The 144179-nt window shown below is 36.1% G+C and overlaps 6 protein-coding genes across 12 annotated transcripts; 5 read left to right on the top strand and 1 right to left on the bottom strand.

Moving 5' to 3' along the window:
- The first annotated feature begins 31233 nt into the window (after positions 1-31233).
- On the top strand, positions 31234-36738 carry LOC122276254 (BTB/POZ domain-containing protein At1g30440-like). Of its 2 annotated transcripts, none has more exons than XM_043085837.1 (4): positions 31234-32155; positions 33384-33453; positions 34097-35323; positions 36019-36738. In XM_043085837.1, the coding sequence occupies exons 1-4, from the start codon at positions 32097-32099 to the stop codon at positions 36568-36570; spliced, it is 1908 nt and encodes a 635-aa protein (XP_042941771.1). In that variant the 5' UTR covers positions 31234-32096; the 3' UTR covers positions 36571-36738. The 2 variants fall into 2 exon arrangements, with proteins under 2 accessions (XP_042941771.1, XP_042941772.1); XM_043085838.1 differs by having other exon boundaries at positions 32098-32155; positions 34114-35323.
- A 1922-nt stretch (positions 36739-38660) lies between these two features.
- Positions 38661-62373, top strand: LOC122275772 (cation-chloride cotransporter 1-like). 2 transcript variants are annotated; one of them, XM_043085003.1, is made up of 14 exons: positions 38661-38745; positions 38897-39135; positions 40044-40193; positions 40281-40359; positions 40933-41024; positions 49289-49403; positions 51509-51609; positions 51780-51841; positions 52566-52790; positions 56312-56426; positions 57066-57260; positions 59317-59717; positions 60648-60809; positions 60998-62373. In XM_043085003.1, exons 2-14 carry the CDS (start codon positions 38966-38968, stop codon positions 62086-62088), a joined length of 2958 nt encoding a protein of 985 aa, XP_042940937.1. In that variant the 5' UTR covers positions 38661-38745; positions 38897-38965; the 3' UTR covers positions 62089-62373. The 2 variants fall into 2 exon arrangements, with proteins under 2 accessions (XP_042940937.1, XP_042940938.1); XM_043085004.1 differs by lacking the exon at positions 38661-38745 and having other exon boundaries at positions 38996-39135; positions 40289-40359.
- A 6739-nt stretch (positions 62374-69112) lies between these two features.
- On the top strand, positions 69113-92458 carry LOC122276250 (cationic amino acid transporter 1-like). Of its 4 annotated transcripts, none has more exons than XM_043085831.1 (4): positions 69113-69275; positions 69505-69906; positions 71985-73345; positions 92185-92458. In XM_043085831.1, exons 2-3 carry the CDS (start codon positions 69510-69512, stop codon positions 73337-73339), a joined length of 1752 nt encoding a protein of 583 aa, XP_042941765.1. In that variant the 5' UTR covers positions 69113-69275; positions 69505-69509; the 3' UTR covers positions 73340-73345; positions 92185-92458. The 4 variants fall into 4 exon arrangements, with proteins under 4 accessions (XP_042941765.1, XP_042941764.1, XP_042941767.1 ...); XM_043085830.1 differs by lacking the exon at positions 92185-92458 and adding an exon at positions 73369-73803 and having other exon boundaries at positions 71985-73203; XM_043085833.1 differs by lacking the exon at positions 92185-92458 and having other exon boundaries at positions 69117-69275; positions 69509-69906; positions 71985-73511.
- Positions 89387-92458, top strand: LOC122276252 (cationic amino acid transporter 1-like). Its single transcript, XM_043085834.1, has 2 exons — positions 89387-90013; positions 90818-92458. Exons 1-2 carry the CDS (start codon positions 89617-89619, stop codon positions 92134-92136), a joined length of 1716 nt encoding a protein of 571 aa, XP_042941768.1. The 5' UTR covers positions 89387-89616; the 3' UTR covers positions 92137-92458.
- Positions 92459-94122: 1664 nt separating this feature from the next.
- Positions 94123-96472, top strand: LOC122276249 (cationic amino acid transporter 1-like). Its single transcript, XM_043085829.1, has one exon. It carries the CDS (start codon positions 94412-94414, stop codon positions 96197-96199), a length of 1788 nt encoding a protein of 595 aa, XP_042941763.1. The 5' UTR covers positions 94123-94411; the 3' UTR covers positions 96200-96472.
- A 742-nt stretch (positions 96473-97214) lies between these two features.
- On the bottom strand, positions 97215-140904 carry LOC122276248 (187-kDa microtubule-associated protein AIR9). 2 transcript variants are annotated; one of them, XM_043085827.1, is made up of 38 exons: positions 140636-140904; positions 139214-140072; positions 138534-138605; positions 137356-137421; positions 137145-137216; positions 136973-137038; positions 136811-136873; positions 136665-136730; positions 121891-121990; positions 121599-121700; positions 119449-119681; positions 119236-119350; positions 114825-114945; positions 114495-114670; positions 112717-112852; positions 112080-112180; positions 111936-111983; positions 110050-110234; positions 109816-109933; positions 109557-109684; positions 108700-108868; positions 107775-107893; positions 107343-107511; positions 106832-106916; positions 106661-106734; positions 106448-106570; positions 105934-106129; positions 105719-105840; positions 105134-105341; positions 104060-104133; positions 103639-103777; positions 103154-103335; positions 101597-101752; positions 99986-100117; positions 99131-99189; positions 98219-98251; positions 97988-98119; positions 97215-97653 (listed from the first exon to the last, which is right to left on the bottom strand). In XM_043085827.1, exons 2-38 carry the CDS (start codon positions 140033-140035, stop codon positions 97477-97479), a joined length of 5139 nt encoding a protein of 1712 aa, XP_042941761.1. In that variant the 5' UTR covers positions 140036-140072; positions 140636-140904; the 3' UTR covers positions 97215-97476. The 2 variants fall into 2 exon arrangements, with proteins under 2 accessions (XP_042941761.1, XP_042941762.1); XM_043085828.1 differs by having other exon boundaries at positions 106448-106567; positions 140636-140903.
- Positions 140905-144179: the final 3275 nt, after the last annotated feature.

Below are 144179 nucleotides of genomic sequence, written 5' to 3'. Positions count from 1 at the left end.
TAAATATCTAGTCGGTAATGATTGCATTTGGCTACTGAGAGAATCTCAGATGATCTAAATTGATTTATAAATAGTAATATTTTATGAATTTTATTGATATGTGTTTGAAAGTAAATAAATTAATATATGTGTTTAATTTTTTATTAAAAAAATATAAAAAAATAATAAATCTCATCAATTTAAAATAAATTAATTTAATTTCAAACAACCAAATACACATGGCTACCTACTAACCTTGTAGGTTAACGAGGACAGTGACCTCATCATACACCTAACAACAATAAAATGTCCACGAGTTTGTCATTTTATGGGTTTTTTTTTTTTTTTAACCGAGGAATGCTTTACGTTAAATAGAGCTAAGAAGAGATTTTGGGATTGTTTGAATAGAATAAGTTTTTTCAATTCATTTTATCTCATTTAATTATTAATTTTTTTAATATTTATAATAAATAATTTAATTTTTTTAAATTTTAAACTAAAAATAATATTCTAATAATAATTTTATTTAACTTTCATTTTATCTCATCTAAATTCACTTTTTAAACATTTCATTTATAATTTTTGTGGTGTGAAAGTTGTGAGTCCTACCTCACTAGAGATATATTTTGAAAGAAAATATCCTTATTATTTATTTAATTTTTTTTAAGTTGGCCCTCAAGTTGTCACCACGTGGCCTCTTCTTGGACAATTCGATTTGAGTGTCGATCGATCGGCTCTTTGGCAACCCAACTTGAGCCACATGTGGTAGGGGTGGCGGCCATACAAGACCACTAGGTAGTGGCCACCGCTTATGATTTTTTTTTTTTTTTTATAAGAAATGATTACTATAATTCTCAATAAGCAATTATAAAAACAGTAAACCCTACCTAAAAAAGTTTAAAAAAAGCTATCATTTATTAGTGAGACGTATTTTTTTTATAAAAAATTTGAATGGAAGTTGTCTATTTGATACTTGTATTTAACATTACTTTATATGTGTGTGTATATATACTTGGTGTATTTTTTCCACTTTTAATGTTATGTTAATTGAAAACATGAAAAACAAATGTTGAGATGAGAGAAGTGAGAAAAATGTTGAACAACATATTTTAGTGTTTATAGTTGAGGTTTTGTATAGATGTTCATATATCCGTGGTAAGGGAAATTCGTTACTCTCAAAGAGTAATTCTCAATTTATTTTTTTCCCTTATAAACAAATTAAAACAATCATTCGCAATCGTCCAACGGGATGTAATCCCTGTCCACTTAGGGCAAACTACAAGCATAACTTTCTAAAACCCTCTTATTCAACAAACCTAAATGGCAACTCATCAACAATAATCATTTCTGATAAAAGCTTGTCGGCAAGTCTCAACACTAAATGCAATGGACACAAGTCCCCCACTACCACTACCTCTCTCTTCCTTCTAACCTAGAGTTGTTTGAGACTTATCCATTAAACAGACCTTTCTTACATTACTTATCAATGTGATGCTTCATAGACTTCATACCATTAATTTTTGTATCACATGCATACGAAACACCACAATAATTACATGCAGCCCTAGGTTTAGTGGGATCACATTTTGGTATTATTGTAAAGTGATATTAAACCATTGGCCTAACTCTACTACTTTGTGACCTACCAATGTTAGATTTATCAATTACATTGGATGGGGGTGGAGGCGGAAGCGGAAGCATATCTGGACTTTGTATTGACTCATGCACATCATTGGTTGAAGTTGAAAAATCTATCTAGAAAAATAAACAACCAACAATTAGTGTAATAAGTTTCTATAGAACAATAAATATTAAAATTTAAAACACATTCAATCTCACTTAAAGACTATAGAACAAAACTTAAAAAAGAAAAAGAAAAAAAAGACGAGAGAACAATAAAGTGCTAAATTCAATCTCACTTAGTGACTTTAGTATAAAAAGAAATTAAAATACCATAGTCGGTCGCTTCCATAACTTGAGTAGACTACAAAATATCATTTAAGTTATTATTTACCTACATAATAATATTGACTACAATAATACTTGTAAAGCTGTTATTTTACCCCTAACTTAAAACATAAGTTCTAATATCATTAAACAAAGATATATGAGGTAGGGGTTAATTTTTTAGGTAGAACTCAAGAAAAGAAAGCAAATGGCCAGAAAATAAGATAATTTGATAGTAAACATTAAAACCTAAGACATAGTGCGAAATTAAATAAAAAATATAAAATCCCAACTCAGATGTTCGTTGACCCATTTTCTTTCTTACATAATATATGTATGGCAGCTGGTAAATTTAGAATTAGACATTAATCAAACCTTAAAATGACCATCGCAAAGAAAGTACGCAAAATCTACATACCCATACATTAATTTACAGAGTAACGAGCAGCTAGCTAGTTATCTCTTGGGATAATATATATATATATATAAATTTTCTACATGTATCAATGATCTAGCTAGCTAGCTTCTAATTTTTCCAACTTAAGCTTCTCTTCCATGTCCATTGTCAAGTTACAATTTTGTTTTCATAGAGTCAAATATTTCTTACAAATTACAATTTTGTTTTTTAAACTCTACTTAAATGGTGTTAATAAAAATAAAATATATATAAAAAAAACTCAGATTAAATGGTGATAATCACCAGATTATCAAAGATTAAAAGTTGTTGCCTTTAATCACTTTTCATCTGATTTTTTTAAAAAAATAACTAGATTTCTATTTGCCCGAATTCATTAAACACGTTGTATGCATTCTAGACTGAATAAAATATTGCTTCTTGGGGGTGGAGATTGAGATTTTGAAATGGCATGAGAAAGTATAATTTTCCTAAATTTATTCCATGACTAACCTTACATCAATTCGTCTAAAAGAAAAATATCTACTCTGTAAACCAAGCACAACAAACATGGAAAATTCAGCTTTTATCATTCAATTTCACTGCCTCAAAACTCACATGCACGTACGTTTAAAACAATCATGTATTTACTTACATCTAAAATTGGACGACGGGGCTGGAGAGGAACTGACGTAGGGGCTAGACCGACTGGTTGTTTGTCTGGGTCTTGGGATGCGACAGAGGGGCCAAACAGGGCAGGGACTGCGAGGGAGGGGCTAGGGTTTGGAGGGGATAGCACTGGCAGGATGCAACGGTTGATGGAGCCATGGAGGAGAACCAGAGAGAGTCGAGAGAGGTTGAGATTGAGGGAGAAATGAGAAATTAAGAATGAGATGGAATCAGGGGAGGGAGGAAGGAAACAAACGATGTCTATTAAAACGACACAGTTTGGGGTTAAAATAATCCTAAATGGCGTCGTTTTAATAGAAACTAATGTGAAAAATAATAACTGAGTTGTGTGAAGTGACGTCGTTTCATGCAACCCAGTTTGAAATCATTCAACCACTGGACCCAAGTCCAATTTTACACTAAACGGCGCCGTTTCCTCTAATTAGTTTAATTTGATTTCCAATTCTCACCCTAAGTTGGCACATTAATTAATAAAAAAAAATATTTTAGTTAGTAAAATTAAAATTAACTAGACTATTTAATGTGGATTATTTAATTAACTCATTAAAAAAATAACTTATTAAAATTATATTGATGAATGATGATGTTAATTGCTACTTTGACACTTTGTTACTAAGTAATAACTTAATGCATAATGAGCATTTTTTTTAATACTTATGTAATCATATTATAAATTTGTGATATATTAAATAATTTAATATATATACATATAATATTAAATATAATACTATTAGTCTAGTAGTAATTACTAATTAGTAACATACTATACATATATGATATAGTATACTATGATATATATATATATATATATTAATATATATATATATATAACATTAAATATAATACTATTAGTCTATTAGTATATGTATATAGTAATAGTTATTAACTAAATTAACTTATCTGCTAAAACTAATAATAAGTATTAGTACAACTATATGAATATATTGTATAGCTATATATTAATATTAATTATAGTAATTAGTATAACTATAGTCTAGGGGTGTGCATAAAATGCATTGGGCTGGTCCGTCCGCAGCAACCGAAGTGAACCCACCTGACAAATGTCGAGTTCTTCGGATCCAGCCCTCTTACGAGTTGAGAGATACTTACATCGATTGAAACCGATAGAACCGTAAGTCTTCATTTCAAGCTCTTCCCTTGGTTTACAAACCCTAGCCACCACCACGCCGTTCGAGACATTAGCCAGCTGAATCAACCGAATACTTTGATAAACGACTGCCTTCTATCCCCATCATCCCAGCGACTTGTACTCTACTTGCCCCACCTCCTCTCTCCCATTACCCTCTTGCGCTGCTTTCAGGTAATCGATCTTTCACTTCGTTGCTTCTGATGCACAAGATTCCTGATGAAATTTCTCTACTTTTTTATTCTTGATGACTATTGAGATTTCCATTGGGTCTCGCCATAGCATATGTAGCTAGTGTGTTGAAATCACAAAAATTGCAGTCTATTATATCCGATTTTTCTTTTCCCACTCTGCTTTAGTTTCTTCCCTGTTTTTACAAATTGCAATCCATTATATATATATATGAAAAGTGGAAGAAAGGCAGATTGAAACCCATTTCCCTGATTTTTCGCTTGGTGCAAGACAAAAATCTCAGACCAAATTGGTATCAAGAAACCAAATGGAAGTCTTTTTGCTCCTGGTATCGCCTCTTTTTCCTTCTTATTCATTGCTCTTGTAAAGTAAATGGTATGATTTAAAAAAAGAAAAAGAAAAATAGAAGTACAAAGTGCGAAGCTCTTGTATGTGGTATTTGATAATGCTTGATTTGCTTTATTGTCCTTGTTCATGATTTTATTGTTCTTCTTTCTTGCTTGTTTCCTGAATATGGATTTCTCCATGATAAAGTTGGATGCTTTTGGACCTATCTCTATGAACTGGAATGTTTTATAGACTTCGTGTTATTCTTTTTGCCTTTTGGAATAAACATTGAAGCTTGTATCCAGATAGGAGTGAATTATCATGATGGTTATGTAACATACGAACCTAGAATTTAGGTTAATTAAGTTAGAAATGATTTAGTTATGTTATTTTTATATTTATTCTTTTTATTAAGTACTTATTTATCTTTCTTATGATGCTTATAATTATTTATTTGTTAAATGAGATAATAAATCAGATTAAGTAGAGTTTTAAAGAGGTTTCCTTTATCTTGTATTCCTTGTTTTTATCGGATGGATTTTAAATTGTTTTCAAAAAGATTCTGAGATCAGAACAACACTCAAATCAAATCCTATCTAAACTCCTCCTGAAGACCACATAAATAAGAAACTCTTTCTCCATAAAACCCTAAATTATACTCAGACTCTTCACACACAAAGATAGGTAGAAAAACTCACACCAGCCCAACGTAACAGATCCTACAAACCTGGAAAATCACTCTCACAGCCAACCAAGGCAGCCAACTCGCCGGAACCGCCACAGAAAGTGCCGACCAGCCCAGTCCCGTCGAACCCACTCCCTTCCGGTAAGCCACGCCGGAATCTTCTCTCTCTCTCTCTCTCTCTCTCTCTCTCTCTCTCTCTCTCTCTCTCTCTCTCTCTCTCTCCCTTGGTTTGCATCACCATTCCGAGAAAACCAGTGGTGTTGCCGGTCACTTCCAACCAACCCAAAGCTGTCATCGCCTCAGCTTCCTCTCGGTAAAGCATCGCACATCCACTTGCTTTTTCTTTTTCTTTCTTTGGTTGCAATGATACGCGTGAGCCATTCCTGTAAGCTCCTCCTGTACTCTTTTATTTGCTTTACTTTAGACTTTCCCAATAGCCCCTCAAATAAACTCTTATATTACCTTTATGCCATTTAAAGCCCCTATAATCATCTTTTGAAGAACCTTTGGTTAAAATTACAATCCTGCCATTAAGTGCCTATGCCTTATTTATGTTCCTATACGTGGGCTGCCCCTCACTTAGGCCTTGGGCCTCCTGTTTTACTTAAGTGGTTGCTTTCATATTATTTTAAATTAGGGCTTGATTTTACTACATTTCAGCAATTGTTTTAGTGATTTTATTGGACAGATTATATTTTCAGAAAAAAGGAAGCATCACCTTTACAAAAACTTTATCTACTTAAATAAATTAGTCTTAGACCCTTTTTATAGAAAATATTTAAGGGCTTTTAAACATATTTTAAAGAATTCTTTTATATTGTTTCAGCTTATTATCTTAGCTAATATTTCAATTGACCTTTAACTAAGTTTTATAAAATTATTAAGATTATGATAGGAGCGTTGGAATAATATTATTTTAGGTAATTTTTTTTTATTTGTGAATATTTATTAAATTATCTCTATGGTAAGATTTTAAGTAATTAGTTTGCTACGACACGTTTTCTAGAAAGATTAGTAACGTCTAGTGCCTCGTATAGGTCACGAGCTACGATGTGAGATTTCGGAAGTAGCGCTAAGAGGTAAATGATATGATCATATAAATGTATGTGTAATGTAAATATTATAATTGGGTATGATAATATGATATGGTTTTGATGGTTATCTACGTTGCGCTAAGAGCCAAGTCAAGGTTAGATCGCTTTTATGAACTTCTATGAATTATGATGATTTACATGAAAGTAAGCCTATATATATGTTATGCTTTTATGGATTGTTGATTGATGGATTGAATGTTACTAAAATCACATGGAAGCCATGATATGATCATATAATAATTTAAGATAGGTATTCTATGAATTAAAATAGCCAGATCATGCATGCTTCATTCATGTAGTGCTTAGACCATGTATGCCATGTATTGTTCATGCAATAACTTAAGTCAAGCATGTCATGTAATAAATAGCTAGATCATGTATGCCATATTCATGTAGTTTTGAGATCATGCATGCCATGAAATGTCATAAAATGATTAATTTATGTTAGGCCATGTCATGCTATGCTATATCATGTACAAGAATATATCATGTTATGCCATGTCATGTACAAGAATATGCCATGCTAGAAAAGTCTATGAAGTCCAAGAAAATTATCATGCATTAAGAAAGATAAACATTTTAAGGTAATATGGACCCAAGCGTGTTTACCATAGTTATGCTAAGACGGTACCACGGACTCAAGCGTGGTTACCACAAGTTAAGTGAAACATGGACTCAAGCGTGTTTCACTCCATGTCATGCAAGTTAGGTGAGCATGGACCCAAGCATGTTTCACTACATGTTAAGCAAGATAAGTGAAACACGGACCCAAGCATGTTTCACTCCATGTCAAGCAAGATAAGTGAAACACGGACCCAAGCGTGTTTCATTCCATGTCAAGCAAGATAAGTGAAACACAGACTCAAGTGTGTTTTACTCCACGTCAAGCAAGATAAGTGAAACATGGACTCAAGCGTGATTCACTTCATGTTATGCAAGTTAAGTGAAATACGGATTCAAGCGTGTTTCACTACATGACAAATTATGTGGTGCCATGGACTCAAGCGTGGTTCACAATGAAATAAGTATAATTCAAGATAAACAAGTTACTCATGCATTCACGCTTCATGTTTGCCACGATTATGAATGTTTCCGTTCATGTTAATCCATGAATGTTATATGAAAGTTATAATAAGGCTTTAAAAATCAAATTTATGCTAAGTTAGATAGTATTTTACGGTATGATGTATTATTTACTGAGTATTCGACTCATTTTTGTTGTTTGTCTTTTTGTTTTCTTCTTTGTTGATTGCCACAGATGGTGATTATGATGATGCAGAGCTGGATGGCCAGGAGTAGATTTAGTATAAGGACTTAGAGACGAATAAGTGTCTTTTACACAAGGATTAAGTTTCTTTTATGTCATTTCAATAACTAGTCTTGTTTAAGACTAGCTCATGTTTTGATTTATTCAGTTTCAAGTTTCAAGACTATTTATATCCTTTCAATTAAGTTTCTTTCAATAAATGAGGTATTTCAGAGTAATGAGTCTCTTTACTGGGCATTTTATCATATTTGTTAGTAACGTCTCTATCCTACGGGAACGGGGTGTTACAGGGTATCAAACGAAAATGGGAGGAAATGCGGTCTGATGGCCCCAAGGATGAAGACCTTGGGCTTTGTTCTGGATTTGCCATGCCTGAGGTATTTATTTATTATTTTTCCTTCTGTTTTCCCAAAGTCTTACATGCTATATCTACTTTCTTGTTATATTTATAGATAGAAAAATTCTAAACATAAGCCTATACACCACAGGCCATCCATTTTTTAAAATTTTTTTATTTTATCAAATGTTTGATATATGAATAATGAATAGAAAAATTAAATTAGTTTAAAAAAATAAATCTAAAAAAAAATTTAAAAAAATAAAAAATATAAGGTGTGTGATGTATGGGGCTTATGAGTAGCAATACTCTTATAGATATATTGAAACATGAGAAATTATGACTACTTTAATAAGTATGCAAATATGATGAGATTTAAGGGGCTTTTGATTATTTATTTCGTGTGCCAATAGATTGACAGTGCCCCGATGGCTGATCTGATTAGTAGCTTACTGGAGGACATTCTTTCTTCAATCATATTCTTACTATCATTGAGGGAGGCAGCAACTACTAGAATCATTTCAAAAAGATGGAGATACCTTTGGATTAGCTCTTCTAACCTTTGGATTAACTCCCTAACAGGGATTGTATGGAAAAAGATATTTATTTTGCAATTTTTCTCTTGATAGCTTTGTACTAATGTTTTGCTTACTCATTTGTAATGAAATGATTCGTATGGAAAAGAGACCACATAGAGTGGGTGCAGAAATGAACTCACCTACAAGAACCGATAGATTTAAATAAATTAATTAATTAATTAAAAAAAAGATCCGTTCGTACAGACCCGCATATACGGACGAGTCAGGTCGGTTTGGCGCGTTTTGGAAATTGGGTCGAATCAGACCATGCACAGATACAACTTGGCCTCATCGGGTTGCAGGCCTACTATAGTCTATATAATAGTGTTAAATATTAATAGTAGATTATTAATTTATTAGTATAGCTATATATTAGACTATTATAATGATTTAATATAACTATATTAGTATATAAACTAAGTATAACAATATTACAATAGTTTATATCAAACTATTAGACTATTGGTATTTTAGTATTATTATTTTTTTGATATCATATTAGATTATTAGTTAATAATTATATAATTAATTTATATATACATATATAAATAATTAAATATTTTTTTTATTATTTCATTCGGTTCAGTTCGATTCGGTCTGGGGTGAAAAAACCTTGAACCAGGACCGAACCGAGCTCATTCGGTTTGATGAAATTTGGAACGGACCGGACTGAACCGGTCCAAAAATGACCAACTTGGTTGGTTTTGACAGTCCGGACCAGCCGAATCTCACCCCTACCCACTAATCCCAACTACGGCTACCATTTTTTTTAGTCGTAATTAAAGAATTATTTTTTAATGATGTTGTGAATTTTTTAAAAAAAATATTTAAAAGTTTTTAAAAAATACAGGTAAAAAACAAAAGTCAAAAAATCAAACACACCAAAATAACTAGCAGTAGCTTCCAGTGTGTAAGCTACTAGCATTGGTTGTAGTGCCACCCTAAAAAGAATGAATAATGATAAGCTTACTACCCTCTTATTATCATTTTATTATATTTTTTATTTTTTTATTTAATAGTTAAGGAAGTGACTATTAATGAAATTATATATCTTTTTAATATTTTCTTAATAATTAAGGATGTTAAAATATACTTAAAAGAAAATAAAAGAAAATTTCCCTTGTTTGTTTAACAAAAATCAAAAATCTCATTTCATCTTATCTCATCTCAACTCATTATTACAACTTTTTCAAATTTCTATACAAAATATAATAAACAATCTAACTTTTTAAAATCCCAATGCAAAATTAATATTCAAAAATTATATTATAACAATATTTTATTCATTACTATTTAAAATATCTCATCTTATCTCATCTCATCTGTGTAACCAAACGGGACCTTTAATACTTCTCTAAGTTATAATAGTGTAAATCATTGTAAGTTATAATAGTAAAAAGATAGTAAGTATATACTTATCGAGAATTAATAATGGTTTGGCGCTATTGTCAAATACTTCTCTAAGTTATAATAGTGTAAATCATTGTAAAAAAAAAAATTGACACTTTTATCTCGAGAGACAAACACGCAGGACCTATCTAGCGACTATGGCTGTCTTCGCAAAATTCACAAAAGGCAAGCTTCTCAGTTCTCAATTACCCCTTTTTTTTTTTTTATAAGGGAGAAGGCTACTCATCCTTTTCTATTTATTTTTTTCCTCTCCTTTTCCTCTCTTGCTATCTTAAAAATGTTCAATCCATCAGTTTCCGACTATCAAATTTATGCACACCCCACACCATCACAATCTCCGAGTATGGATCTACAAGATAAATTATAAAAGATCGTTGTTTGACCAATCATACGTCATTCCATTAAAAAAATTATAAATTAATATAATTTGATATAATATATTAAATATATTTTATAAAAAAAAATAATATTAAAAATTGTCATAAATTATGCAAACATCATGCATTCATTTTGAAAAAAAATGTGGTTCATTATTAAAAAAATAATTTTTTTATATAAGTCTCATATTTATTTAATTTTTTTAAAGAATTGTGTTATACTTGCATACTCTTTAACTGTAAATATAATTTTTTTATAATAAAAAATAATTTTATAATTTAATATATTATATTAAAGCATATTATACATTTATAAATTTATTTTTATGTAATCTTTACAACATATTTTTCTTTCAATAATTGAACTATACATCATATTGGATTTGATTGATAGATATAAGACTAGAAGTTGAAGAATTATTTTGTCGTTTTATCCTAAAGATGAACTTTTCCCTAGTGGAGCTGATTCATTAGAATCTAGATTGCACTTGTTCGTAATTACAATGTTATCCACACCGTTCCAAGGGACAAGCTTATCAATTCTCTCCTTTCATTTTCACGGCGTGCATTTTGTTGGCAATGGAAGACAATTTTGTTTGCGGACATAACGAAAGTTTACATGCACGACATACATTTTGTCCGCGGCGTTGGAATTATTATTTAGGGTTTAGGGATCGGATGAAATAAAAGTATCGATTTAAAACATTATATTTGAATATTGATATGAGATAAAATGATATCTAAATAATATTAAAATAATTTATAAATAATAATAACTGCGACAGCACCGACAATTATGTTGAGGGGCTCACTTTTTTTATTATATGACGTATTTATATGAAAAATAATGTTAAATACATAGTGTGCAAGCTCTACGCATTCATTTTGAAAAAAAAAATAGTCTATTATTAAAAAATAATTTTTTAATATTTATACTAAATTTAATTTTAATTTTAATTTTAGAAAAGCTATATTTTTTAAAATAGATAATATATAAAAATTCAACAAAATTATAGGACTATAAAAGAAATGGAGAAGGACATTTCTAGGTATATTAAAATTTTAAAAAAATTTTGAGCATATAGAGATTATAATTTTTTTTGGAGGGGCCACGGTACAACGTGGCTCACTGAGTAGTAAAATGGTTTAAATTAATATATTTTATGAACTTTTGAAAAATAGAAGAGAAAAAATTAAATAAAAATATTATAAAATTAAAATAGTATTAGATTTGACTTCATTTTTAACAATAAATTTTTTTACCTGTCTCTCCTTTAGACTTTAAAATTCCAATAAAAAATTTAAAAAATCTTCAATCCATCATCAATAATTTCTCCAATATTGCTTTTTTTTTTAAAAAAAAAAATACTCCTAATATTCAAAAGCCTTGACATTACTTCTTTTTTCTTTCGTTTGAATTTGGATAGGTAGGAGTTGAAGGAAAAGCCCGGGCTTGTTAATTAGACAAAGACACCACCTGTTCAGTCCAATAAGATAAGCCCACAACTATGTCACAAAATGGGCTCCAAACACAACCCAAAAGGATTAAAAAATATTTTAATGAAAATGGAAAAAGCTCATATCAAAATTAGAATATGTACATATGTACAATATTACACTATTTCTACTACCGTTTACTTACGAGGGGTGGAGGTGTTAATGTGTTATGTTGTTATTAAACCCACCATCATTGGCTGTTGGAGTACTATGGCATCGGAGGATAATTAAATATCTAGACGCTAAAAATTGTATTTGAATAATGAGATAATTTTAAATAATTTGAATTGATTTATAAATAGTAATATTTTGTAAATTTTATCGATATATGTTTAAAAATAAATAAATTAAGATATGCATTTAAACTTTTTATTAAAAATAAAAAAATAATAGATCTCATTAATAATAAATTTAAGATAGATTAATTTAATTTCAAACAACCAAATACACATGGCTACTTACTAACCTTGTAGGTTAACGAGGACAGTGACCTCATCATATACCCAACAACAATAAAATGTCCGCGAGTTTGTCATTTTATGAGTTTTTTTTTTTTTTTTAAACGGAGGAATGCTTTACGTTAAATAGAGATAAGAACAGATTTTGGATTGATTGGATAGAATAAGTTTTTTCAATTTATATTATCTCATCTCATATTATTTAATTATTAAATTTTTTTAATTTTTATAATAAATAATTCAAATTTTTAAAATTTTAAAATAAAAATAATATTTTAATAATATTTTATTTAACTTTTATTTCATCTCATGTATCTCAATTAATTCTCTAAACATTCCCTTTATAATTTTTGTTGTGTGAAAGTTGTGAGTCCTGCCTCAACTAGAGATATGTTTTGAAATAAAATATCCTCATTATTTTTTTATTTTTTAAAAAGTTGGCCCTCAAGTTGCCACCATGTGGCCGCTCTGTGATGGCCCCAACTTTTACTTATAGACACGTGAAAATTGGGGCATCGGGATGATGACAATACATGTCACACATCTCATCGCCAAGTACTAAGCATGTGTACATGCAACAAATATATAATAAAATCACGCAGCGGATAATAAAAGTCTTATAACTAAGTACCAGAATTTTTGTTTAAATACAAACTCGTTTAAATTACACATAATAAAATATTACAAGTCTCAAATATTGTTTCAAAACCAAATTACAAGACATAAAAACTAGTAGAGATAATTTTTAACGTAAAACTACTCCAAGCCAATACCCTGGCAGAGCCGCCTCCTCGGACTCAGCCTCCTCCTCCTCAACCTCTGCCTCAAAATCTACGGTACTAAAATGGTATCGCAGGTAAGTAATAATGCAAACGTTATAAGATAAAAATATATTACACTCAACAATATGCATGAAAATATGCCGAATGCACATGTCTCAAAATCTACATTTTTCCACACACGCCAAAATCTCATTTTGGCGCAAAACATATCCTTTAAAATAAGTCCTTACCATTATCCCAGATAGGGGTGCTACCCGCATCATGCGGGGCGGGTGCACCCCTTCCCTGCACCCCGCCCTCGCATGATGCAGGGGATGAATATTTCATCCGCACCCCGCCCCCGTGAGGCGGGGGCGGGGCCCCCGCTCCGGTGCTGGGGGGGCGGGGCGAACACCCCATCCGCCCCGCCCCCTGCCCACTTCAAGAATCTCATATTTCAACGGGCTTAAAAAAATTTTTGTGTCTAAAAATATTATTTTTAGACCCAAATTATTATATAATTAAATCTTAAATTAAAATTTATATATATAATAATTTAAAAACTAATAATATAAAAATTATGTTACTAATTTTTAAATTTGTTAAACTTGTTCACAAGAATCACAAGAGAGTGAGACTTGTTCATCACAAGCTTGCATATGCCATGGCAGTAAATCCCACATTGCTCAAGTAAGACTCTTGTATGGCCTTAGAGTTCTATATAAATGAGGCCTAGGGTGCCCATGGCATATGCAAGCTTGTGATGAACAAGTCTCACTCTCTTGTGATTCTTGTGAACAAGTTTAACAAATTGTAATATATTATATATATACAATTTGTAAAATAAAAATATATATTTATAAATATAAAATATATATATTTATAAATATAAATATAAAAAGCGGGGCGGGGTTGAGCCCTGCCCGCCCCCCGCCCCCGCTTAGTGTTTTTCATTCGGGGCGGGGTCCCCCACCCCGGCATGTGCGGTGCAGGGTATCCCGTCCGCCTATGCGGAGGCGGGGCGGACGGGGGCGGGGTAGCGGGGGGCGGGCCCCTGCTGCCCACCCCTAATCCCAGATAATGGCCTAAACTAAGAAAACCACCATTTTTTTTCCAGAAAATAGATCACAATATCCTCTTACAAAATCTCATCATTTTTCCAGAAAATGGCCCATATCCAATATCTAAAACCAGTTCCAAAATTAATACATCATGATCTCTCCTAGGGATCATATGCCCACTTTGACTCTTGTGCCACACCGCAGGTAACGACTACGTATGTGACACCTAAACGGGCGATGCCCAATCAGCACGTACTTGGACCAAACCATCCTCTAGTCCATGCCAGCTGAGGGACCACGGAGTCGACACGACAGAATTACCGTATCGTGATATCTGGTCGTCGCCCAGCAACAACCCAGGGGATGTCACTTAGTATTATCTATTTTCCAAGTGATCAGAGGAGCTCCACTGAGATAATACCTCATCCCGACTTAGGGTTGTGATACATACGCACCTGAAAATCCATTTATACTGATAAAACTAGTTTTTCTCAATTTAACACATGCACATGTATGCATCATGCAATGCACACATCAAGACACAATTTATCCAACAAAACTCAATATCAACAATAACCAAACAAATCCGTCTTCAAATCCATCCGACCATCGACTCCTCGGACTCAGTCTGGAATAACCAACCAGTAACAAAAATTATTGTTAAAGCAATAATATATTTAAATCTAAAATGAAGTTTGGAAAATACTTACAGCACTATATAACAATTTTTCAATGATCAACGAGCTGAAAAGGGCAAAGAAAAAGTAACGTAACAGTGTAAAAACACTGTAATCGTGGGTTGTAAAATACCCACTTTTGAATGAGAACTAACTAAGACTTGAGATTGGTAGGGAATGACTTATATGTGTTTATGAAGTTAGTGGAAGTGAGGATTGGCCTTGGGTGGTGGAGGAAATGGCGGTGGAAGGCCAAAAAATCCAAAATGGAAAGGGTGGTCGTGTGGGCTGCTCCGGCGATGGATCGGAGCTGGAAATGGGTGGTTTAAGACGGTAAGAAGTCGGTGATGAAGTTGTGAAGAGATGGTGGCTGGATGTGGAACAACGGCGGTGCTGGAGCTAAAAAAATGCCCCGGCTTGGAGAAGCTCGTGGTGGTTAACGGTGGCTCGGATGAAGGTGAAATTTGGTGGAGATGTTTACCGGTCGGAGGGGAAGAAATCTAAGTGGGTAGTGTTGTACACGGCGGCGGTGGGTAGCGGTTTTGGGTGGCAGAAGGCAAACGACGAAAATGGAGGGGGAGAGAGAGACGTGCGCATGGGAAGAAAACCGAAGGAAAAAAGAGAAGAAAAAGAAAGAAAAAGAGAAAGAAAGAGAAATGAGAAAAAGAAAAAGAAAAGATAGGGAAAATAAATAAGGTCCAGTCTTTACCTTTGGAGTCTATAAACTGATTCGACGAAAACAATTTTAAAAGTTATAAAACGAATAAAATAATTTAAACACCACATATTGCTAAAATATAATAAATAACTAGTAAATACTAACAACAAAATTTTAAATCTAAAAACAAACTAAAATAAATTAAATAGTAATTTAAACTCAAAACAATAATTAATATTAAGAAAACTCTACAAAATAAATTTCACAACTAAATAAATCCAATTAAAATATGATAATTTAAAATAAAAGAACCAATATTTTAATTAAATTAAAACTCTCAATTAGTAAAAATACACGTAAAAACGGAATATCACACGCTCCTTAGACAATTCGATTTGAGTGTCGATTGGTCGGCTCTTTTAGCAACCCAACTTGAGCCGCGTGTGATAGGGGTGGCGGCCATACAAGACTACTAGGTAGTGGCCACCACTTGTGATTTTTTTTTATAAGAAATAATTTATACAAGTCTCAATAGACAATTGTAAAAAAATAAACCCTACCTTAAAAAGTATAAAAAAAAGTTATTTATTTATTAGTGAGACCCACTCTTTTAGAAAAGGTTTGTATGGAAGTTGTCTATTTGATACTTATACCTAACATTAAAAAATATATATATATATATATATATATGGAAGTTGTCTATTTGATACTTATACCTAACATTATTATATATATATGTATATATATATATATATATATTTTACTGTTTATTTCATTTGAGAACAATGATGACAAATGTTAAAAAAAGCTTAAAGAATCTCAACAAATATTTTGGGTTAGTTTAGTTACACAAAATCAAACTATTTTATCTTATATAATTATTACAATTTTTTTAAATTTTCACATAAAATATAATAAATAATTCAATTTTTTTAAATATCAAGACAAAATTAATATTAAAAAATTATATTATAACATCGTTTTATTCAACTTTTAATATAATATCTCATCTAAACTGTGTGACCAAACTAGACCTTATTGATTTATGGTGATGAATGAGTAAGAAATAGGACCAAAATAGTCATTAACAACCAAACAATGACAATTGAGCTTTTAGAGATTATCTAGACAAGAGTACATCAAATTGTGTTCCAAATGTCAAAATTTTTTAAAAAATATATATATGCACATATCTATACTTATATATAAAGTGCGAATCCACTAACTACAGTATTTTCATCTAAATTTTTTATTTCTAATTTTACCCTTAACTGTAATTCAAAATTTCCTTGTGTTTGCTTTTATTTTTCTTTTGCCGACTACCATTTTAGTCTTTTTACATTTATGATCTTTTTTCTTCTTCTTCAGCGCCGACATTCACCCCCATTTCTCCATTTCTCACAAACCCCTCTCTCTCTCTCTCTCTTCGCTTATTCCTCTTCACCGCCACACCCTCACCTCTAGCAAAGCAAAACAGAGACACCACCGCCTCCGTCAATGAAACATGGTCTCTCGCATCAGATCTCTGACCCGTGGTTTGATCATCCATCCTCCTTTCCAACCTCAACCACGCATGCCTCCGGTCTCAGCCCGACGAAGACGAAGATGGAGACAAAGGCAGATAAATACCATCCTCCATCTGAATGAGAAATAGAGGTTAGTGAAGAAGAATACTGATGGATCTTCCGAAAGCTAATTTTTTTTTCAATTTTTTTTTCAAACAACGAATGTTTGAATGATTACTTTACTGAACCATCAAAATCGGAAGATTTTGTTAAATGTTTTTGGGTTTTTTTTTTTTTTTTTGTGTGATGGACATTCGTATGATTTCGATTCCTTCTGGTGGGGTTATTTTCTGTGAGAAAATGATCTATCGGATCATACGCATATAAGCATATATGGCTTTTATTCTGTTGAGTTTTTATTCAATATGGTTTTTATTCACTATTTGGTAATTTGTTTTCCTGTTGCGTATATGCATTTCTAAACTGTATATGATTGAGTCGTTTGCTTTGTGTTCGCTGTGTGGTGGTTAGACTTGCATGGAAGCTCTGGTTCGGTAGCAGAGGAACTCGTGTCATGCCGTGTTTAATCTAGGTCTCCAAACATTGGGTTTGAGTTTCATTTTTTGATTTTTTTTTTTTTTGTTTGTTGAACTTCAATTTTGAATTCAATCCTCTGTTTGGTTGTTTTTTACTCATGCATATGTGTATCATGAATTTTTTACTCATGCATATGCGTATCATGAACTTCATTTTGAACTGAGAGGACAAGAAGCAGAAATCATACCTACGGAATGCCCAAATTCTCTCTCTCTCTCTCTCTCTCTCCACTTTTTTAATTTATGTATTATTTTCTTTATGGATTTGATGATATGTTCTGTGATTTTTGTTTGCAGGGGAAGGAAAATATTATTCCGATTGGCTCAAAGATCACAGTAATTTCAACTTCGTGCCTTATTTTTTATGTATTTTTTTTATCATAATCAGTGTTTCATTTGTTTGCTTAGGAAAGCCTAATGGGTTTTTTATTACTCTGCTTGATTGAAGTGTTTGGCAGAGTTAAACATTTCCTGAAATGTTTAATTTTAAATTAATCTCATTGCCTTGTATCAGGATCACATGCGACAAGTTGGGGATGTTTGTTTCTCCCAAGTCTTCCGTAAGAATGGTAGGTTTTTAGTTTGAGGATTGGGTTTAACAGTTTGTTGTGATTGTATCCGAACAGCCTGTGGTTTAGCCTTTTATCCGTGGTGGGAAGTAATATAGTTTGGGTGAGAGTTATTATGTGCTCTTGTTTTTACTATGGTGGGAAGATTAGCCACTAAACGATAAAAAAAAAAAAAAATCCATTTGTGTCACTAATTTGGTTGCTTATAGAAAGTCATTATTGAAAGTTCATTGTTGCTAATTTGGTTTCTTATGGAATTGTGTTATTTTTCTTCGTCTCAAAGTTTGCTAATTTGGGTCTGTTAGTTATGTCCCAAGGTTTTTAGTTTCTTACATTTGCTAGAATTATTGAGTATGAAGTTTGGTGATAGTGGATATTAGCTCAACAAGATGATTCGTATGTTTTTTAAACCCATATGTTACTCTGTTTCTTAAAAGCAATGGGACACATAATTACTTCACATATCTTGCTTTTTTATTTTGGGTTAAATTCATGCTTAATTTAAATCCTATTAATGATAGAATTCATGAAGTCCATTTCTTTAGTGTCTTGGAAATGAGGAATCATAATTCTTGGAGATTTCAAATCATTTGACTTTCTTTTTTCGTCTTGGACCTTTCATCCTTTTTTTTTTTTTTGTGATCCTTTTTTCTTTCTGAGTGGAGTAAATATTATAACTTATTTATGCAAGATAGTCATTAATGCATATCTTTCTAGTATTGATTTGTAGCAATTTACATTTTAAACAGACAATTTTATAGGAGCTAAGAACTTTAGCAGTGGGGCAACATGGGAGGCATGCTAACTCGATTGAAAAAGTGAACTTGAGTACTATGCATAATTTTTTCTTTTTTAATTAATATTTTCAGAGTCTTAACTTCTCTTACATATGTTCATGTGCAAACTTTGTAGGGAGTTTCAGCCTCTTATTAAATTCAAACGTGACCGTGAGGCCGATACTGTTTTCAACGTTCTAGATCGACTGATGTACAAGGGTGGATATTTGTTCAAGAAGATACCAACAGGTTCTTAAGTTGCTTGAGAGTTCAACCATCTGAAAAGGAGCTCCTGAATTTTAAACCTTCTGTGAATACTGAATCTCATAATGTGGAGTGGCTTTCACAGCTTTATGGTGAACAAAAGAAAAAGCGAATGATAACAAATGATAAAGAGCGTGGGAATCAATGTTATTTTTAGATAGATTTTTTTATTTACTACTATTCTTTGCATCCGAGACAAATTTGTCATTAATATTCTGGTTTCTATTGGTTTGTTTGGTGTTTCCAAGTTTGTTGTGCATACTCTTAGATTTATTTCTTCTGGTTTTTTCTCCTTATTTTTTCATGCATATGGTTTTAAGATGGCTTCTTGGGTTAAATTATGTTAAGGTTCAAATTTTTTAGTTGGAAAGTTTGTAAAATTTGTTTCTTCTTAAGGATTCTACCCCTTTTTTGGTACATGTGGCTTTAGGATCGGTTATGGTTCATCTTATCTTATATTTCTGTTTTTTTTTTAATTTAATTTAATTTTAAATAGAGGGTCATAGAATGGAATAAAAAGGAATTAAAATTTTTGTTATTTTATAAAGGACCAATTGTTTTTTTTTTTTTTATTTTGGATTCGTATCTTTTTGTTGGTATCCTTTATATCATGTTCTTGAAATCCGTTAGTGAATTGATAGAATAAGCATATTTATTTCTTCTGGATTTGTTTTTCTTTTTATTTCTTTCCTTTTGATCCCTGTCAGTTTGTCTGGAAATTGTAAAACAGGCATTCAAAAAAAAAAAAATTATGCATATGAGCGTATGAGTTTAAGATTGCTTCTGGTTTATACTTATATAAAAAAAAAAAAGATTGATTCTGGTTTATTTTATATTATGAGTTTATGGTTTTTGTATTTGTGATAGTTCAGCAATATATGGATTAAATTATGTTGAGGTTAGAATTTCTTGGTTCGGAATCTTATAGAAAAACTGGTTATTAGTATCTTTTATATCATATTCTTGGAACTCTTTTGTGAATTGATACATTAAGCATCATAGAAATCAATTAGTAAGGTTAACTATTATTTTTATCTTTGTTCAAAATTGTTTCTTTTTGGTTGGAAAATGTTAGGATAAAGATTCTAATTTTAATTTTTACATGTGGTTTAAGATGGCTTCTAGTTGTTCATCTTATATTATGAGTTCATGGCTTTTGTATCTATGACAGTTTAGCAATGAATTAAATTATATTGAGGTTTTGCTTTTGTTATTTTATTTTATACTAAAGATAGAATGATTATGATAATGGAGATTTCTATATAATACTTTTGTTTTAAAAAAATACAGCATAAAAGTAATTTGCATGGTATGGTTTGGGGTTAATGATGCTTTAAGATTTTATTTTTTTATTTTTGTGTTTCTTAGTCATCGTTTTTTTGCCTTTAGTTAATCTAATTGGTTGGTTTGTTTATTGCAGGGAATTTACATTTTTTGATTTGCAATTGATGATACTATGAGGTTTGTACATCTCTTTCAGTTTCTTTTCTCGGTTTTGACATGCATATTTTTTTATTCATTCCTATTTTTGGATTTTATTATTAATATGTTTAATTCAGTTTATATATTGTTGGATTTTCATTTCCAGCTTTTTGAAAAAAAAAAAACAGATGTTTTTATTTTTTATTTTTTGTTTGACATGTTTAGGTTTGTCATTTCTATTTTTTTTGCTTGTATTTTTTTTAAGAATTTTAATTCATTTTTTTTGTTTAAGATGTTTAGGATTGTTATTTCTATTTATTTTGGTTGAGAATTTGGTTTGATAAATATTCCACTTTTTAGAAATTCTGTAAGAGTTAAATCTTTCTGGATCATCAGAACATGCAGATTCATTTCTTTTCTTTGAATAGCGGATATAGCAATTTCGTTTGGACTGTTCAGTCTAAGGAGGAGGCAATAGGCTTTTATTAAAAATAAAGATATGTGTTTCGTTAATGAAAAATTGATTTAAAATATTTGAAAAAATCTAGGTATTAAAAAAACTGATGAGTTTTGATTCATTAAAACTCAAAGACTTTTGTTAAAAATAAATATATGCTTTGAAAGAATACGTCTCCTTGTGGGAGACTTAAAGGTGGCTTACTTGCTGCATTCTTTCAATATATCATATTTATTTATTTTAATAGTTTTATATTTCTGATGTTCTGTGTTTTATTGTACTTGTCCTTGAGGTATTGTGATTTGTTGGCAAGTTGTTATGGCAAGACAACCACATGTCCCTTCTTTTCTGCATCCATAAAAATAATATAGTCCTTTGTTTGTTCTGTCCACAAATATATTTCCACTTAAAAGAGTTCTGATTTTGTGTCACAAGCCATTGATATAGTGGTGAACGAGCTTATCTCAGTTGCAACTCCTAGAGAAGGTTGCCGTCACATGTTTATGTTGGGTAGCGTTGTCTTTTCAGTGCCACATCTAAATCTTGGACCTTGTTTCTAACATGTTATGCCCCCATCCTGTTGCAATTGACCCGGTACAGCTTGATCGTGCCAAGCAGTCAACGAAGTCTGCCATCCTAATTAATTTGGAATCCAGACTATGCAGCCATTTAATTGCATTCCTTTTATCTTACTTCTAAGTTTTCTATACTGGCCGCTGTCGCTTCCACATCAATATAATTTACTTATTCCTGATAAGTACTTATTTATTTTATAACTTGTATATATATGTGTATTTTGTAGATCCTTGCATCCAAAGATACAGGTAGACAATTTCTAATCTATGGTGAGAGGTATGGCCTGAGTCATGATTATCCAAGAAGTTGTAGACTACATTGTGTATGCATCACACCACAATAAATTCTTCTTGACTTTATGCCATGTACTGTATATCCCTTCCATATGCTTATTTTCTGGATGCACATTAGGTGTTTTCATTGTGTGAATGTGTGAATAGACAGAAAATGAGTTGAGTTGTGTGAACAAGTTTTGCATTGGTTTTACCATGAAATGAAAAAGAAAATCAGAAATTGCAGTGGTTTTGGCTCCAACTAAAAATGTTTGTTATGTCATGCTTCTCTTGTAGAAATGAGATGTAAAATACATTGTAGGTCCTATGTAATTGGACTGCTTCTTTCTACTATGTTTTGTTACAAATGAAATGAAAAAAAGAAAAACATTGTAGGTGAAGCATGTAGTTCAAGTTCGTAGAAGAGAATACATGCGATCTAAGGAACAATGTGAGGACCAAAGATGTTACCTTTGATGGCTTGTCAGGATTATGATGACACCCCTTTTGTCAAAAATTAGGATCCAGATTTCAAAACCCTCCCCCTTCTACTAAAACCAAAAACAATGCCTTCTTTGTTTTTAGTAAAAAAATGATTTTTTTTTCCTCTTTCAATCTTACATCACAATTTAGTTTTTGATTTTCAGATGATCACAATTTAGCTTTTGATTATTTGAGTGCTATTTTCCATATGGTTTAAAGCAACTCATGGCTAAATAATCTCTCCTCTATAGACTAAAAAATAGTGCTCAAATAATTTGTGATCATATGGTTGTTTTCATTCATCATATATGATCTCTCTAATGGATATAGTATACAGTTTTTAGTAATTATGTTAAGGTATTTGGGAATCTTAAGTCATAAAGTAGGCTAAAAAAGGTTTTCATTCATGATAGGATGTACATGACGAAATGCACTAAAGGAGACTGTTTTGAACAAGGACATCTTAGTCGATATGGAAACATTGAGCTGAGCCCTACTGCTGGAGTTCTAAATTATGGGCAGGTATATTGCAGTTGATGTTTGCTTCATAATTAAACCGTATGGAAATAAAGGATGTCCTATTTGATTTTTTATTTTTATTTTCAAAAAAAGGAGGTTTTATTTCGTTGAATTTAAGTATTTGAGTGCAGCTTTGTTTTACCCTTCACTTGTGTAGCCTAAAGGAAATTTATAATCAAATGAAAAATCTAAACAGAGACTATTTGAAGGCACAAAAGCATACATGAGTGAAGATGGGCATCTTCTTCTCTTCTGTCCAAAACAGAATGCAATTTACATGAAAATGGGAGCTGAAAGAATGTGCATGCCATCAACCTCCATTGATCAATTTGTAGATGTTGTGAAGCAAACTACCATGGTCAAATAAGCGTTGGGTTATCTCTGTCTTAAAGAAAATGCCCAAGACTTATGCTACATTGATAGTTATATTGTTTTATGAGTTACATCTGTCAGTGAAAGTTTAAACATATTTTTAAATATATGAATTTATTTTAATACAATTATTGTGTTTTTCTTTTATACAATTATTTGCTTTCATAAAAAAGTTTTACATTTATATTTTGCCTCTACTAGGCAAATGTCCGAAGGAAGTTGCCTCTCCTAGTATATATATTATTGGTGGATGTATTTTTCATCGAAAGTTTTATCCTTCTTAGAAATATATATTAATATAATATATCTATAATGGTTTCATGTGTTTATTATTTAAATAGACAATTACATAAAATATGTCCATATTAGAAAATACTAAACAAAAACAATATTTAATCTTACCTTTTTTTTTTTTTTTTTTCTTCTCCCTGAGAGGTAATGAATGCAAGATTTTGAAAAGAAATTGGGATGTTATAATGACAAGTAGACAATAAAAAAGGTAGGGCAATAATTCCAAAATCTAAACCACCCTAAGCTGTTCTTTGAAGAGTCCAGAGACTGATGGCCCGATGGGGACAGTTAAGGGTGGATACAAGCCCGACTCATTAGAAAGCTAGAGACCCCCCCGCTGGGAACGGTCCATCCACCCTCGATTCCATTTTCCATTGTACTATACGACAGTCTCTTTGTCGTTTTAATTGCACCTTGACCAAACTCAATCCCTGAATAGAAAGATATTTCGCGGATGAGTGGTAGAGATATAACCATTACAGTCATTGATTAGACAACTTGTTTTTATAACTCCTTTTTAAATTATTGATTTTTTTGATAAAATAATAATATTCATACAATTCTCTTTTATAAGAATACCATGTATTTAAAACAGAGTTATAAAAGGATTGTTTAAAAGTTGTGTATTTTTATCATTACTCTTTTTGCCATTGCAACCAGCATTATACTACAATGACAATCCTACCCTAGAAGGATTTCCTTTATAATCTAGAATATATATTTGTAATGCTATTTAATTTTTGAGCCATTCAATAATTAAATCTATATATTGTGCATGTATTCTTCGTGTTTCTTACGTCAATATCAATTGCTAATCATCGTCTTCTTAAACTCTTTCTTTACCTTATTTATTTATTTTTTGCTAAAAATCAACATGACAACTAAGTTTTTTTTTTTTTCCCCTTTTTCTCTTCAAACAAGCATTTCATTAACATAAATAGGTCAAGATACATGAGGAGGGGTGTGGTTTCCCAACAAACATCACATTACAATAAATATAATGTAACAATAAAAAGTAGATTGGATTTTGAAAGAAAAAAAATTGGTCCCCACCCATTCCCTATAAAGAAAGCGCCATTTTAAATGATGGCTTTCTATAGTTGTACGAACTGTAGGACCACCGCTAGAGGTGGTGGTTGCTAGTGGTGCACTGCAGTTTGTTGGTATGAAATGTTCACGTTAGAGATCGATGTCCGCAATCTCAAAATCTTCAGTTATGAAAAATGAAAATATAGCGAGATAAACAACATCAACAGCTCGAGTAGTTAGTGGCCAAATTTATTCACGCTTGCGATGTAATGTTGCATGGAGTCCACACGTCAGTGATGGTGAGATGGGATAGGTCAAATTTAATAGATCTTTGGATGATAAAACTACTAGTATGACACGTGTCACCATCATAGAAGTTTCAACATAACGACATGTCGTGACCATGCGCAAGTAGGGCTGTAATTAAGCTGAGTCGAGTTGGTCTCTTTGGATTACTGAGCTATGTTTGACTAAAAAAATTTGAGCTCGATCCTAAAATGAGCTCGTGTCGAGTCAACTTGAGTTGTTTTCTTTAAAATAAGATTTAATAATTAAAAATGAGAAAATTTTTGATATAAATTTCTAAATTTAATGGAATTTTTACAACTAACAAGTAGATCATTTATTGAATTTGAAAATTGTAAAAAATTATAAATAATTAATATGTAACTAGTTGATATTTATCTATAATAACCATATATTATATGCCTACATAAATTAATACCTTAGACATAATATAATAATATATATCAACATTTCATATATGGTTCATACGTCCTAATATATGAAATTATTAAATTCTATTGACACAATATTGTATAAATTATAAAACAAAGCTATGAAGTAAATTCAATAAGTATATATAAGTTACTAAGCACAAGTAATTATGTTACATACTATATATCTAATTATAAAAGATGTGATGCTTATATTATTAACTTATATGCATATACATATTTATTGATATATGAATTAGTTTTAATTGAGTCGATTCGAGTATAAACGAGTGGGTTTTAACGAGCATTAGCCGGATCGAGTTGAATATGTATTATTTACTAATCGAGAGGATATCTGCTTTTAAGGGTATTTTTTTTTTCTCACTAGTCTAATTTAATTTGAATTTAGCCGAATAAGTATTGAGCGGACTATCAAACAAAATGGTTCATTTATAATCTTAAAAGTGAGGGCCAAGTTGCGCATGAGATTCATGCACCGAGGTTTTGCATTGTACCAATAGATCAGTTGCATGAGAAGTTGTGGGGTGGCATGTCAACAATCAATCGTCAAAAGCAGTAAATCGAACCTAAACCGAATCAATGGAAAGCAAAAGTTAAAAATAAAAAAGAAGAGAAAACCCCTTAAATAAGGTGGTGCCGAAAATGGAACGGAGAGGATCATCCTCTTCTCTAGTGGAACATGAAAATGGAGAGGATGAAGGAATTTTGCAGAGAAGCTGGCCTAACTTCCTCTTTCTATAGAAAGATCAGAAGTGGTTTTTTAAACATGACAATTGAGTCGCTCTAGAATATGTTATATATCGATCCCCACATTGCAGGTCCCCCGTCCTATGCGTTGGGCGCTTGCTCGACAAAGCTCTAATGATAATGCATGAAAAAAAACTCCCATGATTATGATTCATGAAATGGATGGGGACTCCAAAGAGGGAAAGCGAGGAAAAAAAAAAGGCGCTGAGGAAAAAAGTGGAAAGCGTAAAAGTGACAAGTCCTCGTGAAAATTCCAACCAAACCCATCATTATGCCTCTGATAATTGCCCATAGCTGAGCACAAAAAACTGCACATATATCGATTTGACCCAGAAAATAAAGCCAATGATTTTATCTTCAAAGTAAAGAAAGCTTATGTATAGTTGAATAAAGCATCCTTTTTAGCCAAAGGCTGCTGGCGTTTCCTGCCTTTTTGTCTAGTTTGCCAATACATGCCCTCGAGTGCCCTATGTTAGCCTGCATTTTGTTTTTGCATACTTGTTTTACAAACTTACTGATTGAGATCTATTGGAACAGTCTTTTGTTGGACACTCTCGATCAACATGTTCAATTGATTCCCAATCTGTGTTGACACAACTCGGGATGAACAAAAGGGTTCTTAAATCTTTTCATAAATTGATGGAGCTAAGTTGTCTGAGAAAATACATCTCCAAAAATCAATAATAATAAGATCTAACTCTGTTTGTAATTTGTTTACGACTTTATTTTAAATAAATGATATTTTTGTAAAATAATTTTAAAAAATTTATAAATGGAATAAATATAAATGCATGGTCGCGCCTCCCACGTAAGGAAATTCTTTCAGAAGCTTTAAAACGAGAGTATTTTTATATAATGACTTTATTTTTACGAGTGTTTTTATAACTTGATCATTCTTATTTAAAATATAGTTATGTAAAAAATTATGTGTTGAGAGTAATGATTTATATAAGATCTAAATATACAAGTTTCATATATGCATTAAAAAAATAGAATCTATTATTACAAAAATAAATTTTTTATATGACCTCATATTTATTTATTTTTTTAAAAAAGAATACGCTGGGCAAACATACTTTAGAACTATAAATATATATTTTTTAGTAATGCTACATATAATAATAAAATGTATAAGCGTCGTATAATTGTTTTAAAAAAAAATAAAATCAATTATTAAAAAATTAATTTTCTTATTATATAGATTTTATATTTATTTATTTAAAATAATTATGCAATATTTATATATTTATGATTGTAAATATTATTTTTAAATTATTTTTTTATAAAATATTTGTGCCACCTATATACTTAATTCTTATCAATATATTAAAATAAATTAATACATAATTTTATTTATACGTAATAAAATTCTTCGTACAATAATGCAACACCCTCTTCAAAAATATCTAAAAATTGATGAAAATTTCCGAACAATTGCAGGACAAGTGCAGCATTTAGTAATCATTATTCTCGTACTTAATGTGCTATAACGAAATCACAACGACTGCCTTATTACTGCTTACCTAAATACTCTCAACCTCGTTAATCTGTAATATTTAATGCTCTGTTCTCATGTTTTTAATGCTCGTCTTAAATGCGAAAGGGCCATTTCTGGCCAAGAGGTTCCTTCCAGCTGTAGATAATGTTCAGGTACCCCCAACCCAACCAAAGCACAGTTGGACGAATCTTTATGTGATGAATAAATAGAAATATTTATTTACCGAAAATAATGGCCTTTCAATATACCAGCTGCTCAACGTATTGAGATACATCAATGCTATCGATGTTTTGAGGATACCAACTGCCCAACGGTCATAATTCATAAAAGAAAATTATTACATTTATACAAATTTAATTATCTATGTGTCAATTATTTATTTGTTAAAAATTAAAAAAATTAAGAAGATAAGTTTTATACATTTTTTTATAAATAAAATTATAAATACATATAGCATTACTTTTCATAAAAACATCTACAAATATTATGCGGCTAATTTAGTATGTTAAGAAATGTAAGTACTTTGATTTGGTGTGGGTTTAAGAAATAAAAGTGAGCAAAATAAACAGTATTTGAAAATTTTATATGAAAAATATAAAAGGTTTAAGATCCATTTTATGTGTCTATCTTTTAAAAAAAAAAAATTATTAAGTTCGATGAAGTACTAATTGAAAATCTTTATTGAATAAGCGATGCACATATTTTTCCATCTCACGTTTGATTAGAATACGAACAGACGAGAAGTGTTACGGACATAAATATATTTTATAAAAATAAATTTATAAATTGAAGTGATTTTATACGATTTATTAAATCTATTTTATAATAAAAATAATTTTATAATTTAATATATAATATCAAGTTATATTAATTTATAAATTTATTTTTATATATATATTTTTATAACTAAAGAATTTTACCTTAAAAAAGCATTGGTACTCATAACAAATAAGACTTACAAACAAAATGGTATGCCAAAGGTAGAATTGTACTTTGGACCCCTGAATTATTGTCTCTTCTATACCATGAATAATTTGTCGCCACGTGCATGGATATTTGTGCGTCTGACGTATATATTTTAATTTTTGATATTAATATTTAATAATTCGGAGTTCAAAATTAGTTCTCATATTTATTCAAATATTAAGACTTTATACCAGAGTGTGCATTAAGGTTTGGTTTAGTCACGCACTTCAAATGAGATAAGATAAGATATTTTAAATGATAATGAGATTTTTCAATTAAGATAAAATGAGATGGTTTGTAAAAAAATATGTGTTTAGATGACGAGATGAGATGAGATAATTTTAATTTTATAAGATTTTATAAAGTGGTGAATCTCACCAATTATTAAAAAATATTTTTAATTATTGAGTGAAAAATATTATGAATATATTAAAAATAAGTAATATATATTATTAATTTTAAAAATAATAAATATTTTGACTTTTCCAAAATATATTATTATATTATTATATTATGACTTATTTATTATACTATATTTTAAAAAATTCGAACTATACTTTTTCAATTATATATTACAATAAAAAAAAAAAATTCTAGTAGATAATTATATATATTAAAAATGTAGTAGTTAGTGTTATTGTAGTAATAATGTGGTGTTAATGTAGAGTTAGTTAAAAAATTAGATATGAGATAAGATTTTGTTACCAACCATTTAGAGAGACAGATGAAAGATAAAGTACAGCTCAGATGAGATAATTTGTATCTCATACGTGCATCCAAAACCGAGCTAAAAGTTAAGCTTTGCTGGATGAGTGTTTTGGTGTTTTAACTTTTAAGATACATAGGTAGTGAGTATTCTGGAAAAATGTTTTTTCATATATTCTTGGGAGGAGTACTATAGCCGTAAAGAAATTATGTAAAAATAATTTTATAAAATGACGTAATTCTATATAATTCGTTGTATCTACTTTATAATAAAAATAATTTTATAATTTGATAAAACGCATCAAGTAACATTAATTTGTGGGATTATTTTTATATAATATGTTTGGGAAATCGCTTGGATAGTGAAATTATTTCATCTCATGTTATAATTACAATTTTTTCAAATTTTTATATAAAATATAATAAAAAATTTAATTTTTTTAAATTTAAAAACAATAATAATATTAAAAAAATAATATTCTAATAATATTTTATTTAACTTTCAACTAAAATTATTTCATTTCACTATCTAAATCACATCTAAATTATTTCTCTTTTTTTTTTTACGAGAAATTCACAAACAGTAAATAAATATTTTTAAAGAATGGATAAAATTAATATTAATTTTTATCTTAAATTTTGTTATCAGTTATATTTTGTTTAATATGACACATTTTAAAGAAAAAAGATGCTAGGTTGCCTTTTATACAACTAATGTATTTATTTATTTTTAAATATTTAAAAAAGTTAGATCTAATAAATTTATGTATTTTTTTCTAATATTAGAAAAAAAACCAAAGTTGAAGAAGTGAGTAGCATCAACCTTTAAATAACTCTGCAAATCGTCATAATAGCCAATTAAAATATGTAATAAATAATTATTAGGGAGATGTACTGGTGGGCAGCTTTCGGATCTGGATGTATGTTTATTCTCACTGGGATTCTTTGGTCGTCGCTTGTTACTTAATCCTGACACCCATGAGGTCCTTCCATTCTTCATAGAAAGTAGTTTCATACGAAACTCCCAAAATACCCTTCAAATCTCTTAAAAAAGAAAAAATTTAATTATAAATATGACTGTTTATTAATATATACATTAATCTAATATAATTAATCAAAAATAAATTTTATTTAAAATAAAATTAATTTAAATTTTAAATATAAAAAAATTAATATTAATATATAAATTAATACGAAACTTTACTTATATTTAATAAAATTTCTTAAAAAAATGCCTCAATCTCCGTAACGCATACCTGCACGTCACCATTACTGTGGAGAACAGTCCCTACTCAGGTTCCTGCGTAGTTGCATGCATGGGACAATGCAGTACGCAAAAATACAAAATTAGCCTCACAACATCTCAAAGTTATTACGGCAACCATCTCTAAAACTTTTTTTAGCCTAAGAGAAATATTTTAGGTACACAAGTTTTTATAAAAATAAATATTTTTATAACAAAACTTTTATGTATTTATTATGTATTTTATTAATATAATTAGCTTTGTTATTTTTTAAAATATAAAATAATTATTTGGACTAATTATATTAGTTAAATGTGTATTAAATACACAAGAGTATTTTGAGACTGTACAACTTTTTTTTATAAGTATTATGTAAAATTATTTTAATTAATAAAATTATTTTTGTGAAATTTTTATCACTTTTTTTTAATAATTATGGTTTCCATCACATTTATTAATACAGCCTACCAAATTTGTCCTGTACTTTTTTTTTTTTTTAACCGATTAATGATTTTCTAAGCAACCCATGCTTAACGTGGTCACATGGCTAGCTGGACAAAGATCGTAGATGTTTCTTCTTCAAAGCTTGTCATTAATCTAATATTCTCCCTAATAAATACAAGAAAATTTGGTGTTGGTCAAATCTTTCAGATTAATGCATTTGTTTTGTTTAAAGATGCTCTGAAACTAAGTTCTAGAAAAGTAATGAGTGTGTTCCAAGGCAAAGGACCCACATGCCCATGGGTGTGTGCGTGAGGATGGATTCCAGACCGAGCTCTAATAAAAATGCATCCACTGCTGCTCTTGCATGAATCATGGCCTTGGGGGACTTTCTTTTTGCACAGCGGCTCAGTTGTACTTTTTCTTTAATGGGTTTGAGTGGTTTGGGTCCCTTGTGTTCCCTGTGAGTTTGAATTCTTGGGATTTTCTTGGTCGGTTTGAGAGTAGAAAAAAATATTAACTTTGGGTTTGTTTCTGAACGGCTGGGTGTGTGTGGGAGGGCAGAACACTGACCTAATTTAGGTGTGTCTGGTTTAGGGTCTTCTTTTGGGGCTGTGGGATCAGATTAAGGTTATTTGCTGAAAGTGGGTACGCAATAATAACGGAGTTGTTTTCCGATTTGTGCTGTTTTTGGACAGGATCTCTGAAAGGATATGCTTTGTTCTTCTCAACCTGAAGGTAGATTTCGGGCAACTTTACCGGGAAATTTAGTGGGATTCTGCAATTTTTCTGCTGTTTTTGGCAGTTAAATCAGAGAAGAAACCACATTGCAGTTCTGTTTCAAGGTTCTGAGAGACTTGGCTTGGGAATTTTGGGCTTGCTTGTTCGTTTCCCAGTTGATTTTAGTTTGTTAGTGTTGCTGAAGGGAAAAGATCAACTGGGTTTCTATTTCTGCTCGGCAGATTGCTCTATTTGATGCAAAACGTTTACTGGGCGTGAAAGCGGATTTCAGAGTGAGATAAGAGGCCGAGGTGGTTGTCGTTCGGTTTCCCATTAACTTATCCCTTTCCTGAAGTTCTTATTTTGAGAAAATGGCTTGCATGAAACTGGGATCCAAAACTGACGCGTTCCAACGGCAAGGGCAGGCCTGGTATGTTGTTTGGTCTGTCTGATATTGTCCTCTATATGATTTTTTTTTTCATATGAAATTGACTGTTGGACCTGACTTTTCTGTTGAATCCTTTACTTCTTTACTTATGTTTCGCGGATTTTTGAGTCTCATTATTCATACGACAAAAATAAGAACACGACGTCTACGCTCTCCTGTCACTTGGAAAATCTCTCTTGGTTAAATTTAGGGATATTTCATACGACAAAACTCCATCCTGCTATCTGAACCGAGCAGTAAATTTTTCTTGACAAATGAAGCTTGCTCGTTCATCTTAGGCATATGATTCGCAATCTTCTGTCTCCTGCTTTATTTTTTAGCTCACTTCCTGCACTAGGGAAACTTTTCTGCGTGTGAGTTGAAAATTTGAAATTAAGTTCTTAAATATTTGCTTGGGAATATGTACATGCATTCCTGAAATATGCTGTCCCTAAATTTATTTTGATGAAGTGGTAATAGGTGAATGGTATCAATTTAGCTCTGTGGGAATATCATGAGTTGAGGAAGAACGGTTCGACTAATTGAAGTTGACGATCCTTCTAACTGCATAACAAACGTTTTTACTGCTCCCTAAAGCCGATGGACTTTTGAACTGCTTTATCACAGCTTGTTTATCACAGATGTCATTAAGGGCTGTTGATTTGACTCCTCAAACTAATCTTATTCATAAGATGAGGTGTTGCATTTTATTTATATAGGCTCCAGCCCTTAGATCTCATATAGTTAGCACAATCCAGGCCCGGGAATATATTTATCATACAGGTTTCCCAACATCTATCTCTCTCTCAAAACCACCACAAGGAGTGAAATATGGGTATTTTATATGTCCTCTTGTAGATTGTCCTGTGGTTAGAATAAATAACCTAAGATGAATATAAAGATATATGTATATGCACACACAAACACGTGTTCTGTTTGTATTTTGTCTTGTGGTTATGGACAAGGACACCACTTGACAAAATGGAAAAGTAGATAATCTGTGAAGGCTTTCTGGTTTCTACCCATTTTGATGTATATTTTCTATTGATGGTGGGATTAACCAGTAACGTAAATAATAATATGTGTGATTCTAGTATCTGCAAACGTTAAGCTTGTATGGCAACTGACAAGGACACCTTACACGGTGTGCTAATGCATGTGCACCTTATGAAATCTTTTTTTTAATTTTTCATCTAATTCAATGCACTCTCATCTAACTGTGATGTTATAGGTTCTGCACAACTGGGCTTCCAAGTGATTTTGTTGTTGAAGTTGGGGAGATGTCCTTTCATCTTCACAAGGTACTTTGAATTCACTATATTTATGTTTCTTTTGAGATGTATTTCTCACTGAACTTTAGTATGAGTATGCACGAGTATTTGAAAAACTTGCTTCACCTTTCCAAAAATATTATGTATTTCCCTTTACTTTATGCCAATGTGGGCAACCCATTGGCTAAATGATCATTTAGATTTCTCATATACCCCTGCTTTTACTTGCTAGGACTATAAACCGTGAATATTTTTTAAATGCCCTTTAAATAGACTTATAGTGGAATTAGGTTTAATCGTTGGCAAACTTTACTTTTAAAAAAAATGTTGTTGGAAAATTCTTATGCCCCCCCCATCATTTTGAAACCTCAAATCTCAGTTTCTGTGAGTAATTTACATATTTTATCATGTTGGCATTAATTGTCTTCTCTTATTTCTTGTTATAACACAAACGTGCTGGCCAAACCAACCTAGAGATCAGCGTATGAGCTTAATAGAATGCATCTGATGAACTGCACTTTACTACCTTGTCCAGTAAATTATGTAGTGATTGCTGAAAATTTTTTTGTCGCTTTCATATCAACTGTAAGGTATAATTCTTACATGTTAGGAAAATGTGAAACAGAAGATGCCATATATAGTTTCTAATGCTTGTTAATAATTAATAATGCAGTTCCCTTTGCTCTCTAGAAGCGGGGCTGTGGAAAGATTGTATGCAGAAGCATCTGAAGAAGGAGAAGAAGGATGTGTCATAAACCTTCCTGACATTCCTGGTGGGGCCAAAACATTTGAACTTGTGGCCAAGTTCTGCTATGGGGTGAAACTTGAACTTACATCCTCAAATGTTGTGTACCTTCGCTGTGCTGCTGAGCATCTTCAAATGACAGAGGAATATGGTGAAGGCAATTTGATTGCCCTGTGTGAAACCTTCCTTAATCAAGTAGTTCTTCGAAGTTGGAAAGACTCACTAAAGGCACTGCAAACCTGCGATGATGTTCTACTCTATGCTGAAGAACTTAACATTACAAAAAGGTGCATTGAGTCGCTGGCTAGTAAGGCATGTACTGACCCAAATCTATTTGGGTGGCCTGTCATGGAGCATAGTGGCCCCATGCAGAGCCCTGGGGGAAGTGTGTTGTGGAATGGGATAAGTACGGGAGCTAGACCAAAGAATTCAAGTTCAGATTGGTGGTATAATGATGTATGTACTTTAAGTTTGCCCCTCTATAAGAGGTTGATTTCAGTCATGGAAACTCGTGGAATCAAACAGGATATTATTGCTGGGTCCCTCACTTGCTATGCAAAAAAATACCTTCCAGGGTTGAATCGGCGTCAGGGAGCCAGTGAGTCAAGTAGCCGTCCGGCACCAGCAGCAATGGGGGCTCCACCATCAGAAGAAGACCAGAAGCTTTTCCTAGAAGAAATTGATAGGCTACTTCCAATGCAGAAGGGACTAGCGCCAACCAAGTTCCTATTTGGTCTGCTTCGAACAGCCATGATTCTACGAGTGAGCCCCTCTAGCGTATCAAGTTTGGAAAAAAGGATTGGGATGCAGCTTGATCAAGCGACTCTGGAAGATCTGTTGATGCCCAATTTCTCTTATTCCATGGAGACACTATACAATGTTGACTGTGTGCAACGGATTCTTGAGCATTTTCTTGCCATGGATCAGGTTTCAGGTGGGGCCTCCCCATGTGCAGTTGATGATGGCCAATTGATCGGGTCACCTTCGTTGACACCAGTCACAATGGTAGCGAAGCTAATTGATGGATACCTTGCAGAGGTTGCCCCTGATGTTAATTTGAAGCTCCCCAAATTTCAGGCTCTAGCTGCTGCAGTTCCTGACTATGCCAGGCCCTTGGATGATGGCCTTTATCGTGCGATAGACATTTATCTGAAGGTACTGCTTATTTCATTGTCATGTAGAAATCCAGAGCTTGAGTAGTTAAAAATTCATTCTGGAATCTAATATCCAAAATCGTGCACAAGGACATACCACCTATTGGCCTAGACTCACTACTCTCAATGCCTATGCAATTTCTTCTCTTGACTGCATCCAACCTGATTTCGTCTCTTGATTCAAATTTGGTTGGGTCAGGTTACACTTTTTTACCAGATTTGGTTTCTTTTGAAAAAATTTGGAAAGATAATATTTTCTTTATCTTTTATTCTTATTTCTTCTGTTAAAATGTGCTGTGTCTGCGTAGTTGGTTCTTGATTTATGAAAGTTTGGCTTACCCTCAGCACTGCAACATCAAGTTACTTCACTGTGTGAAACTGAAATGAACTAATGACGCCAAATCAGGGTCAGTCTCACTTGGTCTTGGTTTTATCTGAAAGTTTTTGAGCCAGAGGGCTACCTTCAGCCAAGTCCGCTTTTCATAACACTTACAGATAGCAATACGCTTCAAAGTTGTTTCTCTTGGGCATTGGGTTTACCAATTTTTGAAATCATATTATTAGGTCCTTACTCAAATGCAAAGAGGGAAAAAGAAAAGGAAACAAAAAGAGAAGAAAGAAGACAAACATACTAGATAGGGAACATTTCATTAAGTTTGGGCTTATCTGGTTTCCCTGTGGTTTTCAAACATGCAGTCACACCCATGGTTGGCAGAGTCTGAAAGAGAACAACTCTGCAGGCTGATGGACTGCCAGAAGCTCTCGTTAGAAGCTTGCACCCATGCTGCACAAAATGAGAGGCTTCCTCTTAGAATAGTAGTTCAAGTTCTCTTCTTTGAGCAGCTTCAGCTTAGGACCTCCATTGCTGGCTGCTTTCTGGTTTCAGAAAATCTTGATGGATCAAGACAGTTAAGAAGTGGGCTTGCTGGATCTAATGAGGGAGGGTGGGCCACAGCTGTGAGGGAGAATCAGGTTTTGAAGGTGGGGATGGATAACATGAGGATGCGAGTATCTGAGCTGGAGAAGGAATGTTCAAACATGAGGCAGGAGATTGAGAAGTTGGGTGGTCGCACAAAGAATTCTAGCACGTGGGGAAATGTGTCGAAGAAATTCGGGTTTAAGCTAAAGTCTCAAATGTGCAGTGCTCAAGCTGAATCAGTTAGCAACCAGAATAATGGTAATGTGAAGGTTGAGAAGTTGAAGGACAGGCATGGAAAGCACAAGAAAAACTCATCCCATAATGACTAAACCCTTTCAAAATTGTTTATTATTTTGTACTGTTTCTTTTTTTCATTTGTAGTTCCGCTTTTGTATTTTCAAGTTATAAAGCATACATCCATCTCTGTGGTTTCAAAACTGTACCAAATATATTGCAGACGGATGGAGGAAAGTGTAATTTGTGTCATTGTAACTCTAGCAAGGCTCTCTCTCTCTCTCTCTCTCTCTCTGTGGGTCGGTTTATGCAGCTTTAGGTTCTAAGGTACAGAGGTCTGAATTAAAAAAAAAAAAAAAATCATATCTTTTAAGTCAAAATCCAAAATGGATCCTACAACACATAGCGCAATGATAAAGTAGCAGAACTTGAAGAAATAGCAGCCAAAGTTACAACCTTTGCACGTATGTTGCTTTCTCTGGCAAAGCAACAAAGAAAAAAAAAGAAAAGCATCAACGTGTTGACATTAAAGACAAAACCATTCATTTTCTGTTTATCTTGTATTTTGGTGCGTGGAATTTATTTAAGGATAAACCAAAACAGATGAGGATGAAAGTTTGCATGATTCTTGGTCAATAATCAAACTTGAACGCTGCTTTTTTCTAAGTTCTGGAAATTCAAGTCTTATCAGAAGAGCCACACCTCTGCAATAGCATCATAACTCGACAGGACTACAAAAACATTTTTCATATTGTAATTATTTTCCTTCACAACCAAACAAAAATTTCTATCATGATTCTGGAACTCCAATTGACTTTGTGGGATTAGAAGGAAAAATAACGAACAAGACAGAGAGGATGGAAGAAGATCTTGAATGCATAATGGACTCATTCAACATGCATACATGCCATGATTCTCCAGAACCAATTTTGTTGAATTTTATTCGTTGAATGCTTAATTATATATATACTTATAGATTTTTCATCACTGATAATGACTCCACGCAATCTTTTATATTTTCCCTAGAAAGTGAAAATTACGAAAAACACGCAAAGCTTACAGGACTTGTTCTTCAAGCACTTGACCTTCCTCACCATTTACAATGAAAAATACTCTAAACACAAATAGATTATACAAAAGTAATATTATAAATTAACGTGGCTTAATATGATTTATCAAATTATAAAGTTATTTTTATTGTGAAATATATCTGACGGATTACATAAAGCTACGTCAGTTTATGAGATTATTTCTGTGTAATTTTTTTTTTTATGACCATAGCAGTCCTCAATTAGAGAAATAATAATGAGAAAAATATTAGTGGATAAATAGATTTTAAAGACATGTTAACTAATTATAGTGTAGATCAAGTTAAAAGTCTTCATCTCTAAACAATAAACCGAAAAGTACAGTCTGATAATTAATCATCTATTTTTTTCTTCCAAAAAAACAACATTTAATATTTTTTAAATATAAATGAAAAATCCAATGATTAATTAAATGTTGCTTTTTTGAAAATTAAATGATTAATTAAGGAAATATTTTTTAATTAGTTTATATTTTTTTTAAAAAATTATTTAAAGGCATTTAAAAAATATTTAAAAAGAAAAAAAATTAGGTGGACACTGTAAGTATACATAGCATCATCGAAGATTTCAAAGAATAATTCACTAAATGATTTATAGGTGAATAAAAAATATAAAAATGATGAAATCTAAAAAAAATGAAAAATATACTTATAATCTCACACACTACACATGATTTTTTTTCTTTAATAAATATGTGATATAAAGATAATGAGTAGAAGAAGTCAATTACTTTAATAAGAATAAAAAAAATGTGGTGTGTGGGATGATTAAGGTTGTAAAAATTAACTGAGAAATTAGAAAAACTAGACTGATCCGGCCTAAATCGATGTAACGGGTTTGGGACCCGATCCTTTAGTTCCAAAAGCAATCGGTATCCATCTGGTTTCGATTATGATTTTATGCTTTTTAGGACTGGACTGAATAATTTCGCTATACTATATATCATAAATTAATTTTTTAATATTATATATAATTAAAAAAGAGTGAGATTTAAATTAAAAATTTATTTATTTATATATAAAATTTATATTTATTTATTTTTTTAAGAAACGGCATTTGTAAATATCATTTTTAAAAAATAAAAATAAAAATGGTGAGTTAAAACTAGTTTAGGAGGGGGCACACACCATTCCCTATTACATCCCCCTATTTCGCGTCAACGTCCTTTTCAGTTAAAAAGAGGTACGAACTCACTAGATTCAGATTTTCTCCTCTTCAATTCCATTACGTTTCTCTCCCTTACAAAAATCAAGATTGTAAAACCTGTATATAAAATGCCTGATCTTAGATCTATCTCTGATCTTTGTTGAATCTATCCGTATCTATCGTATAGAATTGACACTTTTTAGATCTAAATAAGAAAGAAGACGAATAATCAGAAGCCGAAGCAGAGGAGGAGGAAATGGACAATGGGGATATTGAGGGCGCAGATGAAGAATTCCCGGGTCGAATAAGCGGGCGCAAGTACCGGCCCGTTGTGGCCAATGATCGCGCCGTGCTCCAGATGTCTTCCATGGATCCTGGGTCCTCCTCCACCACCGCTACCTTCTCAAATCACCAAGCTTCCCTCAAGTACATCCCCCCCTCTCTCCATGGATACATTTTCTATAAATGTTTTTCTTGATTTCATGGGTGTTAGAATTCTGAGTGAAAAGAAGTTGCAATGCAATTGTCTCCCTAATGTGTTATGAAGTTCAAGCAACTGTGTAGGATGGGACTGTTGTCTTTCATTTTATTTCTTCATGCTTTGAGTCTGAATTACTGCTTAGATTACTTCTTTGTATTATTATCTCTTTCAATGCTCTCGTGAAGTAAGTGGATTTTCGTTCCGCTTGAAATAAAAAGATTGTATTGGCCTTACGATAGCTGGTATAAACACGTGATTGCGCGGGCCTTACTGAATATATTTATTTATATGAATTTTATAAGAAAACCTAACTTGTTAGAAGGAGCTTAGATTTTGGTATGAACTCACATTTTTATTAGGAATATTCTGATTAGATTTCCGCTGTTCATGGAATCTAACAATAGTTCATGTCTGTGTTATAATAATGATTTATACAATATTCCCTTGTTTTGTTTAGAAGATCTTCTTCCCCTCCTACGCATTGCCCCCAAGAGTGAGCCGAATGCTTCATTCCCTTTGTTATAGCATGTGAAAGTCCATTTTTGTCCCACTTCCTGAAAACGCAGAAAAAGTTAAAATGGTCAAGTCATGAATTTCTATTTTTTTTTTTTTCATGTTTTTGACAAGTCTTCCATTTCGTTCCATCTTTATTTATTCATTCCTTTGCATTGTTTTCTCTGTACTTAAAAAACAAGGTAATTGAATCTTTTTACACATTTTGTTATTGATCTAGATGTATTAAAAACTAAACTGTATATTTTTATCTACATTTTGACACAAGAGAGCTCAAAGAACCTAAAGTGCCAAATTTTTCCTAGAGTCTTGCTCAATTTCTTTGATCTGTTTGTGGCAGAAAAATTAAAGCGGGCACACAGGCAACCATGGATACCGATTTGAAAGAAGGGTCTTTGCCGACACATGAGCAAGCTAATGGACCACAGGGAGACTCGAAACTGGAATTGTTTGGTTTCGATTCTCTTGTCAATATTCTTGGTCTCAGGAGGTCTATTGCTGTGTTTTTTCGATAGTGTTTCTGAATTTACTCCATCTCTTCGTTGAAAAATGTTACGATGCGCTTTATATATTCCAGTATGACAGGGGAGCAGATTCCGGCACCTTCAAGTCCTAGAGATGGTGAGGATGTCGCTATTACCATTGGGCAGCCTAAGGTATATGATGGTTTGTTTAACATTCTGCTGTTTGCTTGCATAAGTTATTCTTCCATTTGTTGTGGTATGCTTTTAATTTATTTGATTTGTTGATAGAAATGGTTTGTTCGTTCAATGATTTGAAATAAAAGCATCAGAATTGACAAAATGACAATCTAAAGAACACTAGTGCTTTTAAATATCTTTTAACCCATGAAAGTTATGAATATCCTTCGAGGTTTTTGTGTAATCTAAAAGACTGGTCACTCTTCCTTGAAATAGCCTACTTGTTTTTCGAGAAGAGATGGGAAACATGCTCAATAGGTTAAATGCCAATAGAGACCTTTCTCGGATGCTTGGTGCCAATAAAATAAAAAAATGCCAATAGAGACTCGTTTGGTGTAAGCTCAGAATTTTCCTAAAGATTCAGTTTTTAGGCATGGACCAGATGGGTATTTTTGTTGTCAAATGTTATTCTTTTGCTTGAAAATTGACCTTGGTTGTTAATGTCGTATCACATTGACCTTGGGCACTGCACTGTACCATATTTCTGATGCTTTTTTTTTTTTTTTCTTCTGATGCAATTGTATGCAGCCTGCTGAACTCAAACTGGGTACCCTGATGGGTGTATTTGTCCCTTGCTTACAAAGCATACTGGGAATTATCTACTACATCCGATTTTCATGGTAATTCTTGTATTACCTGATATTTCTTTTGTGCAATCATCACATTGTAATTTTAGTCATGTAAAGGGCATACATGCAGTTATAAATTGAGAAAAAATTCCTTCTCAGTTGCTGATGCCGTTTCTAAAATTTGTACGATTTCATTGGTGTATGGTTTCCCATGTGAAATGATCTTTTATGATTCGAAATGTTTCATTGTTAATTGATTTAGTAAGTCAATAGTTTAACTAAAAGCTGATAGTATGGAGCAATGTGGAGGTTTATCATGGCATGATTACTGTTTGTATGGACGACAACAAACTTACTATTAAGGTCTAAGAGAATGAGGCGACGAAGATAATACAATAATAGGTAAAATGTCCTACACATTCAATTGAAAAGGTTCTTTGAGTGGTGTGCATTTCTCTATGTGATTGGTATCAGAACCTTTTGAAGTCATAATCAATGCTTCTCATTGTTCTCGTGCTTCCTCATGTTACCACCTTTTAGTTCTCTGCCAAAGGTCAATATCGTTAAACATTTCGAAAGCTTGAAGTTAAGGCCTTGTTTGGGTAACGAGATATTCTCAAAACTTCTCATAATTTCCTTCCCAAACATCACTCAAACACAATACACTTTTCAATTTCAAATATTCACATCCAATAATTACCTAATCATTATCCAAACACAAAACTCAATACAATTTTTCCAAACTAACAAACGAAACACAAAAAACAAAACACAAAAAACAATACAACATTTTCAAATTTCGAAACAAAAATAATATTAAAAATTGATCTTCAAACAATTTTTTAACTTGAGATTTTTATTCAACTTTTTCTCTCTCATTTCCCAAAACCCAATAAAATATCTTAACTCAAATCATTTCATTACCATTCACAACATTACGAGACATTCTAAGTGTCCAAACGTGCCCAAAATCTAAAGCAATCAAGATGCAGATTTAGAGTAAGTAGAAGGGGCAAGGGCTTCAAAGGAGAAATAAATAGTACTTTAGAATTTAGAGTACTTTAAAAGAAAACACTTCTATAGCCTTTTTTGATAATCAATGCGTTTTATTAAGAGTGCAAATGAGTGTGACCCAAGTACACAAGTATAAAGAACAAAACACCAAACTAACCATAAGAAGAAAAGGATCCCAAGTCTTTAAAGTGTAGAGGTAAAGCTCAAAGAGGTTCTTTTTCCTAGTAACACGAGCCTTTCTCTCTCTCTCTCTGACACACACACACATGCGTGCACACACCAAATTCAGTCTTTGTGAAGCCATTTATTCTGATGAGGATTGTATGCCAAAATATAGATATTTGGTGCACTCATGCTGCTAAAAAGAAGTTGAAAATGTTCCTTTCAATTTTAATTTGTACTTCCATTTTTAGTAAGGGTTGAGGAATATTGTGGATTCTAGAGAGAGAGTGTCTGGCTTCTCTTTAGAAAAATCAAGATGTTTCTGCTGGTTTAGTTATTTTCAGTCTTTGCTCTTATATTGTTTTTATCTTTTGGAATGGGTCTCCTCAAGCATCTTTTAATAGAGACAAAGGTCTTTGTTTTGTCTCTAGAGGGAGGAACCCATTGTCGTATCACTGAGAGGGGTAGGAGGGTTACAAAAGAGCTACTGCTCAATATGGCCAGTGCTTGGTGGCTGGCAAAGACAGTAGAAGAATGTCTATTTTCAGGGGGAAGGAAGGTTTTTTATAAGACCTATCGGGATAGAGCTAAATCTCTGTTTTCTCATAGGCGCTCAAATGTGTATGGGTGTTACTTTGAAGTCACAGAGTACGGTGGTGGCAATGGAGGTCAAGGTTTGTTAGTGATCCTGGAAGGAGTGGATGGAAAGTGTTGGAGGATCTTCTCAATGGAGTTGTTGAATGCCTTGCCTAGGAATGTTCAGACCCCATCTTCAGCTTTGATTCCATGGCTGGACAGAGAAGAAGGCAAGGGGAAGGAGAAGGAGAAGGTATCCTATGCAAAGTTGGCGTTGGGTGGTGGGGGGAGAACTTTGGAAGCCTTTGGAAAAAATAAAAAGGATTATATGGCAGGTGAACACTCACGTGTACATGTAGAGAAAGGTGACAAACTTGTTGCACTAGAAAGGGGGAGTGGTTCACTGCCCAATATCTGTCCTGAGGAAAGTAAGCTGCAGAAAGCTCTTTTTTGTTTGAAAGAAGAGGTGACTGGGGTGAAGGAGGAACTGAATTCCCTTAGGAAGGAATTGGAAAATCTGAGTTCTCGTATTATTAAAGGTCTTGGCCAACGTTAGGTCTTTGTTAAGGGGCGGAAGATCCCCAGGCAAGCTTTTGGTAAGGCAAAGGTGGGGATGGGCTGGAAAGGAGCAAATCAATTAGGCTGGAAGGCTAGGCCCGTTTTTGAGAAAGGTTCTTCCTCTAGGCTTGTTTCTAGGCCAGAGGCCCTTGTAGTGGGCGCAAGGCCCGTAAAGCTTGATAACCCACCTACGGTGGATTTAGCCTTACCGTTGACACTTGGGCCTACGACAGTGATGGCAATGACTTCTAAGCCAACGACTATGTCTACACAGTCGACGACAAACCTGGTGCCAGCACTCCGTGCGACGGCGGCTCCTGCAATTGTTCAAGTGTCGCTAGCTTGCTCGAATATTTCCGATTCAACCTAGAAATGTGTGATGGAGCTCGGGGAGCTTTTGGGTGGGCCATCCTCCCTTGTAGTGGCACAAATGGGGTCGCTGGCTTGTTCTGGCTCACCTTTTGACGTGCTAGCGGCGACGACAGTTCTCCCGCTGTCACATGAAGTTGGCCTATCTTCGTGCTCCACCCAGAACCCCTCGATGGAGCATGGGAAACTTATGTATGGGCTGTACCCACCTATGGTGGCACAGAATGGGTCGCCGTTATGTTTTGACCATCCTTCTGATGTGCTGGCGGTGATAGTTCTCCCAGGGCATGCGACGGTGGTGAATACAGAGTGGGCTGGGTTTTCGGGGCACATGTTGGATCAGATAGTGCTTTCAGCATTTTCTGGGATGCTTCCCGTCTCTATGGTGATGGCCATTAAGCAGGGTTTTTCAGGTAGCGGAATAGTGCTGCTGGCAGTGGTTTAGGTATCGGAATAGCCTACTGAACACACTGGTTCTTTGGTTCTGTTCACTGCTAATAGGGAAGGGGAGGATGATCCTACTCCCCTTAACTCTTTCCATCCCAATGTGTCAAATTGGGTCATTTAGAGAGCGATGGACATTAAGCATATGGTGGGGATTTCTTACGGGGATTTCGAAGCGTGCTTTTTGGCCCTACTTACAGCCATAGAGGCTGCGAATGCCCAATCTAAATCCGATCAATCCATGGCTTCAGTTAAAAAAAGGGAAAGGGAACTCAAAAGGTTAGCATGGGCGATGAAAGAGGATGGGGGAGAAAGCTCTAATAGGGAACGTTGTAAGGGGAGGGGTAAAATGGTTGATCCATGTAGCCAAAATTTTTATCATGGTACCTGAGGGGGTTGCATGACCCTAATAAGCGGCTAGCTTCAAGTCAAAAATTTACTTCGACAATGGAAGGGGGATATCATATGTTTACAAGAGACTAAGCTGGAAACTATTACAAGACAAATAGTTCGCAGCCTATGGAGAGGGCAACATGTCAGGTGGTCTTATTTACCTTCAAAAGGAGCATCTGGGGGAGTTCTAATAATGTTTGATACAAGGGTTGTGGAAAGGGTGGTGGAGTGTATGGGTGATTTTACGCTCGCATGCTCTTTTGTTAATCTAGAAGATGACTTCAAATGGGCATTTGCTGGTGTTTATGGCCCAAATATTGATTCGGAGAGAAGGTCATTGTGGGAAGAATTGGCGGGAATCCTTAGTTGGTGGGAGCTACCAAGTTGCATGGGGGGTGATTTTAACATATCTCGCTTCCCAAGCAAAAGGTCGGCTATATCTCACATCTCTCCAGCCATGAGAGATTTTTCTGATTTTATTTTAGAACACGAGCTTATGGACATCCCACTATCACGAGGCACGTTTACTTGGCCTAACAATCGAGATTGCCCATCTTGGTTGAGGATTGATAGATTCTTGTTAATCCCTGATTGGGAGGCACATTTTCCAGATGTGGTCCAAACAAGGCTACCCCGTTTATGCTCGGAGCACTTTCCCATCATCTTAAACTGTGGTGGCATCCAAGGGGGTAGAAGGTATTTTAAATTTGAACATATGTGGCTTAAAACTAACGGTTTTGTAGACAGGGTAAGAAAATGGTGGACCTCCTACAGTTTCCAAGGCTTTGTAAGCTACATTATGGCAAAAAAATTGAAAGCGCTGAAATAGGACTTGAAGCAATGGAATAAACAAGTTTTTGGCAATGTATTTCAGCAGAGGTGCTAGCTTGTTGAGGAGTTACAGGGTGTAGAAGGTGAGGAGGAGGCCAGAACCCTTTCGGAACCCAAAAAAACTCGCAAGTGTCAGGTAGTTGCTGAACTTGAAAGGGTCACTTTGATGGATGAGATTTCTTGGAGACAGAAATCAAGGGTGCTCTGACTCAAGGAGGGGGACCAGAGCACGAAATTCTTCCACAGGATGGCTAATTCTCACAGGAGGAACAATGCTATTGATACATTGATGGTAGATGGGTCAGTGTCTTCAAATCAGATGGCAATTAATAATCACATTGAACACTACTATCAACAACTCTTATCTGAAGAGCATAATGGGCGATTGAAAGGGGATGGGTTGTCTTTTTCCACTTTAGATCAGCAGAGTGCAGAGTAGTTAGAGAGACCATTCACAGAAGAGGAAGTATGCAGTGTTATCAGAGGGATGGCAAGTGATAAGGCTCCCGGTCCGGACGGGTTTACTATGGGTTTCTTTCAAGCTTGCTGGGAGGTGGTCACGGAAGATTTAATGCAAGTTCTTCATGAATTTCATCTTAATGCTAGCTTCGAAAAGAGTCTCAATGCCACATTCTTAGCCCTCATTCCCAAAAAGGTGGGCTCCAGGGATGTGAGAGACTATCGTCCCATTAGTCTTGTGAATGGGGTGTACAAGATTCTATCCGAAGTGTTAGCAACAAGATTGACTATGGTGGTGGAAAAACTAATCTCAAAGTCACAGAATGCGTTTGTCAAAGGTAGACAAATACTTGATTTGGGTACTTATTGCAAATGAAGCTTTGGATGGTTGCCTGAAGTCTAGAGAACCTGGGCTACTTTGCAAGTTAGACATGGAGAAAGCATATGATCATGTCGACTGGTAGTTCCTACTTTACTTACTTGAAAGATGTGGTTTTGGAAGGAAATGGTAGAAATGGATAGAATTTTGCATCTCTTCATCCCGTTTCTCTATCTTGGTAAATGGCTCACCGGTGGATTTTTTTTAATTCCTCTTGAGGCTTGAGACAAGGAGATCCGTTGTCTCCTCTACTTTTCCTTTTTGTCATGGAAGCCCTCAGCAAGATGATTGAGAGCCTAGTGGTGGGTGGGTTACTCCATGGCTTCTCGGTGGGGAATGATGACCTCAACATTTCTCATTTGTTATTTGCTGATGACACGCTCATTTTTTGTGGTGCACACCTTGGTCAGGTCCAAGACTTGAGGGCGTTACTCCTTTGTTTTGCGATTGTGTCTGGCTTGAGCATAAACGTTGCAAAATCTGAATTAGTGCCAGTGGGGGCTGTTCATGAGGTGGAGATTTTAGCTGCTACATTGGGATACAAGATTTCTTCACTGCCTTTGAAGTATCTTGGTCTACCGTTGGGTGCTTCCTTTAAATCTGAAAGGATATGGGTTGATGTGGTCGAAAGGGTGGAGCATAGATTGGCTGCTTGGAAGAGGATATATCTGTCAAAAGGCGGTAGATTACTTTGATTAAAAGCACACTTTCAAACTTACCCACCTACTTTTTGTCTTTGTTTCTAATTCCCACTAAGGTGGCTAACTACATTGAGAAGTTACAAAGAGATTTCTTATAGAGTGGACTAGGGGAAGAGTTTAAATTCCACTTGGTTAATTGGTTAATAGTTTGTACCCCAGTTTTGGGGGGAGGTTTAGGGATTCGGTACTTGATGAAATTCAATTAAGCTCTTTTGGGTAAGTGGTTGTGGAGGTACCAAAACGAAAGGGAGGCCTTATGGAAGTCTGTTATAGATTCACAGTTCGGGGTAACTGGGGGAGGATGGTGCTCAAAAGAGGTACGAGGCACTCATGGAGTGGGGTTGTGGAAAAATATTAGGAGTCTTTGGGAGACCTTCTGAGGACAAGAACATTTTGTTGTGGGCGATGGTTTTAGGGTTAGTTTCTGGTTTGACAAATGGTGCGGTAACCATTGTTTATGAGACACTTTCCCTGCTATCTTTGCACTCGTTAGAAATAAGGAGGCAATGATCGCCAATCTTGTGATGTTTTCGAATGGCTCCCCTCAATGGAATATTGATTTTATTAGGGCAGCTCAAGATTGGGAGTTGGAGCCTATTATGGAGTTTTTTGCGGCACTACAGTCCGCAAGTATTTCTGGGGACACTGGTGACAAGATACATTGGAGTCATTCTAAGAAAGGTATTTTATCTGTCAGTTCTTTTTATCAAGTGCTTACGAACTCCGGAAGGTCTATGTTCCCGTGGAAGAACATTTGGCAAACGAAAGCTCATTCAAAAGCAGTGTTTTTTGTTTGGACAACATTTTTGGATAAGATCCTCACTATCGATAATTAGAGGAAAAAACGGGTAATTGTGCTCGATTGGTGTTACATGTGTAAGAAGCATGGGGAGTCAGTTGATCATCTGCTTTTACACTGTGAGGTGGCTAGGATTATGTGGGATGATTTTTTCCCAATAGTTGGGCTGCCATGGCTCATGCCTTGTAGATTGGTGGATTTCCTCGCAAGCTAGAGAGGAATACACGGCAATTCATAGGTAGCGGCGATTTGGAGATTGGTATCGATATGCATGTGTTGGTGCATTTGGAGGGAGAGAAATGCTAGAAGCTTTGAAGATTGAGAGAGAACAATGGATGAGCTAAAAGTTTTCTTTTTTAAATCTTTGTTCTTGTGGGCGGGGGCCATAGTTTGTAACGGACTAAGTGTCCATGATTTTCTTCTTTCTATTTCCTCTAGCTAGGCGTTTTCCTCATGTATGCTACCTGTGTACCTAGGCTTTACCTATTTCTATGAATATAATATCTTTGATTACCTATCAAAAAAAAAAAATTTATTCTGGTGAAATAGCTTAATTTTCTCTCTGGATTTTTTTTTTTTTGCCTCACAAATTGATAGCTACACCTTGAAGCTAAGTATTTGGAATTAACTGCAGTTGATGGGGGGTAATGGTGCTGCACATAGTTGAGAGAAGCCATGGTAGGGTCTGAGATGTTTCTTTAGGTCAAATTAGCGTGGAGTGGCTGGTGGTGACTGTGGAAGCTTTGGTCCAGCCACAGGGTTTGATGGTGAGGACTTCCGGGGTTGGGAACACAGCAATCTTACCTTAGTGTTATTCCATTTGTAGGGGAAGAACTACATACATGTATATTTAGTTTTGTGATTGGCATGCTACCTCCTTTCCTTTGAGCCAAATTTAGAAATTACCAAATTAAAGTATAAGCTGTTACTCTACCAATATACGAACTTAGCTGACTGCAGATTAGAGCCAGAGTTTCCTTGCTTTTTTAGTGGTCTGATTATTATTTTTTTGATAGGTGATTGGTTTGATTATTAATGAAGGAAAATATTGAGAATCATGTGAATCTCTGTCATGCAAAGTCTACTATGATCCTGCAATCAAGCAGATCATGTGTGAGGTATAATTGTCTGAATGGCATATAGACCTTTTAAGGCCACTTGTAAATTCCCTAGGGGGTTGTATTAGAGATTTATTTCTCATTCATTAGGAGAAAAAATTTGAAAGCGAACAGAGGGAAACTCTCTTGGTTGTTTTCAGACAATTATTTTGAGAAGAAAGGGAAAAAAAAAGATAGAAACAGAAGTTAGACATTGTCTGTTACAGTGTCTTTGCAACTCTCTCCCTCTCTCTCTCTTCCCATCCCCCTTTCCCCCTTCTTCTTCCCTGCCTCCCTGCCTCACCCCTTTTAAAGAACTCATTATATGTTCATTATGGGTCATCTATCAGGTAAATAAAATGTAACCTGCAATACTGAGTATTGATTTATTTTTGACTGGATGCTGATCGTTGTAACTTGTTTAGCTATATCTTTACTGCAGCTTTTTGTAAGTGCCTGAATTTAATTTGTTGCCTTTGCTTGTTAGATCAACTATATTGTAGTGATTTCTTTTTTCAAATTATGAGTTGCAGGATTGTTGGTATGGCTGGCATAGGTGAGTCTCTGTTGCTGGTATCTTTCTGTGGCTTGTGCACTTTTCTGACTGGAATATCACTGAGTGCCATTGCAACTAATGGTGCGATGAAGGTAGACATTGTTTGCAAGCAACTTACTAGCTTTGGTTGTCTCTTATTGCTGTTGGGGTGATGACTATAAAGCAAAAATTGTTAGCTCTTCCAAATGTGTTCATTAATCATGCTTTAGAAAAGCAAAGATTATCTCTTGGATGCCAGTAGATAGTTCATGACTAACTTGTTCGTTGTTAACATGTTATTATGCATATCAAGAATAAGTTCGGTAGTTTGTTATTCTTTGATACAAATTTATGAGGGAATTGGGATCTTGTCTTGATTGCCATTACATACAACTCACTCACAGATATGGGATTAAACTCGTGACTTGACCCTCCATCTCTCATTTATGGGAGATGGGATGCCATTTGGTCCTAGGATCATTACAACATTTAGGAGGAAGGAAAACACATTTATTCATTTTGTTGTAAGTATTTCAACTTTATTAAAAAGTGGAAAGGGTAACGACCCAAGTACATGGGCTGTATACAAGAGATAGAGCCCAACTAGGAGGAAGAGGGAGGATAAAGAGGCATAAGATCAAAATAATTAGAAAGGGAAGGACTTTTCCAGGCCAACATTTAGCTTTATCCACCATTTTCTCGCAATCTTTGAGATTTCGAGGGTTACATTCATTCCACGTGCACCATGTCAAACACAATGGGACAATTCGCCAAGCTTCCATACTGCAATGATCAACATTTTGACTTCTCCAACACGTCAAACAACTCCACAATCCTTTGTGGAATCACCTAATCAACATCAAAGATGGAATATCGATGCCAAAACTGTTTGAACAACTTTGTAGTGCAGCTGCAAATAATCAACTGTGCACATGCAGTGCCAATTCATCACTAAAATTATCCTTCTCATATCATCCATATTGAGGATCTCCCAATGAAACAGTCCATGCAAAGAATTCTACCCTCAATGGAGTTTTGTTCTGCCAAATACTTTCTAAGGAAAAGGGCTATTCACAGGGCGCAATGGCTGATAAAAGCATCTTACCTCAACTTTTTTCTTCTAGATGGGACCCACCACATCTGATCCTCTCTACCACCTCTAAACCTAGTAGTGTAAAAGGTTGAAGAATGCAGAAAAAACTACCGTTCCCAATGATGTGAGTTTATGTTCCATTTGTCTTGTGTTGTTTGAAACTTGTCAGGAATTTTCTACCGATGCTTTATTATCTAGGAAAGTTTGAACAACTCCAGAAAACAGCTTTTAGAGGCTAATTGCGGTGCCATACGTAATGCCAAAATTTTATCTTGGCCCTATTTCCCACCTTAAATTTGATATAGCTAGAGAAAATCCCCCAGCCCTTCCTTATGCCTTTCCACACACTAACGCCACAAGGCTGAAGGCCCACTGATCTCATTAAAGCACCACCTGCCCCACATGTTGCCATACTTGTCTGCCACCAATCGCCATGCTGCCTTCCTCTATGTGGCAAATCATCAGAGCTATTCTTCTATCAAAGCACAGCACTAACAAATTTATGACTCGCAACCCCCTCCTGAAGAAACCAGAGTATAAATATTATATCAATCGACTAGAATAAACTTGAATTCTTCATCAATTCCACCCCATAAGGAATCCATTTGAAGCATTTTATAGGATTGGGCTCCCCAGCTGGGTTAATTGGATAGAAGTATTTTGATGAAAGTTAGCTTGCCTTCTTTTGACAAATAGTCGCTTCCACCATACCAATCAACATTCCATCTTTTCAAGAATGTTATCCAAATAGATCTGGTCTTGAATGAAACCCTCAAAGGAAGTCGCAATTACTAATAGATAAAGCTGTCACCCCACAACCAAGAATTCTAGCCAATCTATTGATATATGCAATGGCTCCCACAGACACTGATTCTGATGTAGCCAGTTTAATTTTCAGACTTGAAACAGCTTCAAAACCTAAGAAAAAAAGGCAGAGTATGACGGAAATGATCATGGTCATTCTTCATTATAGTGTTTATTGCATGTCGCATTTGGTAATGTGCTCTTGGAATGAGAGTTCACTTGCATTAAAATTTTTTTGTCGTGTCCTGTAACTTATTTTGCCAAAATAGGTCACATTGGTAGTAATGGAAAGTGATCTTAGTTTGTTTGCTTTGCTTCTAGGGTGGGGGACCATACTATCTCATTGGTCGTGCCCTTGGTCCAGAAGTTGGAGTTAGCATTGGACTCTGTTTTTTCCTTGGGAATGCAGTTGCTGGAGCCCTGTGAGTGTATTATACGTAAATGCGATAACAGCATGATATATATGGTTGATGTCCTTTAGAACAATGTAGTTTAGACATGCCATAGATGATTTATTCTGTTGATTGCTTTTGTATTATATGAGTGCAGTTCATTTGTTAACTTTTTCCATTTCATGTACTTGTGGTTCCAGGTATGTGTTAGGAGCTGTTGAAACCTTTCTGAAAGCCGTGCCAGCTGCTGGCATTTTTAGAGGTCACCATTGAGATTTGCCTCAGTTCTTGGTGTCTTTTTGTAGATAATATTCTTGAGCCTGTTATTTCAAACCAATTGTTGACTGTCATCCAATTGTTGACAGATGACAGTTTTGAGTAATTTGGTTTTATATACATTTCAGCAACTACAACTGTGGTAATAGTACTGTCATTGCAAACTCTGACCTTCTGGCCTGATGCCAACATTGTTTTACACCAGCATGCATAGGTCCAGCATTTGCTCAGTAGCAGATGTGGTAAAAAGTTATATTGATGGTATGGTGATAATTATGAGTCCTCTGCCTCCTCTCATTGACAGATGGAAAGATTGTTTACCATGTAACGGTCGTGCAATTCAGGTTGTTACAGAATTTTGACCTTGTGGAATTATGACCCAATATGTTTCATACTAAAGGTCTTCCTTCCTTCTATTCTGCACTGGTTAACCCTGTTGGCCAGAACAGAAAGTTTACTGTTTTGAAAAAAAAATGAAACAAAAAACAAATGCAAAAGAACACATCTTCCACATTTTTAACCCCCTTGTGTGCGGAACAGCTTTGTGGAGTGTATTTTCCAGAACTATGCGCGTGTTTCCTTCCTATGAGATTCATGTCCGTTCGTTTGAATTGCTGACAGTTGTTTTTGGTAGTTGCTACTGATAAGCGAAGCATGCAAAGATACAAAAAAATTGTATATTGTACTAATTTTTCATGTTGTCAATGCAGAGACCATCACAAATGTTAATGTCACAGCAGTTGAGCGAGTAGAAAGTCCAAGTTCACATGACTTGCAAATTTATGGGATTGTTGTGACTATCGTTCTATGCTTTATTGTATTTGGTGGTGTGAGGATGATCAATCGGGTTGCACCTGCTTTCCTTGTACCTGTTCTATTCTCGCTGTTCTGCATATTCATAGGGATCTTTTTGGCAAGGAAGGACAAACCTGCACGTGAGTGTATTTTATATTTTCATGTTTTATATATGACCTCTCTCTTTCATGTACATTTGATTCAACATTAAACTTTGTGTGACTTATTGCAAGAAGAATTTCAAACATGGTGTGTAATGCTGTCAATTTCTTGTGGTCAAGAGCTTCAATAGACATGCCAAAGTACCTTTTGGTTGAATGCATTACGTGTCCTTTCCTGTTAGTCGTTTTGGATCCACATCAATGTATAGACATATTGAAGATGACCTATATGATGTACAACTTGTGTGTAATGGCCCAATGGAAGGCCCAAGATACTATTTGTAACACCCAATAGAAGGCCCAAACCACATGGCCTATACTCCAAAAGGACTAGTTAATGATACAAGTGGAGCCCCATTGGAATCTTATCAAGAGCAAGAACTTTTCATTCCCAAACAATGTGGGATCTCATTCACCACCTACCCTTATCATATGGGGTATCACATTGTGTGTGTCACCATGGATTTATCATGATATGTAGCACACTAGATACAAATTGGGAGCAATCCATTGTCATGTGGATGGTGCTTGAATGCGGTTAATGGGCCATTCAGAGTGGGGGTATGGAAAAACTTCATGGAGGATGGGGGAAATTCTCTAGGTCAACTTCATACAAGTTTTTGTTTTTTTTTTTTTGGGGGGGGGGGGGGGGGGGGGGGGGGGGGTGGGTAGAATTAGTTTTTGGCATTATGTATAGTGCGGAGATCAAGCCATGAAGGAAATATATCCAGAAATACTCAAAATATCTGTTTGTAGGGAGACCTTAATAGCTGATATGTACCAAATCAATAGTGGTGATCAACATTGGAGCATAACCTTTTTATCGGTAACACTGGAGTATAACCTTATTAAACCAGTGCAGATTGGGAAGTGGAATCATTCTCTTCGATTCTCAACATCCTGTATTTTTCTGAGAAAAGGAAGACTGTGAGCATCAATTGGTGTGGATTCATTTAAAAAAAGAAAGTTTGGGGTTAGATCTTTCTATCAAATAGTGCATCCCATGGCTGAACATTCTTTCACTTGGAAAAGCAGTTAGCAAAATAGGTCCCTGTTGAGGGTGTCTTTTGTTGTATGGATGGCAGCAATTGTAAGATCTTGACCATGGACAACTCAAGAAGAGGCGTTCTATGGCCTTAGATTGGTGTTCCATGTGCAAAAAGAGTAAGGAAACTGTTGACTATCTATCCCTTCATTGTGATGTAACTACGGTTTTGTGGGCATTGCATTTTCTCCTAGCTATTGGCGGTTTGCAGAGGTAGACCAGAAATTCATTGTGTACGAAAGATGGCTCTGATGTGCTTAATGTGGTGTGTATGGAATGAATTTTATGCCCACAATTTTTTGAAGACCGAGAGAGTGCTACTGGAGCTAAAAATGTGGTCTATGTGGATACAATTATGTATGGAATGGTCCTGATGTGCTTAAGTTAATTTTGAACACCCACAACTTTAGAAGAATAGTCAACCTCCCACAGCACTCTCTCGGTCCGTCATCATGCCTCTGTTTGAGTCAGTTTTAACTATTTGGATTTCAGAGATTAGATGTTGGTGTGTTCTCACACTGATACTCTTCTTCATTTGAGAGATTCAAGATACTTGATGTCTCATATTATGGTAGTATTGTGTGCCCTTTTTGGGTTGAGATCTTCTGCATTGATGTTCCTGGTTTTTTTAAAGTATAGTCTCTTTCGATTGAAAAAGTAACTATGGGCGGTTTCTGTACCGCAATGATTGTATTGCAAGGTCCCTCTTCATTCTTGGTTCTATTTGGCCATATCGGCTTTAATGTGGAAGTTTCTATGGGATTTGTTTATCCACTTGGTTCACTCTAGCCCTCACATAAGTACCCTACTGAGCCGAACCAACTCCTTTGGGGTCATCAAGCCAAGCTAGGGAGGAAGTCAGCTCAGAAGCTCGAGTTGGCCCTGTACTTTTTCCTTTCCTCCCCGATTCCTGGCTGTCACACATTGGAAATCAAAAGGTTATTCCAACTATTGGGTGGGGTACTTTTTTTACACTAACTCACACAACCATCCAGTGCTTTTGATGGCATTTTATGAATTTTACTCATTCAATTTGTTCACATTGGTGGTTATATATATATTTTTTTGATTGTTAATAAGAGAATTTTATTCCAAGTAAATAGGCATAGCCCAAGCACACATGATGTATACAAGTGAATACACCTAAATACAAGCTAAAACAAAACATGACTAAAACAGAACATTACAAATGTTCCCATCCCTTACAAGATTCTTCACCCAAAAACTTAAAGTGCTAAAGAAAAACTCCCTAGGTTCCCCCACAGAACGTCCACAATCTTCAAAACATCTTCCATTCCTCTCCAACCATAGGCACCAAAATAACCACAAGGGGATCATCCTCCACACTGCTGCACTGCCTCTACTTCCCCACAAGAGCTTGCCAGCAAGCCAAGAAATCCACCACATGCCTAGGCATCACCCAAGCAATGCCTACCCTTGCAAAAATCTCATTCCCCAACTTCGTCACCACCTCGCAATGAAGAAAGGGATGGTTAACATATTCACCAATCTTCTTAAACATATAACACCAATCAACCAGCAATAAACCTCTCTTCCTCAAATTATCCGTGGTTAATATTTTCCCAAAAGCACAAGCCAACAAAAGAAAGCAACCTTGCTAGAAACCTTGGCCCTCCAAATACATTTCCAGGGATAGTCTTTAGCTCCCTGACTAATTAACACCTTGTAAAAAGATTTCACAGAAAATCTGGAGTTATTATCTTGCACCCACAGCAGACTATCCTCCCTATTCTGATCAATCTTCATATCATATAATCTTCCAAAAAAATCAGATACTTCACCCACTTCCCAGTCTCGCACATCTCTGTTGAATTCCACAATCCAATGTAACATGTTATTAGAAAACTGATAGAATCAGCCACTGCAGCCCCTTTATCTCTAGCAATCCTGAAAAGATTAGGACATACATACTTAAGAGTTGAATCCCTGCACCAAGTATCATGCCAAAAATAAATTTTTGTCCCATCTCCCATCTCCCACTTTGAATTTTATGTTTTTTACAAAGTCCCCCCATTCCAACCGAATGGTTACATTTCGACGATGCAAAATCTGGTTACTTTATAGGCAGATGTTCTGCTGATCAGGTCAGGTGAACTTTGGCCTTAGGTTGAACAAAGTATGGGTCTGTACTTTTAGTCTTAGACCATTTTGACATATGTAGGCTTCACTATTACCGTTCATTATATACTTATTCTGTTAGTGCTGTATGTTGCCAATAGTGATCTGGAGTTGAGATTATAGCATTGGCTTTTTTTTTTTTTTTTTTTTCTAAACAAGGCTCATTGATTCAGATACTCTACATGAGTTTAACATTTATGTTTATTTTTACAAAAAACTATGTACTTCTGCTCATCCTTGTATCCTTTTCTGCTTGTTCTGAAATCTTTTTGGTGGAGGTATCAAATAAGTTTTATTCTCTGTAAATTTGGTACAGTTGGAGTCACGGGCTTGAGTTTGGAAACTTTCAAAGAAAATTGGAGTCCAGGTTATCAGAATACTAATGATGCCGGTGTTCCTGATCCAGAAGGAAGTGTATACTGGAATTTTAAGTAAGCCTTGGCACTTTTATTTTTTCATGCCATTATAGCTTAGTCTGGAGTCATTGCTGTGAGATATAGTCCTGGTGTGTGTAATACATCATTTATTGGTCTCCTGCTATTGTAACAAGACCAATTTCAGATTTTCTCTGCTCTAGGCTTTGGTAAATTGCAGGGCCTCCAGAATACATATCCTTAGTCATAGGTTGATGGTTCAATGGCTCATCTCTGTTAGAAATTTACCTACATGTCACATGATTAGCCTAAGCAAGATCGGACTTCTCATTGATGTATTGTTTCATCAAGATTGAGTTCAAATCATGATGTCATTTTCTTGTTCCGGAATGGACTCCTGCAGTAATGCAAATAAACTGAATGTGTTTGTGTCCTTTCCACCAGAACATTGCGGTAATAGCCAGTGACCAATTGTGCCTTATTAACATCACAAATCAAGAGTTTCCATTCTATGGTGCTAATTTTATATATATAAAAAACTAGGTGTATTCTCTTGTGTACTTACTGTGTACTTGGGCTATGCCTATTTCAATATTAATGAAATATCTTCTGACTTATAAAAAAAAATTATATTTTATTGTCCATTAAGTAGCTTGGCTAGTTGTTGATTTTTCTAATGTATATATTTTTTTTCAGTGCATTGGTCGGTCTTTTTTTCCCTGCTGTAACGGGAATTATGGCAGGTTCAAATCGATCAGCTTCACTGAAAGATACTCAGCGTTCAATTCCCGTAGGGACATTGGCTGCCACACTAACAACTACTGTGTTGTATCTAGTTTCTGTATTGTTATTTGGAGCCCTTGCTACCAGAAAGAAGCTATTGGCGGACAGGTATATTTGTTTTAACCTTTTGCTTTAAGTTAAATATGTTTTTCTTCTTTCTTTTCATTTTTTCTCCCTCCCACGAAGCTTTAGAGTTTTAGTAATCTCATTACATATTTTGCATATTTTCTTGTTTTCTGCCAGTTTTATTGAGTAATGGGGCAAAGTTATTGGACTCATACCTTCTGAGACCATCTGCTTTTATATTTTTCATGTACTAAGAATTGGGTGAAGAGTTTATATAGGTAGAATTGAAGCTAATGGTCTTTGGACCAGTTGACATCTTGTTCCGCTGTGCACCAAGAGATGGAGGGTGAGGTCATGGGTGCAATTCTATATGTGTGCTTGAATTCTTGTCTGTGAGGAAAGAAGAAACTTGAAAGAAACTTTGAAGTTCTCTACTGCTAATTAGTAATTCTTCAAACGTTGCAACGCAACATCGTCTTTTTTGCCCATAAGTTTGGCCTCGGATTGAAATCCTTTTACTTCATAACTCCATGAGAAATATGTAACCAACTGTTGTGGAGTATGTTTTATGGGATTTCTTTAAACCAATGATTATGATATTTTATTGTGCTCTGGCGTGTGGGTGGATAATGGTTATCCACTGCACCAGTGTGCAGTGGATAACCATTTTGGTTATGAAAAGAGAGTGATCGATCCATTCTCAAAGGGACTCATCACTGCATCCAAATTTAAAGTCCTGAAATTTGTGAAAAAGATTGGTGAAGAGCACAGAGAAAGGAAATAGGAAAATAAAAAATAAGAAGTGAAGTGGATGAACTAGACTGCTAGAATTTGAAGAGGATCATGCTTTATTTTTAATGCCATGTCAGAGTTTGACATCCATGAGAAGAACTGAGGTCTTATGATAGAATTGAATGAAAACGAGAAAGTGGAAGACTTACCACTTAAAAGGCCCCTCGTTACTTATTTTTTCTATAAAAAGAGAACTTTAGAGCATATGACCAGATTGTAATTTGTGAGTTTTCCTTCCGTTTCTTCATCATTGCTTGCAAAGTCCTTTTGAGTTAATAGAAGGTGTCAGTTTTCTTTTCTTTTCTTTTTTTTCTTTTTTTTTTTTTAAATTAGAAAAAATTAATTACTTGGATCTCTTGTTTACGTCCCATGTACTTAGACAATGCCTTATTCTTTTAATATTAATAGAACTTTTACCATAAAAAAATTAGTTACTTGGAATAACTACGAAGGATATATGAACTAACTGGAGGATTTTTTATGGAAAGTTTTTTTTTGGAAGATAGGCTTCTGCTATTGTATTCAATGGGATGAGTATTCATGATTTTCTATCATCCATTTTTAATTTTTTAGCTCCTAACGTGTAACTAGGTGTTCTCTATTGTATACTTCTTTTTTTTTTTTTCCTAAGCAAGCAATTTTCATTAGAAAAGATGATACATGAGGAGGGGGCGGGGAATTTCTTGATCTATTGTATACATGTATTACTAGTTCTAATAAAATTTATTTTTATCTATCAACAAATTTTTTTCATATAATAATATTTGGAACATTGTAGAATGAACTGTCTTCTATAGGGATATCACAAAGAATAACATTCAACCTGAAATACTTCAAGAATTATATGTAACTACAGTAAGTTAAAGATAATCAAAAGCCCAAGTTAGGTTGAAGACATTTTGGTTAATTAATGTATTTAAAAATAGTTGGAATAGCTTCAGATGGCGTCTTGTTGTTTCTAAACAGTTGTCTGAAACACTTATAAAAAAATTGTAGTTGTCAGTCTGGAATAGCTGTTATTCATTGATGTAGGGGTCTAGGGGTTTAAACTGCTTAATTAGTAATTGTCAGTCCTGATATACATAAATTGATGTATAAGTGATTTCTTGGTTAATAAATTTATTTTGGTATATGTCTTGCATCAGTTTTGATTTAATTGTAGCCAGTATCTATTCAGGTTCTAATTTCTTTCTTTCTTTTATTTTTTTTAACCAATGGGTATGCTCAAAGAAAATGTTTTCATGAATATTGGTTTAGTAATAGACCCCTTTAATTGCATGAAAGCTGAAATGAAATTTTTATGCAGGCTTCTTACGGCTACAGTTGCTTGGCCTTTCCCAGCCATCATTTACATTGGAATCATTCTTTCAACGTTAGGAGCTGCTCTTCAGAGCCTGACAGGTGCCCCACGCCTTCTTGCAGCAATAGCCAATGATGACATCCTGCCTATTCTTAACTACTTCAAGGTTGCAGATGGCAGTGAGCCACACATTGCTACCCTTTTTACCGCGTTCATCTGTATTGGGTGTGTCGTAATTGGGAACCTGGATCTTATCACACCAACTGTAACTATGTTTTTCCTTCTGTGTTATGCGGGTGTGAACTTATCTTGCTTCCTTCTGGATCTTCTGGACGCTCCCAGCTGGCGTCCTCGATGGAAATTTCACCACTGGAGCCTCTCACTTCTTGGAGCATCACTTTCCATAGGCATGTTTCCTTGTCACGTATCTCATTCCTAATTTGTTTTCAATTATTGTTTGTTCTGTTTTTAAATGAGGTTTTGGCAAAACAAAATCCAGTGATGAAATCATTGGCAAGGAGGACCTAGGTGGTGGCTTTCAAGCCTATCACGTTCTAATTGTAACTTATGTTATTGAGGTGCACGCACAGGGAGGGATCTTCACTTTAATATTCCTATTCGCTGAATATGTTCAGATATGTTCCCATATTTCTTTTATTGGCACCGGGTGTTCACGAACAACGTCCCGACTAATCCTAGGGGTGCATAGGCCCTCGGCAAGGAGTTTCCCGCAAGTGCATCTCAAGGCCCCTAGAGATTGTTTGCACCCAAGGGGATTTGAACCTTAGACTCGGGGGGAGCATACCCCCAAGCCCAAGACCTTTACCACTTGAGCCAACCCCCAGGGGTTGATATGTTCCCATATTTACAACAGATGATATCAGAAACATGATCTCATGTCCATTTATTTAAGGGCTTGGATGAAGTGTAGTGTAGGAATTTCTAGGGAATTTGCAAGCATATGAAACTAAATGATGTTCAAGACTGAGTTAATCATTGGGAGTGATTAAATGATGGGTCTTATGTCTTTAGAAATGACGAAAACTTGGACTGGTCTTTTGAGTGACGGATGTTGGTGGGTGGATTGGATGAATTTTCATGGCTGAGCAATACGATTTTTTAAAATGCCGCAAAAAGTTTAAACTCATTTATCATTTGTTGGATAACTTTGATGCATTTGTGGGGTTGCTTCTTTGGGGAATGCTAGTTATGCCAGGGGTGGGGTCTAGTGCTTGGGTGCCCTGGTCACGCCCATGTTTCTGTGCATGTGTGTAGCAAGTGCAGATATAATATCCTCTGATAATCATGTTAATGTGCTGTTTTTGTTTTGCATGCAGTGATAATGTTCTTAATCTCTTGGTCATTCACCATAGTGTCCTTAGCCCTTGCAAGCCTTATATATTACTATGTGAGCATTAAAGGAAAGGCTGGGGACTGGGGTGATGGTTTCAAGAGTGCATATTTCCAGCTAGCTCTTCGCAGTCTTCGATCATTAGGAGGTGCGTATACTTCCAAAATGATTCTACCTAGACTTAATATTCCTGATCTATTGTTTCCTCATCTGATTGAATTGTGAAGATACTGTGTGCTGTTTGCTTTGAAATTGCACGGGGCCTTCACTGCTTGGTCCAAGTATGTATGTATCATGGATGTACATGTGTATATTGAAATTTTGTAATAATTGCAGCAAACCAAGTGCATCCAAAGAATTGGTATCCAATCCCCCTGGTGTTCTGCAGGCCATGGGGGAAACTGCCAGAAAACGTACCCTGCCATCCAAAACTTGCTGACTTTGCAAACTGCATGAAGAAAAAGGGTCGTGGAATGTCTATCTTTTTCTCCATACTTGATGGAGACTATCATGAACTTGCTGAAGATGCCAAGGTCGCCTGCAAGCAGCTAGGTGCCTACATTGACTACAAGCGATGTGAAGGTGTAGCAGAGATAGTTGTAGCACCTAATATGTCAGAGGGCTTCCGTGGTATTGTCCAAACCATGGGCCTCGGTAACCTCAAGCCAAACATTGTGGTGATGCGTTACCCTGAAATATGGCGTCGTGAAAACTTAACTGAAATACCTGCCACCTTTGTTGGAATAATAAATGACTGTATTGTTGCAAACAAGGCAGTTGTTATTGTTAAAGGTCTTGACGAGTGGCCCAACGAGTATCAGAGACAGTATGGTACGATAGATTTGTATTGGATTGTGAGAGATGGCGGTCTCATGCTTCTCCTCTCCCAGCTCCTTCTTACCAAGGAGAGCTTTGAGAGTTGTAAAATTCAAGTCTTTTGCATTGCAGAGGAGGATTCTGATACAGGGGGGCTCAAGGCTGACGTGAAGAAGTTTCTGTATGATCTTCGGATGCATGCTGAGGTGATTGTCGTAACGATGAAATCATGGGATGCAGAAGTAGAGGGTGGGTCGCAGCAAGATAAATCATTAGATGCATTTACTGGTGCGCAGCATCGAATTACTCGATATTTATCTGAGATGAAGGAGGCATCCGAGAGAGAAGGAACGCCACTGATGGCAGATGGAAAGGCCGTTGTTGTGAATGAGCAGCAGGTGGAGAAGTTTCTTTACACCACTCTGAAGTTGAATTCAACAATACTGAGATACTCGAGAATGGCTGCAGTTGTGCTTGTTAGCCTACCACCACCTCCAGTGAACCACCCGGCATATTTCTACATGGAGTACATGGATTTGTTGGTGGAGAATGTCCCGAGGCTTTTGATGGTAAGAGGATACCGCAGAGATGTTGTAACTCTGTTCACATAGTTGTCAATGGGGTGCATTCCTGGACGGTAATCACATGATGTTTATATTTTTTTTCTTCTTTACCCCCCTTTCTTTAATTTTTGTAGTTTCAATGTTACATTCATTCTTTCTATCGTCTTCGTGCTAATACCGGCGTTTTATTCTTTTTCACTAATGTAGAGTTTTTGGAATCACATGGTCCGTTATAGGGGAGTCCATAAGTTCAATACATGGTTTATAGACTCTAGAATCAAACTTGTATTTTTTTTTGGTCAGTGAAATGAGATCGGAGCTTCTTTTTGTTTATTTTGCTATGCGGGTCTCACACTTACACTTTTGATATCGATGGCTTTATACAATATCATATTTCTCTTAACACGGAGACAATTTTAATGGAGAACGGATGGTTTACTTTCTCTTGGACTTAAATACAAATATCCATATCATATGGGACAAACTAGGATTGGGACATTCTCTTGAGTCTTGCCAATATAATATTGACGGAATCTTGCTCATTTTCACCAGCTTTGCTTGAATTTCGTCCTTAAAATTTTTCAGGTTCTAATCTCGGTGACGTCCTTACATTTATAAATTATCGTGTGCCACTAAATTCCTTACCGATGAGTACACGTCAGATGTCATTTGTTTAACTATTTGGTAGGAACCACTGGCCGAACAAATAGAGAGAGGAAAATGTTACGCCCACTGCTGGACCATCCCGCTTGACGTGGCATGTCCATGTGGCATGTTTTAATAGACAAAACAATTTCATTTTCTTTAAGCGCGAGAAACCCTTACTCGAGCTTGGTACCTCTATGTCCTCAACCTTTAAACCCATTCCCGTAAGCTTTCATCTTCGTCGCCTCAAACTACAAGCCATAAAAATTTCATCCGGTAAGCTTGGATCTCTGTTGGCTCAACCTTCAAACCCATTTCCGTAATCTCCATCGCCTCAAACTTCAAACCTACTTCCGTGAAAGCTTGGTACCTCCGTCGCTGTAAAACTACCTTGAAGCCAGAATAATTTCATCCCGTGAAGCTTGGTCCATTCCCGTGAAAGTCGCGCATGATAAATCATGCACCCTGTTTTTTATTTTTTATTTTTGCAACAGCCTGAGATTTGATAACGCATATCGTCCAACTCCCATTAATAGAATGAAGCATATTGCAGTTTCATGTGACAACCAAACATGCCCTTAATAGCTGTCTTGATTTACCCATCCCTTGGAATTTCTGAAACATTCAACCATTCAGAAAGCAGGATCATAATCTTAACTCATAAGAAAAATTACTTTACCTAAAAAGCCAGGAAAATTAGAGAGCCAAAATGAATTATACGAGCTAGAATAGAAAAGAACAATTGGCTATTAGGTACTCGCAGGAAAAACAAAACTCTCCAAAAAAAAAATGATGGAAAACATTTACATATATTTAATTAATCTATGCTTATTCAGTGAACATGGCAGATAAAAGAAGAATAAAAATTGTAGGTGAAGGAAACATTTACATATCTTCAGCTGTACGAAAATGTGAAACAATCTTATATAAACCATAAATGAAATCAACTTGAAGAGGAAATGGGGATTTCGACTTCTAAAGAGGAAATGCCGTTAGAAGTCTGACGGAGGAAATGAAGGCTGTTGAGTTTTGGCTTGATTTCCTGTTGAAAATGTGTTTTTTGGGGTTTGCTACAGTTCCGCTCGACCTCCGCTCGAGCGAACTCATCCAGAGAGTTCCGCTCGACCTCCGCTCGACAGTCCGCTAGAGCGAAATCTTCCAGAGAGTTTCGCTCGACCTCCGCTCGACTGTCCGCTCGAGCGAGAATGCAACCCTAACGTGCGCTCGACACTCCGCTCGACGTCCGCTCCAGCGAATGTTCTGATTAGCGCCTTGTGCTATAAATACATCATTTTCTCTTCATTTTGAAGAGCCCTTCAGCAGCCAGCTTGAGAGAGTTTTGAGAATCCTTTTGTATACAATCCTAAGAGTCCATTGAGTGTATTGGGGCTTTAGGATCAAGGATTTTGTGTGATCAATACTCTTGTACTCCATCTTTGTTCATAGTGAAATTTGTTGAAACCGACCCCGACAGTGGACGTAGGCTCACATTGAGCTGAACCACTTAAATCTTGGTGTTCTTTGTGTGATTGTCATTTCTTTTGTTGCTTCCGCTATTATTTGCTTCAACTTAGCCTTTGTTTGTTCGGTCCATTCCCAACAAACTGGTATCAGAGCGTTAAGCTCTTTGAAATCTTGAGGAATGGCTATGGCAAAGTTTGAAGTGGAGAAATTCGACGGTCAAAACAGCTTTAGCTTATGGCGCATCAAGATGAAGGCTTTGTTACGACAACAAGGCTTGTCGAAAGCTTTGGAGGTGAAGGTATCCGGGGATTCTCCTGCATCGTCAAGAGAAGAAGATGAGAAGGCACATAGTGCCATTTTGTTGTCACTATCAGATGGAGTTTTGAGGGAGGTTGCTGATGAGGAGACCGCTTCCGGTCTTTGGTCCAAGCTTGAGAGCTTGTATATGAAAAAGTCGCTCACCAATCGTTTGTATTTGAAGCAGCGACTATACACTCTCAAGATGAGGGAAGGTACTCCTATTTCCGATCATCTAGATGAATTTAATAAAACTATTATGGATCTAAGGAATATTGATATCAAGCTTGATGATGAGGATCAAGCGTTAATTTTGTTGTGTTCGTTGCCGGTATCATTTGAAAGTTTTGTGAGCTCAATGTTGTATGGTAGAGATACCATCTCCTTGGTAGATGTAAAATCTGCTTTGAATTCTAAGGAGTTGAGAACAAAATTGTGTGTACAAGGCACGGACAATCAAGCCAATGGTTTGTTTGTGAAATATTCCTCTGGTGGTAGATCTAATGGAAGAGGTTCGGATTATGGTGGGAGTAGTTCCAGTAGTAGCTCTAAATTTAACAAGAAAAATGTTAAATGTCACTACTGTCATAGATTTGGTCATTACAGGAATGAGTGTCCCAAATTGAAGGAGGAAAGTAAAGGTTCCTCCAATGTTGTTAGCGTTGAACAGTCTAACAACTCTGATATTGTCCTAGCAGTCAGCGGCTCTAGTGGTCACTTTGGTAACAAGTGGGTCATGGATTCAGCTTGTACATTCCATATGTGTTCCAGGATAGATTGGTTCACTACCTATGAATCAATCAACGGTAACTCCGTTTTGGTTGGAAATGATATGGCTTGTGATATTGTTGGGATTGGTTCAGTTGAGATTAAGATGTATGATGGAATCGTTAGAACCTTGTCTAACGTTCGACATATTCCATCTTTGAAGAAAAATCTTATATCTTTGGGCATTCTTGACTCCTTTGATTACCAGTATTCAGCTGGAGGTGGAGTCATTCGAGTCTACAAGGGCTCTTCGGTGGTAATGACAGGGAAGAAGACAGATGGTCTTTATTTTCTTCAGGGCAGTACAGTGATTGGTGGAGCACCTTCAGATGTTCCAGATTCAGGTATTACTCATTTATGGCGCATGTGATTGTGCCATATGGATGAATGAGTATGGTCATTTATGAGTAGGCAATTTTTTGCTTTGTGTAATCAGAAGACAGAAAAACTTGATTTGTTTGTTTGCATTGTATTCTTGTAAAGCAGTGCTGAATCAGGTTTACTGGAGTTTATGTCTTTATGATTTTTGGGGGTACATCTAGTGTGATGTGGTGCCCTGTTTGTACTCATATTTGTTGATGACCATTTGAAGAAGAGTCTGGATTTGTTCATCTTTGTTTTGTGATGTGTTTGATGTGTTCAAGCATTTGTGAAGGCTAGTGATCTACAGACAAGAAGGTAGAGCGTTGTTCATACCATACAGTTGGGTCCACTCCACAGAAATGGAGTAGCTGAATGAAATGAGACGGACTCTAGTGTGAGAGCCCGTAGTATGCTTTTGGATTTGCCAGGCTTGTCTACAGATTTGGGTGAAGCGGTCAACACAACTTGCTATTGGGTGAACCTTCTCTTCTTTACAATTTGTTTTTCAGTTGTTGTTTCCACAGGAAAGGAGAGCATGGTTATAGCAAGAAGGTGGAGTTGCTGGGAGAGCTTCACAATAGAGTGCAGGTGGTACTCTAGATCATGCTATTGATTAAGTATGATTTTGATTTTGGCATTGGCGTACAATGAGAGCAAGTCTACAGTTTCATCTGGTAGATAGAGGAGACAGTTTGGTCACCTTTGGGATATGCTCGTGCAGACTTTGGGGTGTTCTTACTTTGGCAGAGAATATTTGTTGTTAGCCTCCGTGTGTATTCAGAAGCCGTGTTCAAGTAAGCAGTCTGTTTCAGTGGTGCGTTGCTTTTTGTGTGAAGATGTTGATTCTTCATTAGGACCAAGCTTGTGATTTGGTCAAGTTGTCTATGGTATTGAAGACTTTTGGGTGGAAATTGAGTTCTTCAAAGATAGACGTTATGTTCGGGGTTTTATGATTCCCCTTTTGTGATTTGTTGGTGGGAATCGATTTCTTGGTTGATGGTTTTTTGTTTAGGCTTGACGGAATTCAAGCCAAGGTGGAGATTTGTTGAGTTTTGGCTTGATTTCCTGTTGAAAATGTGTTTTTTGGGGTTTGCTACAGTTTCGCTACAGTTTCGCTCGACCTCCGCTCGAGCGAACTCATCCAGAGAGTTCCGCTCGACCTCCGCTCGACAGTCCGCTAGAGCGAAATCTTCCAGAGAGTTTCGCTCGACCTTCGCTCGACTGTCCGCTCGAGCGAGAATGCAACCCTAACGTGCGCTCGACACTCCGCTCGACGTCTGCTCGAGCGAATGTTCTGATTAGCGCCTTGTGCTATAAATACATCATTTTCTCTTCATTTTGAAGAGCCCTTCAGCAGCCAGCTTGAGAGAGTTTTGAGAATCCTTTTGTATACAATCCTAAGAGTCCATTGAGTGTATTGGGGCTTTAGGATCAAGGATTTTATGTGATCAATACTCTTGTACTCCATCTTTGTTCATAGTGAAATTTGTTGAAACCGACCCCGACAGTGGACGTAGGCTCACATTGAGCTGAACCACTTAAATCTTGGTGTTCTTTGTGTGATTGTCATTTCTTTTGTTGCTTCCGCTATTATTTGCTTCAACTTAGTCTTTGTTTGTTCGGTCCATTCCCAACAAAGGCAGGCTTATCGGGGGTTGGGGATTTCGACTTCTAAAGTGGGAAGGAGAGGAGGGAGGGTTGGGGGGGCCTCAAGCGGGAAGGGAAAACTATATATTGGAGCAGTAATTGTAATATTGCCTATAGAGAAATGATACTGAGCGTAAACGTCGCACATTTCTTTCGAAAAAAAGTAAACAAATATTAGATTTACATAAAAATAATTATTTTTTTCATAATAATTTTAAAAAGGGTGCACTATGATTGTACAATAAAAACACATGATTATAAATAATATTATTGGAATAAATAATCCAGTCCATTACAATATATAATGTTGGAGGAAGTATGAAGCTTCGTTCCTATTGTCCAGGGCATCACCAAGACTGCCACCCGTCTGTTCCTCACGATCTTCCTCCAGAGCATGATCCGTGCCACGTTTGGGAATGCAAAGACCCATATAAGAAGGAGCCCCATTGGACTAAATTTTAATGTCACATTAATGTCTTGTCTACAAACCCCGCTGTTTTTGTCTACAAACTATATATTATTCAGAGTACACATCAACGAAGTCGTTAATTTCCACTCAATACTGTAGAAAGAAAGAGACGGAAAGCAATGGTAAGAATAATTGGTGGATTAACATGAAAAGTCAGTCATTCGCATGCCTTATACCCTGGAAGGAAAAGTTTATCAAAACTTAGTGCGCTATTTTATCAACTAGGAACTCCAGGTCAAAGCTGCCCACTTAACTGGCCCCTCTACAATTCACACCGCCTAGGACGTTGTCACTCTCAACTCCCCAGGCCTGGCCTGCATATATTGTTGGATCTTTCTCGGATCGATCTGGATTCTGGTCTCCAGCTGCCTTTGCTTCCGCCATTTAGAAAGCCAGCCAAGCATACAGAGAGACGAGTTAATATTAAAAAGACAAAACAAACATGGTCTCGGCCATTCCATTGCATGTCCTTCCAATAGACTATTAATGTATTGATTCAAAGTATGAACTACAGAGTCAACAAACTAACCATATCTGTGTTGTGATATTTTATCTGATCAGAAGAAAAGAAAAATAAAGAAGAAACCCATACGTATAAGATTCAAAAAGAGCTTAATTATGGAGGCGGCCGAAGTCCGCGCCAACAATGAAGACCAGACCGTGTGAAGTGGTAGCCAGTAGTGGGCAGTATGAGATGTTAGCATCGATCTACATTCTACACCATGTTAATTTCATCAAACCCACCCTCCAACCTTTTTTAAAGGGCAGGGCCCTCTCTCATCATCTCAGTGCTCCAACGTTGACAAAAAGTCAAAGTCACTCTCGTGCTTTTGACGAAACCTCGTGTTGACCCAATCTGAACGCACACCGCATGATTCCTGATTGGCTGATGCTGATCCCCGGGTAGGTCCTTACTGCCGTTCTTTTTTTAAAGAATGGTATCCAATATCCATCCTATATTACTTGGTTCAGATTATATGAAGGAAAATGATACAGCTAGAGAGAACCAACATGGGTTTCAGTATATATATATTTTTTCACTTTTTTTCAGTTAGTAATAATATTATAATTTGTATTTTAAAAAAAAATGTTATAACGATTAAAAATGGGAATGTTTTCACATTATTGGTGAGATCTGAATATCCCCAAATAACCGATAATTCAAGCATCCTAAAACTATAATTTTGATAAAAAGATTATTTTAATAAAAAATAATTGACCATAAATAAATAAATATTTTTTTTTATAGTATAATGTGCATACATTTAATTTTTTAATTTCCAATGATCAATTTAAGGTTGAATTATTTTTTATAAAAAATCTCTGCTTAAAGGACGGTCGATTGGCTGTTACCCAACCGAGCTTGCCACGTGTCACTCGGACTTCCTTGAGTCAATGGAAAGAACGTGACCGACGTTATTATTTTTCATTTCCCATAGTTACATGTTTCGCTCTCCCAGTCCTTAAAAAGAGAGATTTCCGATCCTCTCTGCCTCCTCAAACGACATTCTCCTGTCCCGGCTGTCACCGGAGAAACTCTCAGATCAGCTCTCTTTACGATTTGATTTCCGTATATATTTGAGTAAGTATTAGTTACTTATAATTTTCAAACATTTTCATCTGACAGTAACCAACATGCATGATCAATCGCTTTCCCTGATTAGATTGCATGAGCTGGCCATATTTTCAACTGGTTTAAATCTTGCACGAGTTTCCAAACTCTCAAATCTCCGCTCTGCTTCACGAAAGCCTCATTTCCGCTCTCTTTGTTTTCTTCCTGGATCTCAAACTTTCTATTTTTGGTGGTGAAGACAGAATGGCCGACAAAGGGCTCAGGAAGAGAGGGTGTTCGTGCACAAAAGACGATTTTCTCCCCGAGAAATCGTTTCAGAGCTGGGGAAACTATGGAAGGGCGCTCATGGAGACTCCGTTGAGGTTGAGGGACCGGGTCCTGACCCGGTCCATGGACCAGACAGAGCTTGTGGAGGTGAAGGCTCGGAGCCAGCACGAGATGAAGAAGACGCTCACGTGGTGGGACCTCATGTGGTTCGGCATCGGTGCCGTCATCGGCGCCGGTGTCTTCGTCCTTACGGGGTTAGAGGCAAGGGAAAACGCGGGCCCGGCCGTCGTTTTGTCGTTCGTCGTCTCCGGCGTCTCCGCTATGCTGTCTGTTTTCTGCTACACCGAGTTCGCGGTGGAGATCCCCGTCGCTGGTACGTACCCCCATGCTTAATTTTCTATCATTCTTTAAAATCTTCGGATAATTCGTAATTTTTTTTCGTGAACAGAAACGCGCCTAGTTTGTTTTGAAACATGAGATAAAATAAGTTAAATAAAATATTATTAAAATATATTATTTTAATATTAAAATTTTAAAAAATTAAATTATTTATTTTATTTTATATAAAAATTTTAAAAAATTTATAATAATTAAATAAAATAAGAGGAGATATTTTGTGAAAATTTTATTTGAAAATTTAGTCAATTTTGCACGAATGTTTAGAAAATTTCTCTTGATATTTTTATTTTTATTTTTATTTTTAACTTTTTAAAGGAAGAAAAAACGTGAGAGTTGCTTGTCGTGGAGTATCTTTGTGAATAGTACGTAACCCAAAAGGTCCAAAGCTGATGTTTGAAAGAAATGCTGTTTTGTCTTCTATGTTAAGTGTAGCGTGTTCGGAAAAGTCAAATAATACATTTGTCCAAGGAGGGATATTCATTATTCACTTGCATTAGAATTTTTTTTCTCGAATATTATTTTTTTATCTTTAGGAGAAGATAAAGTGCTACAAATAGAAAAGATTGCACGAAAAGATCTTTACAAATTAACATATTTACGAATTCGTTTGATTTATTTTATAATAAAAATAATTTTATAATCTGATAAGAGAAATTATAATTATAATTATGAGTACGTAAGAGTCATATAGTCATTTAAAAAAATATTAAATTTATATAAAAAAAATTAATTTTTTAATAATCGACTCAATTTTCTTTTAAAATGGTTACATGGTCTTTGTACATTTTAAAATTATATGTAATATAACTTATATGATAAATCAGATCAAATAATATAATTTTATAAATTTATTTTTATATAATTTTTCACACTTCAGCATTTTAACGCTAAGAAAATGATGAATTAAACTGTCAGCGTTACGATTGCTTGGGAACCTCAATGCTCAATCTCATATAACCGGATCCGATTAAAAAGTATTATTTTTGTTATTATCTAATACGGCTGAGGTTTCACGAAATCACGTTGTGAGTTGACTTTTGGTTTGAGTCCAGCCCTACTTAGCTTGGTTAGATATTTCATTTATTGTCCGTACATAATTCGTTCCCGCATATTCATTACACTTTTAATAATTTGCTGTATATTTCCCAGCTCATCGTTTTATAAGGGGCAAATTAAAATTGAAACAAGATTTTGCTGAAGTATCAAAGAATTTTTTTTTTTAATTTTCTTTTTAAAATATGATTTTTATATGAACTCTAAACTAGAAAAGTTATCAATTTTTAATATTAAACTCCATTTTTCTTATAAATTATTGAAACAAATGATGAATTTGGAATAGTTTCTAATTGCACAACTTTCTGAAATTGAAAAACTTCTTCTTGTTTTTAAGGCATATGGCTAAAAGCTAAAAGTCTCTTAAAGTTGTTACGATGGTTTTAAAAATTTTCTGCGAGTATATGTTAAGAAATGTTTTAATTTAATACATTTTTAAAAGTAATTTATGAAGTGCTTAAAAGCACTTTTTATAAATAAAGAAAAATTATATATACTAAGTTATCATTACACCCTTATCCTATTCACACCCTTATCCTATTATATGAATGAAGGGACACAGTTCATCAATTTTTTTTTTTTTTTTAAAATAAGAGATTATCAAAATGTGATGAAAATTTCCATATTCTAAAGTGTGATAATAGGGTAGTATCTAATGTTATTCTTTTTTATAAATTTATCAAATATACAATTTTTTATTTAAATTGTATTTTCTAAAGTAAACTGTTAAAAGTATTTTCTAAATTATCAAGCTCAAAAATAAACAAGCACTTAAGATTTGGCTCAAAGAAACAATTATTTTCGTAGTTATTCTTAATGTAATATCAATTTATCAGTAGACTAGTTAAATTTAATAAATAAATTGTTAATAATTTAATATCGAGAATGAGGGAGGAAGACGAATAAAATGATAATAAATAATAAGTAGCGTTACTACTCTTGGCAGCTCAAATTGATATCTCAAGCTCCTAAGAAATCTCATATTTCTTTTCGTTTCAGGTGGATCATTTGCGTACCTAAGGGTAGAGCTCGGCGACTTCATGGCCTTCATTGCCGCCGGGAACATCTTACTCGAATATGTGATCGGCGGAGCGGCCGTTGCCCGCTCATGGACGTCCTACTTCGCCACACTTTGCAACCACCAGCCAAACGATTTCCGCATCGTAGCCCACGGTCTCAGTCCCGACTACAGATATCTCGACCCCATAGCCGTCGTCGTCATCGCTATCATCTGTGTCCTGGCTGTCCTCAGCACCAAGGGCTCCTCACGTTTCAATTACATCGCCTCCATCATTCATGTTATTGTCATTCTCTTCATCATCGTTGCTGGCCTTATCAAAGCTGATACAAAGAATTACTCTGACTTTGCTCCAAATGGCGCTCGTGGCATCTTTAAGTCCTCAGCTGTGCTGTTCTTTGCTTATGTTGGGTTTGATGCAGTCTCGACCATGGCCGAGGAAACAAAGGACCCTGGTCGGGACATCCCTATTGGGCTAGTTGGCTCAATGGCCATTACTACTTTGGCATATTGTTTGCTGGCCGTGACACTCTGCCTTATGCAGCCACACGGACAGATCGATGTAGATGCTCCATTTTCGGTCGCCTTCGAAGCCGTCGGTTGGGGATGGGCTAAGTATATAGTTGCAGCCGGTGCACTAAAGGGCATGACGACGGTTCTGCTTGTTGGAGCAGTGGGTCAGGCTCGATATCTCACTCACATTGCACGTACCCACATGATGCCCCCATGGCTCGCCCATGTCAATGAGAGGACTGGCACTCCCGTCAATGCCACAGTCGTCATGCTTGTAGCCACTGCAATCATCGCCTTCTTCACGAAACTTAGTATTCTCGCCGATCTACTCTCTATCTCCACGCTATTCATCTTCATGCTCGTGGCTCTTGCCCTGATCGTGCGCCGGTACTATGCCAGTGGGGTGACAACGCCGGCAGATCGTAACAAGCTCATTGTGTTTCTGCTGCTTATACTTGGGTCTTCGATTGCCACTGCTACCTATTGGGGTACAACAACTGATGCTTGGATCGGGTACGTAATAACTGGCCCAATTTGGATCGTTGGAACCGTGGGACTTTGGCTTTTTGTTCCACAAGCAAGGGAACCAAAGATTTGGGGGGTGCCGTTGGTTCCATGGCTACCGTCGTTGTCCATCGCCATGAACATTTTCCTTCTTGGGTCGATTGATAAAAAATCGTTTGCGAGGTTCGGGATATGGACTCTGATAATCTTGGTTTACTATTTCCTTTTTGGATTGCATGCATCCTATGACACAGCCAAGGAAGCTAGCAATGATATTTCAGAGATGAAGAATGTTGAAGATGGCGCTGTGCCTTCGTGACCGTGGGTTCTTTATCAATCGTTTGCGAGGTTCGGGATATGGACTCTGATAATCTTGGTTTACTATTTCCTTTTTGGATTGCATGCATCCTATGACACAGCCAAGGAAGCTAGCAATGATATTTCAGAGATGAAGAATGTTGAAGATGGCGCTGTGCCTTCGTGACCGTGGGTTCAGGGTTAAAGTTAAGCCAATTCGTCTTGGGTAAGCTCTATTAAATGTGTAATTGCGTGTGTGCAGTTCTATATGTTCATATGATGGTGATCTGGGGTGTTTCATATTTTCTTTTCTTAAAACAACTATTATGTTTTGTTCACGAGGGAAATTCAATTCTCTTCCCCAAATTAGCTGACATGAGTGGTCTCCCACTTCCCTCAGTTTGTATTGTCCTTGCTGCCTCTTTCTCGCTCTTAATACAACTAGTCTCTCCTATTTGAGAGAGAGAAAGAGAGTACTACTTTTAACATTTTTTCAAGTAGATGAAGGAATTTGATCGTTGGATGAGGGACACGTGTAATAGAACACAACTCAAATTATATGATTGTATCTTCAATATTTTAGTAGTAAATTAGGAAGAGTATTTTGTATTATTCCCGATATTCGTGGGAATTGCTATTCTGACAAAGAGATTTTGTTAAAAAAAAAAAAAAAAGTTAATCCATAAATTAACATTATTTCACATGAGACATCAGATTTACTTTACAATAAAATTAATTTTAAAATTCAATATACCATATTAAATCATGTCAATTTATAAGTTTATTTTTATAAGATATTTTTATAGTTAAAAACATTTCTAATGTATTATTATTCCTCAATATGGATTAGCTTTCAATAACACAGGAGAGGTTTTATATTATCTTAGTGCATAAACTCTGATTTTTCGTGATTCCTTAACTTGAGAGCTTATGCCTTGTATCCCTTATTGGATTCTATGGTGAATTTTTAACTAACTGCATGTATGCCCAATAATTACTTGGGCCAAGTAATTACTTTCGGTACAAATTATAAAAAAATAAATTTTTAACGATAATCGAAGTATGACGTTTTTATCTAATCAAACAAATTCAAATATGCAGAAAAGATAATTGAAGAAAGGTCACCTTAACCAACTGCATGTAGGCCCTCCTCTTTCTCCAAAGGTCCAAACTGTTACAATATATACTAAGCAAATTTAAAGATGCGAGACATGTGTTAACGATTATACAATAGAGAGATGCACCAATAACTCTTTACATAGCTTGTTAACATAAGTGATGATACTTTTTTATTATTATTTACAAACCACTTCACTACAATGTATAAATTCTAAAGCATATATATATATATATTTGGTAAAATATTGTGCCACTTATGGCGCCACCTCAGTATTTATCTTATTTTAATATTAATTTTTAATTATTATATTATTATCTAATTATTCTACAAATACATTTAACTAACTTCGTACTGCATCGCCGCATTATTACTCGTCCCTTGCACTTCTTCCCGTCTCTTACATTTACCATCTTGTATGGGCACCTTACACTCTTTATTACCATCTCATTACTTGTCTCTTGCACCTTCTATTAATTATCGCTTTTTATTTTTCTTTAAGTTCAATTTTGCTTTATAACTGCGCAGCTTCCAAGTTATAAAAATTATTCGGTTTCCAAGTTGTTATTAAAACAATTGCATAACCATCTTAGTATTAATTTATTTCCTTAAACATTGTTCAGCTTGTAGGCTGTTTAATTAGTTTTCAGTCCATTCGGTTTCCAAGCAACTTACACTTCCGTTTATTTCCCTGCTGGTCTCGGTCTCAGTCTTATATTGGTTCGTTGCCATGCATCTTGAAGAGGAATAGTCAGATTGTCATTTTTGAGGTCATTGATGCTACTTCAGTTTCTTCTTGAAGTTGTGTCTGATTAAGTGGTTGTGAAAGATTCTAAAACGGTTTCGATCCCTCTTAGAGATGAAACTCTTAATTTGTTGTAATGTTAGTGGTTTTGGTGACCATCTCTTTTGTGCAAAAAATGCGACAATTGAAATTACTGCCAAGCCCACCATCTGAAGATGTCGTTCCTATGCCCTCTTTCTTTGCAACCTCTTGTATTTGTGAAGCACTACAAAAGACTCTCGTAGGTCGGCTAGGTGCTGGGTGGGTTCTTTACTTTTCACCAACAAGTCGTCAACATACACCTCCTTAGTCTTCTTAATCTGCTGCTTGAATATCTGATTGACCAGCCTTTTGTAAGTTGCCTTGGCGTTTTTCAACCTGAATGACATTACTCGAAAATAATAAAGACATCTGTTAGTAATGAATGTCGTTTTCTCTTCATCTGACTTGCTTTTGTGAATTTGATTGTATCCCGAATAAGCATCCATGAAACTTAGCACCCAATATTTTGTTGTGGCGTCTACAATAACATCCATCCGCGGCAATGGGAAATTATCCTTAGGACAGGCTTTATTCAGGTCTGTAAGTCAACACACATCCTCCACTTCCTGTTTACTTTTTTACTAACACTATGTTGGAAAGCCACTATGGGTAGTAGATTTCCCATATGAATCCCACTGCTTGAAGATGATCAATCTCCTTTGTTATGGTTATGCACTTTTCTATGCTAAAAGTTCTTCTCTTTTGACACACTTTTTTCATTGCTGGATCAATACATAGCCTATGCTCCGTGATGACATTGTTAAAGCATGGCATATCTTCATGGCTCTAAGCAAATACATCCATGTGTTCAATCAATAATTGTTTCAACACCTCTCTATACTCGGGTGAGAGTCTTGTTCCCACACAGGTGGTGGCGTTTGAACGGTCTAAGTGGAGTGTTACTAGCTCCAAGGGTTCATTTACCTCTACTTGCATTAAAGTGCCCTCATCCTAGCTTCAATGTCTTGGCCAGTAGCTACTAGTAGTGGAGGCGATGGCTCAGTGTTTGAGTTCTCCATAACAAATAAGTATTTAATGGCGCCGCCACCTTGAGTTCCTGTACATAACATTCTCTCGCCAAGATCTGCTTCCCCCTTACCTCGCCAACACCTGCCTCTGTTGAAAACTTCACTTTCAAGTGGTAAGTAGAGGTGACTACCTTCAAACTATTTAGAGTTGGGCACCCCAATATGGTGTTGTATGATGATGGGGCTATAACAACCAAGAAATTTGTTATCGTTGTAACCATGTTGTCTCCCTGCCCCATTGTGACCTGTAGTGCAATGGATCCCATAGGCTAGACAGCTTTGCCAGAGAATCCCTTCAGGGGGTGGGTGATAGGCGTAGCCTATCAGGGCTAATACCCATCTTAGTGAAGGTATCCCAGAACATGATGTTGGCGGAGCTCGCATTGTCAATCAAGATCTGTCTAAAGTTTAGTTTGCAACTAACAAAGTGACTACCAAGGTGTCATCGTGGGGGTATAAGACACCATCGCAATCTTCATCTCCAAAGGAAATAATGGAAGAGGTACCCAACCTAGGTGCTTGAAGGGCTTATCTGCGGAGTACTCTTTGTGATATTTGGCTTGACAAGCGCGAGCCTTTTTGCTAGATGTCGTTACTGTAACAGCCCGTTAGAAATTCAATTGTGAAATTTCTATTAACTTTAGGAATCTCGTGAAAAATCCATAAGTTTTCACGAATCCATTAATCGTATAGGTTTTTGTCTAACTACATAGTTAGTGTTATTATTTACTATGGTATCAGAAGTGTATTTTTGATTATTGGAGATAGCTAGAAGTGTCAAAATGTATTATGGTTTGTGCCATTAGACTCGGAGGGTTATTTAAAGTCTTATGGCGCAATAACATTTTTTCATATTTTCGGACAAAACGTCTGTTCAAAACTGTAGATATTATGGGATAAAAAGAAATATCTTGAGGTAATTTTCGTAAATATTATTGGGTAAAAATATTTTGAGTTGATTTTTATAGATATTATTAGATAAAAATATCTTAAGTTGATTTTTGTAGATATTATTGGATAGAATATTATGAGATAATCTTTTATAGATATTTTGGGTAGGAGAAAATCACACTTAACTCTCAACTCCAGCCTTATCACCTCCCTTATCTCGTCCATAAATGTGTCCAGCCAGCACCCATGAACTTATCTTCAATTACTCCTTCTAATAAAAGATTATCAAACACTCTATCTCGGACAGATTTTAGGAGATCTTTTGCATGCCCATTTCGAAGCTGTTGTAAGTGTTTTATCATAAAGTCTCCTTCATATAAGTTGTTCCTTTTTGAGTCTAGTTTACATTGATATCTTATTTGCCCCATTTGAAGATCATTTGGTCAGTCAAATATTGTGTAAACTATAGAAAGGTCATTCTGGGAGATAAACTGGAGAATATGTTATAGTTTGGAGTTTTTGACCAAGCTAATGGATAGATATTGGTCCGAAATTTTTATGGAGTATTGTTAACATGTATATGTGACTATTGGTTAAGGATTTTTGCATGATTAAAGGTTTTGATGAAAGATGTTCTTAGATTTAGAAACTTAGAAACTGGAAGAGGAAAAACAGTTTCTGTTTTGAGAAAGTTTAACTCTTTGGTGGTCTAAACCTATTCTAATGACTTTGATAATTTTATTGGAGGATCCTAAACATCTTATATACATGTTATATTATTATTTTGAAGATATTTGATGTTAGTTTCAAAGATATGAAATTTTATGCAAAGAGATATTCAGATAAGCCAAAGTGTGGATATTCTTGGCTAAATTTATGTTTTGATTAATTTCTAACCATGTGATCTTGAATTAGAAGCTTGTATATGTTTTAGGACATCTTTTTAAACCATGTAATGGTTTGGTTTGAAGATCATATATTTATAAGTCATAGATCAAGAGATTTATCAAAACTAGTTGAGGAAAAAGTTTCTGTTTTTGGACTAAGTGTAAAACCAAAAACTCCAAATTTTATTTTGTGATTTTGGTGACTTTAGTTTGATGATTTAAAGCATGGTTGATGTTAGGATGATATTATGAATATGTTAGAAGTAAGATTTGATTTTTGAAATTCTTGGAGATGTTTTGATTTAAGGTCAAAACTTGTGATTCAAGTGTTTGGATCTTTTTACAAAAAAGTTTGGTGTTGATTATTAGCTTTTTCTAAATGGATGTTTTAAGTATGGTTTTGAACTTAGGATTGGAAGATGTTTGTTGCAAAATTTTGGTTTAAGCATGAGTTTTGAAGTTGGAAGGAATTGTAACAAAAATAAAGGGAAATGGCCTATGGATGTTTCAACCATAGTGTGTTTTTCATAGTTGTGTTTTGTTTTAAATTTTTCTGAGTTGATATTTAAGTTTAGGACAAAATTTACATGAGGAATGTAAATTTTGGAAACTTTTGGAGTTAGTATGCAAAATCCTTAAGTTATGGGTAAAACGGTCATTTTCCCACATGTAGAGAGTAAAATGAAAATTTTACTCTTTAAGTTAGTATTTTCCATATTTCAAATTATTAGTGATTTAGTTCTAACTTTTAGAATCACTAATTACAGTTCCTCGTGATCGCACTTGAAGTTTTATAAGAAACGCGGAGATCGAGGTAAGTTAGCTTTTAACTTACTAGCAGTCTACTGTGTATGTGTGCTAAGTAAAAGAATTACAGTGTATGTATGTATGTTATCATATATGTCATACCATGCCAAGTTATCATGTAATTGTCTATTATACAGAATTTATTCTGTCATCAATTTTTATCTGTTACACAATATATTCTGTCATGTATTACTATACATTACAAATATGTCATGTTAAATATGTTGTCTGTTATATGTTATGCCATGTTACGAAATGTTACTATCTCAAGTTGGTTATGTATTTAACTACAATTGTGATGCGTAAAATACATGGGGCCACAACAACTGTGGAGTATGTATTTTTCATGTTAAGTCAAGTTTATGTAGAATACATGGGGCCACAACAACTGTGGAGTATGTATTTAACTGCATAGTGATGTATAGAATACATGGGGCCACAACAACTGTGGAGTATGTATTTACACATAGAATACATGGGGCCACAACAACTGTGGAGTATGTATTTTTAATGTTAAGTCAAGTTTGTGTAGAATACATGGGGCCACAACAACTGTGGAATATGTATTTACACGTAGAATACATGGGGCCACAACAACTGTGGAGTATGTATTTTTCATGTTAAATTCAAGTTTCAGAGCAAGTTCATGCTAAGTCAAGTTTCAGATCAAGTTCATGTCAAGTCAAGTTCAGTTCATGATTCAATTTAAGCTATGTCAATTATGCTATGTTGTACGCTAAGTTATGCTTTAATTACTTATGAATTTGATTATGCATTTATGCTTTTACTGTCATACATGCATCATTAGTCTGTAAGGAAGTTTTTTGTTAACTTGCTGAGATTTGTAATCAAATCTCACTGTGGTAGTCCCAACTACCATTCCCCCCGAATGGTAGATCTTGTTACAGGACCTGAAGGAGGATCAGGAGCTGACCAACTAGACACAGTCGACTGAACGACGGTGCGTCGTTAATGTTAATATAGTAGTTAAATTACTACTTGTACGATGGAGTTGCATCTCCAGTACTTTTGGATCATAACTATTTTGGAATAGTGCTGTGATCTTAGTTATTCAATGGATCTTTATGTATGAAGTATGTTTTAAGTATTGGGATATTTTCAGTTTGGTGCATAGTATTGCTAAAGAAAAAAATTATCCGCTGCGAATATTGTATAATGTTAGATGCATGTTAGGATTATTGCATCTTATATGTCATGAACGGGGGCAGGTAACCTTGTGTTGCATGTCTCGACGCTTCAAATGTCCGTCCGATCCCAAACGGAATTTGGGGGCGTCACAGTTACTCCCCCACCGGAAAATCCTCTAGCTATGGTTCAGATTTTCTCCAATGGGGCTTGGTCTTGGTCCCGTGGTTGACGGAGAGTGTCTTGCCTGCGTTCCCTATCCTGCCATTGCCTCTTTGGACTTGTGCTCTGTTTGGACTCATGGCCATGACCTTTTTCCCTCCTTGGCTTCACATGGTCTACTAACATTCGTTCGAGCTCCCAGCTTCCCACCAATTTGGCTACTCTTTTCTTTAAGGTCGAACAGTCTTCTGTCTAGTGAATATTAGATTATTGGCATTTACAATAATGCTAGCCCTTTGTAGGTGGGCGTGTATCTTTTCTTGCGGTCCCTAACTTCTCTTGTACATTCAAATTATTGTGGACAAGGCAGAGGCCCTTGGTCTCACTGGGAGGAGTGTTTTTCAAGCCCCCTACCATGATGACTGGACCCAACTTTCCTATCTTCACTTGAATTTTTGAATTCAGATTTTACTTCCTGCTTCCTTAGCTCCAACAGAGCCTGCAATGTGTCTTTTGCATTCACGTAGTCCTCGGCCTTGTCCATAAACTCTGTAACAGCCCGCTAGAAATTCAATTGTGAAATTTCTATTAACTTTAAGAATCTAGTGAAAACCCCATAAGTTTTCACGAATCCATTAATCATATAGGTTTTTGTCTAACTACATAGTTAGTGTTATTATTTACTATGGTATCAGAAGTGTGTTTTTGATTATTGGATATAGTTAGAAGTGTCAAAATGTATTATAGTTTGTGCCATTAGACTCGGAGGGTTATTTAAAGTCTTATGGCGCAATAACATTTTTTCATATTTTCGGTCAAAACGTCTGTTTAAAACTGTAGATATTATTGGATAAAAAGAAATATCTTGAGGTAATTTTCTTGGATATTATTGGGTAAAAATATCTTGAGTTGATTTTTGTAGATATTATTAGGTAAGAGAGTCCTACACTCCACTCTCACTCCGGTAAGAGAGTCCTACACTTAACTCTCACTTCGGGTAAGAGAGTCCTACACTTAACTCTCACTCCAGCCTCATCTCTTCCATATCTTATCCACAAATATCTTCAGCCATCCCTCCCCACGAAATTATTTTCATTTATGCTTTCTATTGAAAGAATACCAAACACTCTCTCTCGGACAGCTTTTAGGAGTTCTTTTGCACACCCATTTTGAAGCTTTTGTAAGTGTTTTATCATAAAGTCTCCTTCATATAAGTTGTTCCTCTTTGAGTCTAGTTTCCGTAGATGTATTTTTTGTATCATTCCATGGTCATTTGGTCGGTCAAAAGTATTTTTAACCATAGAAAGGTCATTCTGGGCGTGAATCTGGAGAGTATGTTATAGTTTGGAGTTTTTGACCAAGCTAATGGATAGATATTGGTCCGAAATTTTTATGGAGTATTGTTAACATGTATATATGACTATTGGTTGAGGATTTTTGCATGATTAAAGGTTTTGATGAAAGATTTTCTTAGATTTAGAAACTTAGAAACTGGAAGAGGAAAAACAGTTTCTGTTTTGAGAAAGTTTAACTCTTTGGTGGTCTAAACCTATTCTAATGATTTTAATAATTTATTGGAGGATCCTAAGTATCTTATATACATGTTATATTATTATTTTGAAGATATTTGATGTTAGTTTCAAAGATATGAAATTTTATGCAAAGAGATATTCAAATAAGCCAAAGTGTGGATATTCTTGGCTAAATTTATGGTTTGGTTAATTTCTAACCATGTGATCTTCAATTAGAAGCTTATATATGTTTTAGGACATCTTTTTAAACCATGTGATGGTTTGGTTTGAAGATCATATGATTATAAGTCATAGATCAAGAGATTTATCAAAACTAGTTGAGGAAAAAGTTTCTGTTTTTAGACTAAGTGTAAAACCAAAAACTCCAAATGTTATTTTGTGATTTTGGTGACTTTAGTTCGATGATTTAAAGCATGGTTGATGTTAGGATGATATTATGAATATGTTAGAAGTAAGATTTGATTTTTGAAATTCTTGGAGATGTTTTGATTTAAGGTCAAAACTTGTGATTCAAGTGCTTGGATCTTTTTACAAAAAAGTTTGGTGTTAATTATTAGCTTTTTCTAAATGGATGTTTTAAGTATGATTTTGAACTTAGGATTGGAAGATGTTTGTTGCAAAATTTTGGTTTAAGCATGAGTTTTGAAATTGGAAGGAATTGCAACAAAAATCAAGGGAAATGGCCTATGGATGTTTCGGCCATAATGTGTTCTTCATAGTTGTGTTTTGTTTTAAATTTTTCTGAGTTGATATTTAAGTTTAGGACAAAATTTACATGAGGAATGTAAATTTTGGAAACTTTTGGAGTTAGTATGCAAAATCCTTAAGTTATGGGTAAAACGGTCATTTTCTCACATGTAGAGAGTAAAATGAAAATTTTACTCTTTAAGTTAGTATTTTCCATATTTCAAATTATTAGTGATTTAGTTCTAACTTTTAGAATCACTAATTACAGTTCCTCGTGATCGCACTTGAAGTTTTATAAGAAACGCGGAGATCGAGGTAAGTTAGCTTTTAACTTACTAGCAGTCTACTGTGTATGTGTGCTAAGTAAAAGAACTACAGTGTATGTATGTACGTTATCATATGTGTCATGCCATGTCAAGTTATCATGTAATTGTCTATTATACAGAATTTATTCTGTCATCAATTTTTATCTGTTACATAATATATTCTGTTATATATTACTGTACATTACAAGTACGTCATGCTAAGTATGTCATCCATTACATGTAAGTCAAGTCATGTAATATTCACTGTTGCAAGTATGTCATGTTAAATATGTTGTCTATTATATGTTATGCCATGTTACGAAATGTTTATATCTCAAGTTGGTCATGTATTCTAAGTTATGTTCAAGTCACGTTATGTTACGTCAGGACTTCAGTCCTTTCGTATTCCAGTCACATTTCATCTTGAGTACATTATGATGTGTAGAATACATGGGGCCACAACAACTGTGGAGTATGTATTTTTAATGTTAAGTCAAGTTTGTGTAGAATACATGGGGCCACAACAACTGTGGAGTATGTATTTAACTACAATTGTGATGCGTAAAATACATGGGGCCACAACAACTGTGGAGTATGTATTTTTCATGTTAAGTCAAGTTTGTGTAGAATACATGGGGCCACAACAACTGTGGAGTATGTATTTTTAATGTTAAGTCAAGTTTGTGTAGAATACATGGGGCCACAACAACTGTGGAGTATGTATTGTTAATGTTAAGTCAAGTTTGTGTAGAATACATGGGGCCACAACAACTGTGGAGTATGTATTTAACTACAATTGTGATGCGTAAAATACATGGGGCCACAACAACTGTGGAGTATGTATTTTTCATGTTAAGTCAAGTTTGTGTAGAATACATGGGGCCACAACAACTGTGGAGTATGTATTTTTAATGTTAAGTCAAGTTTGTGTAGAATACATGGGGCCACAACAACTGTGGAGTATGTATTTACACGTAGAATACATGGGGCCACAACAACTGTGGAGTATGTATTTTTCATGTTAATTCAAGTTTCAGAGCAAGTTTATGCTAAGTCAAGTTCAGTTCATGTTTCAATTTAAGTTATGTCAATTATGCTATGTTGTACGCTAAGTTATTCTTTAATTACTTATGAATTTGATTATGCATTTATGCTTTTACTGTCATCCATGCATCATTAGTCTGTGTGGAAGTTTTTTGTTAACTTGCTGAGATTTGTAATCAAATCTCACTGTGGTAGTCCCAACTACCATTCCTCCCGAATGGTAGATCTTGTTACAGGACCTGAAGGAGGACCAGGAGCTGACCAACTAGACACAGTCGACTGAACGACGGTGCGTCGTTAATGTTAATATAGTAGTTAAATTACTACTTGTACGATGGAGTTGCATCTCCAGTACTTTTGGATCATAACTATTTTGGAATAGTGTTGTGATCTTAGTTATTCAATGGATCTTTATGTATGAAGTATGTTTTAAGTATTGGGATATTTTCAGTTTGGTGCATAGTATTGCTAAAGAAAAAAATTATCCGCTGCGAATATTGCATAATGTTAGATGCATGTTAGGATTATTGCATCTTATATGTCATGAACGGGGGCAGGTAACCTTGTGTTGCATGTCTCGACGCTTCAAATGTCCGTCCGATCCCAAACGGAATTTGGGGGCGTCACAAACTCCCTCAAAGTTGAGGGGTTTTTTTTGGCCAGCTTAGTCATGAATGTGCTCTGAGGCCATATACCTCATAGTAAGACAGCGAGCATGATCTTCTCATCTTGATCATCGGTGGTCAGTTTCTCCTTGTTGAATCGAGTTAAGCAGAGGCTTTCAAGCTTTCTTCTTCCCTATGCTTGATGGTGAAAAGGTTGGCTGCAGGTTGGTGGTGTCTTTTGCTTGCCATGAATTATGTTAAGGACTGTTTGGCCAAATCAACGAAGCTGTTGATGGACCTTGGTCGTAGAGTTCCAAACCAACCATGTGCTATCCCTTTCAAAGTTAGTGGGAAGACACGGCAAACGACCTCTCCTAGGAAGTTGTGGAGAGTCATGTGTGCTTTAAAATTTTCTAAGTGATCCACAGGATCCCTTGAACCGTCATACATGTCGATCTGAGGAACTTTGAACTTGGGCGAGAGTGGTACTAGCATCACCTCTCCACTGTAGGGGAGATCTGTCCGGTTCAACAACTGCTTTACGAAGGAAGATCCACCAATTTTTCTTGCCATCTCCTCGTATTTGTCCAAGTGGCTCTTCAGTTCGTCATGCAACCTCTTCTTCTCTAGTTCCTCGGCATTGACCTTACCTGTACTTTGTGCATCTCCTTTTGTCTGGTCGTTGTTGATCGATGATGTAGCAGTGTGTTGCTACTTCAACTCTTCGTTCTCTTTTCATAACTGCTTCGCTAGGGCCGTTGCCCTTTTCATTTTTTCTTTTACATCTGCTAACCTAGCTTCCATCTCTGTTGTGTTCATATCTTGATCTCTGGTTGCCTATAATCGCGTGGTAATTGGCATGTGAAATCACATTGAAGTATGTGAAGATCCCACAAACGGTGTCACTATTAAGGACGTGTTTCACACCACCAACTATATGAATATCTGTAATGAAATAAGAGGGCAGCACGAGGTGCGCAATGGAACTCCAATTCCTAAGTTAGAGAAGTGATTTCAATATATTGTTCCATGGGAGACTACTTTATGCCGGGAGGGCATGTGGTTGGAAAAGGTAAATGATTAGTGGGAAAAGGCTTTTTTCACCAAACTGTTTTGTGGGAGACTTGTGACTTAAAATTGGTGACTTTAAGACTTTTTTTCCATTAAAGTAGCAACTCATAGAAAATAACCATGTTTCCCCACCACATCACCTATGGAGAAGGGCTATAGATTTTGTGGGAAATGAGCAACAAAATCGGAAGATTGGTGAGAAATGCAATATATTCTAATGAAGAAGCTTGGTGGAATTTTGTTTTTCCCATGAACTTGGTGGAAAAAACTTCTTCCGGCTTAAAAAAAAATAAAAAATAAAGAGTATTTGCAGCGAATGCATCTCGTGACAAATGTTAAAAGAATTTAGAAAAAAAAATTGTAAAAGTGAAAAAAGAGTCTTCTTACTAGGGGTGAGATTCAGCCAGTCAGGACCGGCAAAACCAACCTGTCTGGTCCAAATTTCAATGGATTGAATGAGTTCAGTTTGGTCTCAGTCTAGGAGTTTTCCACTCCGGACCGAACCGAATGTAAAATAATAAAAAATATATAATTATTTATATATTTATATATTATACTAATACTAATGGTCTAATATGGTATAAAAAAAATTAATACTAAATTACTAATAGTCCAATAGTTTGATATAGGCTATTGTAATATTGTTATCCTTATAGAGTTATACTAATATAGTTATACTAAATTACTATAAGTAATACTAATATATAGCTATACTAATAATCTACTATTAATATTTAATACTATTATATAGTTATACAAATCACTATAATTAATACTAATATATAACTATACAATATACTTATACAGTTGTACTAATACTATTAGACTAATAATATTATATTTATACTAATATATATTAATATATATATCATAGTATACTATATGTATATACATTAAATTATTTAATAGTTATAGTAAATAAGTTAATAACTATTACTATATACTAATAGACTAATAGTATTATAATTTATTACTATATTACTATATACTAATAGACTATTACTATATTATCAATTATAATTATCACTATGTTATAAGTTATACTAATCACTATAATTAATACTTATATAGTTATACTAAATTACTGATTCACCATAACTAATATTACTAATATATAGCTATATTAATAATGTAATACTATGATAATTTATATAGTTATACTAATCATAATAAGTTAATAACTAAATCACTATAAGTATAACTATATATATTTAGTATGAATGTATTATTATATTCTTTAGTGTATAACTATAATATATAGTACTAGTATATATTAATATATTAACATATTATAAGAGTTATAGTATAAATTATAATATATCATATATGTATAAATTTATAATAGTATCAATATAGTTAACTTAATATGTAATATGTTAATATTAAATCACTATAACTACATAGAGTATTAGTAATAAGAGTATTACTATTATTTAATGTAGTATTACATAGTGTCATAGAGTATTAATAAATGTGTGGGGTTTGAAAAGATATAATATTACTATTATTACATATAGTTATTAGTTATAGTATTAGTATTAGTGTGTTATTAGTTATAATAAATAAGTTAATAACTATTACTAATTTACTATATACTAATAGACTAATAGTATTAGCGTATTACTAATATATATATTAATACATATATAATAGTATACTATATGTATATATATATTAAATATATCACAATATAATTATATAAGTATTAAATAAAATGACATTAGATTTTTTTTTTAAAAGAGTCTAGGGTGGACCGAATGGACAGACCGGACCGGACCGGACTGTCCCAGTCCTTAGGGAGTTCGGTCCGGTTCAGGGTGGGAAAACTTTAAACTGAATAGATTTGGTTCGGTCCACAAAACCTGCCGAGACTGAACCAAACCGGACCAAACTCTCCCTTACTTCTTACATACAATTCAGTATAATAATACTACTGTTCCTCTTTTTTACAGAGTCCAACTTGTAAGAATATTAAGCTCCTAAATACAACCCATGTTTTTGTACTATGCCTATTGATATTATTAATTAAATTTATAATTACCTCTAAATAACTTAAGTACGTTATATATCCTTTCAAATAAAAAAAAAAAAAAACAAAAAGTACGTTATATACCTGCTTTGACAGGGACAAGCTCGTGTATCCAAGTCTTTGGTACTCAAGCTTGAACTGAAAAACCCCATAAACATCAGGAACGTCCTTGAATGCTGTAAAATAATGACCCTGCAAGATTACAAAATTACAAATAGAGTGCTCATTCAGGCCCAAAAAAAGATTGAAAACAAACTCGGCCACCGAAATCACAAGCAACTCACGACTAATTATTTGAGTACCTTCTTGTGAGTTGATAAAGTCTTCAGAACATAGGGACTCATCATGTAAAACTCCACCTGAACATCATCAGCTTCAAACGGTTCCCAACTTCTACCAGACCACTCATAAATCTCAACCGAATATTCCTGTTCAACAGATACAAATTGTAAGTGGACACATAACCCTTTTTTTAATAATCGTAGTTTATGTATCCTAAAACTACGTTGAAATCTAAAAGTAAAATTCCAAGTCATCATTGATCCTATACATGGCAGGTTCAAAACTCTCTGATATAGATACAGCCTTTCACAAAACTGTCTGATATAGATACAACCTTTCACAAAACAATTGCAAGTAAAAGTTTTCTCACTTAGTTGGACTCCCAGCCTTCTGCACTCCAGATCTGAAGAATTTGAAAGCAAAGCCAATAATTATCAGCAGGCGGCATACAACAAGAAAAACTTTGTTGATAATCATACAACAAGGAAGACTTATTCACCTAGCAACTAGTACATACCTCATAGAGAAAGAAATAAATAAGAGAGACATACCAAACTCGAAGAGCCAAGTGGAATGGAAAAGAGTATGAGAAAACTGTAATGAACCACTGACTTGCATACATGCTAGGATTTATCATCTCTTGGGAAAAATGCTCCCCCAGCTTTGGCAAATGCTCTCACCAAGTGATCAAACTGAAAAAGATACTGCTGTACCATAGGTAGCCCCGCCTATAAACAAACATATCACAAGAGATTTAAGAGAATCAACTATATATTTCTCACTGCAGTCAAATCAAAATAGATGGGACTTTGGCTTTGATAATGAAAAATAGACAATTCAACAGCCCTTTAGTGTATGAATATTTATATGAAATCATAAACTTCATCTCCAAGTGAGATTAGCATCATCCCAAAATATTTGTGGACGAAAAAATCACTTCAAATTATGATTTAGGATGCTAAGAGTAAAACGAGTGGACCTTACCTCTACCCCCCCTCCCCTCCCCTCCCCACTTTTCTTTCTCCTCTCCCATTTTGGCAACATAAACTCCTTCTCAGAAAGTTATGGTTTAGTCTTTTTTGATAAGTTGCTATGGTTTAATTAACAGACAAAAATGCATAGAACAATATTGTACAAGCCACTCTTGTGCCTGATTTGTTATGATATAACGTGGGGTATATCCAACATATCTGTCAAAGACAGAGTATTTCAAGAATGAAAATGAACCCCGACTATTTCAAGAATCAACCAAAGCGAAGATTATCAATTCTGTTAGGGAGGAAAACAGACTGAAGTCTGTTGAGATGTTGAACAGGATAAGAGCAGTGCTAGTTCTTTGAAATTAAAGAAGGAAGAATTAATTAAATTGAAACACTCGTGCCTGGCAAGATAAAAACACGACATTAGCAGAATGACATGTGATTTTTACCCAAAACTTCCACATTATCATGGTGTATAGCACTAACTTCTATACAGTAACTATATATATATATATAAATATATATCCATAAGACCCGCTTGCACTAAGTTGTTGGGCTTCTGGGCTCAAATGGGTACCAAATATCCCCTTCAACTAAGTATTAGTTACATATAATTTTCAAACATTTCATGCTACAGTAACTAATATGATCAATCGCTTTCCCTGGTGAGAATGCGTGAGCTGATCAATCGCTTTCCCTGGTAAGAATGCGTGAGCTGATCATATTTTCAACTGGATTAGATCTACCACGAGTTTCCAAACTCTCTGGTCTTCGAGTAGCCTCTAACAAGAGTTGGATTTGTGAGGCTTCAAATCTCCGCTCTGCTTCACGAAAGCCTCATTTCCGCTCTTTGTTTTCCTTCTGGATCTCAAACTTTCTATTTTTGGTGGTGAAGACAGAATGGTCGACGAAGGGCTCAGGAAGAGGGGGTGTCCGTGCACAAAAGACGATTTTCTCCACAAGAAATCGTTTCAGAGCTGGGGAAACTATGGGAGGGCGCTCATGGAGACTCCGCTGCGGCTAAGGGACCGGGTCCTGGCCCGATCCATGGACCAGACAGAGCTTGTGGAGATGAAGGCTCGGAGCCAGCATGAGATGAAGAAGACACTCACGTGGTGGGACCTCATGTGGTTCGGCATCGGTGGCATCATCGGCGCCGGTGTCTTCATGCTTACGGGGTACGAGGCCAAGGAAGACACGGGCCCGGCAGTCGTCTTGTCGTTCGTCTTCTCCGGCGTCTCTGCTATGCTGTCTGTTTTCTGCTATACCGAGTTCGCAGTGGAGATCCCCGTCGCTGGTACGTACCCCCATGCATAATTTTCGATCATTCTTTAAAATCTTCAGATAATTCGTAATTTTATTTCGTGAATAGAATCTCTCTTATTTTATTTGAAAAAATTAGTCAACTTGCACGAATTTTTAGGTAATTAAGCGGCTCTAATTTCTTGATGAATCTATTTTTTTGAAAAAAAGAAAGGAAGAAAAAAAAAAAAAAAGAAGACAATTTCTGAAACGTGAGAGTTGTTTAAAGTGTGACAAGAGCGTATCTAACGTTACTCTTTTATAAATTTATCAAATATACAATTTTTTATTTAGAAATAAACAAGCACTTATGATTTGAATCAAAGAAACATGCTCTTCATAATTATTTTAACTATTATTTACATAATTATTATTTATGTAATAAAAATTTATCAGTTGACTATTTAAATTTAATAAATAATTTTTTAATAATTTAATATTGAGAAGGAGAGAGGAAGACGTATAAAATAATAATAAATAATAATCCTTTAAACTTATAACTATTCAATCTTACCGTTCACGCATTTTAACTTTTTTAACTTATTTTTTTTTAACTTAATAGTTAAAGAAATGATTATTAATAAAAGTATATATATATTTTTTAATAATTAAAGATGTTAAAAAGATATTCAGAAAAAAAAAAAAAAAAAAAAAAACATTCTCCATATTTGTGCTAGCGGTACTGCTGGGCTGGCCACTAGCACCGTCCATAAATCATAAGTAGCGCGCGTCACTACTCTTAATTGCTCAAATTGATATCTCAAGCTCCTAAGAAATCTCATATTTCTTTTCGTTTCAGGTGGATCATTTGCGTACTTAAGGGTAGAGCTCGGCGATTTCATGGCCTTCATTGCCGCCGGAAACATCTTACTTGAATATGTGGTCACCGGAGCGGTCGCTGCCCGCTTATGGACATCCTACTTCGCCACACTCTGCAACCAAGAGCCAAACGATTTCCGCATCGTAGCCCACGGTCTCGATCCCGGCTTCAGATATCTCGACCCCATAGCCGTCGTCGTCATCGCTATCGTCTGTTTCCTGGCAGTCCTCAGCACCAAGGGCTCCTCACGTTTCAATTACATCGCCTCCATCATTCATATTATTTTCATTGTCTTCATCATCGTTGCTGGCCTTACCAAAGCTGATACCAAGAATTACTCCAACTTTGCTCCAAATGGCGCTCGTGGCATCTTTAAGTCCTCAGCAGTGCTTTTCTTTGCTTATGTTGGGTTTGATGCAGTCTCGACCATGGCCGAGGAAACAAAGGACCCTGGTCGGGACATCCCTATTGGGCTTGTTGGCTCAATGGCCATTACTACTTTGGCATATTGTTTGCTGGCCGTGACACTCTGCCTTATGCAACCATACAGACACATCAATGCAGTTGCTCCATTTTCGGTACTCACCTTCGAAGCCGTCGGTTGGGGATGGGCTGAGTACATAGTGGCAGCCGGTGCGCTAAAGGGCATGACGACGGTTCTGCTTATTGCAGCAATGGGTCAGGCTCGATATCTCACTCACATTGCTCGTACCCACATGATTCCCCCATGGCTCGCCCATGTCAATGAGAGGACTGGCACTCCCGTCAATGCCACAGTCGTCATGCTTGCAGCCACTGCAATCATCGCCTTCTTCACGAAGCTTAGTATTCTCGCCGATCTACTCTCTATCTCCACGCTATTCATCTTCATGCTCGTGGCTCTTGCCCTGATCGTGCGCCGGTACTATGCCAGTGGGGTGACAACGCCGGCGAATCGTAACAAGCTCATTGTGTTTCTGCTGCTTATACTTGGGTCTTCGATTGCCACCGCTACCTATTGGGCTACAACAACTGATGCTTGGATCGGGTACGTAATAACTGGCCCAATTTGGCTCGTTGGAACCGTGGGACTTTGGCTTTTTGTTCCACAAGCAAGGGAACCAAAGATTTGGGGGGTGCCGTTGGTTCCATGGCTACCGTCGTTGTCCATCGCCATCAACATTTTCTTTCTTGGGTCGGTTGAAAAAAAATCGTTCGAGAGGTTCGGGATATGGACTCTGATAATCTTGGTTTACTATTTCCTTTTTGGATTGCATGCATCCTATGACACAGCCAAGGAAGCTGGCAATGATATTTAAGAGATGATCAAGAATGTTGAAAATGGCGCTGTGCCTTCGTGACCGTGGGTTCAGGGTTAAAGGCGTTAGCCAATTCGTCTTGGGTAAGTTCTATTAAATGTGTAATTGCTTGTGTGCAGTTGTATATGTTGATATGATGGTGATCTGGGGTGTTTCATATTTTCTTTTCTTAAAACAACTATTATGTTTTGTTCACGAGGGAAATTCAATTCTCTTCCCCAAATTAGCTGACATGAGTGGTCTCCCACTTCCCTCAGTTTGTATTGTCCTTGCTGCCTCTTGCTCGCTCTTAATACAACTAGTCCGTCCTATTTGAGAGAGAAAGAGAGTACTACTTTTAACATTTTTTCAAGTAGACAAAGGAATTTGATCGTTGGATGAGAGACACGTGAAATAAAACACAAAACCCAAATTATATGATTGTATCTTCAATATTGTACTAGTAAATTAGGAAGAATATTTTGTATTATTCCCGATATATGTGAGAACTGCTATACCTACAAAGAGATTTTATAAAACAAAAAAAAAAAAATTATTTCATAAATTGACATGATTCTATATGAGACATTAGGTCTACTTTACAATAATAATAACTTTAAAATCCAATATACCATATCAAATCATATCTAAATTTACTTTTATAAGATATTTTTATAATTAAAAATATTTCTAATGTATTATTATTCCTCAATATGGATTAGCTTTCAATAACACAGGAGAGGTTTTATATTCTCTTGGTAAAACCTTCTCTTGGTGCATAAACTCTGATTTTTCGTGATTCCTTAACTTGAGAGCTTAGGCCTTGTATCCCTTATTGGATTCCGTGGTGAATTTTTAACTAACTGCATGTAGGCCCAATAATTACTTGGGCCAAGTAATTACTTTCGGTACAAATTATAAAAAATAAATTTTAACGAGGGTACCCCAATAATCGAAGTATGACGTTTTTATCTAATCAAACAAATTCAAATATGCAGAAAAGATAATTGAAGAAAGGTCACCAACTAACTGCACGTAGGCCCTCATCTTTAAGAGTAGTGCTACGAATACTTATAGTTTTACTAACAAAATTTATTTCGTTAATTTTTTTTTAAAATTCAAATTTTAAATTTTAAATTTCATAATTTTCAATATATCAATAACTAATATGTGGAGAAGTTTTTTTTTTAGGTACATTTAGCATTTTCCTTCTCCTCCAAAAGTCCAAACTGTTTCAATATATACTAAATTCATAATTAAACCCGACATAACAATTATACAATAGAGAATTTATAAATTATTTCATTATTATTTATCAATTATTTCACTACCATTTACAAGTATTTAAAAATATTCTAGGTATTCAAACGAGACCATTAGAATCTTTTCTAACTAGAGTTATTTGTTACAATATATAAATTCAAAAGAATATATATATATATATATTGACGAATATTGTGCCACGATTATCATTTTTGAAGTCATTGATGCTACTTCAAACAACGTTGCAATTTCTTCTTGAATTTGTGTCGGATTAAGTGGTCGTGAAAGATTCTAAAACAGGTTTCAATCCCTCTTAGAGATGAAACTCTTTGTTGTAACGTTATGGTGTTGGTGACCATCTCTTTTGTGGAAAGTAAAAAAACTGCGACAATTGAAATTACTGCCAAGCCCACCATCTCTTTTATTTAATAATTAAGGAAATGATTATTAGTAAAATTGTATATTTTTTTAATGGTTAAAAATGCTAAAAAAATAGGTAAAAAATAATTAAAAATAAAAGTAAAAAATTTATAATGAGCGGTACGCTGAGTGGTAAATGCTGGGTGGCCTGCTAGCATGATCCATAGATAATATGTTGATTTACTAAAAAGGTTAGAAATGCATGCAATTTTTAAAAAATTGCCACGTGTCTCTTTATTAAAAATGCACGTGCTTCTCACAAGACATATTATAATATAGTTGATGAATTTTGATCCCCTGGATCAACATGGAATCCCTTTTAACGAGGCATATAGCGACCCAATCTTTACAAGAATTCTTCTATATGTAGACTTCCTTCACTACTGCTTCAAACGCAGAAGTTTATGCTACGCGTTCCATCTGTACTAACTAACAGAGCCAGTTCCGCAGACTTGTATATGAAGTTTTGTTTCATTTGAGTTTAGAGTTCACAAGCAACTGCACGTCTTTAGTTTCACGTAAGTCAGAGCTCCCATGAGATAAAATTAGGAATTATCTGTTGAAGTTCCATAATAAAACTTGATTCCTTTCATTCTTCTTTTTCGGGGCAACAATGGTGAGTGGCACTGAAGGTGGTGGTAGCTGCGAGAATGGCAATGGGGTCAGGAAGAGAGGCTGTATGTGGAGCAAACAAGATCTCTTGCCAGAGGAGTCGTTCCAGAGTTGGGGGAACTATGTGAAGGCATTAGGCAGTACAAAAAGCAGGCTCAAAGATCGACTCCTGGCACGCTCCCTAGACCATCTGGAGTTACAAGAGATGCGTTCTCGCAGCCAGCACGAGATGAAGAAAGTTCTAAACTGGTGGGATCTCATCTGGTTTAGTATTGGAGCCGTCATGGGCGCTGGAATCTTCGTCCTAACTGGTGAGGCTATCAGGAACGATGCTGGCCCTGCAGTCGTGATTTCATACATCATCTCAGGCATATCTGCACTGCTCTCTGTGCTGTGCTACACTGAGTTTGCAGTTGAACTCCCGGTGGCAGGAGGGTCCTTCGCTTATCTTAGAGTGGAGCTGGGTGACTTCATGGCATATATTACCGCTGGAAACATTCTTTTCGAGTATATAGTAGGCGGTGCTGGTGTGGCTCGATCCTGGACTTCATATTTTGCGACCCTTTGCAACCACAAACCCAATGATTTTCGAATAACTGTGTCATCCCTTGCCGATGACTACAACCATTTAGACCCAATTGCCATTGCTATTTCCATTGCGGTCTCTGTTGGTGCATGCCTAAGCATTAAAGGGTCATCCAGATTCAACTCCATTACAACCATCCTCCATATTATAATTTTGATTTTTATAGTAGCCGCAGGCCTTACAAAGGCTAACCCTGCCAATTTTGAAACCTTTATGCCTTTTGGTATCGAAGGTGTTTTTAAAGCTTCTGCACTCCTCTTCTTTGCTTACCTTGGATTCGATGGAGTTGCGACCTTGGGAGAAGAGGTGAAGAACCCCGGTAGAGATATCCCAATTGGGTTAATCGGTTCCATGTCGATAGTCATTGTAATTTATTGCATTCTAGCTGCAACAGTGAGCTTGATGCAGCCATACACACAAGTTGATGCTGATGCACCCTTCACCGTCGCATTCCAAGCGGTAGGGATGAATTGGGCTAAGTACATCGTTGCATTTGGAGCATTAAAGGGCATGACCACGGTTTTGCTTGCTAACATCATTGGCCAAGCTCGATATTTCACTCATATTGCACGTACCCACATGGCACCACCGGTTCTTGCTGTCATCAATGAGAAAACCGGGACACCCATGAATGCCACGATCATTATGACTGTTGCAAACTCCATTGTTGCATTCTTTACAAGCCTGGATGTGTTAGCAAACCTTCTCTCCATATCTACACTATTTATCTTTTCCCTTGTCGCGGTTGCTTTGATCGTGAGACGATATTATGTCACGGGTGAGACATTGGATGCTGACCGCAAGAAGCTTGCCGTGTTCTTGGTGTTGATCATAGGGTCGTCTATTTGCTCACCTGCATATTGGGTACTTAGCAATAACGGTTGGGTTGGATACATAGTGACAGTACCGGTTTGGTTTTTGGCCACACTGGGACTAAAGTTGACAGTGAAGGAAGCAAGGAAACCTAAAATGTGGGGAGTGCCATTAATTCCTTGGTTGCCATCAGCTTGCATTGCAATCAACGTCTTCATCATGGGCTCGATCGATCGTCAGTCATTTGTGAGATTCATTCTCTGGACATTGGTTTTGCTCGTCTACTACATTTTTGTGGCACTGCATGCTTCTTATGATGCTGCCAAGGAGACTGAAAGGCAACTTCAGGCAACTCAAGGAACGAACATTGAGGCCGGGATTGTCAATTAGCAAAACAGAACTTGATTCACTGAAAGGTGATCTCCTGTAGATAAGGTTAGAACTTTATTATTCAATTTCTCATGTAGGACGCTAAGGAGTTGAAACGATTTCTTTCTCGTCTTTTTCTTTTCTTTTTGGCTGGGTTGGGGTGTGGATGGGGTTTTGAAGATTTCGACCTTCCTGCTTTCATAAAAAGGCAATTCAGGAGACAAGTAATGGGTTCAACCTGTAACCTGATATTTTATGTTGGTAAAGATTTAAGGGTTATTGTTTTAGTTTCTACATCTTGCACCTTATTTTTAACTTTTTATTTGTGTTGTCTAGGTGCCAATCCATCCTATACTGTAATGAGAGAGAAAAAAATATGAGGGCAAGCATAAGCCAATTAAGATTACTAGGCAGAGATTGCATAAGCTTCCATTGTAGGAAGGCACGCCACAATGAATGCGTTTATGCAATCGCTACCTAGTTTTCTCAATTGGTTTCAGTTCATAAGGGATTTGAAGCATGCCAGACCCGAAAATCATTCATTAGAATTTACGGAACAGGTTTCCAGGAAAAGCTTAATAAAACACCGGTAGAAACCAAAACATGAGAACATCCCCACGAGTGGGCATGCATTACTCAGCAACCACCCAAAACCATCAACAAACCTGAAAAACCTGGACACCTTTAACCTATGCCGGACTTCCTGAATTGTGTAGTTCATGCTTGTAAGCTACTAATAGTAAGGACAAGACATTTACTTCAAGATCAACGAAAAAACAAGCAAGAAAGACAATAACTTGCCAATGGCATCTCCACCTATCCCAAGCATGGGATGGTGCGGATTACTAGTGCGGATTACTAATTCATTTCAACTAGTCTTTGCCATCCAATGGATTGGGAGCTGGAATTTAAACCAAACCACCTACCGTCAGGGTGGTCCTGGTGGAGCAAAAGTTAAAGCCAAACTCACTAGAATTGTTATCGCAGTAAGTAATACATGTGCAGCACATAAACACGTACACACTGAGACAAAAAGTTGAACATCCAGTGCAAGTAGCTTAAAAACATATCATTGATACGGTAATATACAGTGATTATGACAGCAACTATCCTTTGTTCACTACACAACACTTCTTGCAAGGAAAATTAAAAATATTGCAATGAAAACAAGCATTGGTAATGTGCTAAAGGTACAAGGGAAAAAAATGGAGTGGCGATGACATGCATGTCTTAAAAACTGATTCATAGTTCATAGATATATTTTTTTAATCAATTCACTTTACACTTCTTAGCTAGACTTAAGTTTCTATTTTGAGGAGAGAATTGAGAGATGTACTATTGAATCGCTGGGCAAAGCCTCTGATCACAAGCACTACAATATCACGGAGATGCCGGGACTGCACCAACAAGTCTACTTCATTATCACTTTCCACTACAATTCGAAGTCGATGTTGGTCATTTCGGAAAAGCTCCACCTGATACACCATTAACCTTAGATTTCCAGAGTCTTGAGATTAATTATCCAAAAATAAAATGGAGACATAAACATGTAATACAAAAGTGTCAAATGTCTACAGCTGAACTTTATGAATCCTTTTTGTAACTTACAAAAGATTATCCATACATATCATTTTCTGCCACTCTACCATATCCCTTAATTCTTAATAAAGATACTTCTCTACACAAATTTTGATTGAATGCTTCAATAATGATGAGTGTTTAGCAAGTAGATGACAGAATCATAAGTAATATCTTTCCAAATTGACAATATACACTGGATGAGGATCTAGAGTTGAGATACAAACTTACATGAAAAGTAGGTGCATAACTTCCACGAATTTCAGTAGTTGTAAAAGAAGTTCTAGACCCTGGCTTTACGACCTTGACTCGTTTTCTATTAACTTCTAGGATTCTTCTCTCAAGACTCCCTACTGAAGCTACCTGCAAAATAAAACAGAATTTTATTTGTTTCACATGTCAATCTTCTGGGTATATTACATAAACAGAGAAGAAATGTACAAGGAGAATATAGAAAGTAACCTTTTTGGAAGATCGATCCTTGTCACACAATGCCTGTTTCAGAAGAAATTAACAGTGAGATATGGAACACAAAAAACTAATAAAACCAAAATTGACTGAAAGCAAAATCGAAAACTACATTTAATTAAACACAATTTGATGCTAATGAGTAGTAGTTAGCTTTCTTGGACATTGAAATATTCAATATGGACAGATGGTTTTCAACATGAAATGTGTAGTTTCATTGGATGTGAAAAAAACCAAAGATTTTTTTGAACAGATCATTAAAAGTACTTAAATGATATAAGGGGATTATAGTCCCCTTAAAAAAGGGTTAAGAAGAACTTGATTGGTTTAGTGGTGCAAATGTGCTTCAATATACATCGGTCTTACTCTGAGCCATGTTTTTCTGGTATCATCAGTCTGTTGGAAAAGGAAAGCTTTACATGTGGTTGTGTCTACTATCAGCTTTACATTTAGCTTAGTCGCTTCTAGGCAAATGGTGCGCATACAGTGCTGGAAATCTCATTCTATAGGAACTAGTGCTTTCAAAACCAAGAGTTTACCCAGGCAGTAGACATAAGGCTTGATAATGTTGGTTTGAACTACTGACAAAATTAAAAAGTCCAAGAACTATGTTTTTGAGGGCCCCAAACCCTCATGAATTTCAGTCACTCACTGTTAAAATGCGAAGGTAACTTAAACATAAGAGCCTAAACAAGAAAAACAAACAGGATAGATAGGAATTAAGCAAATAAGAACAATTACAAGCAGTTTCATCTTTGCTCCAAGGAAAATCAAAGCCAACATAAGAGTTGAAATATAGGCACACCTCAAACTTCACAGATTTCTCAACTGCAACAAACACTTCCAGTATATACAACTAAGTTGAAAGGAAATCAAAACCAACAAAACAGTTCAAAGAGGTCCCACCTCAAACTTCACAGATCCAAGATCAAGCTTCTGCTTCACTTCTTTAAAGACATCAGGCTCTGCAAGCAAATCAATCAATACAAAATGAAAACAAGATAGCAGGAGGATAGGATTTCTGAACCTAAAGAACTCTTTCCATGAGCATCCATAGATCAATCTCGGCAGAAGATATCCACCTCTCCAAAAGTGAGACAGCAATTGAAAATAAAAAAGAACAAAGGAATAATGTCTTTATTTTTTTATTTTTTACAAGTAAAGGAAGAAATGCCAAGAAAAAGGGAGGGCATTTTACGTATAAAGGGAACCAAAAGTACCTATAATGTTTGCTATCCATGATAAAGTTAAGAGAAGTGCTAGATCCACAAGGGAATCTCATAAAAGCAAATTATCAAACTGATGTGGCTTCATGTGATATGTCAGATCTATTTTACAATAAAAAGAACTTTATAATCTGACGTACCACATCAAACCACATTAGCTTGTGAATTTACTTTGGTGAGATCCGTTTGTGGATGAAACATTTCTTTGAAGTTTAACCTTATTAATAAAGTTAAACTTGTTAACAGCACTCAACCCTTGACAAGGTAGATTATCAATTTCAGCATTCACAACTCAGTGAAATAAGGTACTAGATGATAACCACTATTGTGTTTGTGATTCAGTCAGAACAAACATTGAAGAGAAAAAGAAATACAAAGCAACAATCATGCTTGCCTTACAAGAGTTGACAAAAAACAAATGAATAACATTTTTCCGATCAATATGAGTAACAACTAACATAACAAGCTAAAAGAGAGAATTTAACAGAAATAAATGATTTCCCTTTAGAGAAAGGGAGATGTGATTTAACATTACCAACTGCAATTGGCTCTGTTGATGCAGAAACAGGTTCCCCCTCAACCCCATCCTCTCTTATAGGGGTATAAATGGCCACCAACCTGTATCCCACATCATCCACATTAGCTTCATACATCCTTCCTATTTCTCCTGCAAAAAATACTTGCAATCAAATACTCGAATATGGAAAATTACAATTGTCTAAAACTATATTCAGCAAAACAGAAGCAATAGAGGAGCCAACACAACAAACTATTTTGATAAGTTAGTCTCATTAATCGCATAGAGAGGTGCCAACCGAATTGTACACAGGAAGTATATAAAATTACACACCTACTATATAGGACAAGAAAAAGAACAAGAGTCCATAAAATCTTGAAAATTTGCAAACCAAGAGCCATTGTGGCCAGCCGTCCAACTATGAAGGGAATTGAGCAAAATGGATTTTAACTCTACCACAGTTGTGTAGCCATCTTCAAAGGTTCTAGCATTGTGTTCCTGCTAAATACACTTTAAGCACAAACGAACCATTATTCCAAACTTCGACATTATTGTATTTCCCAAAGCCCTAGCAAGCCAACAACTCCACTACAAGTTGGAGGATGATCCACTTGGAACAGAAAGAGAAAAGATCAATACCATAACTTCCTAACCACCTCGCAATGAAATATAAAGTGATCAATGCCCTTGCCAATACAACACATTGTTACTATCACAATGAATAGATTAAAAAATTATGCTAATTGATAAGATTGATTCGAATCTTTTTGATAAGTAGATTGATTCGAATCTAGGAGATATCATTAATATGAACAAGGATAAAAGTCTTGCTATTGACAATCCTTGATATCGACAATTTCTATATATAAAAAAATTATTTCATTTCCAAAGTTTAAGAAACCTCAAACTCATACAATGCATAAGCTTTGCCCAATCATTCTAGTTGGGTACAGTTATTGTATAGATGTCATCAAACAATCAACATGATTACAAATGGAATCAAAACTGAAATTGTTCCTCAATGTTAGGAAGCAGTTTGGTATTTTGACTTCATGAATGACCCTCATTTCTTGTGACCCTTTCATCAAATGCTCATGTGTTATGCTCAAAATAAGTTCCCAAATATCGGATATTTTATACAGGCTAGTAAAGTAAATATTACAGCTTATCTAACACTGAACAGCAATGGCAATGATTTGTACGGAGACAAAAAATAATAATAATTACAATCAATTAGAGGGTGATCCTAGTTGACTAATGGGATATGCGCATCAAAGAATACATGCGAACTTTTGCAGACTTTATCTCGTGTTATTCCTCAAACATAAATCCCCTTCTCATCTTTACTGCTAGCATCCATTAAGCGATAAGTGTCAATAAGTAAACTTTTAAATTGCACGCACATGAAAAAGAAAAGATAAGAAAAAACAAGGCATGGTAGTTGAGAAGTTCACCAAGAGCCATAATCTTTTTCACATTTTTAACCAAATTTGTGATCAGCTTTACTACCCATTATTTTATTTTCTTTTCATAAATTTACTGGAATACATAAATGATAAATAAATAAGTTATTGTCTTCAAAGACACAAGAAATGAACTCCTGAGTGGTAATCTAAAGATCTATCATACCTTGTATAGAGATCAGATCAGGACTTCCAACCATTGATCTAAGCCACTGAATTCTACTTTTTCCTTCCTTTCCTCCACTATAAATGCCACGAACAGCATACAAGTTGGTGTGGAAGCCCCTCCCCTCAATCTCCAGCTTATCTATTCTAGGAATCCCTACAATCGTATTATTATCAATTAAAAAACAAAAAAAGAGCTGGAAGCAGTCAAATCAAGTTAACATAGAAAGTAAAAATTCCATATCATTAAAAGATTTAGTCCACCTAAAAGTTGGTTCAAAGCTGTACAACAAAGTCTATTTTTCTTTTTCAAGTAGCCAAACACTGTGAAGACACCAATAATTTCATTAATAATAATCTAAAAATGGTGATCAATCTCACTAAAGGAAGTAAGTGGCTTTCCATAAGGAGAACAATATTCTTAGATTTTAAACATCTGGATATCTTTAAACAGAACCCTCCTGAGCAGGAGATTAAAAGGCTCCCCAGAGACCCCAATCTGGGCGAGGAAGGCATCAAAAGGAGACCCTACAGGTGGGTTGCTCCTCGCTAATCTCTGGTCCTTGCGAACAAGGCACCACAATGAAGGTGACAAATTTGCTGAAGGAGACGTCTTTTACCTCGGGGATTAGTCGAGAACCAGAGCCTTATCTAGGGCAATGAAAGTTCTTGGATACCTCGTCATCAAAAAAATCTTTAAATAGAAGCGTAAAACGAGAAAATAAAAACCAAGGCACTGATTATGTGAAAATTTCATATTATAGATTTCTAAAAACGAAATATTGAAACCAATCAAAATAGAGCCCATGGTAATATAATAATAATAATAATCCTAATGTTAACAATAATAATAATTACAATTATTATAGCGATAATAAGAATAACAGAAACCCCTAAGGGTTGGCTCAAGTGGTAAGGGCCTTGGTCATGGTGGTATACTCCCACCAGCTCTAAGGTTCAAATCCTCTTAGTGCAAACAATTTCTAGGAGCCATCAACTATGGGAGTTTTCCCTTGAATTACCCGAGAGGTACACTTGCGGGGGGCTTGTGCACCCCCAAGATTAGTTGGGACTTTGTTCTCGAACACCCAGTGCCAATAAAAGAGACCATAACAATAGTTGAACGAGCTACAGGAAAGATCTTGTCTTATAGCTGTTGCTCACTTCGGTGACACACATCATGGGCAACCAAGAAAGAGAGAAAAGATTGTTGTGAACATAGAACATTAATAATATGCAAGATCAGTGGTGCCAGCTTCAATATAGAAGATTTAAGGCAAAATCTTCCAATTTTTTCACAAAAATGATTATACCAGGAGCAACTAGGACAATAACAAGTCTAATCCATATTTAGGTTAGATGTAAAAGATAGATCCTGCATGCAGCAATACCTTTCTACTGTGTTAATAAAACACATACCACAGTACCTTTCTAACCGTGAAAACTTTCCACCAAACAACATTTTGCCAGCACAGGCAGAAAGAGAATTGATTATGAGCCATTAATTGAGCAACAAAATGGATCATGAGTCAATTCACAGCAGTGTAAAGAAAAATACCTGGCAATACAGGTGCAGTCTCTGCATATACTGGTTCAGTCAACCTCCCAAACACATCAGTTACAATGCATTCGCATCTCAGATGTCGGCCAATGTCCTCCAGCCGGACCTTGTAGGAGCAGGAATACTGTGTAGGTAATGGTTCATACGATTTTCTATCTTCAACATCTGATGAACAGAACCTGCAGTTTCCCTGATGTCAAATATAAAAGGAATGCGGTGCCATTACAAGAGCTAAATAAACCAGTCACAAAGATTAGATACATTTCTAAAAAACTAGATCAAACTAAACCAGTAAATGCAAACAATAAAATGACAGTCTGGGAACCCTACATGAAAGAGCAAGATAGATAAATTACTTATAGAGCTTCACTTTGTTCAACATCTATGTGAATTCTGAATATTGTAATTGAGTGGAGAAAAGTTCGGTGAATGTTGCGAATGTATTTGAATGTGTAGCAGGATACTCAAAAGTAGCACCATACCATTGGTATTTGACATCTTTCTTGTACTTGCTCCATACACATTGTTGAGTCTCACTCTTTGGAATTACTTCAACAGCAGTGAGTATATCACCTTCAACTGCCTTTCCAGTGAGAGCAAGCACCTCAATTTTTGGAAGCTCTGGAAAGCAATGCAATATTCAAGTTCAAATATTTTTTTTTTTTATAAGTAAGATAGAATTTTATTCAACGAATGTAATAGGCAAAGCCCAAGTACACAGGAAGCATACAAAAGAAAACACCTAATTACACTATTTCAAGTTCAAATATAAACAGTCTTCTTCAAGTTCACTGTGTTCGACAAGTTATATCATGTATACTCTGGAACTATTTTCTCTAACAAGAAATGTGCATGTTATTTTAAAGGCCCCAGGCTTCTGTATAACCAAACAGAAACTTTTACCTGGGAGAACAATATCAGTTGGTTCAGAGAGTTTGAGTTCTCCCACAACTGAATCTGAACGGACTGGAGTGTATCTGTGAAATAAATAAATAAGAAAATATTAAATCTATTATGCGCAAAAAGATGCACAGTAAAATCGGTATAAGATCACATCATATGTTTTATAATAAATGTATGAAAGGATCAGCAGACAATAGCACATACATTACTGATTTTATTAAGACCAGAATGGTACAGAAAAAACCAGAGATGAGGTAAATAAATTTAACCACTATATGATATCTCGGTAAGAAAAATATGTTTGCAGACTACCCTGGCCCCAGTAACGTCTGATAGGCCATCTATTTGATCCTTAAAAATTCCAGGTTCAGATAGGCTGACCAGCTGTTGGCAAACACCACAGGCATTGTGATGCAGCTGAACATACAAAAAAACTTAATTTTGATAGTAATGGGCATATGTAGAATGAGAATTTTTATGTTCTCTTAATACAAAGAATAAGGAGATTTACTTTTCTTAGGAACTGATAACACGAGAAGCCAAAATTACCTATCAAAAAAAAAAAAAAAAAAAATCATGAGAAGCCAACTTCTTCACCATTATCTACATCTGATTAAAATAGAGGGGTATCATTGTATTCAGATAGGGTGAATAATGACACCTTCAAAGGCACCATAGATCAACATTGCCATGTAGTAATGCAGGATCCAACATTGTGGGTGGTTCTCAAAAGAGAAATGCAAACTGATTGACCATTCTTAAAACAATCTTATAGAAAAACCTAGTCTAATAAGAATCTGTTGCAGCTTTCTAGAGATCTATCACCACTTCAAAAAAACTGTCACCACCATTCAATAAATAAAAAGTCTTCCTTACACTGAGGCAATGACTTGTTGTTCAAAACATTTCATCCTAGAAACAAATAAAAACTAAATCACAGCAACTTTGAGCAAGGAGTGATAGAATACTGGTTATTTTTCCTTTTTGGAACTTTCAGAAGGCAAGTTTTAACATGTTATAAATTATTCCAGCCAAAAAATGACAAGAAAAGAAAGATCAAGGCAGAATACTTACCCGAATAACAAGCGGCAATTGTAATCCGAATCAGTAACTTCATACATACTCAAGTTAGCTCCATTGATAAGAATAGTAGTGCCCTCATTAGTTTCTCTATACCAGCTGAAAAGGCTTGATCCCTCATACCCACCAAAATATTCACCTTCTCCAGAATAAACACCAGACGACAACTCCTTTGCACGAACATTAGAAACAACGGGAAGAGCTGCCACATTATTTATTTAATGTATCAAATGACAAGCTAAAAAATTAACATATAAGTGCCTTGGCATGACTAGGGCCATAAGTCTGGATAGAAGTTGGGAGTACATGCACTACGTAGAACCAACTGTTTAACAGCTAGAGAAAAGGAGGTGTCCCTAGGGCAAACATCACCTACAATGAATGGGAACAACCACTTGAGCTTATCACTCGCTTAGGACACCAGAATATACGTGCACTACTGGAAAAATCTCTAAAGAGAGTCTTCCAATCACCCAATCAGAATTATATCTATATTAGACAAGGCCATCTAATTGTAGGTCTTCAACTTAGCCAACAAAATAAGAAACAATTTCTGATTTTATGCAACTAGAGTTGTACCTGGAGCAACTGGAGAATTGGATGTTGCAACCAATGGCTTCCCACATTTTCCATCAGCACGAGTGGGCAGCCAATATAAGGCCAAGTAGGCTCCAACATCCTCAAGCGATGGTAGATAAGTTCTGGCACAGTTGCACATCATTCACCACCATTAATTTGAAGATGCAGACATGAGTTTCTAAAATTTCATAATAACAATAAGATTCAGAACTTACAGTGTTTTACCACAAATAACAGCATCTTCACAAGCAGCAGATATATCTGTTAATTCAGATGCATGTAGCTTATTCTTTGTTCTGTACCAAATATATTGTCCGACACCTTCTTGTCCACCAAAATATGTTTTTCGTGGCACAACCTCCTTGTCCTCAACGCAATCAAGAATTTCCAGATCCACTCCTATAGGATCCGCTGTTGAAAGAAAGAACAAAATAAAAAGAGATGGAACAGGCCCTTGCATGAGCACAACAAGGGGAAATTCAATTATCTACTTGTTGTCTATGCTAAATAAAACCTACAACATCTACTACATTTATTTCCCTGGAGCCGGTGATTTTACATGATCTGCCCCAATAGTCAAAGATTTTACCTCTTCACAGTTCAGTGAAAAGCTTGTTTGATCCGCCCCAATAGCCTAAACTAGATTATGGTTTGAAAGCATAAAAACATAATGACCATTTCACATCCTTGGAGGATTATGTTGAATTTTTAAACCAATGTTCAACTAACCAGGAGCAATTATGTCGGATACTATGCTCCTAGGACTCCCTTTCATTCCATCTTGCCGCGCGGCAGTGTAAACAAGTTCAATGCATCTTCCCACATCCTCAAGAGTCAAATCCAAAAACTCTGCTAGAAAAAAAAAAAAAAATTACATTATTAATATTGTAATTCAATATGGATAGGTGAAAAGATCTCATCTCATTATTCCACAAAACTCACCAAAAGTACTAATTTTCTCTCGTACGATAGTACTTTGCTTTCTAAACCATTCATGGGAGCAATCTCCCCTCTCCCTGAATCATTAACAACCCATGTCAGGGTTAACAGTCACAAGAGCAAGGCTAGGAGTTGCAACCTTATCAATGTAAGGTGGCGAATCAAGTTTCTCACCCTCCACTATAAGAGGCGACAAAGCTCACACGCTGCCCTTCTATCATTGATCCGAGAAAGCCTAAAGACTGACAGGTTGGGGGGCCTGCATTGCATAATAAAATCAAACAATTTATGAAATTAACATGCTCCTATAAGACAATTGATTTGCCAGCAGTATTATTTTTTTTATAAGTAAAAATTTATTAATACCAATAGGTGCAGCCAAGTACACTGGATGTATACAAGAGAAAACACCTAGTTGGGGTGCAAAAAAGATACAAGGAACAATAAACCCAACAAAGCCCTAGCCCAACAACAAACCCATGTAGGAAAATGAAAGTAACAAAGTCCTAGCCCAAGCCAAAAATGTGCCTGCCCCAAACAGCAGTATTATTTATCTACAGAACTTGAATGACTATTCCTGATGAACAGTTATTGGGTGGACATGGCAACAAAAAATAATTAAAACCACAGTTCTTTAAAATAAAGCTGGTTAAAAGTGTAGATCAGATGAAGAGCATGACTTTACCAGATATTATAGGTCCAATTTGTTCAGAAAGAACAATGGGGCCACGAGCCCAGTCCCTTCTTACAGGCTCACATGAAACCGAAATAAAGAAGCCAATGTCTTCAACTGAGAGCATGTATGATGCAGTAGACGCACCCTTAATTTCATTTTGCATGCCATCTGAACTAGTCTGCATATACATAAAAGTGATAACTAAGAATATCAGCAGTTAAGTAACTTAATTAACAGAGAAAAATGGACATCAAATAATTGAAACACATTTTTTAAGGAACTATGACTTTCAGGTACTTGGATGCCAAGCATCCAATTACAACAATGATGATATTTCCTGCAGGAGGTTAATGTCCCATCCAAGTGTTCTCAATCAAATAATGGCTTTGTAAAATGAGGTACAATAATATCAACTGGTGTAAAAATGTTGACCGAAAATACCCGGAACCAGCAGAACAGTGAATCTCCCTCTTCACCACCCCAATACTTTTTTTCAACACTTAGCGTGGTTCCTTCAATAGCATTCCCAACTATTTGTAGAGAAAGCAACCTTGGGCTTCCTAATCATCAAGTAGCACTCAGCATAAGAAGAAAAGTTCAACCAATGAAAATAAAAGAATCACAACTTTATATATGATGTCTAATTCATATGTCCACAATGAATACACATTGTAATAGTGCACATTCATTTGCAAACCAGGACACGAAAATATATACATTGGTAACAGGCAATCATGCAAAAACAATTTCCCCTAGCATGGGTCATGGAAAACTTTTCACATAGAATCTATCAAATCTTGACTCTTTAAAATGTATTGGTCCCATGTAAGATATAACATTGCATTGCTCTCAAATGAACACCATTCAGGACAGCCCGTTTAAAGCAAGAGTAAACGATTTCCAAAAAAATGAAAAGGTCATTCAATTAGATTCATCTTTTTCTGGGCGTTTGAAAGATGAATCCAATCTCAACTTACGTGACATTTCTCCCTCAGGATCATACCAATGTTTAGGCAATATATACTTGATAGAAAGTTAAGTAATAAGGCTCGCAATTACTTTCACATTCTGTTGATTAAAAAGGTCTGTCGTATCACAAATTTCTGAACACCGTAAAATGTTTATATAACAATTTGCCATACATTTTTATTATGACGGGGGAACCACCCCATGGCAGAGCCCTTAGGACTCACCCAATAACATTTTACCACACTTTTCAAGCATTATGAAATCTCAAGCACTGACATTACACCTCTTTCAAAATGTAAAACCCTTCCATGCATCACTTTAATGTAAGGCCATAATTATAAATATTATTTTGACATTAGCCGATATAATTTTAAACAACAAAAGATGAAGAAATTACCAGGGCAAACACGTTCCTGCCCCATGCAAGTTCTTGCCTCGCCCACAATGCCATCATCACGTATTGGAATACATTGGAAGGAAATAAATTTACCAATTGCAGCCTTGGTAATACGATACTGAAGAAGTCCTGAAACCTCAGGTAGAAGAGAACCAGAGTCAGTTTCAACCTGCAGATTCCAAAGAAAGTATAGGGCAATATTAGAATAATGATCTAAACTTAAGTACTAACACGTGATAACAATTAATGTGAAACAAAGGGCAAGGCAGTTAGTTTGCACCAAACTTTTGCTTGAAACAAGTTAGCCCCAAAACATAGCTGGTAGATCTTTCAATTGTTTTTTTTTTTTTAAACTTCAAGTGAAGTAGAGAACAGATAATATAAGTCATATTGAACATTTATAGAATACAAGAATGGTTAGAAGAACAATAGAACTAAACAATATAATGATGGTAGACAAAAGCACCCACAAAATATGAATCAGAAAAAAAGGAATCAGTAATAAATAAATCTTGAAAATATTAATGTAAAAAGGAAAAGAAAAACCCAAACCTGAAAAATTTACAGCCTTAATAGGAACATATTTTGCAGTAATAAAACAAATCCAGCCAATGGAAGATTGATGAAATGGCAATTCTAATGATTTGCAAAGTCAATGTAACGTCATTCAATGAGTACCACATGATTTCTACATATGGTTTTACCAAGAAGCTCTCTCATCTTACAGTAGATAAACAGTTTAGAACAGTTAACGTCTACATACCAAGGAAACCAAGGCACCCATAATGTACATGACCATTACCTGTCAAAAAGAAAGTTCACATAAAGTTTTACACCATGTTGCCAAGAGTGTATACCTCATGAAGATACCAATTGTATTTGCTTTTCCCCTCATGACCCCCTATGTAACCATATGATGCAGTCAGCATTCCATCTTCAGTGTAATCACCAGTAATAGATAAGAAATTCAAGCTTGGGGGAAGAGCTGCAAGAACATAAAAAACGAATAAGAGGCAAATATTACATACAAATGAAGGTTTTAGGCATGATGATACTACAAATCAAGAGACTTTTTCATTGGAAAATGTGATGATATAAAAAGAAAGGTTTTCTCACTCTCAACGGCTCTGTCTGATATCGCATATGCTCCTTCACCAGATTCACCATCTGGAGTCATCGGAGTATATTTGGCAACAATGTGATAGCCAACAGCTCCTAGAGGTATGCGGAATGCCTAAGCAAAGACCAAAGCTCAACTAAGAACCCCATCAAATATTAAAGGAAAAGCTAATTTCGAACGGTTGCAGGATGACTGCATACAAATGCTCACAGAAAGTTAACATCGCATACCTTGGCAATCTTGGATGTGCTCAACGCTTCAAGATCTTCCTCACCATCCAATATGGATGATCTTTTCTTGAACCACTGTACTCTGCTGGAACCCTCAGTTCCTCCAGTAACAATACCAGTTACAGTAATCTTGCTGTTCTCCCGCAATTCACCAATAATCTTTACTTTTGTTACCTTGGGTGGTGCTGGAATTTCGACAACGATCCACATCACCACAGAAGGAAGTTCACGATAATATGCACCAAGATAAAGTAATATAGCTGCAATTTTTATTAAAAATAGGATGTCTATGCAAAGAGGGAGAAAAAAAGCATTGCCATTGTACTCAAAGAAGAGGACACAAAAATTGATCATGGAGGTAATGATTGATATGGCAACTCCAACATCAACAAGCAGCTGGATTATCAAATAAATTTGAACGAGTATCAAGTAAAACAATCTTTGGGGACCTCCTTATGTACTTCTCAGGACACAAGACAAGTCTAAGTTACCACGACAGACAAATGTGCAAAAATTAAGAATTGCATTCAAGGAAAAGTAATTCAGACAGAATTCAGGGAGATGGAATCTCTTCCCTACTGAAAACACCCTTATCTTCCACCAGAAAGGATAAAAGCAGTCTCTATACAAAATTACAAGTCCCCCCTCCTTTAGTGGCTATATTGGTGACCCCTGCCCAAATTTTAAACCGTTTGAAGTTTCAATAATCCTCCCATTTGATTGACCTAACACAAGACAAATTATGGATTGTTCCAAAAAAATCTTATGCTACTAGTCTAGAGGCAAATTGTGAATTTATTTTCATAAACTGATAATCCTGAAAACCCTTTTCCTATTGAAACATTCAATCAATCATACAATTAATATAAATAGATTATTTCCAACATCTCAACTAAACCTATTCGCATCTGAGAACAAAAGATTGTATCCAACCAACCTTTAAATAGAAGTGAAGTAGAAAAAAACCCAATTGCATGAAATTTTCTGAATCGCCAAATGTAAAAACTAGAATTTATCATAGTCCACGGAGGTAAAAGCAAAACTATTAATATTGTCTAACATCAAAACTACATGGGTAATGTTCCTTAATGAAAAAAGACTCAACCTATGCAGACTTTTTAAAATCTTTATTAAGCTATGCATGAAAAATACAAATGCAAAACAGGTGGCTAGAGAATACCTGCAAAGGAAGAAGTTCTATTTCTTGAGAGAGAGAGAGAGAGAGAGAGAGCACAAGGGAAGAAAGAAAAGTGAAAATCAGAATGTTTTAGAAGAGATAAGGACAAGAAATCAGCCCAAGGTAGAGAGCCAACGCCTAACAATGGCTTTAAGTGAAGCCAGTGGGTGAATTTGGATTTCAAAGAATATTTGCACATTGTCTGTAGGATTATTCATCTGCATTTAGTGTTCATTTGTCAATATGATCCTCCTGGGGAGAAAAGTCTAATGCATTTAAAAATAGCACAAGTAGAAATCCAAAGGGCCTATCTGGTAGTGCTGAATAGGGGAAAGGAAGGAACGGTTGAATAACACACCAGACGAATGTAAACAAATTGATCCACCATAACAACACACCAGAGTGTTATCCTCTGAAATAAGATCAAACTGCATTTATCACTCTAGAAATACCTCACCATTTTAAAAGAACAATTTTTTCAAGTACTAAAAATTTCATTAAAAAGCTTAAAATGCATACTCCAAGCACACAAGTTTTGGAATTCTACAAAGGAATAAGTAAGGCCGGGAGGTCTACCACAGAGTGCAGGTGGCTCCTCCCTATACTATTACCCATTTTATAAAAGCACACATTACCCTTACTGATACATAATGAACTAGATACATGTGGCAAACATAAGACACAAAAAGTTGTTGGCGCCAAGAGGTACCTTGCTTCACTACATTAGATGCTACTAATACAGATTCCCCTTCCTGCCCTGAAAGGTACCAATTTGCTTTTACTCAATAATCTGTAGAAATCAACAGAAGCATATATAGAATATTTCCTCAATACAGAAGGGCAATGGACAAACCCTTTAAATTGGTGGGTATATACACAAAAGCCATGACTCGCCCAACATCTTCTTTGGTCAAGATATACTCGGATGTACCAGTTGACACTCGTAGAAAGTCTCTGCAACAAAAGCCATAAAATTGGGGGTGGAGATAGCTGAATAGTAAAACAGAACAATCTTTTTTCCTGGAAGTAAAAGTTCCATATCAGCATTTAAGAAAGTAAAAAAATAAAGAAATAAAGAGTAATGATACATACAATCATAAAGTGGGCAAGCGACACGCAATCACTTTGAAAAAGAGTGGGGTCCACTATTAAAAAATTAAATATTTTTCATGTGGATCCCGTGTTTACTCACTTTTTTCAAAACGATTGCACGGCGCTTGTGCCCTCCATGACTGCAAATATCATTTCTCAAAACTAAAAGTTTAGATTCTAAAGTATATATTATATCATCTTAGGCGCAACAAAAAGACAAACCAAAAACAATACAAAAGGAAACTAAGAAACGAGAGCTTAAGATTGCAAATAATCTAGGCCCATAATAAATATATGCTATGAAGCAAAATCGTGGGAAACTTCATTCCTTAAGTAGGCAAGCCAGAAATCCACAACAAGCGGTGAAATTTGGCTAGAGAAAATACATGTATACTCACCCTGTATCCTGATTCTCACGTAACCATTCAAACTTGCTGGGACCCTCTCTTCCTCCAAGGTAATCACCAACTCCTTTGATGGCATTTCCTTCAGCAACATCACCAATAATTCGAACATTACTGACCGATGGAGGAGCTGCATCATGAGCAAGATCCAATACCATCCATTAGAATGCATTTGGGGCTTAACATAAACTTACAAAAATAAAAATAAAATGAAAGAAACAAAATAAAGTGAATCATTTTAAGAGCAAGCATCTTTGTAAGTTCAATTATTGTTGAGACTTGCCATTCTACAGTCTTGCAATAATAGCATGCATTTAACAGATAAAATATCATGGCCATAACAACGAGTTCTAGTTCACATTAAACCTCCTCCCCCATGAGAAGATATGGAGGATGCTGCAGCAGGTTAAAAACTCACTGGCTGCATGTCCAACTTATCAGAATACAGACATGCACACAACCACATACTATTAACACCCTCACTATTTCCACATAAAAGACAGATGAGAAAACCCCTTTTTTATAAGAAAATTTTTATTTAGACAACTAAATAGGCATAGCCCAAGTACACGGGAAGTATACAAAAGCGCAAGCCTAGTTACAAGTTAGGATGTAGAAAAATATACAAGAAAATCATGAACACTAGTTCCATTGAATACAATGGCCAAAGCCCAAAGGAAAGACCCATAATTAAATTCCATGGCAATTCGTATCACTACTGGACAAACCATTCTTTTCTCCTTCCAGCCAAACAGAGTTATCTAAGAAAGAAAGTTCACATTCGATAACAAGCACTAAGGTTCTCATGATGCAGTGACCATCAAGTATAAACTAGAAGTTAAGAATCCCAAGGTTAAGGGCCTCTTCCATACATTACAATAAGCTTTGAGAGTGTTTCAAGGCTGAGAATAGAAGAGGCAAAAATGAGATGATGTAGGTAGGTAGCAGTAAAATGGTTACTCAGTCAGCATGCCAAGGCCTCCGTTAGAACAAGCCACCCTAAAATTCTGTAGTCCTAAACTAGCATGTCTTTTGCACAGACAAAGCTCAAACTAAAATGTTGATACATCATGTTAGTCAGAATTTCCTTTATAATGCAGTTTCCAAAGGACTATCAGGAATTATATTCACCCTTTTCAAAATCATCTATATACTGCAGAAATTTAAAACAGAGTATTCTTTGGACACTGGGTAAGAAAAACAGTAACAATTGTAAACTTCAGACCATCACTTCTTTAGGTTTCAGCCTGCTAATTATGCTTTTCCAATTCCTTTGTTCGTTTACATGCCCTAAACTGGCATTCTTCGTGCCATCTTTTCAGGGCTTCTTTCAAAATTTGCTAAAACAGAAAACAGTTTCCCAAGCCAATCCTGGAATTTACATTCGCCCATTAGAGGCAGCAATTGAACTACTTTAGGACACCAATCCAAGAGTATAGGTGAGCATAACCAATATGAAATCTCCAACCCCCGCACGCATACACAACAATGCAGAAACAGCTAGTAGAATGCCTAGATGCAATTTGAAATATTTGCAATGGCAATTAAATATATTTGCAGAGGAAAGTTAACATCCATATAGAGAGAGACAAGTTGAACAAGGTAAATTTTAATAAAAGCATATTGAACGAACTCAATAACTGGGAAAGAATTCCTGGAAAGGAGAGGGAACTTGATATACCAGAAGTTAAAAACAAAAAATTGAGAAGATTTAAGCTACCAACAAACCCCCCCCCCCCCCCCCCCCCTTCCTCTCTCTCCCAAAGACACACCTGCTTTTACAAAATCAGTATATTTATATTGAGGTTCTCCTTTGGCACCATCTTCTGTTACTGGTGTGTACATAAAAACCAAACTTGAATCAATGTCATCTACAGTCAACCGGTACTCCTCATCTTCTGCTCCAGTAATTACCACAGGGCTGCTGTTCCATTTTCTCCTTAACCAGCTGAAAAATGTGAGTAAGTCAGACTATCAATTTGTCCCGACAATTTATAAATATACATACATATACATATCTACATAGATGTGATGCATGAGCATTCATACAACATGCATGCATATTGATGGTTGTGTATAATGATTCTAAAAATGCAACTCACCTAGCAACACCTTTCCCTGGAGTCCCACCACACCATGCAACCTCAGCATAACCTCTAATGATATTTCCCTCCACCAGTTCCCCATGGACTTCAAGGTTCACAACCTTTGGAATTCCAGTTCCTTTGCGAGATAGGAAAGTTAAGGGAAACAAATTAAATGGTAAGAAAAGATGGAATAAAAGCATGATGCAAGTTGCACATATGGATAATATTTCCACAACATAAGGATGAGTCTATAAGACGGATTTGGACTGACAGTTTACCCATAAAAGAGGTCAAAGATATATCCAAGAAAGCACCATAATATAACCATTTGGGGCAAAAGGCGAAGCATTTATTTTTTACTTTTATCACACCACACTCTTCTACTTATTGAGACATAAAATTAGTCGTGCAGCTAGAAGCCCCAACCAATCTAGTGAAATGGTGGTATATGGCATAAATGCTAAAAAATCAACAAAGAAAATAAGAAAAGATGAATAGCTTGACTTTTTATGGAATAAATAATGTTTTTTCAATCTAAATAGGCAATTACACAGGAAGTATAAAAATGTGATGAATAGCTTGACTTAGCAGAGCCTATTCCAACAAGGGGGAATGTGGGTGAGTTCTCATGAGCATTGACCTTCATCTAAAGTCAAAGTCATAGGGCATCATGAATTCTTTTATTAGCCTGGGCCCTTTTTCATTCTTTTTACTTTCATTTATTTGTAATGCAATTTTTTTCATTAAGTAAAAATTTATTAATATCAATAGGCATAACCAAGTACACTAGATGTATACAAGAGAAAATAGCTAGCCCATAATAGGGAACAAGGGAGAAATTAGAAACCTATCTAATCTACACCAAGCCTGATTGGGACAAAACACGCCTCTCCAAAGCAAAGCAAGTCTTTGTAAATACCCCAACACCTTGTTTCCCACATAACTAATACTCCACCCGAAACTCCCTTAGAAGCTAAATAGGACCATTCTACATAATCCAAATGATTCTATGAAAACAGATGAAGGCTTCATAATACAACTTTTGCCCTCCCTCTAGTCCTCCCTCAACTTGAACTACCACCATTAGCGTTGTAATTGATTGCCCAAGTAAGAAGCTTTAACTCCATGCTCTTCTTAGATCTTGATTTTGTTTCAATTAAGTGACCTGCCTCAATTGCAATGAGTAGTGCTGTGAATTGGTCGTCAAATCCTCCACATGTAATCCTCACACACTGTTGTATCTCATTAAACTTTTGCAAAACCGAATCCAATAATGTACCAGCTATATTGTTTATCGATGGAAGAGATAACAAGGGGATAACATCTTCCAGGGCACCGACGGCAAACCCACAATTTCCTTCACATCATCTCCTACATACAAATCCTGCACCTTCTCAACAACTCCATTGTTGTTGTCACAAGATGCTTGAAGAGAGACCGACAAATTGGTTCTCTCTATCATGCGTGGTGAGGCCATGGTCACAATTGGAGGTTCTGGGTTGGAGGCAAATAAAATCCCACAGGTCTTGGCAGTACATCAAGTTCCTTCACCTCCGGCATGGGTGTCGTCATTTCGTCGAAAAGAACATTGACTGGAGGTGCGCCACCCACCGGCCATCCTTTATGTGCCACTCAGACAGACCCTACACCTCCCTCAAGCCTACGCGTTACACCATTTTCCTTCAAATCCGGCATGGGTGCCATCATTTCTTCGTGGAGAACACTGGCCATCAGCCTTTTCTGTCACCCGTAGTGAAGGGCATTCCATTTCGGTCATGACGTAGAACCCACTACGAAGGCCTCGAAGATTTTCCTTTTGACCTGCCAGACTCTCCTAGATTTGGTTATAGGGATTGGGCCGAACCCAACTTTATGTTTTCCTTTATTTGATTATAAAGGATTCATATCTTGGGCTCCCTCTTTTGGGCCTTACACTGTTACCCCTAGCCAAAAGTGAGTCTATTTTCGTAGATAAAAAGGCTACCGCTGCAACTCAACAAGCTGGTTTTTCATCTCCTTTATTGTGCTATGCATCTCTCTTTCCGCTGTACTGCCACTGGGAAGACCAATACCATCTCTTGTTGCATAAAATGGCTCTTACGCTTTCAAAGGAGTCAGACCCTTTCAGCTGGTTCTATCCATGCGTGATCTGCAAAGGCTCCAAGCCACTTTCACAGTTATCCATCCTGCCCCTAGTATCAAAATGAGTCACCGAAGCATGACACGTATTCAGAGCTGCCACATATGAACGCCTTGCCACCATGGTTGTGCTTGGGTCTTTTTGTTTCAAATCCAAATTGATGTTCTCATGACCGTATGTATTCTTCTAGTTTTCCCTCCATGATCCATCATCATGGAAGGAGAAAAATAAAGCAACGGCTCTGCACAACTCAACAGCAAATTTCTCCAAACCCAGACCTTCATACCCTTCCGGAGTGACTAGAACACCCCCACCAGCCTCCTCCACCATATTCGGTAATAGTGAGATATCTACCATGTACGTTGGAGCATCATTGAGACACGAGGGCTCTATTTCCTTTGCGCAATTGTTTTATGAATTCCAGTTTTCTCTCCGCCTATAACACTGCTTCCACTGTAGCCACCAGCCACCCTATATCATGACCCATAACTATAGACCTCCAAACCCTTATGCTCTTCTCCAATATTTTTATTGAGGACTTCCATGTTTCTGGTGAAAACTCAAAAGCCTTCGACTCCACCCAAAAAAGCACAAACTAACTCATAATAACTCAATCAAACCTTTGATTTCAAATGCAGAGGCTTCCTAAGCTCCATTTCTCTTCGTTTCCACAAACAAAGGGGGAGAGAGAGAGAGAGAGAGAGAGAGAGAGAGAGAGAGAGGAAACCAAAATTATTTTGTAATGTGATTTAATTGAACAAAATAAATCTTGCCTATTGATGCATCCCTCACCAAGTATGTTGGGATAGACTACAGGCAAATAAAAATCCTTTCAAGAGTATCAATACCATCACATGAATTGTAAATGTATGGATGTAATGTACCAAATAATCTGCATTTCCTAATGTAGTATGTAACACCAGCAAAGTGAGAAATATTATACGCCCCCGTCCATGTATAAAGCAATTAAACCAGCATATTCTTGAGTTCTTCCACTAACACCTTGTGAGCCAACCATATCACCCATTTAGGCATGGTCCATTCAACCACGAAAAAGCTTAAAACCACAATCCATGATCTTACTTAAATCTTAGTTTTGTAGATAACTACAAAATTAATATTTAAGTAACTGATAAATGAAAATATTTCTGTACTAGCTACATAATTGAGTCAACTAGCATACGTTAGGAAAATTCAAAAATATCAAATAAAATTTAAGTAACCAAAAATGATAATATTTTTAATTAACAACATATTTCAATTAACCAGTATAACGACCCAAGGAAAGCTCAAGCCATATATATGCATGTACTACAAAAGTACTAGCCATGGTTACAATTGGAGTCCCTTTGAATTATTATAACGGTAAAAACTTCTGAACCCAAGCAGCAAGGGATCCCATTCACAGGCTCTCATTCACTACCCACCCATAGATGTGGGGTGTTACAACCAGTTACATGCTTATTTGCTTAAATTTATGTATCTAACTTCCCAATGACTTTCATTGACTTCCAACATTTTTCTCAAATATCAAAAACCTATCATTTATTCTTGAAGCTTCCCTATTTCTCAGCAAACGACTCAACATATTTCTTCAGTAATATTATTCATCAGGTAAACTTTACTAAAAAAAATTCACTTTTATGCCTTATTTGGATGTTAAGATAAAATGAGATGAGAAATATGTGAATAATAATGAAATAGTTTGTAAATAGTAGTGAAATGGTTTGAGTTAAAGACGTTTTATGGGGTTTTTGTAAAGGAGAGAGAAAAAGTTGAATAAAAATATTATATAGTTAAAATATTGTTAGAATATTATTTTTTAATATTATTTTTATTTTGGGATTTGAAAAAGTTGAATTCTCTTTTGTGTTTTTTTTGGAAGTTTGGGAAAGTTGTAAAGATTAGGTAATGATTAGATGAAAAATTTGAAAATTTGAAATTAAAAATGTTTGTGCTTGAGTGGTGTTTGGATGTTGAGATGGGATGAGAAGGGTTGAGACCATCTCAACATCCAAATGGGGTCATCTCCCAATTTCTCTTGTTTTCTTCTACCTTATGGATAAAAAGCATGGAAGGGTGACATAAGTTAAGTACACATCACTTCATATACATTTCATATTTGAATATTCTCTTGTAGAAAGAAACATGTCGATGTTGAGAACTACTAGTTTCACATTACTGTGCAACTAAGATACTCGAGAAGGTATTTAAGTTCTATAATTGATTGATTAAAATGAACCTCTAAAATCAACCATTCAATCTCAGAGAAGACAAAAATTGTACCTGGTGAAACTGGTGAGCTTATGGCAAAAATACAAGGATACTTTGTTTCTCCGAGTAGGGGAGTACATTCCACTTTCAAGATTTTATCAATGTCTTTGCGCTTTGGCCAGTAAACCTGCCATCACATCATATAGCATGGCATAACCAAAGCATTAACAGCAGTTTGAAGTTCAAATGTTCAAATATAATAATAACAATGCAAAACTTCATCACCTCTTCAGTGGCATCCGGAATAGCGGCAAAATCTGAAAGCATTCTCTCTCCCACAAACCATTGATAGTTCAAAACTACATGTGGGTCAGTGCTCAATGTGCTGTTCTGGACAAAAGTAAAGTGGCAACGACAAGCATCTTCTTCAAAAGGCTGATCAATAGAAGCTTCCTTGAGCAGGTACCCCAAAGGCAAATAATCCTTCCATTGCTCGACAAGAAAGCGAAAAGTTGACTCTGCCCATGAATCAAAGATGCAAAAATACTGCCATGTGTATTAGTAGTATTTATATATAGACACACACAACAAGTATAATGCACAGTTATTCATACATACAGAATTTCTCGTTGCATTGAGCATTACCAAATTCAAACCACATGCTAGGACCTCAATTTAACATTCATTTTATATCTGAAAAATTATTCTAGAGGAATAGAATACCAATACACAATTTTCTCAATATCAACTTACCAACTATATCATCCCCAGATTCTTGTTGTTAGAATCCCCAGTAAATGTCAACAAACTATACGGGAACTTTTTCATGGAGGGAGAGGAACGAGAAAAGCTTCGAAGACTGAGAGCGGTCAATGCATCAGCTTAGAAATTTCTTTTTCACTACTTTACTCTATCAGTCGTTTGTAAGTGATTTTAACAGGATGAACTTTCATAAACTTCTTGTATCACTAAACTAGCAAGCATAGGCTATGCTCTTGTATATGTCCCGTATTCTTAGGCACTTGCCTATTCTCATGATCAATAAAATTTTGTTTACCGATAAAAAAACACCATTTATTTTTCAAACATTATGAAGTTTACTAGAAAATAGTGCGATAAACATAATGTTTTATATCCTCACCAGACAAGGCACTGCTATTGCTATGAAGAAGTGACACAAAATTTTCCAATTGAAAAATCACTATGGCGATACTAGTCACACTTAAAATACTTGGTTACTGAATTTCAATGTGGAAATCCAAGAAATGTGTACACCAGTTTTTTGTAGCATCAGTGGCATGGGTCCTACTAAGGTCTTGGTACACAATGAAGTGTGAATGCTCCATAACCCCGGAGAGGGAGGGAGGATGCTGTCACTGTTTAATCATCTTGAAGACAATCCTTCTATTTTTCTCTTAGTTTTTCATATTGTGATGTTGGTTGTAGTTTCCTAGTACACGAGATGTGAAAATAGTTTATTTGCACTCTAAATATCATTTTATGAGTTTGAACGTGCTTCTTCACCATCTGGTATTGCTTCTGCATTGCTTTTAAATAGGTTTTTAAATGCTTTGATGCTAGAGATATTTATCTCCTACAGAGCCAGACAAATAAACCCTCAACTCCCATCTGTTTGATTCTATTGTTGAGTGACAGTAGTTTTGCAAAATTGATAAAAGATGGATATTGTAATTTACCTATATATAAAAACATACATAGAAACACATGCATAATGTATTGTGCATATATCAACATGCGGAACAAACTTTTCTACATAGGCAATCGAGAATTTTATTGATGAGAATGAATAGGAATAGCACAAGTATCCACATATGGATCAAACTCACCAACACGTAACATTACCTTGGTGTATATGTCGTCCAATACGACCACCAAATCTTTCTTCCTGACCTATTTGCTAAACTTTCTAAGAAACTGTTTTTTTTTTTTTTTTTTTTTTTTTTTTTTTTTTATCACTAAACTTCCTAAGAAACTGTTATCATGGATTTGAAAGTAAATACTTCAAAACAAAATATGAAAGAATAAATTATTTATTACCAATTCCATCTATGGACGTTTTACCATCATATTACCATGTATGGCAATTTACAAGATCATCCAACGGCATAGTCATATCATCCATTATTCATTTCAATAAATTTGAGATACTATACATCATAAACTGAGAGGTGATAGAGCTATTGATATTCCCCCAATGTCACAGGTGGGATGTACTTAGATTAGTAATCTGTTCATCAGATGCCATTGAAACAAAATTAGCAATTTGTTCTTCCTAGAAGTTCTGTACAATAGTGACTCGTTAATCCAAAACCATACACTAGATGAAGCACACATATAATGTTAGAAATGAAACAATAGATAAATGCCCACAAAGCAGATATTAGCCAAAAGGAAAGGATTTCCTAATTATGCACCTGCTGCATGCTCTGGACGGCAAAAGTCCCAACCATCTCTAATGCACAAAGCCGTGTGTGCAGGGTAGCGCTTTGCTAAAGCTAGCTCATCCTGGGAAAGATCTAAGTTTCCATATTAACATAAAAAGAAAATTCCATATAAATTAAACTGTAAAAATGTGTAAAGATCTAAAGTAAGAAGCACAATAAAGTGCAGCTGATTAGAAAAAAAATGGAAAGAAATAAAAGAGAGTAAAATATAAGACAAGAAGTTATGATGCCAAAACCAAAACATTAATAAATCACAAGATACCTCTATCGTTAAACTTTTTCAAAGTGGGTCCAGCAAGCAAAATGGAAGCCGCTTCAAAATGAGGCATCTTAAGAATGGGATTCTCCTCCACTCTTAAATGCTGCATCATGGCATATCCACGAATTATTAGCATACACAAGAATATACTTGCATATTAAGTAGACAATAATAAAGTAAAATATTCTCAAATCATGAATCCGTAAAATATTCCCAAATCGTGAATCTGTAAAATATTCTGAAATCATGAATCCTTTGCATTTTAACCTTGCCACTTGTGCCACTAAAAGACACATGCAAAATCAGATATTTACAACTTGGGAATAAATTATGAATAAACTAATTTGAGAATTCAAATTTGAAAAATTGTAAATCAAGACTACACTACACCAGATTTAATATTCTTTTATTGATAGGTAAACAAGAAGTTTTATTAATTGGGTAATAGCCATAGCCCAAGTACACATGACGTATACCATGGTACCATAGTAATACCTAACTAGGATCTACAAGGGAAATAAAAATATCAGAAACACTTATCCCATTAAAATCTATTGCAACCACCCAAAGGAAAAAGGTTTTAAAAAAGAAAGCTTTCAGCTCATCCGTTGTCCACTCCCGATCTTTTTTTCTAATAAATATAAGTAAGAAGTAATTTTATTAGAAACGAATGATTAGGGGAAGCGCATGTACACAGGAAGTAAACAAAAGAAAACACCTATTTGCACTCTAAGAAACAGAAAGCGACAACAAAAAATCAGAAGCTCTGTTAGTTACTAAAGCAGAAAACCAAAGCAATAAAGAGTGCACAAAAAAGTTCCGGAGTTGTTCCAATGTACACTCCTTATCATTAAAACACCACTCATTCCTTTCCATCCAAATGCACCACATAAGACACAAAGGAGCCATCTTCCAATCTGCATCCACTTGAGAACAACCATGAAGCCTGTTCCAACACGCAAGAAGATCAACCACTCTTAAAGGCATCACCCAAGCCAAACCGATTCTACAAAAACTGACATCCCACAAAGCCCTTGCCACCTCACAATGCAAAAGTAAATGATCCATGGTTTCCCCATGCTTCTTACCCATGAAACACTACTCTATAACTATAATACCACGCTTCCTTAAATTGTACAACGTCAAAGTTTTCCCAAGAGCAGCAGTCCATATGAAAAAAGCAACTTTGGAAGGCACGTGAGACCTCCAAATACATTTCCAAGAAAAAGGACTATTCTGAAAAGTCAACAGCTTATAATACGATCAGACGTGAACTTTTTACACCCCTTGGACTTCCTCAACATCCTATCCCCATCATTACCACCAAGCCTCAAAGAGTATAAGGAGCTGAAGAAAGCTGAAAGTTCATGAATTACCTAATCCTGAACAGCTCCAGTGAAACAAACATCCCACTAAAGAGCCATCTTCATTTCTCTCCTGATCTTGAAAGCTTCTATCATTTCTCTCCCTCCAAATGTATCACCACATATTTAGGAGCCATCTGCCATATTGCCACCACTTGTGGGCTGCCTTGGACGCCTTTCCAACTTGCTAGAAAATTCGCCAACCTTGGCATGACCCATGCTCATCCCACTCTCTTTAAAAAGTTATTTCATAAAGTCCTAGCCACCTCACAACGTAGAAGCTGATGATCCACCATTTCACCTTTCTTCTTGCACATGCAGTAGCAATCCAACACCACGATCCAGCGTTTCTTTAGGTTGTCTACAGTAAGGATCTTTCTTAAGGAAACTGTTCAGACAAAAAAGTAGCTTTCAAGGGAGCTTTAGCCTTCCAAATATTTCTGGCATTCATCATGCCTTGGCTAGTTAGGATTTGGTAGAACGATCAAGCAGTGAATCTACCTTTCTTAGAAGTGCTCCAAATGATCTTGTCTACTGTTGGAATACATAGTTGTAACTAATTGTATAGTATGAGGGTATAATGGTCACTACTTTATGTATATGTATAGTTGGATATTCATCAATAAAACACAACAAAGTATTTTCTCTCTCTCTTGTTTATCGACTACATGGTATCAGAGCGGTGAGTAGTCGGCGGTGGTTGTACGACGGAGTTAGTGGTGTTTTCTGGTGGGTGCTGGTGGTTGTTGATGGTCGTTGGTGGTGTTGTGTAGTTTCAGCCAGCAGCTCCTTCTCAAGTGTTTTTCCGGTGACATAAGGGGTTATCTCGGGTAATGGACACCGGAATCAAGGTCGCCGCCATGGTCTGTCCACTCCGGTGAGTTTTCATCTCCATTGGCTGCCAGAAGGACGGTGTATTGCCAACCGAAGAAGGAGTCTCTGGGTGTTTGGTTGCAAGTTCCCACTATCCTATCCGTGGTTGTGATGCCCCCAATCTGGAATAAGAACCTAATCTTATCTGGAATAGCACCTGTTTGGTAACAGGAATACGATAACCCTGCTTTCCTTATTCCTGGTTAGGAGTAGCTTATTTGCGGTTTTGTTTTTATTCTTCAACCCGATACGCCCAAATCCGGTACCGGCCGATACAGGCCGGTTCAACTAGATACAAGCTGGTTCCGACGAAACAAAACCGGTTCCGACCGAAACAGGGCCGGTTTAAGCTTTAAAATTGGTTGTTTCGACCACTGTTTTCCACCGGTACAGATTCAAGATTTGGTTTGTTAAGCTGGTTTCTATTTTTCCAGCATGTATTTGTTCAGTTTTTGATCCATATTCTCATATTTTTCTCCATGGAAGCTAAGTTTGAGTTATTATCTATTGCACCAAACGTTAATATGCCTATGACTACGGTGAAATTGAATGGATAAAACTACATATTGTGGTCAAAATCTGTTGAAATGTTTTTGAAAGGTAAGGGTCTTCGTCGTACCCACTTGGTTGATTCAATGCCTGATTCAACTAGTTCTACCATTGCTCAATGGGAGCAAGAAGATGCTCAAATATGCTCCCTAATGTTGACTAGTATTGAGCCTAATATTTGTGCTAGTTTAGTACACTTTGACACCACTCAAGAGATATGGAGGCATCTCAAATAGATGTACTCGGGTGTTGGAAAAACAACCCGTATTTATGAGTTGTGTCAACAATTTTTTGGGTTGGAACAGGGTATTTTGGGCCTGGAAGAATATTACTCTCAGGTGATAAGCATATGTGAAGAACTCAAAATTTATCAACCTATCACTTCTAATGTTTCAATTATGCTAAAACAACGTGAAGAGTTCAATGTTGTTCGATTCCTAGTTGGCTTAAAACCTGAGTATGAGTCGGTGCGCTCTCAATTCTGGCAAGCCCACAGCTCCCCTCATTTCCTGATGTGTTCTCCCGACTTCAGCGAGTCACATTATCTGGACCTAGATCTTAGTTGTCTTCTGACTAGAGTAATGAGAAATCCTCTTTAGTTGTCTCCTATGTTGCTCCTGGTGGTCGTGGAGGCCGAAGTGGTAGAGGTGCACGTGGAGGACGTGATGCCAGAGGTAACCACACTCAAGGTCATGAATCTTGTAAGTGCACCCATTGTGGTCGCACTAACCACTCGGTGGACTATTGTTGGGATCTACATGGTAGACCATCTGGGTCCGCTAATCAAGCCATTTGCCAAGACTCTACATCACAGGCAACGAGTTCCAACTTGCTTCCAGAGATGATTAGCATATCGAAGGATGAGTATGATCAGTTTTTAGTCACAAGGGCGGCTTCATCTTCCATAGCTACTCTTACCCAACCAGGTACAGCATCCGCATATCTTGTCTCATCTACCCAAAATTCATGGATCATCGATTCAGGAGCTAATGAACATCTGACTGGTTTGTCTCATTCCTTATCTGAGTTAGGTACTCTGTCACTTCCCAAGAGTGTTACTCTTGCTAATGGTTCTCCTGCTAAAGTTACAGGCATTGGATCCACCAAACTCACTGATTCTATATCCCTGTCATATGTTCTATATGCTCCTAGTTTTCCCTTTAGCTTGCTGTCCATTAGTAAAATTACTCAAAATCTTCAATGTTCTGTGACCTTTTTTCCTTCTGTATGTATATTTCAGGATCTCAAGACAAGGAAGAATATTGGTACGGGCATGAAACTGGTAGTCTGTATTACCTCGACATCGAGCAATCACCCACTCGAGCCCTCACTTCCTCCTCCGCTTTTGAATGGCATTGCCGCCTTGGACACCCATCCCTTTCTCTTTTGAAACGTCAAGTTAGGGATCTTGGAAATGTGTCTCCCTTTCCTTGTGAAGCATGTCAGCTTAGTAAACACCACCGTGTGTCTTTTGTACCTCGAGTTGATAATCGAGCATCTTGTTCTTTTGCATTGGTTCACTCTGATATATGGGGACTATTCAACATTGTATCAAACAAGTTTCAATATTTTGTTACATTTGTTGATGACTATTCTTGTATGACATGGTTATTTCTGATGAAAGCACGATCTGAACTCCTTTCCATATTTAAAGTCTTTCGAAAAGAAATTAAAACTCAATTTAGACAAAAAGTTCAAGTTTTGCGTTCTGACAATGCTAAAGAATATCAATCTAATGTCTTTGCTGCTTACTTAAGCAATAAGGGAATTGTTCATCAAACTTCATGTTCTTACACACCCCAACAAAATGGAGTGGTTGAACGCAAAAATTGTCATTTGTTAGATGTAACCCGAACACTTTTACTGCACATGCATGTTCCTAAACGTTTCTAGAGTGATGGTATTCTTTCTACATGTCACCTTATTAATAGTATGTCTTCATCTGTCCTCGATGGCTCCTCTCCCTTCTCCATCTTGTTTCCCTCATTGCCATCCTTTTCTCTTCCATCCAAAATCTTTGGGTGTGTTTGCTATGTTCATAATTTTGGCCCAGGCTTTGATAAGCTTGATCCACGTGCTACTAAGTGTTTCTTTGTTGGCTATTCCCAAACTCAAAAAGGATATTGCTGCTATAGTCCTGCTCTTAGATGCTACTTCACGAGTGCTGATGTCACATTTTTTGAGTCCATACCCTATTTCTCATACAAGTCTTCGGTTGTTGAGTGTGATCCTCTACCATTACCTACCCTAGCCCTTTCTCTTCCACAATCAACCACTGTTACCCAACCCCTTCAGTGCCTTCTCTTGTCCCTCTACAGGTGTACTCGCGTCGCTCACAGACCTCGGCTCCCTTGCCTCCACCAACTTTGTCTCCGTCTTCAGACCCTGAGTTACCCAGTGCTTCAGAATCTCCACCTATTACTCTCAAAAAAAAATACTCATTCTTGTGTTACTCAACATCCGATTAGCCAATATGTCTCTTGTCATGCTTTGTCTCCATCTTTTTCATCTTTTACTTCTCAACTGTCAAAAGTTTCTGTTCCTAAGACAGTTCAAGATGCTTTATCTAATTCGGGATGGAGGACAGCCATAGAAAATGAAATGGATGCTCTTCACCATAATGGGACATGGGATCTTGTTCCTCTGCCGCCGGAAAAACAATATGTTGGTTGTAGATGGGTATACACAATCAAATTCCATCCTACTGGCTCTGTGGAATGTCTGAAAGCTCGCTTGGTAGCTAAAAGTTACACTCAAATTTATGGCATTGATTACGACGAAACTTTTTCCCCCGTTGCCAAAATTTCATCTGTTCAGGTATTGATCTCTCTTGCTGCTAATTTGGATTGGCCCTTATTTCAATTAAATGTTAAAAATGCATTCCTACATGGTGACTTAAATGAGGAAGTGTATATGGAGCAACCACCTGGGTTTGTTGCTCGGGGGGAGTGTCGAGGTACAGTTTCCAAGTTAAAAAATGCATTATATGGTTTGAAAAAATATCCTCGAGCATGGTTTTTGGGAGGTTCTCTGATAGGGTATTGGCATTCAGTCTTCATAGATGCCAAACAGACCACTCGGTATTTCATCTGCATGGTGATGCAAGTCATATCTTATTGATTGTATATGTAGATGATATTGTAATTACTAGGAGTGATTCAGCTGGAATCGCCAGGCTGAAACAATTTTTACATGATCAATTTCAGACAAAAGACTTAGTAAAACTTAGATACTTTCTTGAAATTGAAGTTAGTAGATCTAAAAAGAGTATCAACCTATCTCAGAGAAAATATGTGCTTGATCTTTTGGAAGAAACTAGCATGTTGGGTGCAAGGCCTATTGACACTCCTATGGATCCAAATCGTAAACTCTTGAAAGAGGAATGTGAGTTGTTTGGAGATCCAAATTGGTATCAAAGACTTGTTAGAAAATTAAATTATCTGACTATCACTAGACCTGATATTTCTTATGCAGTAAGTGTATTGAGCCAATTTCTACAAACGCCTAGGGTCTCACATTGGGATGCTGTAATCCATAGTCTTCGGTATCTTAAGCGAGCTCCTGGCCTTGGGTTGTTGTATAGACCAAATGGATATCTTAGAATTGAAGCTTTTTCAGATGCTGATTAGGCAGGATCTCCTTTAGATAGAAGATCAACTACTGGATATTGTACCTTTGTAAGAGGTAACTTGGTTACATGGAAGAGTAAGAAGCAAACAGTCGTAGCTCGATCTAGTGCAGAGGCCGAATACAGAGCAATGGCTCACACTGCTAGTGAGCTGACATGGTTGCAACACTTTCTTCATGAGATTGGGTTTCCAGCTCCTGTCCCCCTTCAGTTATTTTGTGATAATCAAGTTGCAGTACATATTGTGTCTAATCCTGTGTTCCATGAGAGGACTAAACACATTGAGATCGATTGTCACTTCATTCGAGATAAGATATTCAGTGGTGACATTTCTACACCCTTTGTGAAGTCTGCTGATCAACTTGCAACTGTGTTTATCAAACCACTTTGTCATAGTCGGCTAAAGTTAATTTGTTCCAAGCTAGGTTTAGATGATATATATGCCCCAGCTTGAGGGGGAGTGTTGGAATACATAGTTGTAACTAATTGTATAGTATGGGGGTATAATGGTCACTACTCTATGTATATGTATAGTTGGATATTCATCAATAAAACACAACAAAGTATTTTCTCTCTCTCTCTCTTGTTTATCGACTACATCTACAAACCAACTATCATGCTTGTAGTGTACAACAAAGTAAAAAAACTCAATAATAACATTGAACTCTTAATCTTGTGCTGCTCTGAAGAATTTTTTTTTTTTTTTTTATAAGTAAACGATTGTATTAATCATAGGCATAACCCATGTAATCAAGATGGCATACAAGAGAGAAACCTATTTAAGAAGGAGAAGTGTTGCTCTAAAGAAATTAATATTCCATTAAGTGGGGCCTCTAGAGAATTTTAAGAGATCAGCTATTGAAGCATCCTTTACCTATGCAATCTCAAATACTATTGGGAATGTGTCTTCAATACTTCTTTTTTTTTATAAGTAAATCAAAGTATATTAATTAAATGAATAGGCAACAGTTGTGTTCAGTACAAAGAATGCCCTAACTACGTAGGAGCAATAGATACAAGAAAATCATGAAAATTTTGGGCATTAAAATTATCGGCAATAGCCCAAGTACAAAGAGTTCTAAAGAAGAAAGCTTTTAGTTCCTCCAACGATCTCTCTTTGTCCTCAAACGCCTGTTCATTGTGCTCCTGCCAAACACACCACATGATGCAAATAGGGATCATCTTCCATACAGCTTTGATCTGTTGATTGCCTCTTAGATCTATCCAACTAGCTAAGACCGCCACTACTGTCTCAGGCATAACCCAGCCCAAGTCTAGTCTACTAAATACCTTGTTCCATAACCCTCGAGCTACCTCACAGTGTAGTAGAAGATGGTCCACAAATTCACCCCAATTCCTACACGAGCAACACCAATCTACGATGATCACCCTTCTTTTCCTCAAGTTATTCATTGTGAGGATCTTACCCAAGGAAGTGGTCCACACAAAAAACGTTGCTTTGAGAGGCACCTTATGTCTCCAAAGCCTCTTCCAAGGAAACTGAATGGGAAGCTCTTGTGAAAGAGACTAATAGAACGAGCAAATCAAGAACAAGTCTTTACCTATAGGAATCCACCACAATAAATCAGCATGCTGGTTGCTCGGTTTGAGTAAGTACAAAAGGTTGAAGAAGGTTGCAAAGCTGTCCATTTCCCAATCGTGAGCCACCCGGCTAAAGTTGATGTTCCACTAGATTTGTTCCCCCACTATCACGACATCCGCCACTGAAACCCTTTAGCACTTGCGACCCTAAAGGGAGCAGAAATTAATCCTTCAGAGCACAATTACCACACCAAGCATCATACCAAAATTTGATCCTGACCCCTCTCCTAGACAAAATCTTGTGTGACAATAGAAGACCCCCCATCCTCTTTTTATATGTTTCCACAACCCCACTCCAGATGTCCCTCTCACCTCATTGGTACACCACCCCCCCAAAGGCCACGATATTTACTCTCAATCACTAACTTCCATAGGGCTTCTGGTTCTTTATGGTATCTCCACAGCCATTTTCCTAGTAACACCTGATTAAAGACTCAAATTTCTAACGCCCAAACCACCATTAGGGAGAGGACTACACACCTTTTCCCACCTAACTAGGTGGAATTTGAACTCCTCACCCAACCCACCCCACAAAGAGTCCCATTGTAGTTTCTCAATTCAAAGCAACATACTTACTGGAATAGGGAACAAGGATAAAAAATATGTCGATAGGTTAGATAAGGTACTCTTGATTAGGGTAATCTCACCCCCTTTTGACAGGTACATTCTCTTCCAACCTACTAATCGACGCTCCACTTTCTCAATCACTGTATCCCATACCAAAGCCGCTCTTGAGGCGGCCCCCAACGGAAGCCCAAGATATGTCATAGGAAGTGCGGCGATCTTACACCCCAAAGTATTAGCCAAGTGTCGTATACGCTGCACACCTCCAATAAGCACCATCTCTGATTTGTCCAGGTTCACTTTCAACCCCAAAACTAATTCAAAGCAAAGTAAAAGGGCCTTCAATACTCGAACATGATTATGATCAGCCTCACAAAAGATTAAAATGTCATCTGCAAACAATAGATGAGAAATATTAATAAGTTCCCCACCCGAAGATCCAATCGAATAACTGGTCACACGCCCATTGTTAACCAGGGCTGAGATTATATGCTCAAAGCCTCCATCACAATAACAGAGTAGTGGGGACAGTAGATCTCCTTGTCTTAGACCTCGTGTGCTATTGAAGAATCCAGTTGGGCTTCCATTTATCAAAACTGACAATTTCACCGTAGATATACACCAACGGATCCATGATCGCCATCTTTCCCCAAAACCACACCTCCCAAGAAGGTCAAGCAAGAAGTCCCAATACGCCTTCTCCATGTCTAACTTGCATATGATCTTTGCATTGCTAGCTTTCAGTCTACTGTCTAGACATTCATTTGCAATAAGAACCACATCTAAAATCTGTCTATCATTTACAAAAGCATTTTGGAGCTTTGAGATTATCTTTCCCACAACCTCGCTAAGGCGATTCGCAAGAACCTTAGAAAGAATCTTATAAACCCCACTTACTAGGCTAATAGGTCGAAATTCCTTAATCTTCGCAGCCCCAACCTTCTTTGGTATCAAAGCAATAAAAGTGGCGTTTCGGCTTGACCTCCTCAAAAGGCCTCTCCAAACGGCAACCATCCATAGGCCCAATGGCATCAAAAACCAGCCCATCAGGCTTAGGCTACCAACCCACTTGCTCAGTAAGTAGCTGTTCATAAAAACCAACTACATGGTTGTTGATCCGCTGCTCATCCTTACACTCTACCCCACCAATCTTCAACATCTCAGGCCCCGTTTGTTTACCCAAACTTAAACCATCTCATCTCATCTAATCATTACAACTTTTTAAAATCTCCATACAAATATAATAAATAATTCAACTTTTTCAAATCCTAAAACAAAACTATTATTAAAAAATTATATTATAACAATATTTTATTCAACTTTCAACAAAACATCTCATCTTATCTCCTCTTAACTGTGTAACTAAACGAGGCCTCTATATTATTGTATCTCCTGTGAGAATTGGCTACCCTATGGAAAAACTTAGTACTTCAATCACCTTCCTTCAACCATACCGCTCTCTACTTTTGCTGCCACAAGGTCTCTTCTAGTCGAATGATCCGCTCGAGATCTGCAACCAGCACTAATTTTTGGTCTGATTTCTCGTGTTAAGGTCCTAGACTCTTGTAACCTTTCTAGCTCATGAATCTCCCTTATCTTACTTTCCTTGTGTGCCCCAATGTCGCCAAAAGACTATCTATTCTAAAGCTTTAGGTCTTGTTTTAACGCTTTCAATTTACTCGCAAACATGAAACTAGGAGCACCCTGTATCTGATAAGAAGATCACCATTGTCTAACCCTATCCACGAAACATTTCGATTTCAACCACATGTTTTCAAACTTAAAATATCGACATCTTCTTTGAATCCCACCACAATCCAACAAGATGGGTCAATGATCTGAGCATAGTCGAGGCATCTCTTTTGCCAAACCTCCGAATAATGAATCTCCCACTCCGAAGAGATTAAGAATCTATCTAATCGAGACCACGTCTGATTGTTAGCCCACATGCAAGGACCCCCCCGCCATTGGTAAATCCACTAGATAACTCAAAGATGCATTCCGAAAAATCTGACATTGCCGGACGCATTCTTCTATTGCCAAAGCACTCACTGGGAAATCTTATTACATTAAAGTCTCCACCAATGCACCATGGAAGATCCCACCAACTGTGTACTCCAGCTAGTTCATCCCACAATAAGCTTCGATCATTATCTGAATTAGGACCATAAACACCCACAAAGGCCCACAAAAAGTCATCTAACATACTCCTAAAGGAGCATGCCACCGTAAATAACCTTATGAACTCCTTCCTTTTCTCCACCACTCATTGGTCCCACATCACCAACACACCTCCTGAGGCCCTGTTAGCTGCCAAATAAACCCAATCTACGTGTACGCAGCTCCATATACTTCTTACAATTCTTGTAGTTATTACTTTCAACTTCATCTCCTGTAAACAAACGATGTCCACCTTCCACCCTTGCAGCAAGTTTCTTACTTGAAAATGCTTACTAGCCTCATTAAGTCCACGAACATTCCACGAGACAATTTTTTGTTTCATTTGGGATAGGCCAACCCCTTCCCTTTAGCCCTATCCCTGCTAGAACTACCTTCAGAGTTCATTGACCAAGTTAGCATCTTGAGTTCACACTGTTTCTTTGAACCAACTTTCCTTCTTTGTTGATGTCAGAGTTTTAGCCGCTCCTGATACCATGTCAGAGTTTTAGCCGAAGTACCTCTTGAGGTATTTTCTTCTCATTAAATAAACAATAGTCCTCGGGTTACAAAGATAAGATTGTGATTCAATTTGAATCTCCACTAACTACTTGACTTATCCTATCTAAATATGTACAAGTTTAATTTAAATACAAGATAACTATTAGAAAACATATCCTATTAGGAGACTGCTGCATCTTAAGTAAAGAAAACCCTAGTTTTCCTTTGATAGTTGATGACCTGCTTCAATAGCGGTAAGTAAGACCATGAACTGCTCCTCATATCTTTCACACTTCAAACCCACTATTTCCTGAATGTCCTTTACTATGTTAAACACCCAGTCTGAGACACTAGATTGGTCTGGAAACAAACAATTCAACGAAATCAAGTACTGCATTCTAAAATCCAGATGTTCCTCCATATTCTCTTCCCCAAGCACAAATCCCACTTCCCCTACAAGATCACTTGTCACTTGAAAAAGCCTCTTAGGAAAAAGCCTCTTAGAGTTCTCCTCGTCAAAATTTCTATCACCACGCCATATGTCATGCCAACAAACTCACCCAATGTGGTCCACATATCTCATCCAAGCACCGGCCACCCCATGCTTCATCGAAGAACAAATATAATAGTCTTCCATAAAGTCTCCCTTTCTTACCAGTATCGTTGCATCCATTTCCCCAAAAGGGCTTCATTAAACATCACCAATTTACGAACACCCAATCCTCCCCAAAAGATGTTGTACATACTGTTGTCAAATTCACAAGATGGAACTTAAAACTCGTACCCCATCCCACTACACAAGAAATCCCACTTTAGCTTCTCAATACGGTTGGCATTGTTTGTGGAAAGTGGAAATAAATGTCAAGTTTGCTTGAATACCCTCAAATGAGAGTTTCTGTATATTATACATACTGCCAAGTCTTAATTACAGCCTACAAGTCATCTGTAAAATAGGAAAGAATAAAGGAATACAAGAAAGGAAATAAAACTAAAGTTGGCATCTATACACATATATACAACTACTGCTATTTACAGCCATATATAGATATCATTGACATCCCCCCTCAAATTGATGTCGATCAATCAGGAAGCATCAATTTGTCAATCATGAATTGATGATGATGGCGAGACATAGACTTGGTAAAGATGTCAGCAGTTTGGTGTTCGGTAGAAATGTGAGGGAGTGAAATCACATGATGATCAAATGCCTCACGAATGGAATGGCAATATACTTCAATGTACTTGGTGCACTCATGGAACACAGGATTGGCCGCAATTTGAATAGCACTGGTGTTATCCACATGAAGAGGAGTAGGTGTAAGTTGCAGAACACAAAGTTCACTCTTTAAACCCCAAAGTCACACAATCTCAAAACATGCTTATGACATAGCACGAAACTCAAATTCAGTACAAGATTTGGATACTCGATCCTACTTCTTACTTTTCCAATAAATGAAAGCATTACCAAAAAACATACACCAAGCAGTAACTGAACAACGAGTATCCACACAACTAGCCCAATCAGCATCACTGTAACCCGTTAATTGTAAGGAAATCTCAGTAGGAAAGAATAAACCTCTACCAGAGGTACCTTTGAGATAACGAATGATCTGTCGTACTGCTTCTAGATGAGATTCAAGAAGCCTGCATAAATTGACTGACTTGCTGGATAGCAAAGGAAATATCAGGTCGGGTAATAGTCAAGTAATTTAAACTCCCTACAAACTGCCGATACAAAGATGGATCAGATAATAGGTCTCCCTCATCCCAACAAAGCTTTAAATTGACCTCCAAAGGTGTAAGTACGGAGTTTCTAGAATTTTTTTTTTTTTTATAAGTAATATTAAATTTTATTGATATAAAGAAAGGCATAAGTCAGGTACATTGGAAGTATACATGTGAATGCACCGTTTTAAGAGCTAGAAACTGTTACAAGGAAATCATGAAAGCTGAGACCATTAAACTCTAAAGCAACGGCCCACGAAAACAAAGTCTTATATAAAAAACTCCTAAATTCTTCTATAGATCTTTTCTGGTCCTCAAAATGTTTATCATTTCTTTCACTCCAGATGCACTATAAGATACAAATGGGGGCCATTTTCCACAGTGCTGCAATCTGTGCTATCCCTGATATTCCTCTCGAACTTGCTAGTAACTCAACTACCCTTCCTGGCATTGTCCATGCTAATCCCAGATTGAAGCCAACCAAGGTGAGAATCTCTTGGGTATACTTGTGCTAATGCAAAAGCATACCATTGGAACAAAAATGTACCTCGAGACCAAGAAAATACTGAAGTGGGCCAAGGTCTTTCATATGAAAGGTATTTTTGCTGAAAAAAATTGCCCAGAAAAAAAAAAAAAAAAAAAAAAAAAAAAAAAAAAAAAATCTAGGGCTCCGATACCATGTCAAGTTTGCTTGAATACCCTCAAATGAAAGTTTCAATATATTATATATACTGCCAAGTCTTAATTACAGCCTACAAGTCATCTGTAAAATAGAAAAGAATAAAGGAATACTAGAAAGGAAATAAAACTAAAGTTGGCGCCTATACACATATATACAACTACTGCTAGTTACAGCCATATATATTTACTGCCATAGATAGATATCATTGACAATAAAGAAGTATGTAGGCAGGTTAACAGAGCACTTTCATGTAAAGTCCAGGGTTCAAAACCTCATGAGTGCAAACAATCCTTTGAGGCCACACCCCCTAGTGAAAATCCAGTGATTTAACCAATTCCGTGCAGGGAAACTTTCAAGGGTGCAGTGCACGGGACTGGGGTTTACTCTACAAGGGTGGGTCCGAAGGGCCCTGCCTTTGAGAGGTTCTCCGACATAAAAATAAAAAATAAAAAATAAAATTAAGAGCAATTTCATTAAGGTAAGCCTACCAAAAGAATTGATTGCTACTCCCTGAACATAATAATATTTCAAAAGAATTTATTACTTTATTGTCAAAGTTGACAAGGTGAGATGTTGGAAAATCCAGATACTATGGATCATCCAACTTTCATCCACAAACTCTACAAGTCCTTATCCCAAATTCCTGATAGGTTATCCAAATCCCTTTCCTGTATTTCTATTAATTTTCAGAGCTAAACAAATAAAATTTCCCAAATCAACCCATCCCCACCATATTTTGGCAATAAGAGAACTTAAATGATAGTGATTTAAACCAACAGATTTTCTACAGTGGGTTAGTATTATTAAATATAATGCATGATGAAATGAGAGCGTAACGACCTTGGAAAAGCGCTAGCCATATCTATGCTATTATCCCAAAAAAGACCAGTCCATTTGAAGCTCACTTACAAGCCCGGTTTCACCTTGTAAGTAATTGTTGTGGGGCTTAGCACCCATGACTACGTTTATAACCTAACCACTCTAGGTGGGTTATCCATATTCTCAATGTGAGACTGAGGTGTTTTTATGAAGAGCCTACATAAGACTACTTGAGTAAAACAAGAACATGTAAGACTACTTGAGTAACTATCTAGCATGCACCATGTCTAACAAACAAAATTACAGGACTGACCTCAAGAACTGGTAAATGTGGGAAACCCTTTAGAGTTGAAATTTTGTTTTTGCTGGCAGCTAATACCTACATGAAAATTAAGTAAAAAATATGACTTCATAAAGTGGTGATGAGGAAGAAATAACCTACATAAAACAAGGACAAACCTGCAGTCGAGGTTGACTAGCCATTGAAAGAGACTTCAACTTATTTTGAGCAACAGAAAGAAACTGCAAAATAAGGGGGGAGGAGAGGAAAAAATATACAGTTATTTTAACCACCTGAAGCGTGAACATTCATTGATGATCAGCAAAGCTTCAAAGGAATACCTCTAAATTAGGAAGCTGTGGGAGGCTTGCAAGTGATGTAATTTGATTCCCAGCGAGATATAGTTGCTACAGCAGTTAAAAAATAATAAACATGCTGGACCCTATTGCATTGATAACTCTAACAAATGCCGAATCATTGCCATCAAAATATGAATACACATGAGACACATACCTGTAGAGCTTCGCAATTCTCAAGTGGTTCAAATCCAGGCCCTTTAAAGTCATTGAAGCTCAAATCAAGAACCTGTGAAGAATCAATACTACCAATAACATCAAGCTATTCTTTCACAAATCTATGTTTCGCATCTGGTACAATGTCCATTGAATAGAATCGAATAAAACCGGTGTGTGTGCATGTGTATGTATATCACGAAATAACGAACCTTAACCCTCTTCAGTATCTCAACTCCTTCCAATGTAGACAAGAGATTGTCTCTGAGATAAACAAACTGCAAAAGAGGATTATCAGCGCTCCTAAATCAACTAATGCTACACAACTATGATGCAGACAAAATAGACAGTCAGTTTATTTTGAAACTGTTCCAAGTTTTGAAGTAGTTTGGGTCTTTTAGTTTGAGATGGTTCCATTTTGTGAAGTTGTTCTGGTTTTTCTCCAATAACACAGAAAGAAAATAAGAACTCTTGATTCAAATAAAGAAAGAGCTCCTGGAAACAATCACAGCATCCCCCAAGTTCTAAAAGTAATAAAAGAGCCATCCCATCACCTAATGTACTTCTTTTTTTTTATAGTTAATAAGAATTTTATTACCAAGCATAGGCACAGCCCAAGTACAAAAGAAGTATACAAAGGAAACACCTACTACACACTAGAAAGCAGGAAACTACGATAGAAATAGATTTAGTACAATATCATCATTCCTCACAAAGATCCTAGCCCACAAACTCAAAGAAGAAAAGAAAAGAAAAAATAGCGAATATATTCAAAAGAACTCTCTTCATCTCCAAAGCATCTTCCATTCCTTTCCAGCCATATACACCACATTAGACACAAGGGAATCATTCTCCATCTGGCAGCAATACTTTTCCTTGACTCAAAACCACACCAACATGCAAGGAGATCCACAACTTCCTTGGGCATCACTCAATCACCCGATGTACTTTATTGATTTGTCAAAAGTTCCTCTTCTCGAAAATGAACATCCTCCGTGTGGTTTTTGAAAATTTGTGGCAAACTTTTCCTTTTGTATCTTAAAATCAACCTTTCCATTCAACAAAGAATTTAAAGGCAATAAGCTTTGGAAGACCCTTATTTTGATGGTAAAAGCCCCTTTTCAATAACAAGAGCATTGCTACAAGGAAGACTACAATGTACCACGCACATGCTAACCACCCTATTAAGTAAACTTCAATTTTGCAAGACATGAGTTTAGAATCAACTAAAAAGCTATTTCACTTATCAAAACTTTAAGGCACAGAACTTCATGCACAAGAAATTGACAGAGGATTAAAAGCAATAATAACAAGGCATTTAATTACAAAATGATAGAATATTTATTCATTAAGTGAAAATAATAATACATCAGATAAAAGATCGGGTTACCTCTAAATTTGCTGACAAGTTCAAGCCACTTGCATTGAGACTCCGAACTCTATGACCTCGACGATCCAACCTCTGATATAACACAAAACAAATCACTAATAAGCAATGAACTAACAGATTTTATTTCCGATATAATAGTATTGACAGGATCTATTCTGTTTGGCTAAGATGCCATCCCTAATAGTCAATTCTTGCAGTCAAAATGAAGTTACCCTTTTTATGCTATGTGAAACGACTCAGAGAACAAAATAAAATTAAAATCTCACAGTAATTTAGTAGCACCAATCATTAGATGATCTTAGAGGTACGGTTAGTATACTTGAACTGCAGTTATGCCGCAATGACTATCTGAAATGCCCATATTTCCATCAGAGATTTAAAAGATGTGCTACTGTCATCAAGAGAAAAGATGTCTAATGGAATATATTCCATGGTGCTCGACAGGCACAATGAGAAGAAGAAGACAAGCGATGCTACTAACATACGGCAGACTAATAATAAGCAACTTCACCCTTCAAGGCCGACTGAATTTTTTCATTGAAAGAAAAAAAGATCATTTATTCTCAAGAGAATCTCTCTGGAAAGTAAGTTAACTAAACCAAAGCAGGATAGATCCTTAATTTAATTAAGCTACCCTTTTACCACCATGCATAATTTAAAGTTCTGCAGATGGTGCATACCACATCATCACTAGCTTTAATCTCCACCTGTGGAAGAGCAATGAACCTTGAATCCCGGCTTTCAGGATTCGCCACTTGCCTGCGTCCAGATAAACTAGAACTCCTATCCAGTGATGACGACAAAGACCGAGCTCTCAATCCACTGGAAACTGAAGGTGAACGAGCTGACGAGGAAGAAACCTTTGAAACCGTCTTCCTAATTCCGCTGCTACCACTGCTGCCCAATGACGTAGAAGTAACCATTCTAGAAGAAGAAGGAGAAGAGGCTGATGATGCTGGCTTCATTGAAGACTTCCTCGCAGTCTCCTGTTTAGCAACATCGGACCCAGTTGATGTGTTCAGACTTCGACCAACTGGTGACACGGGAACAGACTTTCTAGTCCCCGACACTTTAGCTCGTGGCGAAGCTTTGGTAATAGGTGAAGGCAATGAACTCCTAACTTCCGGAAGAGACCGCCTTACTGGTGCAGAAACAAAAGGAGTAGTCTTTTTCCCCGCAACCGAGCCAATATTGCTTTGCCGCTTCTCGGGCAAGCCTCCTGTACTGTTTCGCCTAGCCGCCGGAACGACATTTGAACTTTTCAGTGACGCACTTACAGTTGGTTTCATCACATTCGACGCAGCGTCCAGACCAGCTTTGTAGTCCAATCTCTTCCTGACATGACCCTTTGCCTCCGAGAGACTTGAGACCGATGCAACACTAACTTTCACGGTTTTGAAAACCTCTTTTGTGCTTTCTGATGAACCAACAGAGATCTGTTTCTCTGGAATTAGGGGCTTTTCCACTACATCTTCACCTGGTTGTACCAAGGCTTCTTCCATCCTAGTTCACCAGCTCGAGCAAAGTGAAACTAACAATCTGATCCACCAATAGCCAAATAAAAGTGCATAAAAATGTAGCGAAATTTTCGCAAATGCTCTGTTTGGTTTGCAGGAAAAAGTAGCAAAGAAAAGAAAAGAAAACTAATAGACTCTGAATCTTAAATCATTTTCACATTTGGATTTCAGAAGATAAAAAATTCGACTCCTTATGCAATTATTTAGTTAGCTGACCGGTCGCTGTCATTCCTTGGCTCCCATGCGTAAAACCCAAATTCATTTGCTCAAACTTTAACAAACTGGTGATAATTCAGTACCAACTTCAAAATACGTTCAAGTAAACTAAAGATATAGGTAGAGCCACCTAGAAGTCTAAGATTTTGCAAGAAACTGGAATGCAAGTTCAGAACCGACACCTCTGCTATTGAAAGCAGATGACAATACTTGGGTCTGCACAAAATGCAGGTTCTCTAGCCCAAAATAATTCAAGCTTCCGGGTCAATCTAGTTCAGATGAACACTTCCGGACAGAAAGAGAGAGGACGAAAGAGAAGCAAGAAGTACAATGTAAACGCAAACTCCGATACACAGAATATAATTGCACCTGAATAACGCTTTTTCAAATCTGAAGAGGCAAGAAGCTGAAACCGAAACAGAGAAGCATTGCGCTAGGGTTGTGATATCCGGCAGGAAATCATGAGGAATTTCCGGCGGGGAATCAAAAACAAAAAGACAGAGGGAGTGTGTGTGTGTGTTTCACTGTTGTGGAGCCAATGAGCTTGATTGGGAATGCGAGCTAAAAGCGAAGTGAGCTATCGTTAAGGCATCGTTTGTATCTAGCGAAGTGAGCTATCGTTAAGCATCGTTTGTTCCGATGGTAAGACGTGGGATAGTAAGAACGGTGAAATGGGTCGGACTGAAAATTAAATAAAATATTATTAAAATATATTATTATAATATTATTTTATTATTAAAATTTAAAAAAAATTAAATTATTTATTTTATTTTATGTAAAAATTTAAAAAAATTATAATAATTAAATAAAATAAGAAGAAATTATAAAAAATTATAAAAATGATGAAGATAAGGGATATATTCGATATTTGAGAAAGGTGTATGGTACGAAAAGATAATGTTGGATTAATGGGAATTCGCAGAAACAGACAGTACCCTATACGTTTTTAAAACTTCTATTGTTTGTTGCTCTATAGTCTAGAGCCCTCCGAAAGCTCGGTCAAGTTTTTTTTTTTTTCCTTCTCTTCTTGAAAGTATGATATTTATAGATAAACTAATAGATACAAGATATAAGTTCAATAAGATAGCAGTCCCCTACAGTCTTTCCAAAGCTAACACACATTACAACACAAAAAGAAAAAATAAAGAGAGTAATCGAAACCAAACAAATTGCTCTCACCCATTTCCCACAAGGGGAAGACCGCTTGATAATAGTTTTAATATAGTTTGATGAACAGAATATAAAACTGTGGCTGAAAGCCGCAGTACAAAAGGGTGTGTTGCAACGTGTTGGTCTGGATTGGCTGGAATAAACTATTACATCCACTTTCACTCAATTATGGATTAAGGAAAGTTGAAACATAGCGTAGCAATCAGTCACTGTGTCGAATCGCCGGCAAAGGGCCAAAACTAGCAGTGGCAACCCGTGCAGGCCACGCGCCACAATTGGAGAGTGAAAAGCAGTTGAATCTGAAAGATCCGAAGGTGCTAATTCAGAAATTGCTGCGCGTGGCGATAGAAAACTCCCCGAAACATGGAGGCACGTGAATCTCACTCGCGGCATAGGCCGCACGTGAGCCATACGCGCCGCACGAAAAGTTGATTTCTTCCGCTAACAGGACAATCGGCACCTGGAGAAGCTGTTGGGGGGGCGCGTGTCAGCCTTTGATCACCGGAAGGCAGTAGATTGGCAAGTGATTGTGCTAACAAAAAAACACATAAAAACCAACTGGAAAAAGACATAAATAAACGGAAAAAAACAATGCCTAGGCCGGCGAGGATGTTGGGGAAGCTACCTTTGATCACCGGAAGGCAGTAGATTGGCTAGTGATTGTGCTAATAGAAAATCACATAAAAACCAACTAGAAAAAGACATAAATAAACGGGAAAAAAAAAACACAATGCCTAGGGCGGCGAGGATGGGAGGTGGGTGGAGCCGAAGCACCAACCCCCTTTCCCCAACAAACAATAACAAATACTAGGCGGGGCGATTTGCGAGACTTTTCTCACAGAGACAGAGAGAGAGAGAGAGAGAGAGAGAGAGAGAGAGAGAGAGAGAGAGAGAGAGGAGTTTGGGGACTTTTTGAACACTCAGCTGAGTTTCTACCCCCTTTTTTTAATATTTCCAAAGCTGGCATTGGAACGCACGCCAGTTTACCAAATAACCCTCACTTTCATTTTCTTTCGACATACAATCAAATATTAATGTTAGAACTTATCAAAAAAAATATTAATGTTAGAAAATGACTTTCCAACCCGCCATCTTTAATGTTAGAACTTATTAAAAAAATATATTAATGTTAGAAAATGACTTTCCGACTAGCCATCTTTTCACTCTTTCTTTGTTATTTTTTTAATTAATACTAAATATAATTTTAAGGCTGATAAATTTTGAATGTTTAAAAAGAAAAAGCAAGACTCTCAATGAAAAAATTGGATTTCTCACAACACTTATATAATCTAAATTTATAAAAATTGTTTTCTTTTTTTTCTCTCTCTCTACAACGCTTCTTTATTTCTATTAGTTCTTTTATAAAAAATAACTTCATTTCAAGAGAGGAATAACAACTCAAACCTATTTACAAGACTGTTTGTCAACATAAATAACATTCTCAATAAAAACAGGAGAACTATGCCACCAAAGTTGCATATTTTGAATCGACCATGCATGTCTTGCAAGTCGATCTGCAGCTACATTTGATAGTCAATTTCCATGTTGTAATTTGCAATGAGGGAGGCTTTGCATCAATTGTCAAATTTTAGAGACAACAGTTCTTATAAAAGAAAATGATTCATCACCCTTGTTAACCTCCTCCACCAACAAAAGACAATCACTTTCAATAAAAATGTTTTGGATGCCAATGTTCATGCCAAACTAGAGACCTCTCAATAAAGCCATTGCCTCAACATTTTCTGGTTCAAGAAACTCATGTTCAACTCTGCTGAAGGCCATAAAAACATCACCCAGTGAATTCCTTAAAATGGCACCAACACCTATCTTATTATAGTCAAAGAACAATGCCCCATCGATGTTTAACTTGAACCAGTTTTCTGGTGAAGGTGACCACCTATATTCAGACTACTGAGTGACTCCCTACAATTGCAAACAAGTGACAGACTTGCATTTCTGAGAAAGAGCAAAGGAGATAACATGTTGAGGATGTAAACAAATCTTATCATGAATCATCTTACCTCTCTTATACCACATGCCCCAAGCCATTAGGAAGAAGTCTGTCAAATCATCTGCGAAACCTTTCGAGTAAACATCTATTGCAGTAGACAAAAAAGCACTAAACTAATGAAGCTACTACAAATCAGGAAACTTTTTCACCCATAAGTCATGAACAAATGGACATAAAAGTAAAACATGTCCCAAGTCCTCTACTAGATGTTGACAAAAACAACAGTTAGCTTCCACATTAACTGTCCTACTAATCATATTAGCCTTTGTAGGAAGAGCATCCTTACTATTGAGTACTGTGGAGTCTGGTCCACACTACTCGAGTGGAGGCATTAGCCGCTCGAGCGAAATCAGACAGATTTAAACGCTCAATATTAGCTCGACAGTGAGCTCGAGCAAAGGCGGAAGGTAGTTTCACTCGAGCGGAGGCATTGGCCGCTCGAGCGAAGTTAGGCAGAGTTGAACGCTCGATGTCAGCTCGACAGTGAGCTCGAGCGGATGCGGGAAGGAAGTTCGCTCGATGCGCGCTCGACACGCCACTCGAGCGAACATGCATTTTAGGGTTTTTTCGCCGTTTAATTATATATATGATTATTATATCATATGGTCGTGTTGTAAAAACACTGTGGACGTATAGTGATTAATCCATCATTGTAGTGTGATATTTTTCAATAATAAAATCCTTTACAGTTATCATAGACGTAGGCAATTTGCCGAACCACGTAAATCTTGT

The sequence above is a fragment of the Carya illinoinensis genome, chromosome 9 (assembly GCF_018687715.1).
Source record: "Carya illinoinensis cultivar Pawnee chromosome 9, C.illinoinensisPawnee_v1, whole genome shotgun sequence".
Taxonomy (NCBI): domain Eukaryota; kingdom Viridiplantae; phylum Streptophyta; class Magnoliopsida; order Fagales; family Juglandaceae; genus Carya; species Carya illinoinensis.
Note: the sequence above shows the minus strand (reverse complement) of the source record. Positions and strands in the feature narration are given on the sequence as shown.

Coding starts and splice junctions, on each gene's coding strand:
- LOC122276254 (XM_043085837.1), top strand. CDS start 32,097: ATGGCTTGCATGAAACTGGGATCCAAAACTGACGCGTTCCAACGGCAA. Junction 32,156..33,383: donor CAACGGCAAGGGCAGGCCTG/GTATGTTGTTTG, acceptor GTGATGTTATAG/GTTCTGCACAACTGGGCTTC. Junction 35,324..36,018: donor CGATAGACATTTATCTGAAG/GTACTGCTTATT, acceptor TCAAACATGCAG/TCACACCCATGGTTGGCAGA.
- LOC122276250 (XM_043085831.1), top strand. CDS start 69,510: ATGGCCGACAAAGGGCTCAGGAAGAGAGGGTGTTCGTGCACAAAAGAC. Junction 69,907..71,984: donor GGTGGAGATCCCCGTCGCTG/GTACGTACCCCC, acceptor TTTTCGTTTCAG/GTGGATCATTTGCGTACCTA.
- LOC122275772 (XM_043085003.1), top strand. CDS start 38,966: ATGGACAATGGGGATATTGAGGGCGCAGATGAAGAATTCCCGGGTCGA. Junction 56,427..57,065: donor AGTGTATACTGGAATTTTAA/GTAAGCCTTGGC, acceptor ATTTTTTTTCAG/TGCATTGGTCGGTCTTTTTT. Junction 60,810..60,997: donor CAGTCTTCGATCATTAGGAG/GTGCGTATACTT, acceptor TAATAATTGCAG/CAAACCAAGTGCATCCAAAG.
- LOC122276252 (XM_043085834.1), top strand. CDS start 89,617: ATGGTCGACGAAGGGCTCAGGAAGAGGGGGTGTCCGTGCACAAAAGAC. Junction 90,014..90,817: donor AGTGGAGATCCCCGTCGCTG/GTACGTACCCCC, acceptor TTTTCGTTTCAG/GTGGATCATTTGCGTACTTA.
- LOC122276248 (XM_043085827.1), bottom strand. CDS start 140,035: ATGGAAGAAGCCTTGGTACAACCAGGTGAAGATGTAGTGGAAAAGCCC. Junction 114,946..119,235: donor AAGCTCACCAGTTTCACCAG/GTACAATTTTTG, acceptor TATCTCGCAAAG/GAACTGGAATTCCAAAGGTT. Junction 101,753..103,153: donor GACTGCACCTGTATTGCCAG/GTATTTTTCTTT, acceptor ATACGATTGTAG/GGATTCCTAGAATAGATAAG.
- LOC122276249 (XM_043085829.1), top strand. CDS start 94,412: ATGGTGAGTGGCACTGAAGGTGGTGGTAGCTGCGAGAATGGCAATGGG.